The 144,179-nt window shown below is 42.5% G+C and overlaps 1 protein-coding gene across 3 annotated transcripts; it reads left to right on the top strand.

Moving 5' to 3' along the window:
- Positions 1–33,792: 33,792 nt before the first annotated feature.
- znf652 (zinc finger protein 652) lies at positions 33,793–112,402 on the top strand. Of its 3 annotated transcripts, XM_033035376.1 has the most exons (7): positions 34,460–34,857; positions 35,663–35,772; positions 68,561–69,802; positions 98,749–98,896; positions 102,829–102,944; positions 108,522–108,666; positions 111,238–111,719. In XM_033035376.1, exons 3-7 carry the CDS (start codon positions 68,630–68,632, stop codon positions 111,717–111,719), a joined length of 2,064 nt encoding a protein of 687 aa, XP_032891267.1. In that variant the 5' UTR covers positions 34,460–34,857; positions 35,663–35,772; positions 68,561–68,629. The 3 variants fall into 3 exon arrangements, with proteins under 3 accessions (XP_032891268.1, XP_032891267.1, XP_032891266.1); XM_033035377.1 differs by lacking the exons at positions 34,460–34,857; positions 35,663–35,772 and adding an exon at positions 33,793–33,888; XM_033035375.1 differs by lacking the exon at positions 35,663–35,772 and having other exon boundaries at positions 34,463–34,857; positions 111,238–112,402.
- The last annotated feature ends 31,777 nt before the right edge of the window (positions 112,403–144,179 follow it).

Raw genomic sequence — 144,179 nt, forward strand, 5'->3', positions numbered from 1 at the left:
CTAATGAAAACAGGTACGCCCTCTTGGGAACTGTCCGGTGTAGTGGCCATTTGGCCTGTTTTACATGTCATTGAGGATGGCATGTGCCTTTAAATTTTAGACTGCCCGTTATATTGTGGGTGGGATTTATGACGTGGTTTGGGCGTGTTTGGCGCTTAGATGCTTGCGCAGAAGTTTAGTTTTTAGATTAGTTTGGAGAGCCATGGGGAAGGTTAATCCTTCTACCATGTAAGAGCCACATGTAAGAACATATAAGAACATGTAAGATCATATAAGAACATGTAAGATCATGCGGGCTCATGCGGATCTTGCCAGTGTTATGAAGACACGAGGAGTTTTCTAATGTCTAAAGTGATAAGCAGGAGTTCGAAGAAGATTATAGTAACGAGTCGGAAGAACCTTAGATGTATCTTACTGTTTTCTAGCAACAATAAAGCATTTATTCATCAAAAGACTGTGTTTTGAACTAATATCTGAGAAGAAGCTCTGAAGGTCTCTGTAAGTGAGCTTGCATGCGTTTAGAAGACACCCCCTTCAACCATGCTCATCCAAATAGCGGCTAGGGTGCTAATTACCTGAAAGATATGATAATCTGCCGCTACATCCGGGGAGACTATGTTTCCAGTCCGAGCGGCGGACACGTCAGTGGCTCCAATCCTGGAGATGGGACTCGACCGAGGAGACCAACGCCAGGCCGAGCCCTAGTGGTGGGTGACTCCATTGTCCGAGGAGCGGACAGGAGATTCTGTGGCGGCAGAAGAGACACGAGGATGGTCTGTTGCCTCCTTGGTTCCAGGGTTCAGGATGTCATGAGCTGCATTCAGAACATCCTCGAGAGAGAAGGTGAACAGCCGGTAGTAGTTGTGCACGTGGGCACAAACGACATCGGGAAGAAGAGGAAGGAGGTTCTCCAACATGACTTCAGAGAGTTGGGAAGTAGACTGAAATGCCGGACTTCTAGGGTGGTTATCTCTGGATTGCTTCCAGTACCTCGTGCTAGTGAGGACAGGAACAGGGAGATAGGGGATCTGAATGTGTGGCTAAGGGGCTGGAGCAGGGAGCAAGGATTTAGATTTTTAGACCACTGGGATCTCTTCTGGGGTAGGGGTGACCTGTACAAAAGGGACGGGTTACACCTTAACTGGAGGGGGGCCGACATTCTGGCAGGCAGGTTTGCTAGGGCTACACCTGTGAGTTTAAACTAAATAGTGGGGAGGAGGGGTTGACAAATTGGGAGTATAAAGATGGAGTTAAAGGGGAAGTGACTACAGGAAAAATTCCAAAGATTCTTGAATTAATGGGAAGGAAAGCTTGAGAATGGACAACAGAGTAAGGTCAGGGCCAATTGCGAGCGGTGCGAGGGGGGAAGTGAATACGGAGGTCAAAGTGCTGTATATGAATGCGCGAATTATAGACCAGTTAGCCTGACATCGGTGGTGGGGAAGATGCTGGAGTTAATTATAAAAGATGAGATAGCCGAAAATTTGGATAGCAGTAACAGGATCGGTCTGGGTCAGCATGGATTTATGAAAGGGGAAATCATGCTTGACTAATCTTCTGGAATTTTTTGAAGATGTAACTAGGAAAATGGACAAGGGAGAGCCAGTGGATGTAGTGTACCTGGACTTTCAGAAAGCATTTGACAAGGTCCCACATAGGAGATTAGTGGGCAAAATTAGGGCACATGGTATTGGGGGTAGAGTGCTGACATGGATAGAGAAGTGGTTGTCAGACAGGAAACAAAGAGTAGGGATTAACGGGTCCCTTTCAGAATGGCAGACAGTGACTAGTGGGGTACCGCAAAGCTCGGTGCTGGGACCACAGCTATTTACAATATACATCAATGATTTGGTTGAAGGGATTCAAAGTAACATTAACAAATTTGCAGATGACACAAAACTGGGTGGCAGTGTGAACTGTGAGGAGGATACTATGAGAATGCAGGGTGACTTGGACAGGTTGGGGGAGTGGGCAGATGCATGGCAGATGAAGTTTAATGCGGATAAATATTAAGTTATCCACTTTGGTAGCAAAAACAGGAAGGCAGATTACTATCTAAATGGCGTCAAGTTGGGAAGTACAACAGGATCTGGGGATCCTTGTACATCAGTCTATGAAAGTAAGCATGCAGGTATAGCAGGCAGTGAAGAAAGCAAATGGCATGTTGGCTTTTATAACAAGAGGAATCGAATATAGGAGCAAAGAGGTCCTTCTACAGTTGTACAGAGCCCTAGTGAAACTACACCTGGAGTATTCTGTGCAGTTTTGGTCCCCTAATTTGACGAAGGACATTCTTGCTATTGAGGGAGTGCAGCGTAGGTTTTCAAGGTTAATTTCCGGGATGGCGGGACTGTCATATGCTGAGAGAATGGAGCAGCTGGGCTTGTACACTCTGGAGTTTAGAAGGATGAGAGGTGATCTCATTTAAACATATAAGATTGTTAAGGGTTCGGACACGCTGGAGGCAGTAAACATGTTCCCGATGTTGGGGGAGTCCAGAACCAGGGGCTACAGTTTAAGAATAAGGAGTAAGCCAATTAGAACGGAGGTGAGGAAACAGAGAGTTGTGAGTGTGAAATTCTCTGCCTCAGAGGGTGGTGGAGGCAGGTTCTCTGGATGCTTTCAAGAGAGAGCTAGATAGGGCTATGGGGGGAAGGCAGGAACGGGGTACTGATTGGGGATGATCAGCCATGATCACATTGAATGGCGGTGCTGGCTCGAAGGGCCGAATGGCCTACTCCTGCACCTATTGTCTATTGTATTGCTTTGGGATTTTCTTTAATCCGACTTGCCAATGTTATTTCATGGTTTCTTTTGGCTCTTCTAATTGCCTGCTTGAGTTTATTTCCGCTTGCTTTATATTCCGCAAAGGCCTTGTCTGATTTCATCTTCCTAACCTTTTACTTTTTGGCCAAATTTCCATCTCACTCACCATCCAAGGTCCCTTACCTTGCCATCCTTATCCCTCCTTCCTATTGGAAAATGCTGGTCCTCACACCTGATCAGGATGTCTTTAAGCAACTCCCACATGCCTGATATGGACTTAAACCAGCAGTAGTTGTTCCCAATTTGCTCTTTCTAACTCCTGCCTTACCCGTTGAGTTACTCCAACGTTTCGTGTCTATCCTGCCAACTAATGTTGTAATCTGCCTTCTTCCCACAGTCAAGACTTATCCTTATTCACAACTATCTTAAAATGGATGGAGTTGTGATCACCGCTCCACTGAAACACTGGTCACCTGGCCAGGCTCAGTTACTCCAAATCAATTTATTTTCTGAACATGTAATGTAATTTTTAATTAAAAAATCCCCATCAGTTTTTTTTTGCAAAAATGATTGTCAAATATATTTTTTACAAAAAAGATAAAGGATATCTGCTGCCCTCAAATATATTGCATGAAAATAGATGTCTATACATTAATACTTTTATACAATCACTACTTACAAGACTTTTACTTTCTTGCACTCAAACTTCATATTCTGTGTCAACGTCTTCTTAGTTGCACCAGCTACGCTGCTGCCTACAAGAAGACCACAATGACATGCAACCCACAGGTAGTAACTCTGCATGGCGGTTTCAGACTGCAGATACTTTGCCTGAAAAATGTGGTTTCTTATTTTAGTATCTGTTGTGGGTTAGTCTTAAAAAGATTGTAGTTATACGATTGCTGTGAAATTTGTTCTTTTTTACAAAATGGTTCCACAATTATCTTGTTTGCATTTCCTCTGGTACTTAGATGAAAGCAAAATTTAAACCATGGAAAGAGTTGCACTAATGTGTTTATCATACCGCAGAGAAAAGTGTGTTTTGTAGGCTTTAAATGTCCCCAACATCAATGTACAGGAGGTACTTTAGATGTTGTGTCTGTTCTAAAAATATCCTTTGCAATATTTATTCTCCACACAATCGGATAGGTTTGTCATCCTGTGGGTGTAGTGGGTGTGGTGGGGTGGGGGAACTATTAGGTAATTATCTCCTGAATTTAAAATGTTGCTGCTCATTAGTTTGCTCCTCAGCATAATCTACTGAAGCAGCACCTTATATCAGGGTGCAGCGAAACTGTGCCGCAACTCTTCCAATCAGTCCGTAGCTATTTGTGAAAATCACATTTCAGGTCAACTAGTATGGCAGCCCTCAGACCTTGTTGTACACAATATTTTACAATAATTATTTGTTCAATGGCTTGCTAAGCCACTTCGACTGCACTATATTGGTCGGTACGAGGTCACATATTTGTCACATAGGGGAAGGATTGCAGTCTTCCCCCTGTGAAAAGATAAGATATTTTTAAATATCCCTTGCAGATTGAGATTGGAAAATCAAATTAGGCAATAACAAAATGGCATAGAAATGTAAAAAATAACATTTGTCTTTTTCTAGAATGCCTACTGTGTCTTTAAACAAATTACATTGGCATTCTAGAAATGGGATTACTGGTCAACAGTAAATGAGAAGTTCAAGGAAATTAGCATCTGAAAGAAAATATTATTGGAGAAATTAATCGGATGAAAATCGATAAATCCTCAGCACCTAATAAACTCATCCCAACATGTTGCAAGAGATGCCCAAGTTCAAGCTTCCAAAATTGTGTTGATTTTGGGATAGATCCCACAGATTAGCATTAGCAAATGTAATTCTACTGTAGAAGAATGGAGAAAGAATTGGAATTAGGAACTATAGACAAGTTAGTCTGACGTATGGAAACGACTAGGAACAAATTTTAAGGAAATGGTACCGCACATTTAGAAATCAAGGCTATGTTTGGTATGAACCAAACAAAATCAATAATACTCAAGATATTGGAAATCTAAGATACCAGAAAATCCTGGTAATATTCAGCGAGTCAGACTACATCTGTGGGTGGGGAAAGAATGAATGTTTCAGGGTGAATTGAATTGAATCCTTTATTTGTCATTCAGACCTTTCGGTCTGAACGAAATGCTGTTGCCTGCAGCCATACATGTAATAATAACAACACACAATAAACACAAATTAACATCCACCACAGTGAGTTCACCAAACACCTCCTCACTGTGATGGAGGCAAAAGTCTTAGAGTTACTGTCTCTTCCCTCCTCTTCTCCCTCTGCGCCGAGGCGATACCCCACCGGGCGATGGTAAGTCAGTCCCGCGGTTCAAGCTCCACGGCCCGGGGGTGGTCGAAGCTGCCGCCCTCCAGTCCAGCGGACGCAGCTGTTGCAATGAGTGCTCTGGAAAACAGGCATCAACCTGTGACCTGCGAGCTCCCGACATTGTCGTCCACTGGCCCGCGGCCGAGCCCTGGATCCAGGTCGCCGCCGCCAGAACGCCGCCTCAGCCACCGGAGCACCGTCTCCGCCCCGCACCGGGCCGCCCACACGGCAGCGTCTCAGCCCCGCACCGGGCTGCCCCCACCGGAGCGCCTTCCAGCCGGTAGCCAGGCCACCCACACGGCAGCATCTCAGCCCCGCACCGGGCTGCCCCCACGGGAGCGCCTTCCAGCCGGTAGCCGTGCCGCCAGCATGGGAGTATCTCAGCCCCGCGCCGTCCGCCCTCACCGGAGCGCCGAGTCGTGCCGCTGCCCGAACGCCGCCGCAGCTCGAAGACGGCCAGCCTCGTGTTGGTGAGTCCTGGCTGGGTCTACCTCCGGACCCTCGAGGTCGGTCGCAGGTTGGAGGCCGCCAGCTCCGCCATTAGGCCTCAGCGCAGACGGGGGAAGAGAAGGGGGATACGACAAAAAAGTCGCATTCCCCCGAAGGAAGAGACAGAAAGCCCTGTTTCACCCTCCCCACACACACATAACACCACCTAATAACCAAAAAAATTACTAAACTAGACAAAAAAAAAAGATCGCTGGCCTAAGTATTCAACTTGAAATGTTAACTGGTTCTCTTACCACCAATATAGCCTGACCTGCAAGCATTTCCAGCATTTTCTGATTTGATTTTATGTTAAGTGTTAATATGGATTTATGAAAAGGAAGCTCTGTTTGACAAATTTACATAAACTTTGAGGTTTAAAATGGTAGGACTTTGGAATTAAACCGATTTATGGACTGGGTGATGGGTGTGGTAAGAAATGAAGCAGGTATATCAACATTTTTTTTTTTTCTTATTTTTTTTTTCGTTTTTGTCTCTTTATTTTTTTTTTAAGTTTTTACTTACTCACTCTTTGGTTATACTCATTTGGTAGTTTAGGGGTTCTATTCTTACACATTCACTTTGTCTTCCACTTCCTTTCTTTCTTGCTCATTCTCTCTTTTTCTATTTCATATTTGTTAAAATTAAAATGGAAGCTGTACAATAAATGTATTTTGTCATATGCCGCGGTTTATACTTTTGTACACTGCTTCTAATAAAAATATAAATAAAAAAATAAAAATAAAATAAAAAATGATAGGACTGAGCAAGCAAGTTGTGTGGTGTATCTGGATTTTCGTCGCTAAGATGCAACACAAAGTTATTACATGAATTTAGAGCACATTGTATTGGCGATAATACGCTGGCATGGGCCACAGAGTAAGGATCATTTTGAGACTGGGAAGGTGTGAACAGTGGGATGCACAATCATGGTTTGGGTGAGAAGATCAAGCGGTAAATATCCAAGTTTGCTGATCATATAAAACAAGTTAGCATTGTGAGGGGGATATGAACAAATTAAGTGATTGGGCTAAGACTTGGCAAATCGAGTATAATGCAGAAAAATTAAAGTCACCAACTTTGCTAGGAACATGCAAAGTATTTTTAGAATGGTGTAGTTGTTCACCGGTTACTGAAAATAACCATACGGGTTCAACCAGAAATTTGGAAGGCCAATAGTAAATTGTTCTTTGTTGAAAATTGACAATAGACAATAAATGCAGGAGTAAGCCATTCGGCCCTTCAAGCCAGAACCACCATTTAATGTGATCATGGCTGATCATCCCCAATCAGTACAAAATGGAGTTTGAATATCAAAGTAGAGATGTCTGGATTCAATTGCATGCAGTCCTGTCAGATCATGGAATAGGTCTAGTCTCACTAAGAAAGATGGACTACATTGAAGCTTCTTTAGTTGATTCCTGGGATGGTGTTTTTGTCATAAGAGTAGAGATTATTGGAGCACATAGGGCTTAAAGTCTCAAGTTTAGGTTTAAAAGATGAGTTCATTCAATATAGAAATTTCTTGAGTGGCTTAGTAGGGATGATCTTCCCCTGACAATGCCGAGAATCAGAGGGTCAGCCGCTCTGAGCAGAGTTGAAAAGAAAATCCTTCACCCAGACAATGTTTTGCGCCCTCTCTCCAATACTGCATTTTAAAGTGGGAGAAAATTACTTAATTTTTTAAAGTATTGATGGTGACACATTTTCTGAGGAAGCTACACCAATACTCTGGCTTTGGCTTTGATATGATTTGTAAATGTGCTTCCAACCTTTCCTCTGTTTCAATATCACTAGGCCATACCATAGGCTGACTTACATGAAAAGTTTAGTTTAGTTTAGTTTAGAGATTCAGTGTGGAAACAGGCCCTTCGGCCACCAAGTCCACATCAACCATCGATCACCTATTCACACTAGTTCTATGTTATCCCCCTTTCACACACACACCATACACACTAGGGGCAATTTACAGAGTTCCACCAACCTACAAACTCACATATCTTTGGGATGTGGGAGGAAACCCATGCAGCCACAGGGAGAATATGCAAACTCCACATAGAGAGCACACGAGGTCAGGATCAAACCCTGTGAGGCAGCAGCTCTACCATCTGTGCCACCCAAGGCAAAGAGGGGAACCGATCTTCAACGGAATGGATCAGACAAAAGACCATTGTGGCAAAGATCCTTGCAGCTACCATACAGCACAAGGCTGGCACTTGGAGGTGCAGGAACTAAAATAGGAGTGCACTTCCTTCAGGGTCAAATGGAAAGCAAATGTTCAAAGTAGTTTACCATTCTCTTACCATTAGTTTTGCTGATAGTTATTTCAAGTCCCCTTCTGCTGCCGCCAGGTGGAGATGCCTTTTGGAGTTTCATAAACGTTGTGGAATTGTGCCATTAATTGTGTCCTGTGCTGCATGTCCAGTGTCCTTGGATCAATGTCTCTGATAATGTCTGGAGCAAGCTTGTTCTCCATATGACCATGTGGGTTACCTCCAGGAACTCTGATTTCCTCCTGCATCCCAATAATGTGCAAGTTGGTAGGTTAGAGATGTAAGAGACTGCAGATGCTGGATTTGGAACAATAAGCAATGTGCTGAATAAATCAGTAAATCTGTCATCTGTTCTTAAAGAGTTTAGGGGAGGAGGCCAGGTTATAAAGGTAAAGGGTGAGACTGCCAAGTGATAGGTAAATCAAATGTGAAGAAGTGGTTAAGAAAGAACTGCAGATGCTGGTAAAATAGAAGGTAGACACAAAATGCTGGAGTAACTCAGCGGGTGAGGCAGCATCTATGGAGAGACGGAATTGACGATGTTTCGGGTCGAGACCCTTCTTCAGGCGTGTGGATTGGCAGATGGAGTAAAATGGGGACGAGGAAGGTGGAATTAATGACAGAGGCTGGGAGGTGATAGATGGAGGAAACAAAGGACTGCAGATGATGGAGTCTGATACAGAAGGAAGGTGAAGCATGGAACCAAATAAGGGAGAAAGGGTGGGCTGATGGAAACAATGGAGACCCAACGGAAGGAGTGTGTGGGTGATGGGCTGAGAGACTGGGTGGGGGAAGTGAAAGAAACCGGGTGATATGGGACTCAGATTAGGAGGGGGTGGGGAGAAAGATGTGTGTGAGAGGGTCAGGTTAGATCAGAAGGAGAAATAAAGATATAAAGGGGGAGCAGGTTACTTGACAATGGAGAATTCAATGTTCTTGCCATCGGGTTGTAAACTGCCCAGGTGGAATAGGAGGCGCTGTTGCTCGAGCTTGCTTTTGACCTTGGCCTGGCTGTGCCTGATGCAGAGGATAAATGCGGTGTGAGAATGGGAAGAGGAATAATAGATTGTAACCAGGAGCTCCAGATGGCCATTATGGACAACGCACTGTTGATCAGAATGCAATGCTTGGTCTCGCTGATGTAGAGGAAACCAGAGCTCCAAGATGTAAACTCCTAACCTGGCCAACCTTTCCACATCACTCTGGAATCGCAGATGCTAGTTTACAAAAGAGACCCCAAGTGCTGAAGTAACTCAGTAGGTCAGGCAGCATATCTGGAGAACATGGATAGGTGACATTCGGAGTCGGTACCCTTCTTCAGACTAATTGTAGTGGGAAGTGGGTGGTGAAAGAAGGCTGAAATAGAGGAAGGGCACAACAAAGCCTGGTGAATAATATGTGAAAACAGATGCAAGGGTAGCAGCCTCATCAACGCCTTGAAGAACTGTAACATAAAATACCAACTTCCTGACTGATGAAGACCAGCATGCCAAAAGCTTTCTTCGCCACTAACTGTGACGCCACTTTGAGGGAACTATGTACTTGTACTCCAAGAGCCCTCAGCACTACAACTCTCCCAGAGCCCTACTATTTACTGTGAAGGTCCGGGTCGGGTTTGGCTTCCCAAAATGTCACACCTCACATTGGTGACATAGGTAGTGACGCGGCTCCCCGGGATTTTGCGATGTACAAAATCTTCACGCGCCATCTGCGTGACGCGCAAATGACGCACAAGTGGGACAGGCCCTTTACAAACTATGTCCATGAATCCTGCTCGATACACCTTTTTGGTTACTTTTTCAGAAAACTCAATCAAGTTTGTGATATATGATCTCCCATGCACAAAACCATTCTGACTGTCCCTAATCAATCTCTGCCTTTCCAAATGTAAGTATATCTTATCCCTCAGAATCCTCTGCAATGGCTTTCTACCACAAATATTAGCTTACTGGTCAATAGTTCCCAGGTTTTTTTTTTGCAGCCCTTCTTGAATGAAAGCACAATATCAGCCACCCTCCAGTCTTCCGGCACCTCACCCGTGCCTAACAATAATACATATATCTCAGCTGGACTCCTGCAGTTACTTCTCTAGCTTCCCATGGCATTCTTGGATATATTTGATCAGGCCTGGCAAATTTCTCTATCTTCATTCCGCTAAGGATGTCCAGTACCTCCTCAACTGTAATACGACCTGTCCTCAAGATGCCATTAACTTTCCCCAAGTTCCCTTGTCTTCATGTCTCTCCCCGCAACAAAAACAAAGGAGATATTCATTAAGGATGTTGCCCATCTCCTGCGGCTCTGCACATAATTGCCCACTCCGGTGTCTGAAGGGCCCTATTCTCTCCCTGGTTATCAATTTTACCCTAAGAATTTATAAAATCTCTTTGTAATCTCCGTAATCTCACATACCAAAGCTACAGTGTCTCATGGCCCGTTTTTGCCTTCCAGATTACCTTCTTAAGTATGCCCTGCAAGCTGCTATACTCCACCAGGGATAAACTGGATCCCAGCTGCCTATACTGTTTTATTCTCCAAGGTCTCCTTCAGTTGACGTTCTTTGCCATTTCAAGTAGTATCTCATGGTACTGCTTGAAGAGCAGGGAGAGCTCCAAATGTATGAAGTAAACATTATTTTTCAACTGACTGGTTTAAAAAAAGATTGTTTATTGATGTTTTTGTACATATCCCTGGAGAATATTGTGAAATAGTCAAGTCAAGTCAAGTGAGTCAAGTGAGTTTATTGTCATGTGTCCCTGTATAGGACAATGAAATTCTTGCTTTGCTTCAGCACACAGAACATAGTAGTCATTTACAACAAAACAGATCAGTGTGTCCACATACCATTATATAAATATATACACACATGAATACATAAACTGATAAAGTGCAAATAACAGATAATGGGTTATTAATGATCAGAGTTTTGTCCGAGCCAGGTTTAATAGCCTGATGGCTGTGGGGAAGTAGCTGTGCCTGAACCTGGTCGTTACAGTCTTCAGGCTCCTGTACCTTCTGCCTGAAGGTAGCAGGGAGATGAGTGTGTGGCCAGGATGGTGTGGGTCTTTGATGATACTGCCAGCCTTTTTGAGGCAGCGACTGTGATAAATCGATAATTCCCCTCAATGGAAGGAAGGTCAGAGCCGATGATGGACTGGGCAGTGTTTACTACTTTTTGTAGTGTTTTCCTCTCCAGGGCTCTCAAGTTGCCGAACCAAGCCACGATGCAACCGGTCAGCATGCTCTCTACTGTGCACCTGTAGAAGTTAGAGAGAGTCCTCCTTGACAAACCGACTCTCCGTAATCTTCTCAGGAAGTAGAGGCGCTGATGTGCTTTCTTGATAATTGCATTAGTGTTCTCGGACCAGGAAAGATCTTCAGAGATGTGCACGCCCACGAATTTGAAGCTCTTGACCCTTTCAATTATCGACCCGTTGATATAAATGGGACTGTGGGTCCCCATCCTACTCCTTCCAAAGTCCACAATCAGTTCCTTGGTTTTGCTGGTGTTGAGGGCCAGGTTATTGTGCTGGCACCATATGGACAGTTGTTCGATCTCTCTTCTATACTCTGACTCATCCCCATCAGTGATACGTGTCACAACAGCGGTGTCGTCAGCGAACTTGATGATGGAGTTCGCACTGTGACCGGCTACGCAGTCATGAGTATAGAGTGAGTACAGCAGGGGGCTGAGCACACAGCCTTGAGGTGCTCCCGTGCTGATTGTTATCGAGGCTGACACATTTCCACCAATACGAACAGACTGTGGTCTGTGAATGAGGAAGCTGTGGATCCAATTGCAGAGGGATGCGCAGAGACCCAGTTCTGCGAGTTTGGTAACCAGCTTGGAGGGGATGATTGTGTTAAATGCCGAGCTGTAATCAATGAATAACAGCCTGACATATGAGTTTTTGTTGTCCAAGTGGAAGGATTTGCAGATATATTTACTTTTGCCACTGAGAATCTGCTAGGCTAATACTAAGAGTGCAGCTAGAAATTGTACCACTGTAAATATTGCATTAAAGTCAAGTCAAGTCAAGAGAGTGTATTGTCAAGTGTCCCAGATAGGACAATGAAATTCTTGCCTGCTGCAGCACAACAGAATATTGTAAGCATAAATACAGAACAGTTCAGTGTGTCTATATAGCATAGACCATATATATACACATAAATAATCAGATAAAGTGCAATAGGCTGTTATAGTTCAGAGTTTGTTTGATGGCGAGTTTAATAGCCTGATGGCTGTGGAGAAGAAGCTGTTCATGAACCTGGATGTATCAGATTTCAGGCTCCTAGACCTTCTACCTGATGGCAGCAGAGAGATGGGTGTGTGGCCAGGATGGTGTGGGTCCTTGATGATGCTGGCAGCCTTTTTGAGGCTGACAGCATCATCACGATGCACTTCATGGTGTATCTAAGCCAGTTTTGAATAATTTTCCCTGGCATCAAAATCCTATCAAACAGAAGGCCCAAGATGTTGCATCTTCTCAATATTGCAGCGAGTCGTTGGACTGTTTAGGGGGGTAGTTAACAGGAAACTGAAGTGAGTAGAGACAGGATCAGGTGTTATAGTGAGAGGATCGACAATATAAAGAGATGGTCATAGGATGTGGTGGATAAAGAGAATGACATCAGTGGTCTGAGCATGAGGCTGGGTTTGGTGGGTACAGTCAGTGGAGGTTTTTACAGGGTCAGGGATCTGATTGGTGTGAGGTTTAGGCTGGAATTGGGAGAGATGGACAAATTAATGGAAGAATGATGGGAGAAGGCAGCCAAGGGAGGGTGTTGGGATAATGCAAATAAAACTATTAAAATGAAGACCTCATTGGGAAGACTCCTCAGTGACGGATATCAATCTTCTGCCAACAATTTTTGTGGAGATAGGGTGGAAGGATTGAAACATTGGTTGTGTTGCAAATGCTGGATTATCCGTTTAGCTGAACCAACAGAGGTCACGTAATAATGACACAACAGTACATCTCTGACCCACTAATTATACCTCTTTGTGTCTCTAAAGCACCATGGACTGCTAGAAACTTAAACTTATAGAACAGTACAGCACAAGAACAGTCCGCCTTGGCCACAGGGGGGCCGAGATACTGGCCCGCAAAGTCGGCCTCAGAAGTCGGCTGTGGGAACAGATCCTCCGGCTACGGCCCCGGCCCGGCCTCAGGAGCAAATTCAACCCACCAACAGTCTGGTCACAGAAGTCAGCTATGGGAATGAATCCACCGGCTCCAGAGCTCCAGCGCAGGGGGCACATTCGACCTGCGATCGGGCATTCAGCCACGGAAGTCCTGTTGAGGTCAAGATCGGCTGCCTCACCCGCCCTAGGCATCACATTTGCGGGGGGGACTTCAGCGGGGGATTACAAGTGCACGCTCATAATCTGTCCGGTTTAAAGGAGGTGCCAGACCATCAATCATCGGAAAATCGGTGGTGGACCTGTATTATATCATTTACTTTAGAATGTTATCAGCATTTTATTATTCTAAACATCACAAATAGCATTTGACATAAAGATGCTTCACACTAATGGGTCTCAGCATTTCTTGCATGAAATCCCAACCACATTAAACTATTTGTTCTCACTTGTTCTGTTTCATAATTTATGAATCCACTTAGGGAGAAGGCAGGAGAATGAAGTTGAGAGGGAAAGATAGATCATGATTGAATGGCGGAGTTGACTCGATGGGCCGATTGGCCTAATCCTGTTCCTGTGACTTATGGACTTATGAAGAAGAGACATCACTTAATGCAGAGTTATCGAGATCTATCTCTCTCAAAATTCAATTACATCATTATTTTTGAGTTTGTAAAAACTGTCTCTGATTATTTTCCATCAGTCATAAAGTTTAACCAGGTAATCAGTCTGAAGAAGGGTCTCGACCCGAAAGTCGCCTATTCCTTAGCTCCATAGATGCTGCGTCACCCGCTGAGTTTCTCCAGCATTTTTGTCTACCTTTGATTTTCCCAGTTCTTTCTTAAACATAAAGTTTAACCAGGTACTTTCAGACATGACTCACTTTTGCCTTCCTGACGTGAATTCCACTTCAGAAGTGAATGGGATGATGTCATTTGTTGGGCACTCCTGGGGGAGAACTGGATTTACCCAGGATAGCAATGGACATGGATCATAATCAGTTATGTTCCTTATTATTCTTATTTCTTATCCTTTGGGCCTGCGTTATTGCACTGAACTGCACTATCAAGCATACCCCATCCCCCCTCCTCAGTACCTGCCATCGCAAACCCAAACATGATGCAGCAGATTGCATGGTTGTGCCCAAGGACTTTGAGCTTCGACACAACTTAAGTTTGAAACAGAGAGCAACCCCAGTGTATTTCATACCTGCAGTGCACTTGAATTTCAAGGCTATAATTTATGTTGCACTGTTACCTGTGATAGTAACCCTGGCTGATTGCCTAATTTCATCTTCAATTTATTATTGAGTGAATTATTTTAGTTTAGCAGTTTTGCAAATTTTGTCAGAGCAGCGTAACTCTTTTCTTATTACCATGTTCATTCCTATTTGTATTAGGTTGATTAGCACAAAATAACTATTTTCCAGAGATTTATTAATTCACACAATTTTAAATGCAATTTTTATGGGTATTCTGAACAAATATGTGCCAGTAAATCCTTACAAGTAAGGACATGTATAGTATATTTAAATACATTCAAAAAGAAAGCAGCTGTAGATCTGCATAGAACCCCAACAGAATCAAAAGCATACAGTACAGAATTGGAACCTTGTTGTCCACCCCATCCCTGTGATGTTTATCTACTCTAATTCCATTTGCCCACATTTGTCTTGTTTCCTTCTATGCCTTTCTTATCCAAGCATTAGTTTTGAACATTACAATAACATCTGCCTCCACTACCTGTTCTGACAGTTTATTTCAGATATTCACAACCTTCCAAGTGGAAACACTTACCCCTCAGATCTCCTTTAATTTTTTATTCTTTCCTTAAATCTTTGTCCTTGGCCTCCCTGCTCTGGGGAAAAGATTCCGACCATCTGGCCTATCTGTGCCCATCAGCATTTTATAAGCCTTTATATGGTCACCCCTTGTCCTCCTGCATTCCAGAGAGAATAACACAGCCTATTAAATCTCTCTTTATATCTACAGCCCTTCAATCCAGGCAACGTGCCAGTGCATCTCTTCTCCATATCCTCAGGGGAAATTCTGTCAATCAAATTAAGTGTAATTTCGATTGAGTTTTTTTAAAGGAGTTGCTTCTCCAAATGTTTTACCCAAGCAGTACAACTGATCTAAATCCCAAGTAAACAGAAAATAGTTCCAGGAGCCATAATCATACTGGAGATTGACACACAAGCCTCCGTTAAAGCCTTGCAAAGATGCCCATAACAATTGCTAGACTGCAGACATGAGGATATTTTGCTTGAGGGTCCGCAATTAAAGAAATTCAGTAACATAATGAGGCCCAATAACTAAGGCCTTACCCTGGTGAAGTTCTGGTTTACCTTCAGAGGATTCTTGGGAACAGGCATCTAGGGGAGAAGAGAAGCACCTGGACTGGTCCGGTAAATAGAGGATTTGAGATGAGGATTGACCTGTCGCAATAATGGGTTGGCAGTGAGGTAGTGGGGATCATGACAGAAGCCTCCTCGTGGCGATCCCCGGAAACAACGACAAATGCACTTTGTGATGCGTTGGGCGACCAATTCTGTCAACATGTTGGATGACGATGGAAGCCAACAGCGAGCTATGCACACACGAGCGAACGAGTGAGGTATTTAAATTAGGGGAGATGATTCAAAGTTAGGGGTGCAGGTCTTTACGTAAGATGCAACTGAGGAATTTGGGGTCTGCTGACAGGGTGGGTGATTGAGTGTTGGAGAGTCACTTGTTAAGGATTTAATCAAATGCAGTATGTACAGTATGTGTAGAGTCAGAAGATGGGAGATGCAAACAAAGATCTGGGCGTAGGGTCAGTGAGTGTGACGGTTCAAAGTGGAGAACTTGTTGGTGGCTGGCAATATAATGGAATATCACAGTTTGGGGTTGATAGTCTTAGGATGTTATCGTCAAGCAAATGTTGCGACCTTGGAAATGTTGTGTAGTTACTAACACAGAGATGGTGGTGGTGGGAGACATGAAGGAGAACTAACTAAGATTAAAAAAAGATTTTGATTTATCTGAGTCAGGTATGCAGTGCTGTCCTGTGACTTTCTCAGACTGCTTCTCCATGCCCCCCCCTCCTTTAACTAGGAGACTTTGTAGGTGCTGTGAAAGTCTGCTCCTGCACATGCCAGATATGCACTACATAATAGTAGGGACCATTGCGTATGTTGGGGTCCTCTGTGCATTAATATGCTGCATACAAGAAGGGCCAAGCATAAAAATAAGTCCCTAATTTTCAATACTGCTCAATTTGTTCCAAAAATTAAATTGAATTGAACATTAAAAAATAGTGATGCAATCCAATTTAAATGCACTTGCTCACTACACTTCTCTTGAATTCATGAGAATATAACAAAATAATGAGTAGCATTGTCTCTTGAGGTGCTTCACCAATCAACACTGTACTTCTATCACATCTGCCCAGATATCCCTTGATGACTAATATCCAGAAATCATGTGATTTTCATTTTGAATGCAATCAGTGACGGAGGCATGGTCACTTATTTTGAGGCAGTAACGTTTGCTCCTGTCTCTTTAGTTGAGGAAAATATCTGCAGGTCAAACCCTCTAATAATTCTTTACATTTCAATGAGGTGAATTTATTTTACTAGCCCCTACAAAATACAAACCTAGTGAGCTCAATAATTCCTACTTTATTTTTATTTTTTTTATTTTTATTAAATTTATTTTATTAGAAGTTAATACAATACAAAACAATACAGTGGTACCTAATTTTAGGTGCCAACTATGTCATAACGTAATACATTCTATGTACAACCTCTAGTTTTATGTTTTTGAAAAGAAAGTAAGAAAGACAAGAAAAAAAATAGAGAAGAAAAAGAGGAAAAATAGATAGTAGAAAATAGAAAAACGTGAAGTGTGTATATAAGAAAAGAAAAAATAGAAAGTAGAAATAAGAGAGAAAGACCCTTAAAAAATAAATTTTCAAATCTTTATTTAGATGTAAATCTATCCACGACCTGACCTGAAATCAGTAATCTTTATGGTGCCGCTGCATCACATGATTCCAAAAAGTCGATGAAAGGGGACCAACTCCTTAAGAATTGGTCATATTTATCTATTAGTCAGAGTCTCATTTCTTCAAGGTGTGCTATGTCCTTCATATTCCTAATCCACATTTTAATAGTTGGTATAGCTGTATTTTTCCAAAATTTAAATATCAATTTCTTTCCAATTATTAACCCATACTTTTTGGTCTTTATTTAAATTGATATCTTCTACTATTATTCCAAATATAATCCATTCCGTATTAGGTTCTATTCTTAACTTGAAAAGCTTTGTAAATATATCAAATATATCGCTCCAAAATTTATTCAACTTTGTACATCCTACAAATGAATGTGTTATATTAGCATTTTGAAACAAACATTTATCGCATCTGGGAGAGACGTTTGGGTAGAATTTATTCAACCTCGTTTTTGAATAATATAGTCTGTGTAATAGTTTAAATTGAATTAAATTATGTCTTGCATTAATGGAACAATTATGTGTGTTCATCAGATACTTTTCCCATCTATCTTTCGGGATCTTTATCATTAGTTCATGCTCCCAATCTTCTCTTAGTGCCTCTGTTGAGGGTAATTCTCTATTTAATATATTATTATAAAAGTATGATATTAGTTTTTGTGAATCAGCCTTAATATTCATTGCTTCTTCTAAAGGGTCTAAAAATATAGTTTAAAATCTATGTGTATATTTCTTCATAAAGTCATATATCTGTATATATTTAAAATATTGATTATTCCTCCTTTAACAATCAATTTGGTGACTCTTCACTGAATGGCCTCCATAGTAAATACAGTGGTGTATATATATATTTTGGTAAGGCGAGCAAAACTACGGCATATAATTGCCATGCATAACTTCACTCTTATCCTCAAAACTTAATGCAATAAAGGCCAATATATAATTTGCCTAAGGTAGACACAAAAAGCTGGAGTAACTCAACGGGATCTCTCTTTCTGGAGAGAAGGAATGGGTGACGTTTCGGGTCGAGACCCGACATCATTTGCCTAAGATAGACACAAAATGTTGGAGTAACTCAGCGGGACAGGCATCTCTGGAGAAGAAATGGGTGACGCCTCAGTTCGAGACCCTTCTTCCATTTGCCTTCCTAGTTGCTTGTTGCGCCTGTATGTAAGCTGTCAGTGACTTGTGTAAAAGGGCACATAGGTTCCTTTTGTCAACTGAAAATGTCCCAATTTCTTACCATTTAAAAATACGCAACATTTCTGTTTTTTCTCACCTCATGTTTCTCCACATTGCAATTCATTTGTCCATGTTGTTGCCCATTCACTTCTGTGTCTTTTTGAAGCCCCCTTCTTTATATTCTCATATTGCCATATAATTTTGTGGCATCACCAGGTTTAGAAATACTATATCCCCCCAGCCAAGTCATTGATATAGATTGTCAACAATTGGGACCCAAGCACCAATCGTTGCGGTACCCTATTTATCACACCCTATCAACCCCACAAGCCCCTTTTATTTCTTCTCTGTTCATTGTTTCCTATAATCTAACCAACTCCAATCACGACTACTATTCTATAGGCTCCAAATCTGTTCGCAAATGTGGTACTTTATCAAAAGCCTTCTTTGCCACATATGCATATTTGCCACATTCACTGATTGTGAATACCTCCTATAAGAGCTAGTCCCACATACCTGCATTTGACTCATATTCCTCTAAACCTTATCTATCCATATCCAAGGATTGCAACCTTGTCATGGTCGGGGAGCTTGTGTGTCTCAGTGACCCCTAGAGCTATGCCAGCGGGAGATTCGTCTCCTGTTAGGGTCTCCCATGCTGGATAGGTCGAAGGGTAGAGGCGAGATGAAGAGCGATCCACTGGTCCTCCAGGTTGGAGGTTGAGCACAGGGCTAACAACCCCCGTCTCGTAAAACAAATATGTTACGAAAACAGCAATTGAAGGAATCAACAAGGAGTGGAGGACCTTCGTTGCTGCCCTACATGCCAGGGGGCATAATAGGCAGCAAGTAAGTAAGTAAGTTATCTATCCATATTATGTAATCCCTTGTAATGCTGTTTTCAGAGAAACTGGACTGATGTCATGATTGTGACCATCATTAGGACATTTAAGTTTTCATTAAGCTAGGATGACTTCCAAGTTGTTGCCTGCCAGCAGCAAATCAGATGCTACTATGTCCAACGGTATGGACAATTGGCCAGCTGAGTGAGGTCCAGGAGTTAAAACAATTCTATTGTTGTTTAAAACTGGCTAGCGCTTTAGCAGAAAATTCACTGGAGAAGGGTGGAATCACCCTCTGTGATTCTAAAGGTGAAAGCCTCTAAAGGCCTTTTATATTTAACAAGATTGTTTAAAAAGGACTGACAAGGATAAGACTGCATAATATATGTACATAAAAGGGCACAACGTGCTGGAGTAATTCAGCAGATCAAGCAGTATCTCTGGAGTACATAGACAGATAATGTTCCGCGTCAAGACCTCTCTTCAGGAAGCTCAGAAAGCTAGAAGAGGGGAAAGACAGTACAAAGCGTGGCAGCTAATAGGTGGACACAGGAGAGGGTTGTCCTTTGACAGGCAGGTGATCGGAACAAAGGCCAGAGATAAACGCAGAAGATGTGAGACAGGGCTAAAGAGTTGCAAATTGTGAAGTTAGAGCGAGAAAAGTAGCAGGATGGGAGGGAGGGAAGGAGTCTAGGTGGGACATGGGAGGAGAGGGGAAGGAAGAAAAAGAGGGAGTGTGGGGGAGAAGAGGGGGTGGGTTGTGGGGAGATTGACTGATCTGTGCTTTGCTCTCGAGAATTATGTAAAAGGGGATGTCCTTCTGTGAATAGAATCTAAACTCTGCATCAAAGACGTCATAAGTGGAGGCCAGTTACCAATTAATCTATACAAACTTTGAATGTCCCCTACACTACCTGCATGACTTTATCTATTACGCTATCCAGAAATTGTATTCCAGATATTGAGTTTTTTATCCATGGTAGAGGAATCAAGAACCAGAGGGCACGGGTTTAAGGAGAGAGAGAGAGCAAAGATTTAATAGGGACCTCTGCCTTTTCGTTCAGAGGGTGGTGGACATATGGAACGAGCTGCCAGACGAGGTAGTTGAGGCAGGTACTATAACCGCAATTAAATGACACTTGCACAGATACATGGATAGGAAAGATTTAGAGAGATATGGTCCAAATACATGCAAATGGGACTAGCTTTGGTGGTGCATCTTGGTCAGCAGGGATGAGTTGGCATAAGGGCCTGTTTTTGGGCTTATGACTCTATTATGAAGTACAGATAACCCTTATTATAACAGACCATGGGGGGGGGGGGGGGGGTAATGGCGTCCATTATTGCTGATTGTCCACTATAACCGAGTAAAGGGGTTAAATATACATTGTAGTAGAAAAACAGGCAATAAAAATAATTAAACAAAACACACATTCAACAGCAAAGGACACAAAATAGATAATATTTTAAACATTGTAAATAAATTTAAAAAGCAACCAACTGTTCCGAATACAAACAGACACTTTGGTTACAACAGATTTTGTTTGCTGTAACCAAAATCCATTAAAAAGAGGTCCATAATAACGAGGGTAGGCTGTAATGTTTATGCTTAACCTTTTCCATTGCTCATAGGTTCTTGAAAAAGTTTTAAAAGTTCCGTTAAGATATCAGTCATTACAGTTAGAATGGAAAATATAAAGAAGCATACAAAATCATGAAAGATTTTGATAAAATCAGGAGAAACATTCTAATGGCAGAAGAACGGATATTTCAAAATAACACAAGTGGTCTGAGGAATGGTTAATTAAGTTTAATGCAGGTAAGTGTGAGATGTTTCATTTTGGAAGTCAAACAAAGATAGGATCTTCACAGTGAATGACAGGGCTCTGGGAAGTGCTGTAGAGCAGAGGGATCCTGGAGTGCAGGTAGATAGTTCCTTGAAAGTGGCATCATAGGTAGATAGGGTGGTCAAGGAGGCTTTTGATGGTCAAGGAGGCTTTTGGTACATCAGTAGGCTTAATTAAGTGTAAAAGTTGGGAATTTTAGGAAGGAACTGCAGATGCTGGTTTTAACCGAAGATAAACACAAAAAGTTGGAGTAACTCAGCGGGTCAGACAGCACCTCTGGAGAAAAGAAATAGGTGACTTTTCGAAAGCTGTCTAACCTGCTAAGTTACTCCAGCTTTTTGTGTCTATAGAAGTTGGGATGTTATGTTACAGTTATACAAGACATTGGCGTGGCCACAATTAGAGCACTGTTTTCAGTTTTGATCACCCTGTTACAAGAAAGCTGTTATTAAGCTGGAAAGAATGCAGCAAAGATTTACGAGGATGTTGCCAGGATTTGAGGGTTTGAGCTATAGGGTGGTCGGGCAGACTTGGATTTTATTCCTTGAAGCACAGGAGGGTGAGCGGTGATCTTATAGAGGTGTATAAGATCATAAGGGGAATAGATAGGGTAGATGCAGAAAATATTTTACCCAAAGTAGGGGAATCAAGAACCAGTGGATATGGGTTTAAGGTGAGAGGGGTAAGATATAATAGGAAACTGAGGGACAACTTTTTCGCACATGGGATTTTGCATATCTTGTTGGGATTCTTCATGCCAGCAAGATAGGTCTTCGGCATTTGAGCCAGGCAAGTATGGATGTGGCAGGTGGTGAATAGTGGGACTGAAGCAGCCAGAACTGGCCCCCAATCACTATTGAGTGAATGTCACTTCAAAAATACTGAAAATACACAACGCGATCCAGAAAGATGCAGCCCACTTGATTGTCACCTCATCCACTGACTTACACATTAATTTCTGGGAATTTACAGTGTACATATTCATTTATGGAGTACTGATACACTACAATGCACTACAATACTGAGAACTGTATTCTGCACTTTGTATCTTCCCCTTTGCTCTATCTATTATACTTGAGTTTGACTTTGTATTTATGTATGGTATATCTGATCTGTTTGGATATCGTGCAAAACAAGGCTCTTCACTGTACATCGATACACATAACAATAATTAATCTAAACCTAAACCCTAAATGTATCCAACACTGGCACATTGTGGCTACCATGTGTACCATCTATAAGGAGAATTAAAGCAACTCACAAAATGTATTGTCAAAAGCCATTCTGCCACCAAGGAGAACAACGGCACCAGGTGTATAAGACCAGCCCTTATAAATTTATTTTCAAGTCATGCACCAACCTAATTAGGAAATAAAACATAATTGATTTATCATCACTAAGTCTAATTCCTGGCACTTACTGCTCCACATCACTATTGGAGTAACTTCACCATTATATTCTGCAGCAATTTAAGGTGACTCGCCATCCTTTCAGCATTTTTGTGTACCTTCAATTTTCCAGCATCTGCAGTTCCGTCTTAAACAAAATCCTTTCAGGGATAATCTGTAACTGGCAATACATGCTAAAAATATAATAAAAAGGCTCAATAATCTACTTGAACTGGAAGGGAACTTAACTGGAATGTGAGTTAATAGATTTTCTTTATATATAGAAGTTTTGATTTCAGGGTGGCTTTTGTAAAAACTAGATTTATAAATGGTCAGCAGTATTTTTTTTCAATATTCCATAGCCAACTGTACAGTCTGTTCCTGTAATGAATGTTCTCTCTACATAAATTTGCCACCTGAATGTATGATTCGTGTTCATAAGGCAATTATCAATAGTCTCTAACAAACTGTGGTTGCATTATCAACAGGATGCACTGTAGCAGCTCGCCAGGATTACTTCAACAGTAACTGCTTACCCAGCAACTTCCACCAATGAATCGCATCATGGAAACAAGCTTGACTCTGGGGCATTTGTATTCACTCAGGAGAAGACATTGGGGACAGTGAGATCAGTGTGGGGAATACTAATATGGTAGACAACTTGTGCTTAAAAAGGAGATGGCGTTGGTGCTCTTAAAGAGCATAAGATGGATAAGTCCCCCAGGACCTGATGGAAGACATCCCATGTTACTGAGACGGGCCAGAGAGGAAATTGCAAGAGTCTTAACAAAGATCGTTGCATATTTACTAGCCACAGACGATGTCCTAGAGGACCGGGGGAGTAGCCAAAGTTATTCATTTGTTTAAGAAGGGAAGTATACATAATCCAAGAAATTTTAGGCTATTGAGTCTCACATCTGTGGTAGAGAAGCTATTGGAGAGGATTCTTTGGGATAAAATTCACTTGTATGAAGAGTATGGACTAATTAGCATGTCAGCATTTATTTGCCCACAGGAGGCATCTCAGGTAGAAAGGGAGGTCAGGAAGGTTTTCGGTACATTGGCCTTCATGAGTTAGGGTATTTAGTATAGAAGTTGGGAAGTTATGTTACAGTTGTTTAAGATGTTAGTGAGGCCACATTTGGAGTATTATGTTCAGTTTAGGTCACCCTGCTGTAATTAAGATATTGTTAAACTGGAAAGAGTGCAGAGAAGGTAAACAAAATTGCTGGGGAAACTCAGCGGGTGCAGCAGCATCTATGGAGCGAAGGAAATAGGCGACGTTTCGGGCCGAAACCCTTCTTCAGAGTGCAGAGAAGATTTACGAGGATGTTGCCAGAACCCGAGGGCTTGAGCCATAGAGAAATGTTGAGCAGGCTAGGGTTGTCAACACATACATCGGGATTTAGATCATCTGTAGAAATGGGCGGAAAAAAGGCAGATTAAATTTAATCTGAGCAAATGTGAGGTGTTGCACTTTGGGAGTTTGAATGTAAGTTAAAAACAAGGCCCTTAACAACGCTGATGTACAGAGGGATCTTGGAGTCCAAGTCCACTGTTCCCAAAAGTGGCAGCACAAGTAGATAAAATGGTGAAAAAGACATATGGTATACTTGCCTTCATCGATCAGAGCACTGAGTAGAAGAGTCACGAAATCATGTTGCAGCTTTATAGGATTTTGGTTAGGCCTTATCTCGAGTATTGTGTGCTGTCCTTGTCGTCCCATTACAGGAAGAAAATGGAGTCTTTGGAAAGTGCAGGTTTGCCAGAATGATGGCTGGATTAGAGGCTCCTCTGGAATGTCAGAGGTTGAGGGTAGATCTGAATATATAAAGTTGTGATAAACATAGATAGGGTAAACAGTCAGAACCTTCTTTACATGTGGAAATTTCAAGGACTGGTGAGCATAGGTTTAAGGTGAGAGGGGCAAGGTTTAAAGGAGAGTGAGGGGTAAGTTTTTAACACAGAGAGTGGTGGATGCCTAAAACGCGCTGCCAAAGTAGTAATGGGGGCAACTATGACACTTAAGAAGCTTTTAGATAGACACATGGGTATGCATCACGTGCAGTAAGAGGAGATTAGTGTAACTTGGCATCATGTTTGGCACAGACATTGTGGGTTGAAGTGCCTGTTCCCGTGCGGTAATATTCTATGTTCTATAGTCATATTCATTAAATAACATATTTCACCTATTAAACCACTACATTAAAATTCCATATTTTATTCTGTTGAATTTATTGTTGTTCAATATGAAAAATATGTAAACTGATGTTCCGGCATTTATCAGAATCAATAATAAATTGGCTGAACAGAGGCTCTCTTTGATTTCTACCTGTTTGAATTTGAAATTTCTGCCTCAGAAGGCAGTGGATGCCAATTCTCTGGATACTTTCAAGAGAGAGTTGGATAGAACTCTTAAAGATAGCAAAGTCAAGGGATATGGGGAGAAGGCAGGAATGGGGTACTGCTTATATTGCCATGATCATACTGAATGGCAGTGCAGGCTCGAAGGGCCGAATGGCCTACTCCTGTACCTATTGTCTATTGTTACCAAAATTGACATTTTAATTACAAATGCACCATCAACCAGAGGGGTGTGGCCACAGGGGGAGATGGCAGCCCTACCGGCAGTCTGTTTGTCGTTTCATTCTTTTTGCTATTTATTTATTTTTTAGTTTGTTCTAAGTTTGTTTTATTGTTCTTTGGTGTGTTTTATGTGGGGGGAGGGGAGTGGGGGAAACTTTTTTTCATGTTCTTACCTTCCCGGAGATGTGATCAATTTTCGGATCACATTCTCCGGGTGCTGCGGCCTACAATCGCTGGAGCTGGAAGCCTCCTCGGACTGTCGTGAGCCCCACCCCAGGGCGCGGATTTAACATCGGAGCGGGTCGCTTGCCTGGGATCGCTCCCACCGTGACCACCGCAGACTTTAACATCAAGGGCTCGCAGTCTCGGGTGCTCCAACGCCGCGGAGGGTTCGACCAGCCCCGACATGAGATACGATCGCCTGGCGCGGGGGAGCTGACATCACCCCGATGCGGGAGTGGAGCGCCGCGACGCAGAGGGCCTGAACGCCGGCTACGGGAGTCAAGATCGTCCCGTCAACGGGGGCTCGAGGCCCACGACCGAGGAAGAGCTAGGGGAAGGACTTGAACTTTATTTTACCTTCCACCACTGTGAGGAGTGTGTAGGAGTCACTATGGTGGATGTTCAATGTTAAAATGTGTTTTGATTGTTCCGTTTCCAAGATGGCTGCTGGAAGGGAGAGTGAACGCTGGCGCGATTAGCTGCCGCTGCTCTCTCTCTGCATTGGTGTATTGTTGATGTCCTTACTATTTACTTTTTATTTTTTGTTGTTATTTTTTTTTTTTTTTGTTTCATTCCGCTTACATGTTTTGTAATCTGCTTACTAAATTTTGTAAGGTGTCCTTGAGAGTCCTTGAAAGGCGCCCATAAGTATAATGTATTATTATTATTATTATCAACTGCATCTTATTTAATCTAAATTTTGATCTCAATTAATAAGTTATTTTCAAGTCAACAAGCAGCACACTCTTTTGTTCAATTAAGGTGAAATAACTGGCGGCATGGTGGCGCAGCGGTAGAGTTGCTGCCTTACGATGCTTGCAGTTCCGGAGACCCAGGTTCGATCCCGACTACGGGTGCTGTCTGTACAGAGTTTGTACGTACTCCCCGAGATCTTCGGTTTCCTCCCACACTCCAAAGAATTACAGGTTTGTAGGTTAATTATCTTGTTTAAAGTGTACATTGTCCCGAGTGCGTAGGATGGTGTTAATCTGCAGGGATCGCTGGTCGGCATGGACCCGGTGGGCCGAAGGGCCTGTTTCCGCACTGTATCTCTAAACTAAACTGAGTGAACAGTGTAAAAAAAACAGAATTTTTATGACGTGGGTCCAAACTAGCACTTGTATTTTATACAAGCCTTCTTGTATGCTTCTTTATCTCAGTGCATCAGTATATCCTTTGGTTTTTTTCTCCCTCATGTGCTTATCTAGCTTCCCTTTAAAGGCATCTGTGATATTAGCCTTAACTTCATCTTGTGGTAACATGTTCTACATTTATACATCTCTCTGAATTACATTAAAATATTTTTGAATTCTCCTATGGATTTATAGTGAGTATTTTATATGTACAACCTCCAGTTGTTTACTATCTTAAAATGAAAAGATTTTTGTTGCGTCTACCCAATCATCCTCTTTCAATGTTTTAAGGATCTTTACCATGGTATAGGGTGCAGAGAAGATTTACGAGGATGTTGCCAGGACTCGAGGGTCTGAGCTATAGGCAGAGGTTGAGTAGGCTGGCACTCTATTCCTTGAAGTGCAGGAGGATGAGGGCTGATTTTATAGAAGTGTATAAGATCATGAGAGGAATAGATCGGGTGAATGCACAGTCTCTTGCTCAGAGTAGGTGAATCAGAGGACATAGGATTAAGGTGAAGGGGAAAAGATTTAATAGGAATATGAGGGGTAACTTTTTCACACAAAGGGTGGTGGGTATATGAAACAAGCTGCCAGAGTAGGTAGTTGAGATAGGGACAATCCCAACATTTAAGAAACAGTGAGATACAAAAGGTGGGGTAACTCAGCGGGACAGGCATCATCTCTGGAGAAGGAATGGGTGACGTTTCGGGTCGAGACCCTTCTTCAGACTAGTTTGGGATAAGGGAAACGAGAGATATAGCTTATGATGTTGAGAAATAAAGAACAATGAATGAAAGATATGCAAAATAGTAACGATAAAAAAGGAAATAGACCATTGTTAGCTGTTTGTTGGGTGAAAACAAGAAGCTGGTGCGACTTGGGTGGGGGAGGGATAGAGAGAGAGGGAATGCCGAGGTTACTTGAAGTTAGATAAATCAATATTCATAGGATTGGCTGTAAGCTGCCCAAGCGAAATATGAGATGCTGTTCCACAAATTTGCGTTTTGCCTTATTCTGACAATGGTGGAGGCCTAGGACAGAAAGGTCAATGTGGGAATGGGAAGGAGAATTAAAGTGTTTAGCATCTGGGAGACCAGGTTGGTTCAGGCGGACTGAGCGAAGGTGTTCAGCAAAACGTTAGCCCAGTCTATGTGTGGTCTCACCGATGTATAAGAGTCCACATCTTGAACAAAGGATACAGTAGATGAGGTTGGAGGAGGTGCAAGTGAACCTCTGCCTAACCTGAGAGGACTGTCGGGGTCCCTGGACAGAGTTGAGGGAGGAGGTATAGGGACAGGTGTTGCATCTTCTGCGGTTGCAGGGGAAGGTACCTGGGGATGGGGTGGTTTGGGTGGGAAGGGATGAGTGAACCAGGGGGTTGCGGAGAGAACAGTCTCTGCGGAAGACGGAAAGGGGTGGAGATGGGAAGATGTGACTAGTGTTGGGATCCTGTTGGAGGTAGCGAAAATTGCGGAAGATTATGTATTGTATGCGACAGCTGATGGGGTGAAAGACAAGGACTAGGGGGGACTCTGTCTCTGTCACAATGAGGGGGAGGGGGAGCAAGTGCGGGGCTGCGGGGTACCGAGGAGACACGAGTGAGGGCCTCATCTAGGTACATGGCTAGGACAGGTTTGGAGGGATATGGACCAAATGCAGGCAGGTGGGACTAGTGTAGCTGGGACATGTTGGTGGGTGTGGGCAAGTTGAGCCAAAGGACCTGTTTCCATGCTGTATCATTCTATAACTAGTTATTGGTGAGATAGAATCCATTTCTGGTCACCTAGCTTTAAAAAATGTGTAAGAAGGAACTGCAGACGCTGGTTTAAAAAAAATGTGACGCTTCTGGAGATTGTGCAACAAGATATTTTCCAGAATGGTTCCAGAATTAAATATCGTACCAGTAACTCGAACTGGAAAACGTGTGGTTGTTCTCCTTGGATAAACACCTGTGAGGAGACCATAAGAGTTGTCCAAAATCATGACTAATTCAGACAGGGCCACAAGAGAGAAGCTGGTCTCTTTAGAGCATGGTTCATAAATTAAGCAGTACATTTACACTATTTTCAGTAAAATATATCACGGAGATGCAAGGAAAGAACATTTTATACAAAGATCTGTTTTGACCTTGAATAAAGCAAATCAGTGCTTTCAAAAGGGAGAAGCAAGGAAATGCAGATGTTTACAAGGCAGGACACAAAGTCCTGGGGTAACTCAACGGGCCTGGAAGTAATCCCTGAAGAATATGGATCGGTGATGTTTCGGGTAGGAACTATATACAAGGTATATAACTATCACCCATTCCTTCTCTCCAGAGATGCTGCCTGTCCCGCTGAGTTACTCCAGCTTTTTATGTCTATAGCCAGAGACTTGATGTCCAGTTTCCCGATAGGCTTAGGAACCCTTCATCAGACAAAGGGAATTGGATGAACATTTAAAAGACAATGATTTGCAGAACAATGGGGAAGAACCAAACAATGGAATTAATGAGGTAAATAACCAGCATAGTCATAATGAGATGAATGGCGTCTTCCTTGCCATAACAATTCTATGATATTCCGGAAGTGGCGGCGCTGTTAGAACCAATAGTCTTTTTTTTTTGCAAGCTTTAGAACCAATAGACATTTTTTGCAAGCTTCAGAACCAATAGACATTTTTTGTAAGCTTTAGAACCAATAGACATATTTTTGCATTTTAGAACCAATAGACATTTTTTTGCAAGCTTTAGAACCAATAGAGACACTTTTTGCAAGCTTTAGAACCAATAGTCATTTTTTTGCAAGCTTTAGAACCAAGTCATTTTTTTGCAAGCTTTAGAACCAATAGACATTTTTTGCAAGCTTTAGAACCAATAGACATTTTTTTGCAAGCTTTAGAACCAATAGACATTTTTTTGCAAGCTTTAGGACCAAGACATTTTTTGCAAGCTTTAGAACCAATAGAGACACTTTTTGCAAGCTTTAGAACCAATAGACACTTTTTGCAAGCTTTAGAACCAATAGACATTTTTTGCAAGCTTTAGAACCAATAGACATTTTTTTGTAAGCTTTAGAACCAATAGACATTTTTTTGCAAGCTTTAGAACCAAGACATTTTTTGCAAACTTTAGAACCAATAGAGACACTTTTTGCAAGCTTTAGAACCAATAGACATTTTTTTGCAAGCTTTAGAACCAATAGACACACTTTTTGCAAGCTTTAGAACCAATAGACATTTTTGCAAGCTTTAGAACCAATATACATTTTTTTGCAAGCTTTAGAACCAATAGACATTTTTTTGCAAGCTTTAGAACCAATAGACATTTCTTTGCAAGCTTTAGAACCAATAGACATTTTTTGCAAGCTTTAGAACCAATAGAGACACTTTTTGCAAGCTTTAGAACCAATAGACATTTTTTTGCAAGCTTTAGAACCAATAGACATTTTTTTGCAAGCTTTAGAACCAATAGACACTTTTTTTGCAAGCTTTAGAACCAATAGACATTTTTTTGCAAGCTTTAGAACCAATGGAGACACTTTTTTGCAAGCTTTAGAACCAATAGACATTTTTTGCAAGCTTTAGAACCAATAGACATTTTTTTTGCAAGCTTTAGAACCAATAGAATTTTTTTTGCAAGCTTTAGAACCAATAGGCACTTTTTTTGCAAGCTTTAGAACCAATAGACACATTCTGCAAGCATTTTAGAACCACTAAGGGCACTTACATTTGAGTAGACATGTGTTCAGTGCTCAGAGAAACGTGACCCTCTGCCTTCCGCCATCTTGAAGAGACTATGAGGCACACTACTTCCTGGTTTTATAGTCCCTCCCCCATGCCGCCAGCGGGGGCAGCAGAGAATGGGGAATTTTGTAAAAACATTAATATCTCTGTCATTTTTCATCGTCCTCGGCACACATGCGGCGGAGGGGGGCTCTGAGCAAGGTGGCCAAAAATGACGGCCGTAAGTGGCGGCGTTCTCTCGGAAATCGCAGCACAGATGGCCAAAACCGGTCAAGAACAGACTTTTAGTAATATAGAAGATGGAAAGTAGAATTTTGCACAGTATTCCAAATTTTAAGGTCTCTATAGTAAATTGTAAGCATGTTGTATAACAAGTTTAGTCTAGGACAGGCTTGTTGTATAGGGTGCAGACAGAAAGATCTACTTATTCCCAGCACTGAGTATCTAATTATACTCAGTTGTCCGCTAAAGAAAAGACACAAAGTGCTGGAGTAATTCAGTGGGTCAGGCAGCATCCCTGGAGAACATGGATAGGTGATGCTTCAGGTCGGGACCCTTCTTCAGACTGATTGTGGGAGGGTTGGGGGAGAAAGCTAGAAGCGAGGAGGAGTAGAACAAAGCATGGCAGGTAATAGGTGACCACATGCGAGGGAGGAGGGGTTGATAGGCATGGTTGGACAAAAGCCAAAGATGAAGAAAAAAGGTGTTTCAAAAAGATTGAACAGTTGCAAATTATGTAGCCAGAATGGAGGGGAAGGGGGAGGAGATAAATCAGTGGGCGTCTAGGTGAGGTGCAAGGGATGGGGATGGTGGGGGGGGGGGGGGGACACCTGACGCCAAACTCGAGGGAGACTCTCTATGGCGATCTATGTCACAGGAAAAGATTGCCTAGCAGAGGAAGAAAATGATTCAGAGATTGGTAAAAGTCTCCTTGAAAAATTAAAACATCCTTACTAAGTCCGCAGAATCCATGGTGCATGAACACTCAAAGTGGAGAAAATAATATTGGAATGGTATTGGAAAATATATATTGGAAACCTAGTGCACTGATAGGGTAGAGAGGCCCCACATAAATAGCAGATGAGTACACCACCTTCCAGCCACACCACCATCCTGCCCCAGCTATGATACAGCCTGCAGTTCATACAGGGGCCTTTTCAGTCATCTCAGAAGCCAAAATACTACACTAGAACAAGTCATTCTCGATCCCAAGGGACTGCCTAGGAAGTTGAATAATAAACAATGACTCTCAAGTCAAGTTCTGATCTTAGTCAGTAATGGATGGGGAAATGGGCTGGTGAAAAGATGTGGAGAAAAAAACAGATGGCAAATAAATGGAATCTGACTACCCATAACTTGTGTCTCTAATGCCAGGTGGACCCAATGTTAATAAATATCTCGATATATTCCATGCATTTGAGCAGCCGGGAATTAATTTAAAACCTAAAAATTACATTATAACAAAGTTCCAGCCTGTAATTTCAATGTACATTCCTGTCAGATTAGTGCAATTTTCAACAGGGAAATTGTTCAACAATAATTAAATGTCGCTCTTGAAGTGATGCTTCAGACTCCAAAGGTTTCGGGGATGGAATGATACCTGCATCTGTGTCAAAGGCTGTAGAACTGGACACCCTTTTCACAATCTTCCATCCATCGTGTTGTATAGCTACAACTTAATCGTGAACTTATGAAAAGCGTATTAACAGGTCAGCACAGACATGGTCAATATCATAACATGGAGACCACAAACACATACCCTCTTACATTTTGGATTTTACTGTTAAACGGCAAGATTATGAAGATCGTCTTAGACAATAGACAATAGGTGCAGGAGTAGGCCATTCGGCCCTTCGAGCCCTTCGGCTGATCATCCCCAATCAGTACCCCCTTCCTACCTTCTCCCCATATCCCATGGCTCCGCTATCTTTAAGGGATCTATCTATCTATCTATCTATCTATCTATCTATCTATCTATCTATCTATCTATCTATCTATCTATCTATCTATCTATCTATCTATCTATCTATCTATCTATCTATCTATCTATCTATCTATCTATCTATCTATCTATCTATCTATCTATCTATCTATCTATCTATCTATCTATCTATCTATCTATCTATCTATCTATCTATCTATCTATCTCTTTAAAGTATCCAGAGAACCGGCCTCCACCACTCTCTGAGGCAGAGAATTCCACAGACTCACAACTCTCTGTGTGAAAAAGTGTTTCCTCTTCTCCGTTCTAAATGGCTTACCCCTTATTCTTAAACAGTGGCCCCTGGTTCTGGACTCCCCAAACATTGGGAACATGTTTCCTGCCTTTAGCGTGTCCAAACCCTGAATAATCTTATATGTGTTTCAAGAAGATTCCGTCTCATCCTTCTAAACTCCAGAGTATACAAGCCCAGCCGCTCCATTCTCTCAGCATATGACAGTCCCGCCATCCCGGGAATTAACCTTGTAAACCAATGCTGCACTCCCTCAACAGCAATAATGTCCTTCCTCAAATTAGGAAACCAAAACTGCACACAATACTCTAGGTGTGGTCTCACTAAGGCCCTATACAACTGCAGAAGGCAGAAGGACCTGTTTGCTCCTATACTCAACTCATTTTGTTATGAAGGCCAACATGCCATTCGCTTTCTTCACTGCCTGCTGTAGCTGCATAGCTTTCATTGACTGATGAACGAAGACCCCCAGATCCCGTTGTACTTTGTAGGCTGTGATATCTCAATTGAACATTTGATTTTGCTGCCCCTCAAATATTTTTATCAGAAAACCCCCGAAATTCTCTAAAACAATAAAGACCTAACCACACTCTTCAAACGTGAACGCTGTCTACATGTTAATATCCAAATATAATAACTGCGCCTATATATAACAAACGATATGCAGAAAATTCAATGCAACTGATTGTTCAGATTTGCACATTTGGTTTATTGCAATATTGAAACTTCTTCCACTTTGTTTAAATGCATTTTTCACTGGTCTTCTTAAAATTTTTAATGCAAAACTTGCTTTCAACCCCCGAATGTTAAAATTCAGTTTGTATCTGTTCAATACACCGTAACCTGAGCCACACGATTGCCTGCAGACGTTTCTGCTTGTAACAAGTGTTCGGTGGACGATTCTGAAACTACACAATGGCCAGATATTTTCACATGAAAATAGGATTAAAATCACATCAATATTTTTTATTTCATTTATAACTATTTTAGTTCCTAACCAGTATATCTTTAAAAGTAATTACCTTTTTGATCTCAAAAAGGTAACCAGGTGCATTTTAGGTTGAGAGATTTTAGATCAATATTGATTTTCTCCGTTTGAAATTGTGTGATATAGTATCATTGTAACTTCATGATGTTTTAAGTAAACACGGTAACAATTTCAAAATGGATACTTTAATAGTGACTACAAGCAAATGATTTCAAAGCAAAACTGTAAGGGAAAAACTGGCAAATGAAAAGAGCTGTCTCGGTAAACCATGAAATTTACATTTAATAAAACCAGGACAGTTGCCAAATGACTGTGGGATAAGGTCAGTTGTTTGCTTCATAAATAAATTAAATTACAAAGTATTACAATCGGCAGTGATTGTGAAGTACACAGTGCAAACCTAATGGATATTTATTGCTGTCACTCGCAGGGCTGAGCAACGAGTTGTACGGTATGAACCGTGCAGACTTGGAACCCTGTTTCTGTAGACAAAAAGAAATCGTTTTTGCAAGTCTTTTTCTAGGTGAATTTTGAATCTAACGGGACTTATTTGGGGGCAGACCATGAATTGGAAATATAGCTCTTACAGCGCATGAGCAAGTAAGAGCCCCTGTCAAGTTGTGGTTGACTCTGAAAACTGAATGTAAGGTGTTGGAAGAAAGGTTGAGGTCGTGCTTGCAAGGTGCTTGCCAGGTTCTGCACTTACAACGTTATGTAAGTTTGTTGGTTTTGCAACTGTTTTTGTTGGTTGTGGTGTGGGTTGAATCGCCTGGATTTGGAGAGTTATGATGTTGGGGGCTTGGCTGCCAGTGGGACACACTTTTATTTCGCGTTGTGTTTGGAGATGAGGAGGTTTTGAGGGTGAGTGCAGAGACCCGGGACTCCGGCTGCACTTTGAGTGAAACTTGACAGGACTGCGGCAGAGAGCGCATGTGCCACCCGGCGGCTTTTGTCCTCAAATACACGGCCGTGATGTGACGATACATCACACGGCGTCGAGTGCCTTCGCTCATTGGCATATGCGGCACTCACGGAACTCACGGAGTAGAGCGGAGAAGGAGCGCATTTATTTTCCCTGAAAAGGAAGCCCGTACGAGAAGCAGCGCCGGGTCGCGCATGCGCGCTGAGGGCGCCCACTATTCGGCAAGGTGTGCGCGGGGAGGAAGTGCGCACGCGCGGCTCGGCCGCGGTCGCAGCATCCCAATGGAGCGCTCAGTATTTGGCAGTGGCCCCAGTGTTCACCCACAGCCCCCCTCGCTCCCTCCCCTCCATTCCCTGCCTCCTCCTCCTCCTCCTCCCTCCCTCCTTCATCGGCACCGACACACAACGAGGCTGGGACTGGCCACGTCGGCCGGGCCTCAGCCAGTCAGCAGTGCCAAGAAAGAAGGGGGGAGGGAGAGGAGGAGGAGGAGGGAGGGAGGGAGGGGGTGTTAGAAAAAAAAAGGGGGAGGGGAAGGGGGAAAGACAGCGAGGAAGGGGGTGGAAAGGAAGGAAAGTGTTCTTGCAAGGAAAGTGTTAAAAAGCCGCCTTCCCCTCCCCCTTTTTTATTGCAGAGAAAAAAATAGTGCAAATGCTTCAATGCAACCGCTTCAGTTTAATTAAGTATTGCTTTTTTTTTAAATGGTGAGAGGAACGAATTGACGCGAGCTGGCCGAGGGAGTATGTGGCTGCTGCTGCCAGAGGGTGAGTGTTGAGCGGTTCGTTCCTCGAGCGTTTTCCCGGAGCTCGAGCGGCGACCGTTGGCTTTGAACCGGGGGGAGGGCGGGGCGGCGCCGCGGGGGGGTTGGCGAGGGGGCACGGGGGGGGGGGGGCGGGCACTCGGCCCGCTCCCTTGGCACCAGCCGCCGCCTGGCAATCTCTACATTTGCAGCTGTCACTGGCACAAATGCATTAAAACCGGTCAGAGAGGGGCTCATGACACACCAGGGATAGAAATAAACCCTCCCTCCTGTGAAGGCAGCTCCACACCAGAGCCCCCAGGGCTTGGCGAATTATCTCCTAAAATGTTGATGACAAAAGTCTCACGGGCTTTTCCAAGTCTTGGTTTGCCAAGTGTTTTTTTTTAAACTTTCATTCATCTTTAACCATCCTTTATTTTTGTAAACTCTCCTCCGTTCCAGTGTTTGCAATCTGTCGCCTTTCACCCAGTTTGTGGGGGGGGGAAACGAAGCTTTTGTTTTTGCAGTTCTACATTTTATTGGGGGTGGTGTTAAGTTTGAGAACTAGATTGCAGGTCGTGAAAGCTGCACGAAGCAGGTTGAAGGAATGTTGTTTGGTGGGTGGATGTAGACCAACTGCACTGTCAGTTTACATTGTGATTGAGATGTTTTACTCGAGTGGTAGTCCAGGAATTGGCCCATTGCGTGCCTACTTAGAGACTAAGATATGCGCACAGCATTGGTTTGACATGTTAAGCGGGTCTACTTTTTCCACAATGGGAAGACTCCAGGCTCGCAATTGACAGATTACCACGCATTTGTCGTTTCAGATCATGATAAACGTTGTTTTTGGAAATGCTCTGCCCCATCTAATGGTCTGAATCTTTCGGCTTAAATTGATTAAAACTAAACATGTTCTATTCTCGTTACTGCAAGTCGGGTATGTTTATAAATACTGTCTCCTCCTGATGATTTTATTCATGTGACAGCATTTAAAACAATACATTGTTGATGTGTGTTTGATATGGAAGGTAGTAGAGGCGCAGAAATGTAATGCCCAGCTTATCCTGCATATCTGTAATTAATTTGATGCCTAAAGAAAGGGGCTGCAGTCGGCGTCAACCTTGCATCATTTATGGAGGTTAATCTCAGGGCCTTGTTGATTTTGCCTTCTGGTCCTATATTTGAGTGAGATAAGATATGTCATGAGTTGCTGTTAAGAGTATTGTATATAAAGGATCTGATATTATGCAGATTTTAGTTGTAGCATCACGAATCCTTGCAGGATTCGCATTTCAGTAAACCGTAAAGTTTACAGAATATTATTAAGGTTTAGTAAATTAGCTGACGGTTCAGCAAGTAGTTGCATGTTGAATGGATCAGAAAGAGTGAACTTTTATCATACTCCGTATGCCACCAGTAACAAAATATTGACTGATGGATGCAGAAATGGCCATTTATTAAAATTAATCCATCTAGTATCTACTTTATTTGCTTTTATGTGGTGACAACAGAAAATTATGCCACCCTTTGTAAATGACTAAATCTATGGCAGCAAGAAAAAAATATTTGAACAGTAATCCAAACAAAGGTGGGATTCCAATATTATTGGTATATATTTGGAAAGAAAATAGTTGTCAATATTGATAGAAATCATCTTGCCTTGTTTGGCCAGTTTACTGAAAGTGCGTTAACAGTGAAATCGCAGATGGACTCTATGTTAGATAAAAATGCTTCTTCATAAGATATAGGAGCAGAATTAGGCCATTCGACCCATCAAGTCTGCTATGCCATTCGATCATGGCTGATCTATTTTTCCCTCTCATCCCATTCTCCTGCTTTCTCCCCGTAATTTTTGATGCCCTTACCAATCAAGAACTCTGCTTTAAAAATACCTAATGACTTGGCCTCCACTGCTGTCTGTGACAATGAATTCTACAGATTCACCACCTTCTGGCCAATGAAAATCCTCCTCATCTCCATTCTAAAGGTATGTCCTTTTATTCTGAGGCTGTGCACTCTCGTCCTAGACGCTCCCACTACTGGAAATATTCAGTCCTTCTCGGCCTTTCACTACGCAGTAGGTTTCAATTAGACTCTCTCTCTTTCTCTTCCCCCCCCCCCTAACCTAAACTCCAGCAAGTACAGCCCCAGAGTCAAACAGTCCTCATACATGAATCCAATCATCCCCAATAATTTCTGTAAACCTCCTTTGGACCATATACAACACCAGCATGTCCTCTCTGGTCTTGTAAATTTTATGTTCTCATCACACAGGTTTTATTTGGATAAGATATACATGCATTTAGATAGACGAGGGCTAATTGGAGATGGTCAGCATTGTTTTGTAGGTGGGAGATCATGTCTCAAGAATCTGAGGGTTTTTTTGAAGATGTGACATAGAAACATAGAAAATAGGTGCAGGAGCAGGCCATTCGGCCCTTCGAGCCTGCACCGCCATTCAATATGATCATGACTGATCATCCAACTCAGTATCCTGTACCTGCCTTCTCTCCATACCCCCTGATCCCTTTAGCCACAAGGGCCACATCTAACTCCCTCTTAAATATAGCCAATGAACTGCCCTCAACTACCTTTTGTGGCAGAGAAACAGGTTGATGAGGCCAGAGCTGTAGATGTATATATGGATTTCAACTAGGCAAGGTTCTGCATGGTAGGCTATTCAGGAAGGTTTGAATGCATGGGATCCAAACAGAGATAGCTGACTCAATAGAAAATTGGCTTCAAGAAAAGAGGGTGATAATGGATGGTTGCTTTTCTGACCGGAGTTCTGTGACTAGTGGTGTGCCTCGGGGTTCAGTGTTGTGCCCATTGCTGTTTGTCATCTATATCAATGAAATGGATGAGAACGTGCATGGCATGATTAGCAAGTTTGCAACTAACTAAAGTGGGTGGTTTGGTTGCAGATAGTGAAGATGGTTGTCAAAAATGACAGCAGGATCCTGATCGATTGGGCTGGTGGACTGAGGAATGGATAATGGAATTTAATACAGTAACAGTGCGAGGTGTTACATTTTGGGCAGTCTAACAAGGGCAGGACCTACACTGTGAATAGCAGGGCTCTATGGAGTGTTGTGGAACAGAGAGAGTGCAGGTACATAGTTCCTTGAAAATGACATCACGGGTAAATAGGGTGGTCAAGAAGACTTTCAGCACACTGGCCTTCATCAGTCAGAGTATTGAGAAAATAAATTGGGAAGTCACGTTACAGATGTATAAGACATTGGTGAGGGCACATTTAGAGTATTGTGTTCAGTTCTTGTCATCACGATGTAGAAAAAAATGTTGTCAAGCTGGAAAGGCAGCAGTAAGATTTGAGGATGTTGCCAGGATCGAGGAGCTGAATTACAGGGAGAGGTTGCGCAGGCTAGGGCATTATATTTTGGAGCGCAGATGAATGTGATCTTATAGAGGTGTATAAGATCATTAGAGATATAGATTGGGTAAATGCACCGAGTCTTTTGCCCAGAGTAGGTGCATCAAGGACAAGAGGACATAGCTTAAGGAGAGGGAGGAAATATTAAATAGGGCCCTGAGGTAACTTTAATAGGTAACCTTTTTACACGTAGGGTGGTAGGAATATGGAAAGAGCTGTCGGAGGAGGTAGTTGAGAAGGGTACTATCGTCACGTTCAAGAGACATTTGGACAGTTACATGGATTGGATAGGTTTAGATGTTTATGGGCCAAGCGCGGGGAGGTGGGACTAGTGTAAATGGGGCATGTTGATTGCTGTGGGCAAGTTGGGCCAAACAACCTGTTTCCATGCTCTACGCTCTATGGCTCTGTGACTCGCTCTGAATTCATGCTCTGGTCAATTTGAAATTTGTCTCCATTTAATAAAGTACATCTGCTCATAATATTTACTTCATATAAAACTTTATTTCAAAGTTCGGAAGAAACCAATTTATCCAGTTACAAGTTGGTTTAGTTGAGAAATATAGCTTGTAAACAGGGTTTTCTGCCCACCGAGTCCATGCCGACCACTGTCCATCAATTTGGGTATTGGCACAACAGTGAAGTGAATATGGAAAATGAACTGAAGTATCCAGGTGATTCAAGCATGCTGTCAAAACTGGCGATAGATACAAAATGCTGGAGTATCTCAGATAGCATACAATACAATACCTTTTATTTGTCATTTGAACCTCACATGAGGTTCAAACAAAATTTGGTTTCTGCAGCCATACAAAAAAAGAACCAAGACACACACCAACACAATTCAATTCACATAAACATCCATCACAGTGAGTCCTCCTCACTGTGAGGGAAGGCAAAACTTGTCTCTCCCCTGCTCTCCATTCCTCTCCCGAAGTCGAGGTCAAAGCCCCCGGCGGGCGCTAGCAAGTCCGTGGCCACGCAAAGCCACGCCGGGCGATGTAGGGCCCTGCCCCGGGTCTTGATGTTGGAGCCCCCGGCGGGCGCTAGCAAGTCCGCAGCAATTTACAGCCGCGCCGGGCGTTGTAAGGCCCCGCTCCAGGTCACTCTCAACCCCGCAATTCGGGCGGGAGAAGTCGCCATCTCTGGAGAGAAGGAATGGGTGACGTTTCGGGTCGAGACCTTTCTCCAAGTTCTATCAAAACTGTCAACAGTTATTGCTTCAAAAAAACACCTTGGCAGTATTTGTGGGTGCAGCGGTAGAGTTGCTGCCCAACTGTGCCAGAGACCCAGGCTTGATCCTGACCACGAGTGCTGCCTGTACGGAGATAGGTCGTTCTCCCCGTGGCCTGCTTTGTTTTTTTCCGAGATCTTCAGTTTCTTCCCACACTCCAAAAGACGTGCAGGTTTGCAGGTTAATTGGCTTTGTATAAATGTAAATTGTCCCTTGTGTGTGTGCAGTAGTGTTAATGTGTGAGGATCGCTGGTAGCTGCTGACTGGGTGGGCCAAAGGGCCCGTTTCTGCCTAGTATCTCTAAACTATACTTTTGAACATTTTTAGGCGTGTTACAGCATCCCAGCATGACTTTTTAAAATATGTAAAATACTGGTCTTTAATTCTTCCAAACATTGTTCTGTGAAAAGGGCACCGCATTCTCTTAACTTTACAGGTCTACCTTGTAGATTGATTACAGAATATGCAAATTGATAGTTTATGCAGGATTTATAGTTACAAATTTGCAAAGATATATGAGAAGGATAGCATGACTGAAGGTTAAATAAAATGATTTGTGTAAAGCCAGGTTGAATGAAACAGAACTGCAGGAAAAAAATCTGTTCTTGGAACTTTTGTCCTTGGCAACTGGTGAAGCTTGATGCCTCCAATTTAACATTTTCATTGTTCGAATTTAAACCTATATTTAAATAAATGATAGTCTTGCTATTTCCAATGTCCTCCAGTTGTAAAACCCTGTGAAAAGGTTCCATTCCTCAGAACAGTACAGCACCACGGCACAGCGGTAGAGTTTCTGCCTTGCAGCACCAGAGACCCGGGTTCAATCCTGACCTCGGGTGCTGTGTGTACGGACTTTAAAAGTTCTCCCTGTCCGCATGGATTTTCTCCCCGTGCTCCAGTTTGCTCCCTCATTCCAAAGACGTGCCGGTTTGTAGGATTGGCTTCTGTAAACTGCCCCTGGAGTATAGATTGCAAACGTAGAACTAGTGCACAGGTGATCATTGGTTAGCATGGACTCGGTGGGTCGAAGGGCATGTTTCCACGCTGTATCTCTAAACTGAACTCTAAATCTATACTTGCCTTGTGCTTTGCCATCCCCGCCACCTACTGCTTTGTTCCTGGTGAGCAACTTAACCTTGAGCAAGTTAGCCATTGTGCCATGGAATTTCCTCTTTAAATCCCTTTGCATCGTAACTTGTTGAAGACCATGTCTTTGTAGAATAATTTGTAGAATGAAACTTCAGGCTGCTTGTCTGAGGAAGTGTCCTGACCCAAAACACCACTTATCCTTGTTCGTTTAGAGATGCTCTCTGTCCTGCTGAGTTACTCCAGCATTGTGTCTTTCTTTGTAAAGCAGCATCTGCAGTTCTTTATTTCTAGTTCACTTCATTTTGATTTGTCATCTTTGTCTGATCTCACCTACTTTAAAGTTAATTAGTTACTTAATAAATGCAATATGTTTTAATACAAAGTAAATGGTATTAGTTCTAATAATTCACTGCATCAAACTGTTGTTTGATCTAGTTAATTATTCTGGATAGTGAATTTTATCAAGCAATTGCAAACATTTACCGTGTTCTCTCCACCTCTCCTGTTGTTGCACAAAATGTATTTGTTTGCTTATTTTTTCCAGTTCTGATAAAGGTCACTAACCTGGAATATCAATTTGTTTCATTCTCCACAGATCTGCCTGACCTGCAGAGTGTCCCGTATTTTTTGCTTTCATTATTAATGAACATGCTCTGTTTCTTACTATTTTTGACAAATTATTGATTTAAGCTTCTTATTGAATTTATTATTGAATTATCTTATTAATTTTCCTCACTAGATTTTTTTATGAACAAATTAAATTGCTGCAGTTGAACAATTGTGCACCAATGCACAATGACATTAATTGATTAATGCTAAGTTCTAAAATGACTGCTGCATGAAAATAACACCAGGGAAATTTCCTATTATGATTCAAATTTATCCCTGAAGTAGAAAAGGTGATCTCAGTAACTGTTTTCAGATATTTCCTTTGTCACAATGATTTCTTCAATATCTATGCTGCTACTTTGTTATATTTCAAAGCTTCATAAGACTAGTTAAAACTACTTTCTTTTGCAGTCCTCCTGTTTAAAAAAAAAAAACAAAAAAAAATAATGTAACAGAAACATAATTGTTTAATCTCAAAAACACTTGGCATTTTTTACCTGAAAGGGGATGCTCAAGTTCTTGCTAATTTTTTTAAAATCTTCATCATCTTGGTAGGCATAATACCAAGAAATTACATTTAAAATAGGTTGTGGGACCTGGGGTGGATTGGGGAAAAAAGTCCAAAAATGTTCCAAAAATAGAATGCATCCCGAATGATTGTTAATCTGCTTATTTAGCATTGTTATTCAAATGACGATCCACGATTATCATGAAGCCTGATGAGCATCCACGTACAGTAAGAAGTGCAGAAAGGCATACTTGGAGCAATAGTATGTGTATCTAAAAGTAACATTTCATCCTAACAATAGCAACTTTGTAACTTAACTGCATAAATGCGAAATAGACAAAACGGTTTACAATGTTCAGCTAAGTGAGTGTCCGAGGTGTGGACTGGAGATTCTGTGGTGGCAGGCGTGACTCGAGGATGGTCTGTTGCCTCCCTGGTGCCAGGGTTCAAGATGTCTCGGACCGACTTCAGAACATCCTCAAGAGGGAGGGTGAGCAGCCGGAAGTGGTTGTGCATGTGGGCACAAACGATGTCGGGAAGAAGAGGAAGGAGGTTCTGCAACATGAGTTTAGAGAGTTAGGATGAAGGCTGAAAAGCAGGACTTCTAGGGTGGTTATACTACAGTGGTTATGGAGAATTTTAACATGCAGATAGACTGGGAAAATCAGGTTGGTACTGGACCCCAAGAAAGGGAGTTTGTTGAGTGTCTCTGAGATGGATTCTTACAGCAGCTTGTACTGGAGCCTACCAGGGAGAAGGCAATTCTGGATTTAGTGTTGTGTAATGAACCGGATTTGACAAGGAAACTCAAGGTAAAGGAACCATTAGGAGGTAGTGCTCATAATATGACAAGTTTTAATCTGCAATTTGAGAGGGAGAAGGTAAAAACAGTAGTGTCAGTATTGCAGTTGAACAAAGGGGACTATGTTGGCATGAGGGAGGAGCTGGCCAAAGTTGACTAAAAAGGGACCTCGGCAGGGATGATGGTGGAACAGCAATGGCAGGTGTTTCTGGGCATAATCCAGAGGATGTAGGGTCATTTCATTCCAAAGAGGAAGAAAGATTCTAAGGGGAGTAAGAGGGGACCGTGGCTGACAAGGGAAAACAAGGACAGTATGAAAATAAAAAAGAAGACGTATAACATAGCAAAGATAATCGGGAAACCAGAGGATTGGGAAACTTTTAAAGGTCAACAGAAGGTAACTAAAATGGCTATATGGGGAGAAAATATGAAGTATGAAGGTAAGCTAGCCAAGAATATAAAGGAGGATAGTAAAAGTATCTTTAGGTATGTGAAGAGGGGAAAAAATTAGTTAAGACAAATGTGGGTCCCTTGAAGCCAGAAACAGGTGAATTTATTATGGGGAACAAGGTGTGGCAGACGAGTTGAACAGGTACTTTGGTTCTGTCTTTAAGGAAGACACAAACAACCTCCCAGGTGTACTAGAAGACAGAGGACCTAAGGTGACGGAGGAACTGAAGGAAATTCACATTAGTCAGGAAATGGTGTTGGGTAAACTGATGGGACTGAAGGCTAATAAATCCCAGGGCCTGATGGCCTGTATCCCAGGGTACTCAAGGAGGTGGCTCTAGAAATTGTGGACACATTGGTGATCATTTTCCAATGTTCTAAAGATACTGGATCAGTTCCTGTGGATTGGAGGGTAGCTAATGTTATTCCACTTTTCAAGAAAGGAGGGAGAGAGAAAACAGGGAATTATAGACCAGTTAGCCTGACATCGGTGGTGGGGAAGACGCTGGAATCAATTATCAAAGATGTAATAGCTGCGCATTTGGATAGCAATAACAGGATCGGTTGAAGTCAGCATGGGTTTACGAAGGGGAAATCATGCTTCACAAAGTTCTGGACTTTTTTGAGGATGTAACAAGTAAAATGGACAAGGGAGAGCCAGTGGACGTAGTGTAGCTGGACTTTCAGAAAACCTTTGATAAGGTCCCACACCGGAGATTAGTGGGCAAAATTAGAGCTCATGATATTGGGGGTAGGGTATTGACATGGATAGAAAATTGGATGGCAGACAGGAAACGTCCCTTTCAGAATGGCAGGCAGTGACTAATGGGGTGCCGCAAGCCTCGGTGCTGGGACCGCAGCTATTTACAATATACATTAATGATTTAAATGAAGGAATTAAAAATAACATTAGCAAATTTTCAGATGGCACAAAGCTAGGTGGCAGTGTGAACTGTGAAGACAATGCTATGGGGATGCAGAGTGACTTAGTCAGGTTGGGTGAGTGGGCAGATGCAGTATAATGTGGATAAATGTCAGGTTATCCACTTTGGAGGCAAGAATAGGAAGGCAGATCATTATCTGAATGGTGTCAAGTTAGGAGAAGTAGAAGTACAATGAGATCTGGGTGTCCTAGTACATCAGCACTGAAAGTAAGCATGCAGGTATAACAGGCAGTGAAGAAAGATAATGGTATGTTAGCCTTCATAACGAGAGGAGTTGAGTATTGGAGCAAAGAGGTCCTTCTGCAGTTGTACAGGGCCCTGGTGAGACCGCACCTAGAGTATTGTGTGCAGTTTTGGTCTGATTTGGGGAAGGACATTCTTGCTCCTGAGGGAGTGAAGCGTTGGTTCACAAGGTTAATTCCTGCGATGGCGGGACTGTCATATGATGAAAGAATGGAGCGACTGGGCTTGTATTCACTGGAATTTAGAAGGATGAGAGGGGATCTTATAGAAGCATATAAAATTATCAAGGGATTGGACACGCTAGATGCAGGAAACATGATCTTGATGTTGGGGGAGTCCAGAACCAGGGGCCACAGTTTAAGAATAAGGGGTAGGCGATTTTGAACCAAGACGAGGACAAACTTTTTCAGAGTTGTGAATTTGTGGAATTCTCTGCCTCAGAAGGCAGTGGAGGCTAATTCACTGGATGCATTCAAAATAGAGTTAGATAGAGCTCTTAGGGCTTGTGGAATCAAGGGGTATGGGGAGAAGGTAGGAGCGGGGTACTGATTGTGGATGATCAGCCATGATCATATTGAATGGTAGTGCTGGCTCGAAGGGCAGAATGGCCTATTCCTGCACCTATTGCCTATGTATCTACGTGACCCACCAATCAATCAGATCAGATTAAAGTTCAAGTCGCACATCCAATTACGAAAGGTGCTGGGAAAATAAACAAAGGGAGAGGAAGGCTGTGGTTGACGAATCTTCATCTAAAAACTGGTTAGAATTGAACATGGAACAGTACAGCACAAGAATAGGCGCTTCGGCCCATAATGTTTGTGCCAAACAAATGCTAATAAAATCACTTATCTATCTGTACATAGCCTATCTCCCTCCATTCCCTGCATATCCACATGCCTATCCTAAAGTCATTTCAATGCCATTAACGTATCTGCTTCAACCACCACCCCATCAGCACGTTCCAGGCACTCACCATTCTCTTTTTTTTTAAACTTGTCCCGCACATCTCCTTTAAACTTTGCCCCTCTCACCTTAACACTATGCCCTCTATTATTTGACTTTTCCATCCTGGGAAAAAAGTTGTGAATGTTTACCATATCTATGCCTCTCATAAATTAATATACTTCTATTAGGACCACCTGCATCTCTGACGTTCCAAACGAAATAACCCATGTTTGGCCAACCACTCCCCGTAGATAATACCTCCTAATCTCGGTATCATTTTTGTAAACCCCTGAACTCTTTCCAAAGTCCCCACATCTTCCTGTAATGGAGCGACCAGTACTTACACAATACTCCATAGGCGGCCTAACCAAAGTTCTAAAAGCATGACTTCCTAACTCTTATATTCAATGCCCCAACCTATGAAATCAGGCATACCATAATTATGATTGCGAGAAATATACAAAGAGGATTTGGGAACATTTTGACAAATTGAGTGAATGGACAGATGTGGTTAGTGTGTACAAGTGTTAAATTATCCAGTTTGGAAAGGCAGAATGTTATTTAAATGGTGATAAACTGGGAAATGTACCAAGGTGTCCTTGCACAGCTTCACTGAAATGCAAAATATGCAGGTGAGCAGGCATTTAGAAGACGAGATATGTTGCCTTTCAGCGCTACAAATGTTTTGAGTACAACAGCAAGAGGGATAATATTCAGTACCCATGCGGAGCTTTATTAAAACCACTCCTGGAGTACTGTGTGCGGTTTTGATTTTTGTAAATAAGAAGAATATACTTGCTATAGACTGAGTGCAAAGAATGTTCATCAACTGTTTCCTGGGATGATAGGACTGCTATGAGGAGAGATAGGTTGACTAATCTAACTCAACCACATGGCATTCTCCTCCCTTGCCTCCTATAGCAGTCGGTTGTGCATCTTATTCCTTGCGATTTTATCCACCTTTATGCCCACAAAGATATCTTATAGACTTTACATTGTAGTTTAGAGATATAGCACGGAAACATGCACTTTGGCCCACCGAGTCCACGCTGACTATCGATCGCTTGTACACACTAGTTCTATGTTATCCCACTTTCCCATCCACTCCCGACACATTTGGGGTAATTGTTTTTTTGGGGCCAAATCTACAAACCCACGTGTCTCTGGGATATGTGAGGAAGCCCACAGGGTCACAGGGAGAAGGTGTACATAGACTGTCCACACAGACAGCACCCGAGTTCAAGATCAAACCCGGATCTCTGGTGCTGTGAAACAGCTGCCCTACAATTACATCACTGTGCTACCCCTTAATATTAAAACTTTCTAGAATATCTCTGTCCTTCTTCCATAGAATCTGCCATGATAATGTCTTTTGCCTTCATGAAGACATGAGAAATATCCATTTAAGACCTGTCATATGTGGGAAGGAACTGCAGATGCTGGTTTAAACCGAAGATAGACACAAAAAGCTGGAGTAACTTAGCAGGTCAAACAGCATTTCTGGAGAGTCCCCTGACTTTCAGTCTGAACAAGGGTCTCGACCTGAAACGTCACCTATTCCTTTTCTTCAGAGATGCTGTCTGAACCACTGAGTTATTCCAGTTTTTTGTGTCTAAGACCTGTCAGACATTTTCTGGCTCCATGTACAGAATGACTCTTTGGTACGTACAGAATTGGCCATATTCGTTTCCCGATTACTGCACTCTGTTCCTAATGACTCTCTTGCTTGTCACATTCTTTAAATAACTTTTCATTTTCCTTAACCTTGTCAGCCTGTGATATTTCATTGTTTTTCTTGGCCCTTCTAATTTCTCAGTACACGTTTTATATTCCTGGAGGGCCTCACCTGAGTTTCATGCTCTTTAGCTGCCATATCTTTCCTTTTTTAAAATCATACCCTTAACATCCAGCACTCCCCAGGCTTGCCTTCCTCCTTACAGGAATGTGTTGGTTGTGAATGTTCAATATCTCACATTTATAAACATTTCCCATTTGTTGGATGCAGATTTATCCGGCAAGTATCTAGTCTACTTTTGCCAGATTAGATTTTACAACATTGAAATCAGCCTACCACCGATTCAGGACCTTAATTTCCTGTTTACCTTTCTTAAGAAAACCATCTTAAAACTTATGGTCACTACCACGAAAACACTCACCCACAGATGCCTCACTCCTTGCCTGACTTTATTCCACAAAATGATGTCCTGTACTGTCTCTTCTATCGTAGGACTATCTGTACACTGTTGGACCTAAAAAGCTCTCTCTGGGGGTCCTTGTCCATCAGTCACTGAAAGTAAGCATGCAGGTACAGCAGGCAGTGAAGAAAGTAAATGGCATGTTGGCCTTCATAAGAAGAGGAGCTGAGTATAGGAGCAAAGAGGTCCGTCTGCAGTTGTACAGGGCCCTAGTGAGACCATACCTGGAGTATTGTGTGCAGTTTTGGTCTCCAAATTTGAGGAAAGACATTCTTGCTATTAAGGGAGTGCAGCGTAGGTTCACAAGGTTAATTCCTGGGATGGCGGGACTGTCATATGTTAATAGAATGGAGTGGCTGGGTTTGTATACTCTGGAATTTAGAAGGATGAGAGGATCTTATTGAAACATATAAGATTATTAAGGGTTTGGACATGCTTGAGGCAGGAAACATGTTCCCGATGTTGGGGGAGTCCAGAACCAGTGGCCACAGTTTAAGAATAAGGGGTAAGCCATTTAGAAAGGAGATGAGGAAAAACGTTTTCACACAGAGGGTTGGGAATCTGTGGAATTCTCTGCCTCGGGGAGAAGGCAGGATCAGGGTACTGATTGTGGATGATCAGCCATGATCACAGTGACTGGCGGTGCTGGCTCGAAGGGCCGAATGGCCTACTCCTGCACCTATTGTCTATTGTCTATCGAATGCATTTTAAGGATTCAAATAGCCTTTCACGCTATAGCAGGGGTTCCCGACCTTTTTCGTCCCGTTTACCCCCTGGAAACTTTTCAAAAGTAAATTTACCCCCACCTTGTTTTATTCAGTAATTTGATTTTACATTTCTATCATAATAAAGCAAACAACAAAGGGGAAATTTAATAATCCTTTTTACAAATCCAGAATCAACAAATTTATCCCCTGGGTAGGCGAAATTTACCCCAGGTTGTGAACTCTTGCGCTAAACTGATCATAGCTATATTTTGAATTTAACTGCCCAATCCTCCCTTTTGCCTTTACAAACCCATGTGTACCCTACCTACTAGTTTTTCTTTATTTGACTTGAACGTGGTGGGGGGGGGGCGGCGCTACAGCCCTCCTTTACTGTGCATCTACGCTATTCCTGCTCCCACTCAAAATTATTTAAACCCTTCCCAAACCCATGAGCAAACCTCCCTGTTTGGCTATTGTGCTTTTTCTGGTTCAGGGGCAACCTTTCCAGCTTGTACAGTTCTACTGTGAGGACTTCATCCCTGTTGGGATGTGGGAGAACCGGAGTACACCTCAGAATTTGAGTACATTTTCCAAACATGATTTACTTTTCATAAAACTACGTGGACTAGGTTTAATTACATTTGGCTTTCCTAAATTATTTATTTTTGATGATTGACATTGCATCTTGCCAGCAATTGACATTAAACTAATTGACTTCTTTGCCTTCTTTCCCTCTTTTTGCACAAGACTGTTTTCTGTTCGTCTGGAGCGTTCTTCAAATGTAATGCGTTTTAGAAACATTTCAATCGGTGAATTCACTTTCAGTATCAATGCAGAGCTCCTCCTGAAACACTCATTTGTACCTGCTCTTTCACCTGCTGAGTTCTTCCAACATTTTGCCTTCTGGTCCACTATCTCTACAGACACTTCCTCTAAAACCCATAAGTACAGGACATCTCTGGGATTTGTTTGCTTTGTCCCTGTGAGTTTCTCTAATATTTTATTCCTTGTGATTGGGATTTCTACAAATTCTACACTACTTATTGAAATTGGCTAATCTTCTCTTATGAATATAATCCGTGGTGAGGACAGATGCAAAATGTATTTACTAGCCTAATTTTCTCGAAGCCCCACACCTACCATAGCCACCTACTTTCCATAAAAACCACAGCATGTTTTGATACTGCATGCAAATTTTCCCTCAATCAACTTTTTCTCTTAAGCTTTTTTATCATTTTGTGTTGGATCCTAAAACTTCCTCGAACTCTGGCCTGCCATCAACCCGTGCCACTTTGTATGTCTTATTTTTCAATATAATATTACGCTTGATGTCCTTTGTTAACCACTGCCTCTTTTTCACGCAATCCCTCTTTCTAATTGAGATAAATTCCTGCTGAATGTTGCTGACCAGCTCTTTCTTTGAGCTTATTTTTTCAGTCCACCTTGGACTACTCCACCATTGTACCGTTGTAATTGCCCGTAAGTTGAAGACTGTTAGGTCCTGAGGTGTTCATCTGTAAACTCCATCTGTAGTTCGTTCATCTTGTGGTCACTGCCTCCCGGGGGATCTTTAACAGCAAAATGTCTTACTAATCCTTCCTTATTACTCATGACCAAATCCAAAAAAGCCTGTTCACAGGTAGATTCCATAACATGTCGTTCTAAGAAACTATTGTTGATGCACTCCAAAAATATATCTTCTATGATACCCTAGACAGTTTGGTTTGAAAAATCAATATTTAGATTAAAATCTCCCATGATAATTGCATTTCCCTTCAAACTTGCTCCAGATGTATCCCCATTTATGCCCAACTGAAAGGTCACATTTCAGGGTTCTATCATGATTTGATTCCGAACTGATTCTATGCTGCCATCCACAGCTTCCACATCACAACTCAAATATGCACTGAAACCTTCTTTGATTGACAATACTATCCTGCGTCCTATCCCTTTTTGTCTGTTCTTCTGGAACCTTGTATAATTTGAAATATTAAACATCCAGAATGTAGAAGCAAAGAACTGCAGATGCTGGGTAATACACAAAAGGGCACCAAGTGCTGATATAACAGCAGATCAGGCAACATTTCTGGGGAACGTAGGTGATGTTTTGGGTTGAAATCCTTCATGATTGATTATGGGGGTGGGGAGGGGGAGGAGAAGAAAGCTGGAAGAGGTGGGACCAAGCATGGCAGGTAATAGGTTGACACAGGCGAGGGATGTGTTTTGATGGGCAGAGGTTTGGAACAAAGGGCAGAGATAAAAGCAGATGGTATGAGACAGGATTGAAGAGTTATAGAAACATAGAAAATAGGTGCAGGAGTAAGCCATTCGGCCCTTCGAGCCTGCACTGCCATTCAATATAATCATGGCTGATCATCCAACTCAGCATCAGTTATGAATTGTGAAGCCAGGAAAAGGTATCAGGAAGCGTTGGGGGTGGGGGGAGAAATGGGTGGAATTCCAGGCAGGGCAAAAGGGAGAGGGGGTGAAAGAAGGGGTATGGGGGAGTAAGCGGAGGGGGTGTGTGTGGGGATTAGTGAGAGGTTACCTAAAATTGGAGAATTTGATGTTCATACGGTTGGATTGTAAGCACCCAAGTGGAATATGAGGTGCTGTCCCTGCTGTTTGCTTATGGGCTCACTCTGATAATGGTGGACCCCTAGGACAGGAAAACCCGAATGGGAAGGAATTAAAATGGTTAGCTACCAGGAGATTTAGTAGACCTTGGTGGATCGTGTGAAGGTGTTCAGCAAAACAGTCGAACCACATCTTTATAGCTATTAGATCATAATTGTATGTTGCCACCTGTAGGATAACTTTTATCTTATTGCAAATACTATGTATATTCTGACATGACTAAAGCTTTTTTTTACTGTTTTTACTCAGTCTGGTTATGTATGTGATTGCATTTCAGAATTCCAGTAAGTGGGTAGTACAAATGATGTGACTGGAAGATAGAGAGGGGTTGGTAGTCCAAAGTTAATATTAGAACTCCAGTGGCGGCATGAAATCGACTTGCAATGTCAATGATGCTTTGGTAGGTTTACAAGGTTAATTCCCGGGATGGCGGGACTGTCATATGCTGAGAGAATGGAGCGGCTGGGCTTGTACACTCGAGTTTAGAAGGATGAGAGGGAATCTTATTGAAACATATAAGATTGTTAAGGGTTTGGACACGCTAGAGGCAGGAAACGTGTTCCCGATATTGGGGGAGTCCAGAACCTGGGGCCATAGTTTAAGAATAAGGGGTAAGCCATTTAGAATGGAGACGAGGAAACACTTTTTCTCACAGAGAGTTGTGAGTCAGTGGAATTCTCTGGATACTTTTAAGAGAGCTAGATAGGGCTCTTAAAGATAGCGGAGTCAGAGGATATCGGGAGAAGGCAGGAACGGGGTTGATTGGGGATGATCAGCCATGATCACATTGAATGGCGGTGCTGGCTCGAAGGGTCAAATGACCTACTCCAGCACCTATTGTCTATTGTGACAAAAGAAAACAATATCTAACTTTGGAGACAGTTGTTAAAGAGATGAGGCAAGAGTCCCAGTAGGACATGGGAAATGAAGTTATCTTGTTGATTAGCAATGCACACCATGAAACAGTATTCAAGCAGAGGTGTAAAGTGGTTGTTGTGAAACCTGAATGTCAAGCACTGAACACTGGGAACAAAGGACCAATGAAGGATATACCTGCAAAATCACTACAGAAAAGAAAACTGTAGGGAGATACAATAGAGTCATAATCATACATGGAATGGAATGGTCAGACTCATCATGCAACGGTGAAAGCAACAGGTGTCCTAAACTTTCTGAGGCGCAACTTTCATCATTGTTCAACTTCTGTCAAGGAGAAGCTATACTTCACCCTCGTTAGACCTCGTTTGGACTATGCAGTTGCAGCATGGGACCCATACACAAATAAAAACATTTCTTCCATCGAACGTGTCCAAAGACAGGCAGCTCGATTTGTTACTAACACTTATGAGAGAGAAGCGAGTGTCACCAAACTTCTGAATTCTCTCCAAGACAGACGTGAAGCTCAAACCCAAACCAATTAGTAGTAGACGAGGGCATTTGATCCAATTTGTGATCCCAGCTACAAAGACAGATGTATACAGCAATTCGTTCTTCCCCCGCACAATTAAAGCATGGAATAATCTCCACCCAACTATAGTTACCCAACCAGATGCAACTACATTTAAAGTAGCTCTTTCTTCCCAATAACCCTTTCTGGCTTAAGCCCTCCCTTCACCACCTCCAGTTTAAATTCTATTTGGAATATTTTGGAGGACCAAGAAACCAAGAATACATCTTTTGACCCATCGTCCATAGTGACCAAGATGCTTTGTCTACACTAGTCCCATCTGCCTGCATTTGGCCCATAGCCCTCTAAACCTTTCCTGTCGACGTACTTGGCCAATTGTCTTTTAAATATACTATTGTTTATATCTCAGCTACTGGCTGACTGATGAGCAGACTGCTGGTGTGGGGCTGAGGAAGCCGGACCACATGGCATAGAACTTTGTGTATTTTCACCATTCCTTGTTAACATATATTGAATTGGGACGGATAAGGGCTGACCTTAGAGTTTTCGTGTATTTTGGTTTCAGGGTTGTATCTCTTTGGGCAGGTTTTGGAATCTCCGGTTCGACGGCCCATGGCGTGGCTGGCTGGAGCATTGTTAAATTGTTTGTCGGTTTATCCATATCCCTGACTGGGTTGTTTAAATCAGGTTTGAGTTTTGTGTTCCAATGAATAATTAAAACTGTTTTTTGAACCTGAACCTGGTTTTTGACTTGTGTTACGTGGCTCTGAAGTACTTGCATTCGGGAGTCGTAACAAAATGGGGGCTGTATATGTATATATATATATATGTATATATGTATATGTATATGTATGTGTATATATATATATATATATATATATACACATATATATTTGTCTGAATCATATATATATATATGATATATATATATATACGTGTTGAATTATTATTCATATTATTCATATACAGTGCCCTCCATAATGTTTTGGACAAAGTCCCATCATTTATTTATTTGCCTCTGTACTTCCCAATTTGAGATTTGTAATAGAAAAAATCACATGTGGTTAAAGTGCACATTGTCAGATTTTATTAAAGGGTATTTTTATACATTTTGGTTTCACCATGTAGAAATTACAGCTGTGTTTATACATTGGCCCCCATTTCAGGGCACCATAATGTTTGGGACACATGGCTTCAGAGGTGTTTGTAATTGCTCAGGTTAGTTTAAATGCCTCCTTAACACATGTATATGAGAGCTCTCAGCACCTAGTCTTTCCTCCAGTCTTTCCATCACCTTTGGAAACTTTTATTGCTGTTTATCAACATGACGACCAAAGTTGTGCCAATTAAAGTCAAAGAAGCCATTATGAGACTAAGAAACAAGAATAAAACTGTTAGAGACATCAACCAAACCTTAGGCTTACCAAAATCAACTGATTGGAACATCATTAAGAAGAAAGAGAGCACGGGTGAGCTTACTAATCGCAAAGGAACTGGCAGGCCAAGGAAGACCTCCACAGCTGATGACAGAAGAATTCTCTCGATAATAAAGAAAAATCCCCAAACACCTGTCTGACAGATCAGAAACATTCTTCAGGAATCGGGTGTGGATTTGTTAATGACCACTGTCCACAGAAGACTTCATGAACAGAAATACAGAGGCTGCACTGCAAGATGCAAACCACAGGTTACAGTTTGCCAAGAAGTACTTAAAAGAGCAACCAGAGTTCTGGAAAAAGGTCTTGTGGACAGATGAGACGAAGATTAACATATGCGAGTGATGGCAAGAGCAAAGTATGGAGGAGAGAGATATCTGTCCAAGATCCTAAGCTTACCACCTCATCTGTGAAACACGGTGGTGGGGGTGTTATGGCCTGGGCATGTATGGCTGCTGAAGGTACTGGCTCACTTGTCTTCATTGATGATACAACTGCTGATGGTAGCAGCATAATGAATTCTGAAGTGTATGGACACATCCTATCTGCTCAAGTTCAAACAAATGCCTCAAAACTCATTTGCTGGCAGTTCATTGTTTTGCAAGACAATGATCCCAAACATACTATTAAAGCGACAAAGGAATTTTTCAAAGCTTAAAAAATGGTCAATTCTTGAGTGGCAAAGTCAATCACCCAACCTGAACCCAATTAAGCATGCCTTTTATATGCTGAAGAGAAAAGTGAAGGGTACTAGCCCCCAAAACAAGCATAAGCTAAAGATGGCTGAAATACAGGCCTGGCAGAGCATCACCAGAGAAGGCACCCAGCAACTGGCGATGTCCATGAATCACATACAACAAGCAACAAGCACGCAAAAGATATGCAACAAAATACTGAACATGACTATACATACATACTGAACCTACTTTCATTCACATGACATTGCTGTGTCCCAAACATTATGGTGCCCTGAAATGGGGGGGGACTATGTATAAAAGGTAGACACAAAATGCTGGAGTAACTCAGCGAGTGAGGCAGCATCTCTGGAGAGAAGGAATGGGTGACGTTTCAGGTCGCGATCCTTCTTTGGACTGATGTTGGGGGGAGGGGGACAAAGATAATGTAGGTGGAGACAGACAGACTAGAGGGAGAACAGGAAATGGCGAGGGGATGGAGAGAGAAAGCAAGGGCTATCTGAAGTTAGAGAAGTCAATGTTCATACCACTGGGGTGTAAACTACCCAAGCGAAATATGAGGTGCTGTTCCTCCGATTTGTGCTGGGCCCCACTCTTGCCATGGAGGAGGCCCAGGACAAAAAGGTCAGAATGGGAGGGGAAGTTGAAGTGCTGGGCATCCGGGGGATCGGCTTGGTTAAGACAGAATGAGCGGAGGTGTTCAGCGAAACAATCGCCGAGCCTGCGCTTTGTCTCGCCAATGTAGAGAAGTTGACACCTGGAACAGCGGATACAATAGATGATGTTGGAGGAGGTGCAAGTGAACCTCTGCCTCATCTGGAAAGACTGTTTGTGTCCTTGGATGGAGTCGAGGTGGGAGGTAAATGGACAGGTGTTGCATCTCCTGCGGTTACAGGTGAAATTACCTGGCGAGGGGGTGATTTGGGTGGGAAGGGACGAGTTGACCAGGGAGTTACAGAGGGAATGGTCTCTGCGGAAAGCAGGAAGGGTTGGAGATGGGAAGATGTGGCCAGTAGTGGGATCCCATTTGAGATGGCGAAGATTTTGGAGGATTATATGCTGTATGCGATGGCTAATGGGGTGGAAGGTGGGGACTCTGTCCTTGTTACGAATTGGGGCTAGGGGGAGTAAGAGCGGAGCTGTGGGATATAGAGAAGACCTTAGTGAGAGCCTCATCTATAATGGAAGAGGAGAACCCCCGTTCCCTAAAGAATGAGGAGAACTCCGATGCCCTGGTATGGTACACTTCATCTTCGGCAGCGTAGACGAAGGAATTGGGGGTAGGGGATAGAGTCTTTGCAGGAAGCAGGATAGGAAAAAGTGTAAACAAGATCGCTATGGGAGTCAGTAGGTTTGTAGAAGATGTCAGTCAATAGTCTGTTTCCTGTGAGATCCAGAAATGGTAGGGAGATGTCGGAGATCTAGAAACGGTAGGGACTATGTATAAACACTGCTGTAATTTCTACATGGTGAAACCAAATCATAATCATAATCATATTTTATTAGCCAAGTATGTTTTGCAACATACGAGGAATTACATTTGCCATTCAGTCATACCAATAAAAATCAACAGAACACACAAAACACATTTTAACATGAACATCACCACAGTGAATCCTCCGCATTCCTCACTGTGATGGAAGGCAGAAAAAGGTTAAATCTCTCCCTTCTTTGTCCACCCACAGTCTGGGGCCTCTAACCTTATGTTGACGGGATGATCTAACCCCCATAGCCGGCGGCGGGCCTTCCTCGTAGGGGTGATCAAGCTCCTGCATCGGGGGGGGGGGGGAATCTCAGCTTCCCCGTGCCGGACGATCTACCCCGGGTCGGGGCTAATTGAACTTGCTGCTTTCGGAGCTTCCCGACGACGGTCTCAAACTGAGACTGCGAGCTCCTTGATGTTAAAGTCCGCAGGCCGTGGTTGGAGCTTCGATCCCAGGCAAGGTATCGGCTCCGATGGTAAATCCATGTCCCTGCGGTGGGGCTCAAAGTCAGTCACGAGCAAGGCCTCCAGCTCCACGATGTTAGGCCACAGAGCGACCGGAGATATCCGGAAAACAATCGCATCTTCGGCAAGGTAAAAGATTGAAAAAAAGTTTCCCCTGCCCACCCCCCACATAAAACAAACCAGAGAAAATTATCACAAACTTTTAAAATACACAAAAAAAAAGACAAAAGGCTGTAGGTGAGGCTGCCACCGAAACGCCACCCGGTGGAATGCATAAAAATGGCCTTTATTAAAATGTGACAATGTGCACTTTAACCATGTATAATTTTTTTCTATTACAAATCTCAAATTGTGGAGTACAGAGGCAAATAAATAAATGATGAGTCTTTATTCCAAACATCATGGAGGGCACTGTATCTCAGCCAGGGTGCCTGCAATATCTTTTCTGACTTCCCACAGTGTTCCCTGATATATCTGATCAAGCCCGGGAAATGTATCTACCTTCATGCGCATTAGAACATCCTTGACCGTAATACATGCTGTCCTCGAGACATAGTAATCGAGTGGTACAGTGTGGAAATATGCCCTTCAGCCCAACTTGCCCACACCGGCCAACATGTCCCAGCTACACTAGTTCCACCTGCCTGCATTTGGTCCATATCCCCCCAAACCTGTCCTATCCATGCACCTGTCTAACTGTTTCTTAAATGTTGGGATAGTCCCTGCTGCAGCTACCTCCTCTGGCTGCTTGTTCCATACACCTCCCACCTTTTGTGTGAAAAAGTTACCCCTCAGATTCCTATTAAACCTTTACCCTTTCACCTTAAACCTATGTCCTCTGGTCCTCGATTTTACTCTGGGCAACCGACTCTGTGCACTTACACGATCTATTCCTCTCATGATTTTATACGCCTCTATAAGATCACCCCTCGTCGTCCTGCGCTCTAAGGAATAAAGTCCCCGCCTACTCAACCTCTCCCTATAGCTCAGACTCTCTAGTCCTGGCAACATCCTTGTAAATTGTCTCTGTACCTATAACATGGTGCCCGGAACTGAACACAATGCTCTAAATGCGGTCTCACCAACATCTTGTACAACTGCAACATTACCTCCCAATTTCTAAACTCAGTACACTGACTGATGAAGACCAATGTGCCAAAAGCATTTTTGACCACCTTATCTAGATATGACTCAATCTTCAAGGAACCACGTACCTGCACTCTGAGATCCCTCTGCTCTACAACACGCCCCAGAGCCCTACCATTCACTATGTAGGTCCTGCCCATGTTAGACTTCCCAAAATGCAACACCTCATAGTTCTCTTTGAAATTCCATCAACCATTCCTCAGCCCACCTAGCCAATCGATCAAGATCCTGCTGCAATATTTCACAACCATCTTCACTATCTGCAAAACCACCCACTTTTGTATCATCAGCGAACTTGCTAATCTTGCCATGTATGTTCTCATCCAAATCATTGATGTAGATGACAAATGTTACCGAACCCTGAGGCACACCACTAGTCACAGGCCTTCAGTCTGAGAAGCAGCCTTCCACCATCACCCTCTGCTTCCTTCCATGAAGCCAATTTTTTTTATCCATTCAGCTCTCTCTTCTTGAATCACATGTGATCTAATCTTTCAGTCGTGCCATGCGGAACTTGTCAAATGCCTTACTGAAATCCATGCATACAACATCAGCCCTGCTCTCATTGACCTTTTTAGCCACGTCTTCAAAAAATTCAAGCAGTTTTGTACATCTCCATTAACTGTCTGAAATTCCCCAGTCTTCATTCTTTTTCCATAGTGAAAACAGGAGAAATACTCATAGGCCCATCTCCATCTCTTGCAGCTCCACACATAGATGACAGCTTTGGTTTTTTGAGGAGCCTTATACTGTCTCCGGTTACCCTCTTTCTCAATGTATATTTGCTTTGGATTTTCCTTACTGTTATCTGCTAGAGCCATCCCCTGCTCTGTTTTTGCCCCCCTGATTTCCTGCTTAAGTATGCCCCTTAGTTCCCCAAACTCCTTCAGGGATATACTTGATCCCAGCTGCCTATTCCTGTCCCATGCTGCCTCCTATTCCTGACCAGAGCCTCAACTTTGCCCATCATCCAAGTTTCCTTACTCCCACTTGCCTTGTCCTTCATTCTAACTGGAACATGCATGCCCTGAACTCTTGTAATCACACTTTTAAAAGCATTCCGGGAATCCCCTTGCCTGCAAACTACTCCAATCAATTTTAGCAAGTTCCTGTCTAATACCATTAAAGTCAGCCTTGTCCCAATTCAGAATTTTAACATGTTGACCTGCACTGTCTTTCTTCATCACAATTTTAAAGCTAATAGAACAGTGATTGCTGGTTCCAAAAGACTTCCCCACGGACACTTCAGTCGTTTGCCCTTCCCAATTTCCTAAGAGTAAATCAAGCTTTGCCCTCTTCCTTGTACAGATTGCCTGAGAAAACTTTCCTGAACACATTTTACAAATTCTACCCCATTTAAGTCGTTGGCACAATGACAGTTCCAGTCTGTGTTGGAAAAGTTAAAATACCCCACTATGACTACCTTATTAGTCTTGCAGTTGTCTGCAATCTCCTGACATATTTGCTGTTGTAGCCTCATTGCACAAACCATAAATAATATCATCTTGGACTACTGCTGTGACATTATTAATTAATAATTTTTTACCCCCACCTTTACCCCTCCTATAACACCTGTACCCTGGAACATTAAGCGCCCAATCCTGTCCCAATCTTAGCCAGGTTTTCGGGATGGCTACAACATCCCAGTTGCATCTACCTATCCATGCCCCCATCAGGCCTCTCACATTAAAATAGATGCAATTCAATCTGACAGACCTTCCTCACCCCCTGCTGTGCTCCAGCCTTTTTTGTCCACTGAACTTTTCTTGCATTCCATACTGACTTCCAGCCTCTCACCTGCCTCCGTCCTGCATTGGTTCCCGCCCCCCTGCCAATCTAAACCCACTCCTGGAACATTGGCTAGGATTTTAGTACTTGCAAGCTCTGGCAAACTAGTTAAAACTTTAGTGAAGGGTGACCGAATGTGACATAAGCAGAAAATAAAAAAGGGTCATTTGAAGCAGAAATTGGAGGAGAGAATGAACAGCAGCAAGCAGTTCAGAGCAAGCTTCATGCAAGAATGAAAAAGTTGCAAGAAAGTAATAGCAAAGACCGTAAATAACCAAGTAGTTTTTCATATTTCCTTCTTACTCAATAAACCATTCAATCTTGTGTGTATGCCAGTTCCGATCAGAACCACTCCTCCACTTATTTCTTTGTGACATATATAGAATGTAGAACAGTGCGGCGCATGAACAGGCCTTTCAGCCCACAACATCCGTGCCGAACGTGATGCGGGTTAACTAATCTCCTCCTGCACATGGTTCATATGCCTCCATTTCCCTATCAGATAGGCACATATTTATGTGCCTATCTAATAGCCTCTTAAGTGCTACTGTCGTGGCAGATCTGCCTCTACCTGTCAGTAAAATAAATGCCTGCACATCTTTTTTAGCTTTGCCCCTCACCTTAAAGCTATGCTCCCTAGTTCCTGACATTTCCACCTGGGGAGAAAGATTTTGTGTCTACCGTATCGATGCCTCTCATAATTTTACCTGCTGTCTCAACCTCTGACATTCCAGAGTAACAATTCAAGTTTGTAAAAACCTTTATTCTTTCTTGCATGACCATCGACTCCATCCTAATTCTCTTGCCACACCTAGCTATATTAGGGTAAGACTTACTATCTACTATCTGATTAATCAGAAATTGTGACTGTTTCTCATCTTGCTCATTATGTGATATTTCCCTCTAAATTCATCTGGCCCTATTTTGTGCGCTCCCTTTAATATCACCATGCCACATTTCCAACTTCACTGAAAAAAATATTGCATTTGAAACTTTTTTTTGTAAAATGCATTAAATACATGTTGGGATATTAATAGGAATAACATTTAATAGTCCAGAAAATCTGCCAATACGGCATCACTGAACTCCCCAGAGTGCTGGATTAACAGTTTTACTGCATTTACCAACACCTTTTTGGAAGGAAACAGAGCACTTGGCAGAAACTCACAATGTTATAGGGAAATTGTGCATACTCCATGTTGTCATTACTAGAGGTCAAAATTGAACCTTGGTCACTGAAACTGAGGCAATCGCACTATCTGCAGCATTGTGCCCCTCAGCGTGATATTGGACCTGCCTGTGCATATCTGAGTGGCACTAAAATGTGATACAAATGCAATTATAAATTTATAACGGAACTAAAAATGTCTCTTGAAAGTTGTTATTATGAGTGGTCACGCAGGTCATTTGTAAAAGTTATATAGCAATTCATTTTAAGATATGACTAATTTGAGTATAGATAAATAATATTTCTACGATCAGACTGCAAACTAGTCAGGGTACTGAAAAAATGTTCTCTTTGAAATCCATGCAATTAGCTGTTTTTACTTATTGGAGATTTTAACTGATATATTAGCTTGAATATTTTCTGAGATCCTATTCGTATATATTTTTTAAACAGGCAGTAAGACTCTATTCAATGATTGCATTTTTATCTACAATTTTTGGGGGGGTTTTCTGTATAGATTCTGGATCGTATCCTTTCCTATCAGAATGAGAGATAGCATTTCATGTACTTAATTGTTTTCGCATTAAATCATAATCCAACAATATAAATTAATTGACAAGTATAGATTACCTGGTGTAAACTGCAGTGAAGTACTTGGATCACGTTACTAGATAATAGAATAAAATACAGCATTGTATTAAAAATGGGTTGCATTTTGTATTCTGCACTTCCTATTAAAATGTGAAATTCAAGGATTTAGTTTATTCTTTTGATGTAACAATTTGTTTTGGCTTAGAGATTTTTTGTTGTTGGAACACACCTGACCGCCATATGTCAGTAGTAACAAGTTGCATGTGCCTTGCTAAAGATACTTCCATCAAATACATTGAATTTTGAGGAAGTTATACACTGCGTGTAATGTTTGAACATTGTAATCATGTCGTTTTTGTATTTGTTCTAATTTAAGATGCAAGTGTAGATTACATGAATATGCAACAAAATGCTTATTTTGAGTGTTTTGCACTAGATCACAAGATGGCAAGTCAGCAAAAATTCTTAAAGAACACGTGAAATTTTACTGCTTAAGCATCACTCTATTTAATACATTAGTCGTGTAAACAATTACAGACAAACAAATCATCAGAGTTCATTCTTCACACAACTAGCCATGCTGGTTGAATAAACAATCCTTTCAAATTAGAACGGTTGCAAATGATAACCCAAGGTAATCGCAAATCCATATCTTTCTCTATTCATCCATCTCCGTGCATGTTGAGTTTTCTTGCTCACGTGATCCACCTATTATTTCCTTTTGTTAACTTTGGCAACTTACTTTACTTACTTACTGCCTATTATGCCTCCTGGCATGTAGGGCAGCAACGAAGGTCCTCCACTCAGTAGTGTTGATTCCTTCAGTTGCTGTTTCCGTAACATATTTGTTTTACGAGACAGGGTTGTTAGCCCTGTGCTCAACCTCCAACCTGGAGGACCAGTGGATCGCTCTTCGTCTCGCCTCTACCCTTCGATCTGTCCTGCATGGGAGACCCTAACAGGAGACAAATCTCCCGCTGGCATAGCTCTAGGGGTCACTGAGACACACAAGCTCCCCGACCACGACAAGGTTGCAATCCAACTTTGGCAAATTCACTGGTAATATCTTTGAACTTTACACAAGTAACATTGGTTTACTACTGATTCAGTCTCCTTTTTGGCCCCGGTATTTGTCAAAACCATACTCTGCAATTTTGGTGAACTATTTGACTCGGGGATGACCTGGTCTTACATCATCTTCCTGTTTTGTTTCTGTAACGAGAAGTCCTCATTCCTGCACATCATATTTCCTTGTCAATGAGTAATTAGTCATTTTTCTTAAACATCATTCTATTACTTTAGTGCTTTGTCTATGTATCTTCCTTTTTGTTCTTCAGATCATCCAAGCCATTCATCCATACATTTGTTGCCCTATGACATATCAATTATTTATTCATTTTTTTCTATGCCTGGTGACCAAATATTTTCACAACCTTATTCTACCCTGTGTCTGTTGCCCCATTTCAGGATTATTCAAATGCTTTGACATTTGACTTATCGCAGTGACAGCTTAATATGATTATTCTGGATTTTCTATGTCCGTTCATTTGTGGCCATGTTGCTAAAGTCAGACTTTTTCTGCTATCATGTTTAAGGACATCTATCTTTATTACCTGGAAATGTTGGAAACATTCAGATGCCCATGCCATATGTGTATTTTTACAATACTGGCGAGATTTTAGCACGGAACATTAACAATGTCATATCTCCACTGTTTCAAGTAGTATAGTGTTTTTTTCAGGAATTGTTACTCAAATGTGCAAGAGATAGTAGATATAAAATCGTTAGGAATTATATTAATTCCCAGATTCAACCAGTTTATATCTCAAAAATATCAAATTTTAGGACACCAAAAATGTGACATGCTTTGACACAATGAAATAAAGAGGCAATTTCTGCATTAATTTCATTATAATTCAAAACATTTTCAAGAGATGCATGTTTCACAGTAATAAGCAAAACCTTTGATGAATCTGGCATTAAGTGCTCTGAATGGCCGTATTTCAAAGAGTGTAACGGTGGTTACTTTTGGTGTCCACCCTATTTTAGAGTAACCACCGTTACACCGCAATGGTAAATTAAAACCAAAGAACTTTCCAAGGAGATTGAACATTTTCTAGTTTGAAGAACTCAATAGATAATGAAATTATGAGAAGAAAGTAACCTTAATATCAAGATTCTGTAAAAGCTGGTGCATGCAAAAATTAGTGAATATATATGGTGCCCACCATCACACGTGTAACACCAGCGTTTTGCAGTAGCTATATTTCCATCAAATTATGTACCTGCAGTCTCTTATTATGTATGGACAATTACTTCCATAAAGTTTATTCAAAACCTGAGAAAGAAATTACAAAAAAAGAAATACTGGAAGAAACAGGAGCTACTTTCATTTTGGTGTCCACCCTTGGACATTGTGTAACGCGTGTAACGCACGTTTCAGTAGATAACAGGAATATTGCTCATATGGTCACATACTCCATGTTTATAGCAATAATGTACATGTGTATGTTGAAAAACAGCAGTGAAGAAATCAGCTATCATGCTTTAGAAAAAAATGACCTAAATTTCATGTAACGGTCGTTACGGTGGACACCAAACATAAAGTGTAAAAAAATGCATAGGAACACAAGGAATTTTGTTCACTAATTAAATTTTCTCAAACTTCATGAACTATCTCTCCCTGTCATGTACTGCCGCTGTGAGGGTTTTTGATTAATATGAATCGTGTTGAAATTTATTTGTGAACTTCAGTTTTATGTATGACTAGACTAAGTGGGACCCGTTGGGTCCCATTCATACGGGAGGCCTGGTCCCCCAACGTAACCCCATGCAATTTTCCACCACTCACCCATAGCCCCGAACTGTGCAGGCGCGGCTCACAGGGCTCTGTTGCCAGCCGGGCAACCTAGGCAGCTTTTCAGGTTGCCAAATGACAGTTTAGGTGGTCATTTAGGACGGCATGCATGACGCGTGCGATAATGTGAGGGGGGTATCATGGGGGAGGGGTGGAGGAGCCAGCAAGGGGGACCAGAGGGGTAGTGGCTGTGATTGGTGGTGCGATGGGGACTCACAGCGGGCGCTGGTCGCTGGTTGTTCTCCGCCGGGATCAGAGTCTCCGCTTCCGTTTGGCGACATCTCCGACTCCGGGCTGGGCTGGGTACCGACTCTGGGCTGGGTCTCCGACGCTGAGCTGGGTCTCCAACTCTGGTCTGGGCTGGGTCTCCCACTCTAGGCTGGGCTGGGTCTCCGACGCTGGGCGTTTCGGGTCGAGACCCTTCTTCAGACTCTCTCCGAGGTCCATATAGAGATGCCCATTGTTACTAAAACTGAGGAAAAACTAAAAATAGTGATAATATTTCAAAATGATTGTTTTCAAAACTTGAATAAGTTGAGACAAATGGAGACATTTTATGTAATGAGTTTTGGAAATGCGCTGTTCTTATGAGGCCAGTTAAATAGCTGTAATATCATGGAAGCAGTTCGTATTGATGTAAATGTTGATACACGTTCATTTAAATATAGTGTACGCATGAGAGTAAAAGTGAGGTGATGTCTGTTTTTCTGTGTATTGTAGCATATCCTACTGAGACTTTATAGATTTACATCAAGTAAGTAAGTAAGTTTATTGGCCAAGTATTCACATACAAGGAATTTGCCTTGGTGATCCACCACAAGTAACAACATGACATATAGTGACAGTTACGAATGACTCAGAAAATACTAAACATTAATAATAATAAAACATTAATGATAAAACTCCATTGATCAAGCATGTGAACCAACAAAATACCAGATCAAAGAGAGGCTACAGATTTTTGGCTGTTGAGTAGAGCAACTACCCGTGGATAAAAACTGTTTTTATGTCTGGCTGTGGCAGCTTTGACAATCCGGAGTCGCCTTCCAGAGGGAAGTGATTCAAAGAGTTTGTGGCCAGGGTGAGAAGGGTCAGAGATGATCTTGCCCGCTCGCTTCCTGGCCCTTGCAGTGTACAGTTCATCAATGGAGGGAAGGTTGCAGCCAATAACCTTCTCTGCTGATAGGACGATTCGCTGTAGCCTCCAGGTGTCGTGCTTGGTGGCTGAGCCAAACCAGACCATGATGGAGAAGGTGAGAACAGACTCCACGATGGCCGTGTAGAATTGGACCATCATTGCCTGTGGCAGATTGTGCTTCCTCAGCTGCCCTAGGAAGTACATCCTCTGTTGTGCCTTTTTGACTGTGGAGTTGATGGTTGCCCCCCACTTAAGGTCCTTGGAGATGATGGTTTCCAGGAACTTAAAAGACTCCACAGATGTGACTGTGGTGTTGTTGATGGTGAGTGGGGTGAGGGAAGGGGGAGCTCTCCTAAAGTCTACAATCAATTCCACTGTCTTAAGAGCATTGAGCTCTAGGTTGTTGCGACAGCACCAGGACGCCAGCTGTGACACTTCCTGCCTGTAGGCAGATTCCTCCCCATCTTGGATCAGTCCAATCAGGGTTGTGTCGTCCGCAAACTTGATAAGCTTGACAGAGGTGTCTGTGGAGGTGCAGTCATTGGTGTAGAGAGAGTAGAGGAGAGGAGAGGAGAGAGTACGCAGCCTTGCGTGCTCCTATGCTGAGCGTTTGTGGGTCCGAGATGTGCTTTCCCAGCGTCACATGCTGCTCCTGTCTGTCAGGATGCTGGTGATCCACCGACAGAGGGGTTCAGGCACAGTCAACTCGGAAAGTTTGTAGTAGTAGTGCCAGAGTGTAGTAGCTCTGGCACAATGGTGTTGAATGCAGAGCTAAAATCAACAAACAAATAGTATATTGCAAGATCAGAAGATATTTTTTTACACAAAACTGGCAAATTAGACTTTTTTAATATAATCTTTGAGTTGTGCAATGCCTTTCCTAAATTGATATTGATCTGCTGTTTGCTGTCAGAATTGAATCATGACGAATAGTATACAGGAAGGAAAGCAGTGACTCTAATCAAGGCCCACAACTTGCTTCCTGGAGTAGTGCTGGTTGAAATACCCTGAATTCACAGTTAACCTATAAAAAAAAAGCTGGATATCTTTTTGGTTTAGGAAGTGAACTGTGCTCTGATTCGCATCAGATAGCTTGTGTTGAACTTGTATTTTCCCCTGCAAACTTGTAGTGGGTAGAGTCTATCTGCCTCTGATTTCCAAAGTCGTAGTATTAAAGGTTTCCAGCATGGAATTATTGATCCTATCCATGCCATACCGAACTAGTCCCACTTGACTATCCCTCCTAACCTCTACAATCCACGAACCTGTCCAAGTGTTTTTTAAATCTCGTAATTGTACCCGCCTCTACTACTTCCTCTGGCAGCTCATAGTATGTACAAGCCACACTGTCGAAAAAGTTGTCCCTCAAGTCCCTTTTAAATCTTTCCCTTTAACCTTAAACCTATGCGGTCTAGTTTTAGGCTCCCCTACTCTGGGGGAATAGCCTGTGGCTATTCACCTTATCTATAGCTCTTCATGATTTTGCCTCCTATGCAGCAGGAAAAAAAAGCCTTGCCTCTCCTTAACTCAAACCCTACAGACCCAGAAACATCCTTGTTAATACCTTTTGTACCTTTGCCAGTTTAAAGATATCCTTCCTAAAGCAGGGTGACACGAACTGTACACATTACTCCAACTGTGGCCTGACTGACAACATCTTGTACAACTAACATGACGTCTCAATTCCTGTACTTTGACCACCTATGTTGCTGCCTTCATGGCAGATTTACACGCGCCTCTAGGCCTCTCTGTGCTACACCATTTCCCAGGGCCCTATCATGAACTGTATAAACCTTGTCCTAATTTGTCCTACCAAAATGCAACACGTCGCATTTATCTGAAGTAAATTCCATCTGCCATTCATTGGCCCAGTTGTTTAAGATCCCATTGTAATCATAGATAACCTCCTTCACTATCCAGTCTATAGACCAATTTTAGTGTCATCCACAAATTTACTAACCATACCACCGACATTCACATGCAGTTCGCCAATATAAATAACAATCAACAATGGACCCTGCACCGATCTCTATGGCACACCACTTGCCTCGAATCTGAAAAGCAACCCTGTAGGGAATTGTGGACGCAGCGCAGACCATCACACAAGCCAACCGCCCTTCCATTGACTCCATTTATACCTCACGGTCCGTCGGCAAAGCCAGCTGCATAATCAAAGATGGGTCGCACCCTGGCCACTTCCCCTTCTCCTCTCTCCCATCGGGTAAAAGGTATAGAAGTGTAAAAACTCACAACAAACCTCCAGATTCAGGGACAGTTTTTTCTGTTATCAAACAAGTAAACCATCCTACCATAACTAGAGAGCAGAACTGTCTTATCTTCCATGGAACAGTCAATTTTACCTTTCTGGTATCTGCAGTCAAGGCAGTGCCACAGACGGTTTTGCACAGCAAAGATTTTTGCTTTTTCAACCAAATGATACGATTGCAGAATATTTGAACACTTGGTTATCTTTGGTTATTATTGAAAACCCAATAAAGAAAATGTTCATCAAACTGTTGAGATACGTCAGAAAAATCTCAAAAACATTGAGGAATGTCTTCTAGAGATGAAAAAGGCATGGGTTCATGAATTGAAATGAAATGTTTTGGCCAAGGCAGCTAAAAATAGAGCCACCAGTAATGGGCACTGGAAAGAGAGCAAGAGACCATTATTATAGGACTTAGATTGGATTGGGTTTAATTTAGCGATACAATTTGGGAATAGGCCCTACGGCCCACCGAATCCGCACCGATCAGCTACCACCCATACACTAGTTCTATCCTACACAATTGGGACGATTTTTACAGAAACCAATTAACATCAAACCTGCAACGTCTTCGGAATGTGGAAGGAAACTGGAGTACACAATAAACCCAGGGAGAATGTACAAACTCAATACAGACAGCACCCGTAATCAGGATTGAGCCCAGGTCTCTGAATTTTTGGCTACATGGAGGATGTAGAAACAACATCCCAAGATAGATACACCCACATCATGATGTATGTTCCAAAATACACTTCCAAAATGTATGTTTTTTTTGTAGCTAAATGTATTTGTTATATTGTGCAAAAAGTAGCATCAGGAACTGTTCCAACATTCACTGGGTGATTTTTGTCTGGTTATTACTGTAAATGGAATCTGCTAAAATTATTCCTCTTCTCCCACATCCCACATGTATCTTCCTGCAGTCATCTGAGAGCTCTTGCTGCTTTTTGATAAAATGGATAATGGTTCATCAGTAGAATACCAGTGGCCTCTGTCACATCATAGACGATCAGACATACATTTGAGTGTCGTTAATACTTTTAAGTTATCTAGGTGTCAGTGATGCATGATGAACATATTTACTCTTTATCAGTCTTTAAAAAAAATGCTATTGTTTGTAATTTACTTTTCACTGTACCTCGGTACACGTGACAATAAACTAAATTGAAACTGGTTGCTGGTGAATTGCTATTTATTTAATTTATTAATCTGCAATGGTTAACTTTATTACTCTAAACTGAAAATGTTTAGTATGATAGAATTGTGCCCGTAGATGTTGTATTGTTTTAAACTGTATTTGATAGCATTGAATTGGAGAAAAAGTATCAAAAGAAGCTGATTTACTGCATGATTTGTGTATGATGATTAAGATATGGAGCCATAGCTATTTGACAAGGGATGCTGTACTTTCAATAGTTATTTGGTTGTAAATGCTATTTTATGCTTTCTCCTAATTAACAAAATTCCAAATGTAATAAGCTTATGACTTTCAGGTAACAAGAATTTTGTTTCTTCTTATTGCAGCTAAAGATTGAAAATATTCCAACTTCCCTTTGGGTACCCTCTGCAGGAGAATTTCTGTTTCCGTTGTACATGTTTGATGGACAAACAGAACAGCGCATGTTTGAGCCTCACCTCTGTGATGACAACACTGTTGTGATAAAACGGAAGCAGTCATTTATTTCTAACAAAATTGCACTGACTGCTTTCAGCTGGTTCTTTCTATTACTCTTCACACAGACCAAGTGGTTGCAGCAATTTGAACTTATTACTGCAATCTTAACGTCGGAAACTTTCAGTCAGATCCTATGCTTTATTTATACATCTAGAGTTAATGTGAATGTATATGATGTACAGGAGGTGGTAAATATAGTTAGGGTGCTTCTGATGAGTAACGTTGTCAACTCTTGCAAGAATCTGGTTGACAACTGCGCTTCTTATGTTGTCGGAATGGCCCAGGAGGGACAACAGTGCTCCCAGATCCCTCCTCAATTTTATGGTGATACTGACAGAGAACTTGATTTATCAACCAAGATTTGTCCTAGAGAAGGGAATAAATCTTATCTGGTGAAAGTTGAGGATACAATGGCAAAACGGCACTTGAAAGCTAGAGATCGAACATGTTATGAAGAGAATAAAGGAGTTGAAGTTGTTCATGGAATGAAAGGAGACGCAGAAGATTCTGACTCCGATGACCAAGGATCCTATAACCGAGAGCAAATTATTGTTGAAGTGAACCTTAATAATCAGACTTTACATGTGTCTAAAGGGACTGAAGGTGTTACTTCACAGTCTGAAAAATCAGCTATGGTTGACTCGAGTGATGGAGAAAATGATGAAGGGGATGAGGATGATGATGAGGAGGTGGATGACGAGGACGAGGATGATGATATTGACATAGAAGATGATGGACAAGATGACGAGGAAATAGAAGATATCAAACACAGAAAACGTAAGGAAATGACCAGATTGAAAACAACGGAGGCAACTCTTTCAAGGGAATGTGCAAAGATTCAGCTGCCCGAACAGAGAAAGAGAAAAAATAAAATGTCTAAATCTTCAACCCGGAAAGAAAAACAGATAGAAGAAAAACAGAACCTCACTTGTGAAAAATGTCCCAGAGTTTTCAACAATCGTTGGTATCTTGAGAAACACATGACGGTCACTCACAGTCGCATGCAGATATGTGATAAGTGTGGAAAAAAATTTGTGTTGGAAAGCGAACTTGTTCTTCATCAACAAACTGAATGTGAAAAGAATATTCAGGTAGGCCACAGTTTTTTGTTGTATTAAGAAATAATAACGTTTGTACATTCAAAGTAACGGCATCAGGCAGAAATTTTTAAGAGATTATTTATTTCGAATTTTCTGGATCTGATGCCGTTCAAAGAAAGATATGCATCATGTTTTCACGCTTGCAGGTTTTCCTGTGGACAGCATTCGCATTGGTAGAAAAGATAAATAGCCTGCTGATAATACAACAATGATGTCGTTTTAGTTGATTTAGGTGTTCAGGAGTAATGGGTTATTGATTTTTTTTTCCATTATCACATGCACATGGGATTGAAGCCAGTTGTTACCAATTACACTCCCTCCACAGCTGAGATGAAGTGAATGTCTCCGAGGAATGGAGAATGCAGTTGATTTGTTCTACTGTTAAAGTGTGTGCTGTAGTGGATTTAGCATGCCCGGCTTTTTTGATGATAAAGGGTATCAAAATATTATTCATTCCTGATCCTGAAACATTTTTTATATATACCGTTCTGTATAAAATGAAGGCGACATGCAAAGGATAAAAAAATTGGCTTGATGATGGGAGGTGGAGAGTAGCAGTGGAGGTCTACAGAAGGGTCTCGACCCGAAACGTCACCCATTCTTCTCTCCAGACATACTGCCTGTCCCTCTGAGTTAATCCAGCTTTTTGTGTCTATCTTTAGTAGCAGTGGAGGGTTGTTTTTCCAAACTGCATGTTTGTAACCAGTGATGCACCATAGGGATTGGTGCTAGGACAGTATGTAGTTTGGTGTGTATATATATATGATGTAAGATTGGTACAGTTATGGATAGATACCTGAGAATACTAAGGGACATTGATGAGTGGGAAAGTTGGGCAGAGCAGTGGCAAATGGAATTTAACACAGATATGTGAGTTAATGCACTTTCATACTTCTAAAACTGGCCAGATGAGCAGTAAATAGCAAGAACCTTAATGTTGATGTATATAGGGACCTTGGGGTGCAAGTTCATAGCTCCTGGAAAGTGGTGACATGTATGGATAGGGCGGTGAAGATAGCATTTAGCTTGAAGATATACACAAAATGCTGGAGTACCTTAGTGGGGTAGACAGCATCTCTGGAGAGAAGGAATGGGTGACGTTTCAGATCGAGACCCTCATTTAGCTTTCTTGCTTTCATAGGCAAGATTATTAAATGTAAGAGTTAGGACCAAATGGAACAAGTTGTCCTACAACTTTAGGCTGTGCACGTCATACGCAAGAAGAAGTTGCACATCTACGAGACATTGGTTTAGTTTAAAGATACAGATATTAGATTAGAGACCCACCGACTCCGCACCGACCAGCGATCCACGCACACTCACACTATCCTACACACTAGGGCCATTTTATATTTATACCCCAAGCCAATTAACCTACTAACCTGTATGTCTTTGGGCTACATTTGGAATATTGTGTGCAATTTTGTCACCACAAGAGGAAGGGATGTGATTACATGAGAAAGATTCACCAGGATATTGCTTAGAATAGAGGGCTTTAGATACAAGGAGAGATTGGATAGGTTGGCATTATTTCTCATAGGAGGCTGAGGGGTGACCTTGGATTTTTACAAAATTATAAGAATAGATCGAGAATAGTTGCAGACTTTTTCCAAGGGTAGGGAGAGTCTAAAACTTAGAGCTCGTAGGTTGAAGGTGAGAGGGCAAACATTAAAAACTAAGGGATACAGTTTTCACACAAGGTATATGAAAGAAGTTGCCAGAGGAAGAGGCAGAAGCAGGTACAATCGCAATGTTTAAAAAGTATTTTGATTGTTACACAGAAAAATGGACTGTTATGGGCCAAATGCAGCAATATGGGATTAGCATGGATATGCATCTTGGTTGGCAAGGACAAATGGGGCCAAATGACCTATTTCCATGCTGTATGACTAAACAATAATCAAGAGCAAGAATGGCCACCATTTGGGCATCCGAATTAAATTAATGAGGGAAATGTAGTTAATATTAGGTACTGAATTTCTAAATGTATTTTGATAGGGTGCAAATAAGGGTTTGTTGAGTTTGAAGACTGGATTAAAAGAGTGAGCAGGATGGATAGAGAAGTGGTAAGGTAAAAGCCCTGTCTCACGGTAGGAACTGACCCATGAGGCACCCCTAGTGAAAGACTCGTGGTTGTGTACGAGATCCCAAGTGTATGATCAAGAGTTTAACCGAGTTCCCACAGGTATGACAAGTTTGCCGTTTTCTGCGATGTTCCAAGTTCGTCTCCCGAGTTACTAAGTTCCTCTCCCGAGTTACTCTTGAGTAACTACCAGGGTAGTGGGAGATGGTGGCGGAAATATTGAATGGAACACAAGCCTTGCTGTACTGTAGACTCTGCAGAAACCTGGTGAGTATGAGAGGTTTAGAGGGATAGAGGCCAAATGTGAGACAAGGTCATCCCTCAGCCTCCTGCACTGCAAAGAAAAAAAAACTCAAACCTATCCACCTTCTTCTTGCAACCCAAGCCGTCTAGGAAGGACCTAGCTTGGCATGACATACAAGTTGGACCGAGGAGGCGGCAAATTCGTTGCGAAATTCGATTTAATAACAACCGCAAGATTTTAAACGGGAAGCTTGCGCATTTGGCACTTTCATGAATGTTAAGCGTTCCCGAGAGCTTGTGATGGATAAAGTCGCATGTTAAAAACTGCAAGTTGTTAGAGAGTCGCCCGAAGCAAGAGGTGGGCAGCACTGGAGCAGTGATACCCGAAGCGTTTATTTCTACTTTAGTGCCAGCATAGTTCACAACATGCGAGGATTATGTGTGTCATGTATTCGTGTAAATGAAGCGTGTTGGTGGGCGGGCAGTGTGTAAGATGGATAACAATACCATGAGACAAACTGGAGTCATACATAAACAATAAAGAAATGGACTCGAGAATAGAAAACTCACCACTAACGAAAGCTTCGGCGGTTGCCATGCGCATGAGCGTATCGAATGGAGCCCTCCACTGTACCGGCTTCCTGAAGCCTGAGCAAGAAGCGGCCGTCCCTCGACTGGGTCGAGTCCCCTCACCGGGCTCTCCTGTAGTGTTGAAGCGTGTGGGAAGGAACTGCAGATGCTGGTTTAAACCCACGAGGAGAGAGAAAAAGCCGGAGTAACTCAGCGGGACAGACAGCATCTCTGGAGAAAAGGACAAGAAGGGTCTCGAGCCAAAACATCACCTATTCCTTCTCTCCAGAGCTGCTGCCTGGCCCAGCCCGCTGAGTTCCCTGTGGGTAAGTTGAAACTTTGTTTTTGTTTATTAATCTGCAGAGTACCAAGTCGCAGATAGACAACATAAGATGGAGTAACTCAGCGGGCCGGGCCAGGCAGCAGCTCTGGAGAGAAGGAATAGGTGATGTTTTGGGTACCTGCCGTTAGCACCACGAGTCTCTAAGTTGCGTCCACGAGTTCCGACGTTACAGCTACGTTAATCGTACGTTATTACCACGAGTTTTAACTCGGGGTACTTCGTGTGTCAGCTCTCACCATGAGATGGGTTTAACAGGAAAAGAATAGCTGTGAGAAAATGTTTTTCAGATTGGGGAATGCAAGAAATTTCCCCGTTGGCCAGCATCTGGACCACTGGCTTTAAGTATTTATTGATGACTTGAACTAGAAATTGTACCCTGCAGTCCTGCGTACCCTTGCGGATGGCATATAGGTTTAGTAAACCGTGAGGAGGTTAGTAACATGTCAAGGAGGTTTAAGCACTCTGGAATGGTGGATTTTTGGCAAATGAAATTTAAAATAAAAAAAATGATTTTCATGATAAATGAGGTGATGTGAACATTAGGGGTCCAAAAACAGTGACTCAGAGGTAAGAAATACATTATTTGTTGTAAGTGACAGGGCAGGTGGAAAAAAGGTTGGAGCATGAAGGTTTAAAGAGCATGTTTGACTGGATAGCACGGAAACAAAGGCTTTTCACCATACCTCAGTGTACGTGACGGTAATAAACTAAATTTTAGAAAAAACTCATAACATTCATAAAACAATCAGAGCTCAAAATTAACGGTTGCCCGGGTGCCAATGGCGACCTAAGGTCCCGTCGGGCAACCTAAAAGCCGTGCCATTTTGCCCGGCTTGGTAAGCACCCGGGACACCTATCGTTCAACTCTGAGCGGGGCCCCCCTCTCTATCTCTTTCTCTGCCACTCTCCGCCCGTCATCCGTATCCATGTCCGGGCTGCCGGTTCTCCACTCTCCGCCCGCTCCTCATCCGCCGGCACGTCCGGCTGCCTTGCACATGCGCACTGACATGGCCTGCACATCCTCCCCCTGCACAGAAGCACAACCATGGCCAGCACATCATCGGCCGTGGTTGTGCGCATGTGCCACCATGCACATGCGCACTGCCACGGCAACTGGATGGCACCAGGCACTTTCTCCCTCCCTTTGCATTGTGGGAGATCTGGCCGCCATTGCTGTCCAGTCGCCGCCTTGCCGCGACTGCTGAAAACCAACGCAGAATCACTCCCTGGAGCTGGAGTAACTCCCTGGAGTAACTAGCTTCTTGGTTTCCTGGTTCTCCAAAAATATTCCAAATAGAATTTAAACTGGAGTGGACCCGCCACCACCAAACTACAAACTCTGAAAAAGAACTCCTGTATTCTGCTGTGCTGCAACAAGCAAGAATTTCATTGTCTTATCTGGGACACATGACAATAAAACACTTGACTTTTGACTTGGACTTAAGCAAAAGCTTAAGGGTTCTTGGGGGGTGGGGGGGGTGGGAAAGAGCTACCTTAAATTTATTTGCATCTGGTTGGGTAACTAAGGTAGGGTGAAGACTATTCCATGCTTTAATTGTGCCGGGGAACTCCATGGAGCAACCAGCATCTCTGGATAGAAGAAATTGGGTGACGTTTCTGGTAGAGACCTTTCTTTAGATTTCCTCTGGTTTTAGTGTTTTTAGTTTAATTTAAAGATACAGCGTGGAAACAGGCCCTTCGGCCCACCGAGTCCACGCCGACCACCGATCACCCGTACCAGGGCTCTCACAACTTTTTTTCCCCTGTTGCAAGCCGGGCAACCTTGGCAGCTCTTTAGGTTGCCAAATGACAGTTTAGGTGGTCATTTAAGACGGTTTGCATGACGCGTGCGATAATGTGCTCGGATGAAATGCGTAGTTACCAGTCTGAATTATGCTCAATGAAGCATTCACATATTATTTCTGCTTCAAATAAAGTCACAAACTAAACATATTCACCAATCAAGACATGATATATACCACAATGACATGCAGCAAAACTATAATACAGTATCTCAACTCTTTTTACGCATTGCAATTAATGCAATTTCTATTAGTTCTTTCCACTTCCAAACAAAAATATGGTTGGATTATTCAGCGTATGATCAACCTGTGTCAATAAATCCTGGACCATGGTAATATATATGCTTAACCATGCACACTACAGATTGATGCAGGCATGTTTTCTGTGAAGGACCGAAAATTACCATGACATGGCCATAGCATGGGTCGTTATTGCTATTGGTACAGAAACACTCTCGCTTCCCACATAATTTATCCATAACAAAATATACAGGTTGCAAGGAAATTTCTAAAGGCATTTTATGATAATAGCTGTTAAACCGACTATACCCATCTGACAGGTTAAACATTAGACTAACTGACAAGAGATGGCCAAAGGACATAACTGCAGCAAATGTTCTTTTGGTAATATTGGTACGGTGTCAAAACGCCACATTACCGGACATTCAGATTAGATGTAAGTGTTGTGAACAGCAATGAAGATACCCAGTTTGTACGCACCAGATTAAAAATGTTTTATTGATAAACGCTGTTTCCATCATTCCTACTTCAGAATTAACGTTAAAATTTCAACTGAAATATCTCCTGACCAAATTTGTGATATATATGACCAACTGTAGAAGTAAAACCTGGACAAATCCAACGTATAGTTGTGAAAGTTGCTCATTAAATAACTACAGTACTGATACTCCATGTTATGAGCATTGATTTGCCGTTAAAATGAATACTGTAATAACGTGTCAATGGTAGCAGTGACAATCGAACACTGTGGTTTTAATGTTTCACGTGTTTACACTTTAATTAATCCATCTTTATGGACTAAAACAAATAACATTGGGAATTAAACACATTTGATTGCATTCCGTTATCAAACATAGTCAATATTCGCTCTGAAGACTTTTCCAGCACACTAGGGTCGGGGGGTATGAATCAGTGCGGGGTAGATACATGGGGGGGGGGGGGGGGGGTTGAGAAGGCAATCGGTGCGGAATGGATGGATTGAGGCAGGTGAATTAGTACGTGTTGGTTGGAGTATGTAAATTGTGAGGTGAGAGCACGGGGGATGTCAGTGGTGTTGAATGGGGTGATCAGTACGGGATGGATGGGGGGGATCAGTACAGGATGAATGGGTGGATCAGCACAGGATGAATGGGGGGATCAGCACAGGATGAATGGGCGTAGACAGAAATGCTGGAAAAACTCAGCGGGTGAGGCAGCATCTATGGAGGGAAGGAAATAGGCAACGTTTCGGGTCGAGACCCTTCTTCGACTGTTTCCCCCCACTCTTCTTGATTGGGGGATCAATACAGGATGGATGGGGGGGGGGGGGATCAGCGCAGGATCAATGGGGGGATCAGTAGAAGATGATTGGCGGGGGGGGGGGTCAGTACAGTGTGGATCGGAGGGTCCGTGCAGGATGAATGGGAGATCACTACAGGATGAATGAGGGGATCAGTACAGGATGAATCAGTACAGGATGAATGGGGGGGATTCAGTACAGGATGAGTGAGGGGATCAGTACAGGATGAATGAGGGGATCAGTACAGGATGAATGAGGGGATCAGTACAGGATGAATGGGGGGGATCAGTACAGGATGAATGGGGAGATCAGTACAGGATGAATGGGGGGGTCAGTACAGGATGAATGGGAGGCCCAGTGCAGGATGGATGGGAAGGGGGGTCCGTACAGGATGAATTGGACCAGTGTAGGCTGGATGGGGGGGTGGCAGGAGAATCAATGTGAGGTGGATAGGGTGATCAGCGCAGGATGAATAGATGGGGCGGGGGGGGGGGTAGATGGGGAGGGGAGCACAGGGGATGTCAGTGAGGACTGAATAGAGGCGGGAATGGGGATCAGTTCGGGATGGAGAGGAGGATGGGGAGGGTGGAGGGGGGCGTATGAGATAGATAGAGAGAGAGAGAGAGAGAGGGGGGGGAAGGGGCAGAGGAGGTGGGGAGGAAGGAAAGTCAGCGCTCCTCGGACAACATCGCCCTGCTGCCTTGGCCGTCCCTGTCCACCACCATGTGCTGCCGCCAAAGGGGGAGGCGATTGGGATCTCCTTGCTACCGCCTCCCCTCCTTCGCCAGCCAACAGCAAGGTGCGGGGCCGAGCGGTGCAGCTCAAAGATCCTATAGCGATAGGATCTTTGGTGCAGCTGCTTCAGACGGCGAAACGAAGCCTCCCCCTCCGGCCTCGGTGTGCAAGAGAGTTTGTTTCGAAGTGGTTATCGCCGTTAGCGGATTTGCAAGCAGCGGCCGCTATCAGGGCGGGCGGGGTGCGGGAGGAGCAGGAGATGGAGCCACTGTGGCGGCCGCTGCTGCCGCTGTGCGGGGCCCGTCATTCGCTTCGATCCTTCATCACCACGCACCTAGTATCTTTGCCCCGCAATACAGCCGTCGCCGACACGAAACGTCACGTTCCTTTTCCCCATAGATGCTGCCTGACCCGCTGAGTTACTCTAGTTTTTTGTGTCTAACTTCGGTATAAATCAGTATCTGCAGTGCCAAGCCGGGAAAAATGACTTGGCGTTTAGGTTGCCCGGTGGCACTTTGGGTGGTCATTGGCACCCGGGCAACCGTTAATTTCGAGCCCTGCGTACACTAGGTCTATCCCACACATTAGCGACACAAGAGTCAAGAATGTTTTATTCTCTAACGTTCCAGTTAGAACAATGAAATCCTTACTTGCAGCCGCACAACAGAATATGTAAACATAGTACTCTGTAAACAATGTTATAAACGAGAAAACAAAACAGTGTATATTTATATGAATATATAACTATATAAACATATATGTGTGTGTGTGCGTGTGTATAATATACACACACACACACACACACAATTTCCCTCCTGGGATTAATAAAGTTCTATCGTATAGTATCGTGTGTATCGGAAGGAAGGAACTGTAGATGCTGGTTTAAACTGAAGATAGACTCAAACTGCTGGAGTAACTCAACAGGTCAGACAAAATATCTGGACTAAAGGAAAATATTATGTTTTGGGTTGGGTCTGAAAAAGGTTCCTGCACACCTTTGGAATGTGGAAGGAAACGAGCACCTGGAAAAAACCCATGGAATCAAAGGGAAAAGGAGCAAACTCCATACAGACAACATCCATATTCAGGATCAATTCTGGGTGTCTGGCACTTTTATGCAGCAACTTTATGGCCAATGTACTGCCCCATAGTCTTGAACTGAATTAAAACATACAGTAGCTGTAAAGGAGGACATAGTGTCACTTAGAGATTTAAGACTGAAAATGGATAGTTTCTTTTTTTTTAGTAACCAAAGTTATCAACGTATCATTTTGTGTGTGTTGGAAAACAAAATATAGTGGCACAGCTGGTGGACTTGCTGCCTCACACGCCAGAGATCTGTGTTCGATCCTGTCCTCGGGCACTGTCTGTGTTGAATTTGCACATTCTCCCTGCAAGCTTGTGGGTTTCCTCCCACATCCCAAAGACGCATTGGCTTTGTAGGTTAACTTGTCTCTGTAAAATTGCCCCTAATGTGTAGAGAGTGGGTGAGGAAAGTGGGATAACAGAACTTGTGTGAATGGGTAGACAAAAATGCTGGAGAAACTCAGCATGTGGGGCAGCATCTATGGAGCGAAGGAAATAGGCGACGTTTCGGGTTAAGACCCTTCTTCAGACTGATGTGAGGGTGGGGGGGAAAGAAAGCAAGAGGCGGAGACAGTAGGCTGTGGGAGAGCTGGGAATGGGAGGGGACGGAGAGAGAAGGCAAGGACTACCTGAAATTGGAGAAGCCAATGTTCATATCGCTGGGGTGTAAACTACCCCAGCGAAATATGAGATGCTGTCCCTCCAATTTGCGGTGGGCCTCACTCTGGCCATGGAGGAGGCCCAGGACAGAAAGGTCTGATTCGGAATGGGAGGGGGAGTTGAAGTGCTGAGCCACCAGGAGATCAGGTTGGTTATTGCAAACTGAGTGGAGGTGTTGTGCGAAGCGATCGCCAAGCCTGCGCTTGGTCTCACCGAGGTTGATCATACGCTGAATAATCCAACCACATTTTTGTTTGGAAGTGGAAAAAAATAATACAAATTGCATTCATTGCGACATGTAAAAAGAGTTGAGATACTGTATTATAATTTTGCTGCATGTCATTGTGGTATATATCATGTCTTGATTGGTGAATATGTTTAGTTTGTGACTTTATTTGTAGCAGAAATAATATGTGAATGCTTCATAGAGCATAATTCCGACTGGTAACTACGCACTTCGTCCGAGCACATTATCGCATGCGTCATGCAAACCGTCTTAAATGACCACCTAAACTGTCATTTGGCAACCTAAAAAGCTGCCTAGGTTGCCCGACTGGAAACAGAGAAAAAAAGTCAAGTAAGATCCCTGACAACGATTCCACCAAAATTGAGGAATCGTGGCCAGTTCTGGTGCCACTCTTGTAAAGGCTTGGGTGAGAGAGTGGACAGATTTACCAAAATAATTCCAGTTGGGCTCTGGATATGTAGCTAGACAAGAGAAGCCTTGGGGAAATGGAAGTTTGCAAGAGGATCTGATAGCAATATTTTAAATCATGATGAGCATTGATAAAGTAAATGGAGAGAAGCAGTTTCTATTGGTAGAAGAGCAAGAAATTAGGCATTAGCCATTAGAAATTGGTCTCTTGCCCAGAGTAGAGAAATCAAGAAACAGAGGATAGAGGTTTAAGGTGAGGGGGGGAAATTTAATAAGAACCTGAGGGTTCACGCAAAAGGTGGTAGGTGCATGGAACGAATTGCCAGAGCAGGTAGTTGAGGCAAGTACAATCGCAACCTTTAAGAAACATTTAGACAGGTCTTCTTATCGAGTCCACACACAAGATTAGAAGTTGTTCAGCCAGAGCTGAACACATTCTCGGCATCTGCATACAATGGTGTCTGTGTTGTCGCTTCTTGTGCTTCTCGTGCGTGGTGGTGGAAAGATTGGTGGAAACAGGGCCGCGACGTGAACGCTCTTTCCGTGACCCCATATAAACAGGTAGATGGATAGGACATGCTTCGAGGGATATGGGCCAAAGGCAGGCAAGTGGGACTAGTGTAGATGGGACATGTTGGCCAGTGTAGGCAAGTTGGGCCGAAGGGCCTGTCTCCACACTAAGAATATGACTCTATGAATAAAGTTGAGTGGCAAATGTAATTGGAAAATGAATATTTTTATTCCCCAGTGAGTGGTTTGACTCAGTTGCGTCCTGTGCTGTAAGAAGTTATGATTCTGATTGCGAGTGCAGGAAAGATTAGTATGGAGCCTCAGTTTGTGGCAATCATTAATTTAAAAGGAAATATTATATTCGATGTATTGAAGTTTGTTGTAGATGTAAACTAAACACCACTTGGATTTGTAAGCTGCAGGTGATTGGACTAGAATGTTCTAGATGGAGTGTAATGATAGTGGGTTGTCATGTGTAATTTTCTCTTTGAAAAATAGCAACGCATATTTTAAAGTTGAGTATCTAGTAAATATAGATATTTGGATCAATTAATGTGCTCCTGTACTTGCGTCTCAGTTAATAAAGAATGGAAGATGCTGGACATACTCATTCGGGCAGGCAGCATAATCTATGCATAGAGAAACAGTATGATGGAAGGTTATCAATGTGAAATATAAGCCTTCATAGATACTGCTTGACCTGCTGAGTGTTTTCACCCCGTTCTGTTTAGTATTCAAATTTTCAGTATTTACAGAAAAATGGTAGGTTAGCTCTTATTGTAAGATCGTTGATCAAATAATTATTTACTATCTTGCCAAGATCAGATAATTTAGCATCTTGCTAAGATCATAAATGTTGTTATTCTTTGCTAGAGGATATGGAGATTAAATGAACGTTAACCAGCTAGATTCCTGGAACTAGGCTCTTGAGAGGCTTTCACAGGGGTCGATCTGAGGACCTCTTAGTGGAATGTCCAGAAGTGGGCTGCAGGAGAGGGGTTAATCATCTAGGGTGAGGGTGAGAAGTAATAGTTTACTTAATGGTTGTGATTTTTTCGATGTTGTCTTTCTCTATTACTGTATGTTGAATTATTGTTAATTAGTTGAATGCATTCAATTGTGCAAATAGGTTTCTAGGGATACATAAACAATGTAAAATTGGAGCAAGATTTGGGTTGATGTAAAAGATCAGGTGTGATAGTTTTGAATTACAGACCAATTCCAAGCAACTACATGGCCTCCGTCTTTTTCTTTGTATGATCCCATGTATTTTGTGCTTCATGTTTGTTTAGAAAGTCATGTAAAAGATGCAATAGGGAGATTAGTTTAGAGTTTTGCGATACAGTGCGGAAACAAGCCCTTCGGCCCACCGTGTCCGCGCCGACCAACGATCCCCGCACATTAACACTACACTACCCACACCAGGGACACATTTTTACATTTATACCAAGCCAATTAACCTACAAACCTGTACGTCTTTGGAGTGTGGGAGGAAACCGGAGATCCCGGAGAAAACCCACGGGGAGAATGTGCAAACTCCGTACAGATAAGCACCTGTAGTCAGGATGGAACTGTTGTCTCTGGCACTGTGAGGCAGTAGCTTTACGCCACCATGCTGCCCCGTCTTTATAATAAAGACATGCTGGTTTTAAGTTAAAAATTGAAATGGATTGAAACCTTTTAAGATTTATGAATGCATATGCATGCTGAATTTCTGAATAGTCGATTCTTTGTGCAATAATATTTAAATTGTACAAATTTAAATAGGTGGTCTGAAAGTTGTAAGATCATTCTGGATCTTTCTGAGAATTTATTTTTGTTTTCTTGGTAACAGATGGGGAATTATTTTAGTGGGCTGAGCAATTGTGATGTGGGAGTAAATTATGTACATTAGGTTCCTGCAGCATTATAATTATATAAAAGGTCTATAATTCTATTTTTTAAGCACAAAGGAACAATTATTTAAATTTGTGATACACAATTGTAAATGGATCTTTTTTTGACTTTTTTTCTTTTCAATAATGGCAATGTATAGATAACTTGAAGATATATCTTAGTTGCATTGTCAAGTGCGTGATTATAGTGCACTAACAAATCATCCCTTTTCTCAGGGACTAGGCATTATGGCCCACTCTTATTTCTGATCTTGCTTCCATGTGTTAAGGTATTTATTTAAATGAATGTGAGCTCTTTTGATTTAACTAACTGGGCAAATGTAACATTATAGATTACCAAACTGACATTGTGCAGGAAAGATGTACACGTTATTTTGTTGATACATAATGATGTAAAGTGCTGTTTCATTGAATATCCAAGTTGGGATGCTGCTGATCTATTCCACAACCAGTGGTATGTTTTTCACTGTTGCATTGGGGAAATAACCCAATCTCCATACTTGACTCCACTTAGTGAGCAGATTGGGAATAGGGAATTGCTAAAATCTTTGACATCGGCAAAGAGCTGGCGTTCGCACACTACACTTATGCAATTACTACTTGTGTAAATCTTCCTGCCTGGTGTGCATGTGAAAGCCCTGGAGCATCATTGTGGCCTTTTTTACAGAAAGAAAATGTCTATTGTGGGCATTGTTCTTCACAAGCCTGGACCTATCTTCACTGAGTTATTGGAAGCATGCTTTTCATTCATCATAACTGCTGGGCAATAGTTAGCAAATTGATTTGCCCTACTTGTTTGAACGTGACAACTAGAAAAAGTTCCCTATTGTTGGGTAGATTGCAGTATCCACTCATTTAGTGGTAGCTCTGTGAATTGGAAGATCTTTGATCTTTGTCATCATCTTGGGCTGAAGAGTTATGAATGAAATTGAATATTATGCAATCATAGTAAACATCCCCACTTCTAACTTTCTATTGGAAGGAATATCATTAAAGAACATCAATTAGCCTAATACATTAGCCTGTGGAACTCTGCAAAGATATATTCATGGCAGAATGGTTAACCTGCAACACCCACAACCTTTTTCCGAAGAGAGGCACAAAAAGCTGTCCCTTGTTCGGACTGAGATTGAGGGGAAAGGGAAATGAGAGATATAGACGGTGATATAGAGAGATATGGAACGAATAAACAAAAGATATGCCAACAAGTTAAAGGAAACAGGCCATTGTTAGCTTTAGACTAGGTGAAAATGATTTACAGACAATGAGACTCAACAAGATGACTTTGAAACTAGTACAACGACCCAGGAGGAGGCACAGGACAAGGGACAGTGTGATAATGACGAGGGGAATTAAAGTGTTTGGCAACCAGATAATCAGGGAGGCCCTTTAATTCTCATTCCCACACTGACTTTTTTGTCCTGGGCTACCTCCATTGTCAGTGATGCCAAATGCAAATTGGAGGAATAGCAATGCGTATTTCATTTGGGCAGTTTATAACCCAGCGCTATGAATATTGATTTCTCTAACTTCAAGTAACCCTTTCATCCCCTCGCTCCTGCCAACAATACCTTCCATCACTTAGAAGATCAAAAGTACACTGGACAGTAGTTAGCAGATTGATTTCCCTTACTTTATTGAACAGGACGTAGCTGGAAAATGTTCCCTATTCTTGGGTAGATTCTAGTGTTGTAACTAAAACAGCTTTTTATAGAGATGCAGGTAGTCCCAGAGCACGTCCTCAGCTATTTTATCAAAGGGAGTTGAGGAAAGGCTATGTGCTCTATTTCGCAGAGAAATGGCTCACCTCCAGCATTCCAGACTCTACTCTTTTGTCAGCATCGGGGAAGGGAAGAAGCAGAGGTGCCTGCCTCATGGTAAATCTGTTGTGGTTCTCAAACGTAGTGGTCCTGTCCAACTCTGCTCTCTGCACTTGGAACATCTACTTCCTGAGTGAATTTGCTCCCATCATCATAACTATGGTCTTCCAGGCAAAACTGGAGGAGCTACATTCTGTGGTCAACAAACACCAGACAGCATACCCCAATGCCTTTTCCATCATGGTGTAGAATTTCAACAAGGTCGGTTTGAAGAAGTTACTTCCTACCTAGCACCAGCACGTGTCCTGCAATACCAGAAGATCAAATGCCCTTGACAACTGCTATTCCGCCATATAAGATGTCTATTGCTCCATCCCTTGACCTTGCTTTGGAGAATCAGACCACCTGGCTGTGCTCCTTCCTGCGTATGGGTAGTAATTGAAGAGCACAGCTCCAGCAGTTATGACTGCATAAAGCTGGTCAGGGGAAGGAGAGGAACAACTCTGCCCAGACTACTGATGCCAAGCAGTCACAATGCTCAAAAATTAAATAACAGACCTGAGCGACTACATCACTGTTGTTACCGACTTCATAGAATACAAGAATACTTTATTAGCCAAGTACATTTTGCTACATACGAGGAATTTCATTTGCCAAGTCAGTCATACAAATAAAAAGCAACAGAACACACAAAATACATTTTAACATAAACATCTACCACAGTGACTGCTCCACATTCCGCACTGTGATGGAAGGCGAAAAAAAGTGAAATCTCTTCCCTTCTTTGTTCTCCCGCGGTCGGGGGCCTCGAGCCAATCTTACTCCCGTAGCCTGCGGTTGGGCCCTCCGCGTTGGGGCTATCAAGCTCCTGCAATGGTGGGGTCTCAGCTCCCCCGTGCCGGCGATGGAACCCGGGTCGGGGCTTGTCGAACCTTTTGGGTCGTTGGAGCTCCCGCCATCCACAGTCTCTACCTGAGACTGTGAGCTCTCAATGGTAAAGTTCGCAGGCCGCTGTTGGAGCGATCCCAGGCAAGGGATCGGCTCCAATGGTAAGTCCACGCCCCGCGGTGGGGCTCAAAGTCAGTCTTGAGCGAGATCTCCAGCTCTAAAATGTTAGGTGGCAGAGCGACCGGAGATATGACCCGGAAAGCAATCTCATCTCCAGCAGGGTAAGAGATTGGGGGGGGGGGAAAGTTTCCCCCGACCCCCTCCCCCTCCCCCAGATAAAACAAACCAGAGAACATTTACACAAACATTTAAAACACACTCAAAATAACAACAAAAAACAGACAGACTGTTGGCGAGGCTGCAATCGTGCGGCGTCCCTGGTGACTAAGGAAATATGTGGAGGTGTTCCCACTAAAACTATCCAAGTGTTCCACAAACCTTAAATGAATAGGGAGGTCCACAATTTACTGAGGACCAGATCTCCGGCATTTGAGTCAAGAGCTGTCGGTCCATCTAGGAAGTCCAGATATGGCCTCCATGGCCTTTATGATGCAAAGAAACACTTCCACCTAAATTGGAGGATGAGATGGACGTTGGGCTGCTGTCGCAGGGCAGGCATGCCAACACTTCCTATAAGCGGACAGTGATGCATCATGTCCTGATGAGTTCCATGCGTTTTATGGATGCTTCAGAAGGGAGAACACTGGTGTGTCTTCTTGGGGCACCTGAGGCCATGGTGATCTCACTCACCGAAACTAACATCAGAAGATCCTTCATGACGGTGAACCCTCAGAAAGCATCTGGTCCTGATGGTGTATTGAGCCACATTCTGCACCTGCACGGACTGGCAGGAGTTTTTGAGGACATTTTCACCCTCTCTTTTCCAAGGTTCCCACCTGCGTTAAATAGGCATCAATAATACCAGTGCCCAGGAACAGAAATGTGACGTGCCTCCGTGACTAACATACAGTGCCCTCCATAATGTTTGGGGCACATGGCTTCACAGGCGTTTGTAATTGCTCAGGTGAATTTAATTGCCTCCTATATAAGGTATAATAGAGCTCTCGGCACCTAGTCTTTCCGCCAGTCTTTCCATTACCTTTGGAAACTTTTATTGCTGTTTATCAACATGAGGACCAAAGTTGCGCCAATGAAAGTCAAAGAAGCCATTATGATACTGAGAAACAAGAATAAAACTGTTAGAGACATCAGCCAAACCTAAGGCTTACCAAAACCAACTGATTGGAACATCATTAAGAAGAAAGAGAGCACTGGTGAACTTACTAATCGCAAAGGGACTGGCAGGCCAAGGAAGAACTCCACAGCTGATGACAAAATAATTCTGCAAACCACTGATTAGCCACAAATATAGGATGGCCAGGTTACAGTTTGCCAAGAAATACTTAAAAGAGCAACCACAGTTCTGGAAAAAAGTCTTATGGACAGATGAGACAAAGATTAACATATCAGAGTGATTGACAAGAGCAAAGAATGTAGGAGAGAAGGAACTGCCCAAGATCCAAAGCATACCCCCTCAGCTATGAAACATGGTGGTGGGGGTGTTATGGCCTGGGTATGTATGACTGCTGAAGGTACTGGCTCACTTATCTTCATTGATTATACAACTGCTGATGGTAGTAGCGTAATTAATTCTGAAGTGTATAGACATCTGCTCAAGTTCAAACAAGTGCCTCAAAACACATTGGCCAGCTGATCATTCTACTGCAAGGCAAATCCTAAACATATGGCTAAAGCAACATGGGAGTTTTTCAAAACTAAAAAATGGTAAATTCTTGAGTGGTTAAGTCAATCACCTGATCTGAACCCAATTGAGCAAGCCTTTTATATGCTGAAGAGAAATCTGAAGGGGACTAGCCCCCAAAACAAGCATAAGCTAAAGATGTCTGCAACACAGGCCTGGCAGAGCATCACCAGAGAAGACACCCTAGCAACTGGTGATGTCCATGAATCGCAGACTTCAAGCAGTCATTGCATGCAAAGGATGTGTCTTTTTACAATACCAGAGAGATTTTGAGGAATGAGATTATTATTCAGGTTTTTACACCATTACATTGTTCTTAACAAAAATCTACCCATCATGTGAAACCTTACAAATAACAGATATAACTTGGATAACTTCAAGACCGAAAGTTAAACTTTATTCATAACGGACAAAATGTCATTGTTTTACCACCATTTTGGACACCGGAAATGTGACATTAAAAACTCTGCCACATTTAGTCATGAATAGTTAATTCATAAATAAACTTTATATAGCCCCTCATACATATGTCTAGGGAAATATCTTAAATACCAGTAACATGTCTCGTATTCTGCCTAGCAAAGATCCCGTAACAGCCGTTGTGCTTGGTGTCCATTGTCATAACGACCGTTATCAGGGTCGGCACCTCCGTAAGTTAAACCACGGAGGCTCCAAACCTCTAATGCTTTTCAAAAACCCAACGAGGTATCCCATAGTAATAGCGATTTTTGGGCGAGTTAATTTTTTTCTTATTTTCAAAAACGCAACGAACATTTACAGTATATTTTCCGACTTTTAAAAATCAATTAAAAAACATTTTTGGACATAAATTGGTCATCAAAACTAAAACTGGGCCAATTTTCAATTTGGCAACACAGCCTGTTTACCTTTCGTACGGACCAAGTCGCCAGCTTCATACCTTCGTGTTAACTTCTGGAAACTCCACAACGACTGTTACAGAGACGTTTTACTTACTAAAAAATCATCCCAAATCGAGCCTTCTGACGAATCATTGGCCATCGATATAGCTCAAATCCATAAGGTAATGTACTGTTTAGATCACATTGGTGAAAATAATGTAACGTTTGTTTTCTGGTATACCAAACCTTTGAGTGTCCACCGCAACGTACGTTTGTGTGTATGATGTGTAACGCACGTTGATGGGTGTCCACTCAGATGGATGCAGTATTCTACTACATGATCAGGTGAATGATGTGGAAACGGTGTTTGCAATTTTATTGTTGCATGTGGTATTCATCAACATAGAAAGGAATAATAAATACGTGCACTTACTGTGCCAACCAGGTCACTGGTGGACCGTCACACAAAATGTATTTGTGTATTCTGATGCCATTTTCGGACACTTGCCATCAATATGCTATCTTTTCTTATTTTTTGTTGATACTATGTTAGTCATGAACCCAGTAAAGTGCTTGTAAACTTTTTTGAAGGAATTTGAAATTTGACCCCCTTGGTCACATTATTATGTGCAGTATTGTAAAAAGACACATACGCAACAAAATACTAAACATGACTACTTTAATTTACATAACATTGCCGTAAACCAAACAATATGATGCCCTGAAATGGGGGGGGGGGGGAGACTATGTATAAGCACTGCTGTAATTTCTACATGGTGAAATCGAAATGTATAAAAATGACCTTTATTAAAATCTGACAATGTGCACTTTAACTACGTGTGATTTTTTTTCTATTACAAATCTCAAATTGTGGAATAATTGAGGCAAATAAATAAATGATGGGCCTTTGTCCCAAACATTATGGAGGGCACTGTAGGTGGTGGTGGTGCTTTTAAAGGTTCGCTATGGCGTAGAACTACTTCTCTCTTATGATCTTGACCCCACTACATTTCAGTCTGAAGAAGGGTATCAACCTGAAACGTCACCCATTCCTTCTCTCCCGAGATGCTGCCTGTCCCGCTGAGTTACTCCAGCTCTTTGTGTCTACCCATTACAGAGACACTTTAAACTCTATTTTTAAATTCACTGACAACACCATGGTTACTGGACCAATTATGGGTTGGAGTAAAGGAGGGAGATTGATAATCTGATTGAATGGTGTAAGAACAACAACTTTGCTTTCATTGTCAGAAAGACCAAGGAACTGATTGTTGACTTGGAAGAGGAAAAGCCGTGGATCCACAAACCTGCCTTCATCAACGGGACAGTGATGAAGAAAGTCAACAACTTCAAGTTCCTGTGTGTGCATATCTCTAAAGATCTGCCCTTGGCCCAAAACATTGAGGGCGGTCACGGTGGTGCAGCGGTAGAATTGCTGACTTACAGCGAATGCAGCGCCAGAGACCCGGGTTCGATCCTGACTACGGGTGCTGTCTATACGGAGGTTGTACTTTCTCCCCGTGACCTGCGTGGGTTTTCTCCGAGATCTTCGGTTTCCTCCCACATTCAAGACATACAGGTTTGTAGGTTAATTGGCTTGGTAAATGTAAAAATTGTCCCTAGTGGGTGTGGAATAGTGTTAATGTGCGGGGATCACTGGTCAGCGCGGACCTGGTGGGCTGTGGGGCCTGTTTCCGCGCTTTATCACTAAACTAAACTAAACTAATCATAAAGAAAGCCCATCAGTGCCTCTATTTCCACAGAAGATTGAGGAGATTCGGTGAATTGATGAGTGTTCTCGAACTTCTACAGGTATAGAGTAGAGAGCATATTAACTGGTTGCATCACGGCTTAGTTCGGCAATTTTAACACCCAAGAATGATTACAAAAAGTGATGGGCACTGCCCAGTTCATCGCGGGTACTGACCTCCCACCATTGAAGAGATCTATGGGAGGCATGGTCTGAAAAAGGCAGCCAGCATCACTAAAGACCCACTCCACCCTGGCATTGCTCTCATTTCACTCCACCAACAGGAAGAAGGAGCCTGAAACTCGTGACCTCCAGGTTGGACAGCTTTTTCCTAACAACCATCGGGCTCTACGAAATGTTGTCAATGAACTATAGACTATCTTGGTTGCAACGATGACTTTGGGAATGGTATCTGGGTTATTCATATATCTTTTTTAACTTTTTATGTTATTTATGAGTATTGTGTTTACAAGTTTGTTATGCTGCTGCAAGTAAGAATTTCATTGTTTTGTTGTGATACATATGACAATTAAACACTTCTAACACTACCCCTGGGTAGCTGTCAGGTCCTGTGGACTTTCCTGTATCTCCTGCTCTTGGTCATTTCTTGATATCACATGAAGTGAAAAAAATAATTGGCGCTTGTTGGAGGTTTTTGGGAGAATGTTAAGATAGAAAATCTGTGGAATTAGGGCTGAAAATGGTCACAAATGCTTCAACCTTGTCATTTAGTACTCGCATGTAGGATATGGCCATCATTAAAGATAGAGATGGTCTTGAATTGGTCATTTTCTATTAATTGCTTATTGTTTAACCTCATTATGGAATAGATGTGGCAGGAGTGCGGAGTTTTGATTTGAACCCTTTATTATGGGATTATTACTTATCTTTGTTGCATATAATTTAGCGCATGCATTGCCCTATACAGCATCACGAAGTTAGCACCTGAACCCTAAAAGGGCTGTCCTACTTGGGCGACCTAATTAGCGATTTTAGAAGAGTTTGAAAAAATGACATGTTGAAGACCTCCTTCGACTATGTAGAAGACCCCCTTCGACTTCCTTCGGCTATGTTGAAGACTAGCTACGACTAACTTCGGGAAAATTGGACACCGAATAGTGGAGAGTGAAGACAACCTCCTTCGACCTCCCTTTGACTATGATGAAGACTATCTACAACTACCTTTGACTACCCTCAATTACCTACAACTAACATGCCGACCTACTACGACTAAACCTATGAGTATATAAAGTATCGATTTTTTTCCATGGCGACATTTTTTTACTCGCGGGCATTTTTTAACATTTTGAAAAAAACGCTGCGACCTAGCTGAGGCCTCGAGTACGCAGAGACCGCTCTCGAGCATGAAGGAGAGTTACGAAGACCTCCTATGACCTCGTGTCAACCATGCTGCGAATGTGAGTCTAGGGCAAACTCGCCAGAACTCGTGGATTACGTCGCCCAAGTGGGACAGGCCCTTTATTCTCAAGGCAGTCAGGTCCTCGACTTCAGTGATTTTTCATTTCATAACTATTGCTGACATATAGGTGCTCAGTTCCTGGAGTAAAATTTAAATTTTGACAGATAAAGTACTGAACCGATATTGCTAATTTCCATTGAGGAAAAAACTGGCAATTGTTCTGCAAACAAATTCTGCTTGTTATTTTCCTACTCGCTGCACATGAACAAGCTATCGCAGTAAGTAGTTAATGCAATTTATGTAGGTGCATTCGAGCGGACGATGAAGGAAAAGGAATATGTTAGCGCGATATAACAGAGGAATAGGCGAATTCTTGCAATATTCTAACACGAGCAAGGGACTTAATTGGGGTGATTGGATTGTTACTGTGCTGCAAGTAGTTTTAAGTATAAAATAAAAATGGTAATCATAAATTTTAATCCAGTTCTTGACAGATTGGATAAATATTGCATTAGAATGGTTCGCAGTACCAAGTAATGCTGCCCGTTACTCATGGCATTTTATGAAAATGAATTGGTCTCCAGCAGGGCTAAAGTTCCAGATGAATATGTTTTTCAATTATTGGGGCTGTATAACATTTTATTTTAATTGGCAGTATTTTTGTCTCATTGCAATAACTGATGGATGATTTGCTCCTTTCTTTATGTATTAGATTTGTAAAACATTTCCACATTTGTGGCATTCAATTCCTTCTCCTTTTGGCTAAATATGAAGAACTAAAGTGGACTTGGCATGAATTCACTAATATTCACCTCTAAGGGGCCAGATAATTGCAGATGGGCACCATGGTATCACTTCCATTGGTTTTTACTTTCTACCAGCTTCCAGAGTATTTGATCATTTTATATCAGGATAATAAATATACCACATGGAAGTAACTTGTTACATTGTCTATAAATCATCTATTAATCTACATTTCCTGAAATCTAATGCAGGAAGCCAGAATGTGCAAGGATATGTCACAGATGTATTAATGGCTTCAGCTAAACAGCTACTCGGCATCCTCTAGAGCTAAGCAGATGGTTTGAGCACAAGGTTGTATGTAGTCTGTGTAGTCTGTGTAGTCATCCTCATAGTGCAGGGTGCCATGAATCCATACGCATTGCTTTGAAAAACCTGCCTGTCACCTTTGTCATGTACTAGAAGCGATAAATATTCTGTTTGATTGACTGGGTATTATGTAACCTAGCATGAAAGTCACTCCTCGGTTTTCCAGCAGCAGGCATGTTTCCTTCATTCGGTCTCAGCAAGGAGCGCTCAGTGGTGGAAGGCTGCTGAATTTTAATGAAAATGATTTCTGAATGTTCAGGAGCAGCTGTTGGGCAAAAAGGTTGCAATAAACTGGGTGGCCTGGCAGAATTACAGTAGAAAGGGGACTGGGCGAGAGGCAGTGTTGGAGCATAAATGTTGAAAGCGGCATGCAGGCATAGCAATAGGGTGATTTCACGAAAGGTCACTGGAGCGTAGATCCGCACCCACGTGACCGAAAATTTTAACTGGGGGACAAGCGTCACTTCCGGTACATGTTAGTGAATGGGAAAACACGCACTTTCACACCCGTTAAAAACATCGAAAACTGCCAGGTTTTGAGCTGCAATTTACTGAGCCGGTCGGGGTGACCGTGAGACACAGCTACCTAAATTTACAGTTAAAAAAAAAGATAGAAACTAAGGTAAATACAAGAGGGAGCTGAAGGGGCAAAATAAGCGGAAGTTGATAGCGGACATTTTTCGTGGAGATTTAAAGATCCAAAATATCGGGAATTATCGCGTTTGCTCGCTGCATTTCATCAAAAGTAAGGCATTATTGGCTTTGTTATCTTTATTCATTTGTTAGATGAAAAGTATTAAAAGTTAGAAATCCTTCAGTAAAATTGCAAAATCGCCCATGGTTCTCGGGTGGGTTTTAACATGCAAAATGAACACGCTTCTGAAGCTCCATTTACCATTTAAATATCCGTGAATCATAAATGCGTCTTGAAATAAATTTTACTCAGATGCAAGCTAAGGAATGGTATAATTCTCAGCTGTTAATTTGACAAAATCAGGACATTTTTTGGCTAATAATAAAATGTCCTGATTTTGTCAAACCACCATAAAACCACACAAAACACCACACTCACAGTTCAGTCGACATTCAGTGTGTTCAGCTGATTCACAGCTCAGACAGAGTCGTGACCTCTCCCTCCCCCATCATGCAGAGACTGAGCCACACCCACACATCCGGGTTTTATAATCCCTCCCCCTCCCACCAGAAAAGGTGTGGCCTTCATGGCATGATTGACAGGAGAGAGATTCCCAACATTTTTTAAACACTAATAACACTTGTTTTTCATTGATGGGAAGAATCCTCTGCACCTGATGAGCAGAGGCGGACTGAGTAAGATGGCCAAAAATCACAGCCATAAGTGGTAGCATTTTATCTAAAATCAATATAGTGCAAACATGAAGTTGTCAAGTTTAGATAAACAACCATTTGCATGCAGTGCCTTTTCACTTCAACCCACACTTTCACTTCAACCCACAACCCACTTCACAAATTTCATCCACGGTGCTTACACAAGAAATTAAGATAAATTGAGGCTCCTCACTGATCCATGTAGCACACTACTCATCACATCTTGTCAACCAGTAAAATACTTGCTTCTGCTTACTTCCCTGTTAGCCAGCCAATTCTCATAGTACATCCATTGATATCCCTGTTAACCCAAGTGTATATTTCTTCTTGAAGGAATTCTAATGAAGGATTAATAACCAAATCTATTTTTGATGGTATGTTGCACGGAACACTAGCAAGTTCCCTATTGTTGTTCAACTAGTGAAGAGGTCTCTAATCACAGGAATGATAAGAAATGATAATATTGAATGTACTGAAACAAAACTTCCCAACACTGCTACTCAGCCTAAGAATATCCGGGTAGATTACAATTATTAAAGCATGAAAAAAATAAATACTTATTTAGTTTGAATGCATCATTTTCGAGTGAATTTTCCAAACTCTTGGATATTAATTTGCTGTAAATATTTTCTTTAAGTTGTTTTTGTGACAGAGGGAATAATATAATATGAAAGGAAATTTCTTCCTCGATGGCATGTGTCACCTTTTATGTTGCATAAAAAGGAACTTTAGAGTAAGCTTTTAATTGAAGTATTTAAATATGTTGAGTTGTATTTGCAGTGAACTTAAAATAGCTGTATTAATCTCCTGTTTGATCACGAGGTGCTGTTGTCATTCATGACTGCAGACAGTACATATTTCCTGTAGATGGCACAGGAGTCCAACTAATTAAATGATAGGTTGAAAAATGAAATCTCACCCAAGTAATCGGGTTTCCACAAATTTCAAATGTCATGACTGTTAAATTGTAAATATGTACTGACAATAACACAGATAATATAATTAATAATTATGATACTAGATAACCATAATAGTGCAAATGCTGAGGTCTGTAGTACAACCAAAGACACAGTCTATGGAAGATCCCAATGGTATTACAATGTCAGTCACCGAACCCACTCTCATTTCACTCCTGCCATTGGGAAGAAAGTATAGGAGCCTGAAAACTGTTCAGGTTCAGGAACAGCTTCTTCCTCACAACCATTATGTTGTTGAACAGCACAAACTACAACTAAACTATGAACCGTTTTGATTGTACTCCAGACTTTGGATATATGTTTTCTTTTGTACTATATTGGGATATTATTTTAATTAAGCTTTTTTAATTGTTTATTTTATCTATTGAGTACTATGCAAAAACTTACAAAATTCTTAAGGGGTTGGACAGGCTAGATGCAGGAAGATTATTCCCGATGTTGGGAAAGTCCAGAACTAGGGGTCACAATTTAAGGATAAGAGGGAAGACTTTTAGGACCGAGATGAGGAAATCATTTTTTACACAGAGAGTGGTGAACCTGTGGAATTCTCTGCCACAGAAGGTAGTTGAGGCCAGTTCATTGGCTATATTTAAGAGGGAGTTAGATGTGGCCCTTGTGGCTAAAGGGATCAGGGGGTATGGGGAGAAGGCAGGGATGGGATACTGAGTTGGATGATCAGCCATGATCATATCAAATGGCGGTGCAGGCTCGAAGGGCCGAATGGCCTACTCCTGCACCTATTTTCTAGGGGAGAGAGAGATACTTGCATAGAGGCACAAAAGTTAAAGAAAAAGCAGATAAACAGAGAGGGGGGGGGACTTCCCTCAGTGCCCATCTGTTACCATTAATTGGACAGTTCGGTCTGTGAAACGCAACACGCCAGCCCCGACATCCAGCCCGGTGGTCAGTCCTTTGAAGATAGACACCAGTTGCTTGGAGCAACTCAGCCGGACAGGCAAGCAACTCTGGAGAGAAGGAACGGGTGGCGTTTCGGGTCGAGAGCCTTCTTCAGACTGAGGTCAATCCCCTGCATGGATAACAGGAGTCCCAGCCAACACGACAATCGCCCGCTGCACAGTCTCGGAGCTTCCACTGCGAAAACGGTGCCTACATTTGAGCACTTATGTGACTGAACCATCCTAACACCAACCACAGAGCATTCCTGAACTACTACCTACCTCATTCGAGACCCTCGGAATGGGTGACGTTTCGGGACGAGACTCTGAAGAAGGGTCTCGAACCGAAACGTCACACATTCCTTCTCTCCAGAGATGCTGCCCGTCCCGCTGTGTTACTCCAGCATTTCGTGTCTATCTTCCGTATGCTCTGTGATGGTCATCTCGGAGTCAAGTGGCAACTCTGGTCTGTAGACACGAGGAACTGCAGACGCAGGAATCACGAGCAAAACACAGAGCGTTGGACGAGCCTGACCCTTTGAGTTCCTCCATCACTTTGTGTTGAAGTCAGGTCTGGACATTGCTTGGCTCAGTCTCAGGCGCCGGCTAACTAGGAAGGTCGAGTCAAAGTCCAGCACTAACACTCAAGAAATAACGTTTGCGGCCTGATGTTCCCAATATTTAATTGAAATCATTAATAAAGTAAATAAATAGATACCGGTCTAATCAGTATCTACGGGATTGGACAGGCTAGATGCAGGAAGAATGTTCCCGATGTTGGGGGAATCCAGAACCAGGGTCCCAGTTTTACAGTCTACCGTGGGAACTCTTTAACTCAGTAAAGTAAAGTAAAGTAGCCTTTATTGTCATATCAGCGCACAGGCAGCAGTTGATTGTTGCTCTATTCAGTTTCCCAGGGGGTCGGGACGGGACTGGAGTTGGGAGGGAAAGGTGGGGGAGTCGAGGGAGAGGAGGGGAGACAGATGGGGGTGTCTTCATTTACTGGCGGCGGGTGTCTGTCACTGAAACAGGCAGGTGAGATATCACATCCACCTTGTGTGTGCCTCTCTCTCTCTCTCCCTCCCTCCCTCTTACACAGGCTGAGAGACTCTGCCTCTGTGAGTGTACGTCTCTTTCCTCCCCCTCTCCCACACACAGTAAGACCGAGGTACTGTGCTCAGTCCATCTGTGTCTCCCACATACACAGTAAAACATGTCTCCAAATGAGCCAATTCAACCAAGGGAGGATATTTATAGTGTGTGAAAAAAAAGTGACATCATTTGTGCCACGTGATGATTTAACAACACTTCACAATGTTCATTCAAGATTTAACAGGAAAGCTCGGAAGACGGACAAGTCACTCGCACAAATAACAGAAATGCCGAGCACCGTGGGAACTCTTTATCTACCCCCCCGTTATATCGTGTGATATCGTGCTAGACCACGACCACTTCACTCTGGTTACATCTTGCGTCAAGTCGCCCCGTGAAAAAGCCGCATCAATCTAGTCTGTCCATTTCTACCCACGAATGCTGCCTGACCTGCCTTCAGCATTTTATATTTTTCACTCAAGATTTCAGCATCTACAGTTTCATAATTCAAAAAAATGATCCATGACAATGGAAGTTAAACCAAGCTAGTCCTGCTTAGTAATTTTGCTATGTTGATACCCAAGCAAGTCCACATATCCATTATTGTGTAAGAAGGAACTGCAGATGCTGGTTTAAACCAAAGATAGACACAAAAAGGCTGGAGTAACTCAGCGGGACAGGCAGCATCTCTTGAGAGAAGGAATGGGTGAAACGTCACCCATTCCTTCTCTCCAGTGATGGGACCTGTCGTGCTGAGTTACTCCAACTTTTTGTGTCTATCTTCACATATCCATTATTGCTTGGTTAACAAATGAACTCAATAACCAAATTAACCTTTCCTATTGGGTAATGACAAAAAGCTCTGTAAATCACAATCTGAGCGGTCTTTAGCAAATTAAACTCTGATGACACTTTTGACTGTACTTGGCAGTTCAGAGACGGGTAGAATCATATGTGGAAGAAATAGTACAAAGTACTTAGAGAACATGAAAACCATGGAAGTGGATGTAGATTTCCAGCTTTGTTACTCAAGCACAACTATGCTTTTCCTTTTATCTTTAAATTCCAACTGATCAAAAATAAAATTATCTATATATTGTGAAGCTGCAAGAATTTCATTGTTCTGTTTTGGTACATATGACAATAAACTCTTGAGATTTTGTGTAAATGGTGGATTAGATTTACATAGTTTTGGTATGTTTATGCAATTTGGGATTATTTAGTTCCTTTCTTAATTAATCTAGGACTTTTGTTTTGCTCACTATTGAACCAAGTTACAGATTGGTACATCCATAGAGTTATATAGCTCTGAAACGAACCCTATGGCCCACATGTCCATGCCAACTCTCAAGAACTATCTGTTCTAATCCCAATTACCATAATATAATAATAATAATAATAATAATAATAATAATAATAATAATAATATATCTTTTATTGTCATTGCACGTCAGTGCAACGAGATTTAGTGTGCAGCTCCACTGATGTCCAGGAAAGGTAAATAAATACAATACATAAATAAACAAGCTGAATTGATTGACGTGACCATCTGAGGGAGACTGTCCAAAGGGGGTGGGTGGGGGGGCACTCATTAGGGTCGGTTCAGAGCCGCTATAGCTCTTGGGATGAAACTGTTCCTGAGTCTGGAGGTTCGGGCGTAGAAGGCCTTGTAACGTCTGCCGGAGGGAAGTAGTTGAAACAGACCGTGGCAGGGGTGTGATGAGTCCTTATGGATGCTGAGGGCCTTCCTGAGGCACCGCGTGTGGTAGATGCCCTCCAAGGCTGGTAGCTCTGTCCCGATGATCCTCTGCGCTCTGTTGACGACGCGCTGAAGAGCTCTCCTCTCCGCCTCCGTGCAGCTGAGATACCACACAGAGATGCCATACGTTAGTATGCTCTCTGTGGTGCAGCAGTAGAACGTTGTCAGCAGCTGTTGGGGCAGACCAGTCTTTTTTTAATGTCCTCAGGAAGAACAGTCGTTGCTGTGCCTTCTTGACCAGCGCGGCGGTGTTTGTGGACCATGTGAGGTCTTCTGAAATGTGAGTGCCCAGAAACTTAAAGCTGGACATTCTCTCCACACTTTCCCCATAAATGGAGATTGGGTCGTATTCTCCAGAATGGGACCTCCTGAAGTCAATGATCAGCTCCTTGGTCTTGGAGGTGTTTAGTGCCAAGTTGTTATTGGCGCACCAGTCCGCTAGCTTTCTATGCCTTGGAATGGTGATTCAAGAGCTCACCCAAATATTTTTAAAATGTTGATAGTTCTGCCTTTGAGACTGCGTTGCACGTTGCAAACACCTTGGTGAAAAGAAAACATTATTTGATTTCCTCTTGCTTCTCACCTTAAACCTATGCCCTTTAGGTCTAGGCGTCTATGTTATGGAGAAATGTTTATTTCTATCTTCTCGAGTAAAATCAAAACTTGTGACGGAACATATGAACAGCTATAGATCATTCATCACCTTAAGACTGTTCTCTATGAAATTAGGTTATGTTTAATCTGCACCTAAACCCCATTGTCTAAAACCAAAAGGAGAAATGAGCAGACAGTTGGTGGCTAGTTACTGTGGAATCTTGAAAGTGTTTCTTTATCTGAGTTCTTGAAAGTGCATGTGGCAGCTGTCCAGGCCTTCCTCTGCCTAGAAGCATGTTTGAGTATCCAAATAATCTAATTAGTCATGTGGATGAAGTGCCAGAGGGCTCCTGTGCTAGTGGAATTTTACTGCAGGATGGATTGCTGAATTAGAGAGAGAGAGAAAAATGGCATTTGGTGAAATGTATCCCACAGTATATTTTACCTAGTTAAACACATGCTATTATGTTCAATATATAACATTTTCTTGTTTTCCCTTAGTGTGTTTCCTGTGGAAAATGTTTCAAGAAACTGTGGTCTCTGCATGAACATATAAAGGTTGTTCATGGCTTGGCTGAAAAGAAATTCTCCTGTGAGATTTGTGAGAAGAAGTTCTACACAATGGCTCATGTTCGAAAACACATGGTTGGTAAGTTGCAAATATGAGTGTATGATCTTTAATTGAAGGAAAATAAATTGCTTCCTGATTTTTTTTTAAATAAGCAAAAGAGGAACTCTGAGGGTCCGACAGCATTTGTAGAGGGGATGGATGGACAATGTTTTGGGTCAGGGCCCTTCTTCAGACTGTTTGGAGAATTAGGGAGAAAGTTGGAAAAGAGAGGTTGGGGTGGGACGAAACCAGGCAAGCCATGTGCAGAAATGAACTTCAAATGCTGGTAAATACTGAAGATATACACACAGCGCTGTAGTATCTCAGTGGCCCAGACAGCATCTCTGGACAAAAGGTTTGGGTGATATTTTGGACATCTGAAGAAGGGTCCTGGCCCAAAACATTACCCATCCTTTTTCTCCAGATACGTTGCCTAGCCCGCTGAGTTGCTCCAGCACTTTGTATCTAGCCTGACAAGTCATGGTGGATATAGATGAGACGGAGAGGGTGTTGATTGGTAGATGGGTGGAATAAGTGACAAGAGACTACGCATAAAAAGATGACAAAGGGGTGTCAGATATGGGTTGGGGGGGGGGGGGGGGGGATAAAGAGGTGTGAAATGTAAAGTCAAAGGGTTGGATATGGGTGGAAAGTGAGGGTGAAAAAAGGGAAATATATAGGAATTATGTGGCTTACAACCCAACAGTGAACATTGAATTCTCCAATTTCAAGTAATACCACCCTCTCTATCTCCTTCTCCTCCACATACTTATTTCCTGTCTCTGAGTCCCATATTTGCTCTTTTATCCCCCTTCTTTCTCCTCCCCCCCCCCCTCCCCCCTCCATCCACCCATATCCTTTTCTCTGGCTTTACATTTCACCTCTCTTCTTTCCTTATCTGAAATCCTTTCGTCTCTCCTTCTTCTTCTTCTATGTAGTTTTTTTTGGCGGTTGACAAACAACTTTTTAGTGCATTACCGCCACCAACTGGTATGGAGTGTGGATCAAATAACATTATAACTTATATACTAATAACCTATATCTTTCCGAACAAATTGGTTACCCTGAGAAAAAGCAATAGGATTTGATAGCACTTATATGAATTCTTTTGTAAAATATCTATTAAATCAAATTGTGCTTTTTCTTTTCTGAATCGTTCACTCATTTGGCTTCTTTCTTCCTCATACCTCTCACAATGTATAATGACATGCTCTATTGTCTCTTCTTGCCCACAGTATTCACATCTGCCTGTATTATGCTTGCCTATTATAAAAAGTGTACTGTTCAGACCAGTGTGTCCAAATCTGATTCTTGAAATTACTGTCTCCTCTTTTCAGTTTTTTCCTGCACATCTCATTTCTCCCACTTTCCTCTGGACTCTGTAGAACCACCATCCTTTCCGCTCTTCCTCCCATTGCTTTTGCCATCTTTCCTTCAGTCTTTGCTTAATAATGTCTTTGATTTCAGTTTTACCTATGTTAATACTTAAATCAATCTTACTTCTTTTTGTTACCTCTTTTGCTACCTTATCTGCCATTTTGTTTCCTCTAATGCCAATGTGTGCTGGTACCCATAAAAATATGACTGTAAGCCCCATCATTTGAATTCTGAATAGTGTTTGTTGTATTTCAATCAAAATGTCTGGTCTACTGTCTGAATGGCTGTGCTGTAAACTCTTTATTGCTAAACTTGAATCTGAACTAATAACTGTCCTTAAAGGCCTGGTATCCTCGACCCACTGTACCGCTAACAATATTGCAATCATTTCACCTGTGTATACTGAGACCTCATTATTGATCCTCTTCCCTACTTTGATGTGAAATTCTGGTACAATAAATGCTACTCCTACTTTATCTACTGAATCTTTTGATGCATCTGTATAAATTTGGACAAAGCTGTAGTATCTGTCAATGTATTCCTGTATGATGAATGAATTATACATACGTTGTTTATCCTTGTTTTTCTGTTCTAATATTGTAAAGTCTACTGTTGCATCTGGAAGTATCCAAGGTGGAATTGAAGGTAATGGAACCGTTGGAACCACATTTAATTGTGCTATGCTGATTTGATCCTTTCGTCTCTTTTTCACCTCTAGCCTTTGTAGATTATTCCACCATCTGCTAATCACCTCCACCCCTTAACTGTATCCACCTATCACTCCCCAGGCTTTGCCACACCCCCACCTCTCTTTTTCAGCTTTCTCCCCCCTGAAGAAGGGTCCTGACCCAATACAGCATCTGTCCATTCCCTCCACAGATGCTGTCTGAGCTGCTGAGTTCCTCCAGCACTTTGTTTTTTGCTCAAGATTCCAGCATCTGCAGTTTCTTGTCTCCATTTTATTGCTTCCTGATAATCCTGAATCATGAAAGAGAATGAAAATCTCTTGTTTATATCAATAAGGTATTTTTAAAATTATAGAATTATTCTCAGCCAAGTTGCTTAATTGAAGAATGATTAATGGAGTGTAAATTGCAAGGTAATAATCCTCAGTCCAAACTGTAATATATTAGCTGAGTAACTGAATGACTTTAAATTGGATAATAAAATATGGAACTATAATTTATGATATACACAATAGTCTAAACAAATGCCAATTTAAAAAAATCTATCCTGTAAGAAATTTGGCTATGCATCGAATGTTTATAAATTGTTTTGCTTTAACATACCAATGTATCTGCAGGTTTTAAAATGCTGCTCCTCAGTAGCTCTGATATATGTGTATCATCTCTAGCCTTATTCGGTAGTATTTGAGTCCACATTCATGGTTAAGAAATGTAACTTAATCCATCCATTCAAATTACATGCTGATCATCTTGAGCAAGGAGGTCAGTCTTTTCCCACTTTCCTTCCTGTGGCATTATCTTGGAGTGTAATTATAATTAGGCTTCTCAACATTGGTACTTGTGTAAGCAATGTCTAGTTGTTCTGTAGTGAGTGGCTTTTCAGATGGCTGATGCAACCCAAGCATGAAATGAAAAGTTCATATTTTTTATCTATGAAAGTAGCCTTGCCAACACTTGAAGCTCAATACCATCAAAGAAAGAAAAGTTTGCTAGATCATTTCCTCTGCCACCCCAACAGTGGCGCATTGTGGCTATCGTATGTAAAAAAAAACTACAGAAAACATTGTTCAACATTTCTCACTTGTGTAACTTCTGCCAACAAAAATAGAACTAGAATAGCAATGCAAATATCTCCAAGTTCCACCACACTTATGTGGAAATTGCTGCCTTTGTTGCTGGGTCAATGTGCCTAGAATTTGCTTTGCAATATTTATGGAAACACCATAGCACAAAGATTAAACAGTTTGAGAAGAAGCACAACCACGCATTGAAATACATTGAGATTATTTATACAACAAAAAAGCAAAGAACTCCTCCCCTCTCCACCACATCCCCATTCCCCTCCACCCACTGATTTCTATCTCTGCCATAAGCCAGTTCACAGCCCCCATCCTGATTCCATCCACTTCCCACCTACCCGCTCAATTGACTAGATCACGTCCCCATCTGATTCTCACAGCCCATAACTCCTTTGATGGCTTCCCGGGATCAGCTTTCTAATTATACCCCAACCTCAATAGTCCTTCTGTTTACCACCTAACCTCCATCTCCACCTTTCCATCTTCCTCCTCTTTCGCTATCTATCTATCAACCCATAGTCCTCAGTCTACCTATCACCCACTGGTTCCTGTTTGAACCCTTTCCCCCCATCTCTTCATGTTACCTTCCCTCTTCACTCTCAGTCCTGATGCAGGGTCTTGACACAAAACGTCGACAATTCCATTCCCTGCTGCTTGACCTACTGAATTCCTCCAGCAATTTGATTATTTGTGTTTGATTCATCTAGTTGGGTAAATATTTAGCCTAATTACATTATGAAAATTATTGATATTTTAAATTGTACAATGTACTAATTAAAAGATGATAGGAAAGTATCAGTAAAATATTTTGACCATTTGTTATTTTCAGCACATACAAAGGACATGCCATTCACCTGTGAAACATGCGGCAAGTCTTTCAAACGCAGTATGTCTTTGAAAGTCCATTCTCTTCAACATTCAGGAGAAAAACCTTTCAAATGTGAGGTATGCAAATATGCTTTTTTTGAGGATGTTATTGTCTTTTATGAACAGGTTTTTCAGATGTTTGTTGCACAAAGATACAAAAATTTGGTTCTCTGATGCACATTTTTGTCCTCGCTGGAGTATCTAATTTTACGGGTAAATTTGTTTCTCATTAGCAATTTACTTATTACAGTTATTTATGAAGTTTGACAATTAGCTCCCTCCATAACCCCTCTCTCCTCCCTACCCCCTTCCTCTCCCTCTATCCCCCTGCTCTCCCACTCCTCACCGCTCCCCTATCCCACCCCTCCACTCTCACTCCTCGCCTCCTCCACTGCCCTCCTCTCCCTCTATCCCCCACTCCCTACCTCCTCCACTCCCCCCTCCTCACCCTCTTTCTCCCCTCCTAACCTCCCCCACTTACCCCTCCTCTCCCTCCCTATCCCCCTCCTCTCCCTCTACCCCCCCCCCCGCTTCCCCACATCTCCCTCTATCCTCCTGCTCCCCCACTCCTCACCTCCCGCCATCTCATCCCCGAACAATGAAAATCGCAATATATTTTTTAATGAAATTCTCAATGAAAATCGCATTTTTTCTTTAAAATAACCTAAAGACAATGTTAGCTGTTAATGAAAACGGGATAATTTGATTAAAAGGGAATTTTTTTTTTTTTTGAATAACATCAATGTCAATGAAAATCATGATTTAAAAAAAAATTATATTCGGGGTCCCATTGTGACATCATTGTGATGTTGAACACGACTGACAGGGAGGGCAAGTGGAAAAGTGTTTTTTGTAAAGTTTAAAATGTCAATAACTTGTAAAAGATAGCATCAATCTGAACAAAACTTGCCATGGCACATCACAGGACAATCGTGAGAAATTGTAGCGTTATCGTGTACCGTTTTTGTGCAAATATAGGTACAATATACAATCAAATATAGGCACAGGTTTTAGACACACTCACACTCACACTCACTTCCCCCAACGCAACCCGTTTTCACCACTCACTCGTTCCCCCAATGCAATATTCCACCACTCACCAATAGCCCCCAACTGATTTTGCCTTGTAGGAGGTGATTGCATTCAGGCCCCGCCACAGCTGCCGAACATCGGTCTCATCCTCCAGCTTGGAGCAGAAGTCCCTTTTGGCCTTTTTGATGGCCTTACTAAGGTCGTATCTGATCTTAGACAATAGGTGCAGGAGTAGGCCATTCGGCCCTTCAAGCCAGCACCGCCATTCAATGTGATTATGGCTGATCATCCCCAATCAGTACCCCGTTCCTGCCTTCTCCCCATATCCCCTGACTGTGATTTTTAAGAGCCCTATCTAGCTCACTCTTGAAAGCATTCAGAGAACCTGCCTCCTTGTAGTCCTCAGTATCTTCAGACATGAATGCCCGGTGTCTGGACTTCAGAAGAGTGCGGATCTCATAGTTCATCCAAGGCTTCTGATTGGGAAACACTTGGAAGGTTTTTGTTGGGATGCAGTACTCCACGCATTTCTTTATGAAGTCTGTAACAACAGTGGCGTATTCATTCAGGACCATTGCCGAGTCCCTGAACATTGCCCAGTCTACAGACTCCAAACAGTCCTGGAGTTGTACCTCTGCACCAACCCCCCCCCCCGCCCGCGAAGCTCTGTACAGTCCTCACCTCTGGGGTGCGCTCTTTAATTGCTGCCTGTAGGCAGGAAGAAGCAGCACCGCGGTAAGGTCGGATTTACCGAAGTGAGGGCGAGGGATATGGCGATAGGCATCCTTCATGGTGGTGTAGCAGTGGTTGAGGGTTTTGGTCCTCTGGTGCAGCAGGAGACATGTTGGTGGAAGTTAGGGAGCAACTTCTTGAGGTTTGCTTTGTTGAAGTCCCCAGCTATGGTGGTAACCGCCTCGGGGTAAGACGTCTGGTGTTTTTTGACCACGGCGTGCAGCTCCTCCAGTGGGATGTAGACCGCGGTCAGGATGATGGAGATGAATTCCCTCGGAAGGTAGAAGGGGCGGCACTTCACCGCCAGATGTTCGAGGTGTGGAGAGCAGGTTGGATAGGACTGCCACGTCTGAGCACCACGCAGAGTTGTCCATGAGGCAGAAGACCCCTCCTCTCCCTTTCCCAGATGCCTGCATAGGTCCATACGGTGGATGGAGAACCCTTCAGGTTGGACCGCTGCGTCTGGGGAGCTGGGGGTGAGCCATGTCTCTGTGAAACAGAACACAAAGCATTCCCTCAGCTCCCTTTGATAAAGCAGCCTTGCCCTTAAGTCCTCCACTTTGTTTTCAAGTGACTGTACGCTGGCCAGTAGGATAGGGGGGAGTGGGGGCCGAAGTCCCCTCCGCTTCAGTCTTACTTGTAGTCCTGCCCGACGGCCACGTTTCCGTACTCCATGGAGCCCCCCTCGGTGGTTGAAGGTAGAGTACTTACGGGTCTCCGCGAGGTCAGGGAATCCCCTGAGATCGTGGATTCCCTTACAGTCGGCACCTCCAGCTCCTGTGCTGCAGGGGGATCCTGCCCGACGGCTTAGATTCTGGAGTCCATGAAGGCCTGCCCGGTGTTTGCAGGTAAGGTTCTTGCTATACCTGCGCTCCTCCACGAGGTTGGGGATTCCCCTCTGGACAGGGATTCCCTTACCGTCGCTAACATCGGGAGTTCTCAGTAGCGTTAATGCATTTAAACGCGTTAGCAGCTTGCTACTTACAGCGTTGATATCAGTGGATTCTCTAATGCAGGTGAGTTCAAAAATACTGTATTTTACTATTTTTCGTTGTGCCGTTCGCAAAATGTTGCCGCAGGTAGGCGCCATCTTAGGATCTATATCTTAGATAGATATAGATTAGATAGATATGCAAAGCTGTCCTTCACCACCCAGGTGCGAGTTGCAAGGTTGTAAATTTATAACTAAAAGACTAGCAGGTTTCACAAATTCAACGGGTATTGTCAACCACCAAGGTCATTTTTTTTTATTTGACTGACGGGTGACAGCTGTGCTGGGTAGTTGCTGCACGAGGCAATAACGAATGCTCGCGTCAAGGACAGAGTTACGGTTGAGTTCTTCAAGTGCTTCTCGTATCTTTGTATCATGGATAGAATTGTCAAGGCTGAAGAATCTGCATATTTGATGGTTACCAATGGGTTGATAAAGCTCCCAATGTCTTTTCTCTAAGTTTCCCATTAGGACGCAGCCTTCAGAAGTCTGCCAAACTGTTTCTTTTGCTTGATTTACCTCTAACCGAAACTGAAACTAGTCCATTGCAGGTTGGTGTCAATCAAGCCTGTGTTATTCTTTATCTTTCTCATTATATTGCTGCACCTTGCATCCAACAACCATCCTACTGTTGCAGGGCTAATCATTGTCAACTCATTCAGCGAAGCATGAGAGTGAATGAGCCTTGCATTTAACGACAGCAAACTAAAGGCCCTCTACCAACCTCTCCATATTTTTTTGTTATAAAATATACTTTATTCATAATAAGTTCGAAGATGTGTAATTCAGAACATCAAAGTCAACACTTACATAACAAATCATCTGTTTTTATATTACACGGCATTAGCATACCATCAGTTATCATTAATTTATAACATTGTAATAAATATTTTATGGGATTCTAACACAAATTTCAATTAATTTGTTTGCAATGACAAGAGGCCCCTACACTGTGACCCTTCCCCATATAGTTCTTGCAGTGGCTGCACCCAGCATCAGCAAAATCCTTAAGACATAGTCCTGGAAGGAGTTATTCATTACGTTAATAGTTTTCCAGCATCAGTTGATAATTGTCTCTGATTGTATCCCCACAGAAGCTCATATAGCGCAGATTTGGTATTATGGCATTCTGCCAAATGAGTTTGACAGACTGAAGAAGGGTTCCAACCTGAAATGTCACCTATCCATGTTCTCCTACATTTTGAGTCCGTCTTCTTGGGGAACCACTGCACAGGATCCACCATTTCCTATTCCCACAGTACTCTGGCAACATTTCATGTAGTCTGCAGTGTTGCAGATTTACAATCAACATTTTCCTCTAGGTTAAGCAATCTACCTGGGTCCATCCTTCACAACATCGGTAACAGATAAAATATCAATACAGAGTGTCACAATGAGGTAGATGTGAGGTCTGGACCACACTCTAGCTGGTGAGGGAATGGTTTTAGTTGCCTGATAACAGCTGGGAAAAAACTGTCTCTGAATCTGGGGGTATGTGTTTATAAGTTTCTGTACCTCTTGCCTGAAGGGAGAGGGTCTAGGGTGAGACTCTGTCTCATCATTATTTGATATCCAGCCTAATACAGCGGTGTTGTCAGCAAACATGCAAATTGAGTTGGTTTGGTATTTGGCTGCATAGTCATGAGTGTATAAGGAGTATAGTAGGGGTCTGAGAATGTATCCTTGCATGGCACCCATGTTGAGGAATATTGTAGAGGATGATTTGCCACCTGTCCTTGCTGATTGTTGGTCAAGAAGTCAAAGATCCATTGGCAGTGGAGAGAGCTGACTCCCAAATTCCACTAGTTTGGAGATGAGATTGGTTGGGATATTGGTATTGAGAGCAGAGCTGTAGTCTATGAGTAGGAGTCTGACGTAGGTGTCCTTCTAATCAAGGTGTCCCAGGGATTAGAGTAAGGCCAGGGAGATAGCATCAGCTGTGGACCTGTTGTGGCGGTAGGCAAACTGCAGTGGATCATGGCTGCTTGGTAGGCTGGATTAATGTGTGCCATAACCAGCCTCTCAAAGCACTTCATGATGCCAAGGCGACTGGATGGTGGTCATTAAAGCAAGTCATATGATTCAATTTGGTCATGTATGTTTAGATGAAAATGTATATATATCAAAAACACTGTTGAAAAATGAACAGAACTAAATTAGATACTGGAAATTGATCCCAGAATATAACTACATCATACAATTATTGCACAACTTGATATATCATATGGTATTAATTTACATAATAATTTACATGAAAACAAGCCATTAGGCCCAACTTGTCCGTGCTACCCAAGATAGCCATCTAAGGTTCCATTTGTTCCCGTTCAGTGTTGTTATTATATCTTCTTCAATCAGATAAAATAACATGTAAAACATTGCCTTTTATATCTTTACCCTCTCATTTAAATGTATGCCACTAGTTTTTGATTGCGTTTCCTTAGAAAAATGACTGTGTGCACTCACCTTACGATTTTATGCACCTTTATAAAGTTGCTGCTCAATCTCCTTCGCTCCAAGGAATAATCCTTACTTGCCCAGTCCCTCCTTATTACTCAGGCCCTTGAGCACTGGCAACATTCTCCTAAATCATCTTTGCACACCTTTTTAACTTAATTAATGCTTTCCACAATAGAACAACCAAAACTGTGCACAATACTCCAGACACAACTCCACCAACTTCTTGTACAACTGCAACATAAAGCACCTATTCCTGTACTCTGGGTCCTGATTGATGAAAAAATGAAACTACAAAACCTGATAATTTTCTAAATTGTAAATCTTCTAAATTGATTGCTTCAAAATACTATAATTTTGAAGGGATCATAAAACTTGAATTATAATTTACAATTATTGAATGTGAAATATTCAAATCTTAAAACTGATTAATCTTTTCTTTTCAGAACTGTGATGAAAGATTTCAATACAAGTATCAGCTCCGCTCTCACATGAGTATTCATATTGGTCATAAACAATTTATGTGCCAGTGGTGTGGCAAGGATTTCAACATGAAACAGTATTTTGATGAGCACATGAAGACTCACACTGGTAAGCATGTGCTTCTGTGCCTGAAGTTTTATATCTGTTTCTAATCAGAATATTTATTTCAACGTGCTTCCTATGAAATTTAATGTCAACATGACGATTATGTGAGTATTTCAAAGGGAGCCAGCTTCTTCCAAAAAAAAATTCTACTGGGGGACAAATTACATTTAATTTGTGTCATGCGAATTAGTGGCATCAAATTCTGTTTCTTTGGTGGACGTATTCTGAACTTGGCAAGAACAAAGTCTAATGAAATAAAAAGTGTCTTAATTTCTAATTAAATTATAAATAAGCAGAACATGGTGCTGCTGCTGTACGACTGAAATTTAAACTCGGCGCTAGAATTTTCTTTTTGCATAAGAATTGATTTTGTTCTTAAGACAAACAAATCAGTTGGCAAAAACTAGACAATATTTAAAATTACGCAAAGGCCACGTGATGTCTTTGATAATTTGGATACGAAGATTATGAGAAGATATTAGGATGTGAAAAGTTAATTTCTCCATGTATCATGTCATCATTTTGTGGAGCATCTATTTGCTTTAGGCCCATTCTTAGTCACGTGTGTGACCAAAAATATGAATAATTGTGGAATACATCAATTCTAATTCTGAAAGCATTACAGGTATAGTGTTGTACTGCATATATGATTCTTTTTTTTTTAAAGTTTATCAAATGAAATATTTGTTATGCTGATAATGTTTGTTTAGGGTCAGAGGTCAAATATGACTGGTCACGTGTGTGACTTCACACGGAAGCATTTTCTCATGACTCAGTTTTATCTTACAAACTCTTGTGAATTTTAAAAAGCTAGAATGTTCATATCTTTAGCAGACATGCATTATAGTTCTGTAGGTAGGAAAATAGCAATGAATAAGATTAATCTCTTACAATAATTTTCTAATGTATTACTTTATGTGATGCCATTTGGTAACGTGTGTGACATTTTGGTTCGCTTTCCAAAGAATGGCCCTTTACAGCATTTAGAGTACTTTTTCAATTATTTTTCTGATCCCATACCATCAGAGCCAGGTTGAGAAATCAAATTATGATATTACAAGGATGTCCTGGACCAGCTCATTTTTCCTCACCCTATTTTTCCACAAAGCAGAAAAGTCCAGTGAAAGAATTAAATGGAAAAGTTGATTTCCATATGGTCGCCCCTGCTTAATAAGCAGTCCAAATTTTGTGGGGAAATATCAGCATTTCCCTCTGTGACTACCAGCAATGTTTTAGTCAGCGGTTTTTAGCTGGTGGATCACTCTCCAGTTTGGACCCGGCATAGGGAATGGTTCCCATTCATTTCAGTGGAGGAAAATGACTGAAATTATAGGGTAAGCATTAGTTAATGTAGACTATTTAAATGATGTAATTGTAAACTAAATTTATCTGAAGAAACATTCAAAAACTATTAAAACTAACTAGAGCAGGTAAAAGCAGCGCCAATTGATGCAATTGCCTTCCATAAGGAGAATGAACGATGTTACTTCGCAATTAGTGATGTAAACATAATCAAATACAGATAACAGTATAATCTTAATTCTTTTTCAATTTAACGGCTAAACAGGTGTGGAAAGGTTCAGTCCCAAGATTGGTATTGCATGAAGTGGTGAAAGAACCAACATGAGGGAGCTATTGTTACATTTGGCCACCACATCATCCTTCTCAAAGATTAGGTTCTATCTTCACACAATAGAAGTCCTCCATTTTGGTCTTCTTGGGAGATTGGAGACTACTGTGTTCTTTGTTTCAATGAAACATGGCTCACCCTGCTATAGAACCCGTGTTTTTTCCATTTATCCTACGGACCATACAGAATCTGCAGGCAAGGGAAAGGCAGCAATGTTTGCTTTTTGCTTTGTGGTGCACTGATGTAATAGTCTTACTTCCATTCCTCTCCCCAACCTGTTTATAAATGTTGATGTTATTGTGTAGGAAGGAACTGCAGATGCTGGTTTAAAATGAAGAGAGACACAAAAAGATGTAGTAACTCAGCGGGGCAGGCAGCATCTCTGGAGAGAAGGAATGGGTGGCGTTTAAGGTCGAGACCCTTCTTCAGACTGAAAGTCACGGGAAAGGGAAATTCCCTTTCGATGATGATGTAGAGAGATATATAAAAAAGTATTGGCCAGATTAACAACAACGATGCAATGAAGTACAGGAAAGAAATCGAGAAACTTGTGTCATGGTGTTAGGACAATAGCCTCGTCCTTAACGTTACAAATATGAAAGAGTTGGTTATTAATTCAAGGAAGTGAAGGGGAACACAACCCTGTCCTCATCAACGGGCCTACTGTAGTTATGGTCGACCGCATCTCGATCCTAGGCATCCACGTCACCAGTAGCCTGCACAATCTGATCAAGAATGCACATCAGCATTTTACTTTCTTAAGCGGCTGAGAAGATTCAGAAACATTCGAAGGAATCACAAAGATTCTTGGACTTCTTCAGATTCACTACAGAAAGTATTTGAATGGGATGATCGCACCCCGATCAGCCTGCGTGCAGCCAACAACAAAGGTGAAATATTTAAATATTGGTTTGTGTAACCCAACTCTCTAATTTGCTTCTCAGGTGAAAAGCCATTTATTTGTGAAATCTGCGGAAAAAGTTTCACAAGCAGACCAAACATGAAGCGCCATCGCAGAACCCACACGGGAGAGAAACCATACCCTTGTGATGTTTGTGGCCAACGTTTCCGATTCTCCAACATGTTGAAAGCTCACAAAGAGAAGTGTTTCCGAGTCACCAGTCCAGTCAATTTCCCTCCCAATGTTACCACTGCCTCTGTCGCCATGACAACCACTTCTTCGCCTCCACCAGTCAACATAAGCTCGCACAGTTCTCTTCCTCCACGACCAATGCCCCATCCACTTTCTCATCTACATCTTCATCCCCATCACCATACACTTTCAATTCCTACTGTTGCACACCTTCCACCACCACCCGCCCTCTTCAATGTTGAAGGTGTGAATCACAGATGTCAAAACGAGATCACTTTCCTGCAACATATTTCTGAAAAAAATACTGCTGCTGGTGGAAGCCACCATCATTGAGAACTCAATATTTTTACTTTCCACTTAGCGGCACTGAAGGTTCGGTGATTCTCCTGTTAACTGTGCACTAAGCAGCAAAAGACTGAGTAATCATGGTGAACTACAAAGATTATTTTTATTACATTTTAATGTACTTATTCCAAATATACAACTAGCCCACTGAACAGCAAATCATGTTTTAGTTAATAATTCCATAGTGTAAAATAACTGAGCTGTCCTTATACAGTGAACTAAGGGCTTAACCTTTTTAATTCAGATGTAACCAGTTTTGTCACTTCATATCTGTTGTTAAGATATGTATTTTTATCTTGGATTATATTATTTGCATTAAGAAAATATGCTTATTCTTTTGCATTGATTAAATATTGTGGGAAATTTTAATCCTTTAAATTAAATAATCTCATTCTCTTGTGTTGTATAAGAGAATTATATTATCACTGTGCTGCAATGATTTTTGAAGCTAACAATTAAGACTGGTCCATGTCTAGTCTAACCTGTCAATTTGAAGCATTATGGAGAAGTTCTGTTAATACATGTTTTTTATTTTACTAAAAAAAATTCTATATGTTTATGTAGAAAATCTAGAAGCAATTCTAAGATACAAATGTATGTCATTACGCATTGTAATAATTATATTTTTGTTCTTGTAGCTGTTATATACATAAAATTCAGTTTTACAAATATTTAGCATATTTATTTCAAAAAATGTCAGTTAACAATTTGTGTGTATTTTGCCAATAAGTCCACATTTTATGCAGCACAAATCTATACATGCATTCTTTGCAACTACTGTAATTCATATATACAGAGTACTAAACAAATTGGGGAAAAGATACTTTAGAGCTATATTTGATGTCATTGGTTATAGCACTGGTCTTTTTTACGTTATTGTACATTCGTGGTTCCAAGGACATGGTACTGCATTATGTTTCATAGAGCAATCTATTGTGTTAATTTGTGTTAGAACACAAGAACAACACAAGAACCTCTTGTGTTAATTTGGTTTTAATCGTTTCATTTAATATCTATTGAGAAAATGCGGACAGCAACTCTGGAGAACATGGATATACAACATTTTGGGTCTGAACCATTCTTCAGACCCAGAACCAGGGGCCACAGTCTTAGAATAAAGGGGAGGCCATTTAAGACTGAGGTGAGAAAAAACCTTTTCACCCAGAGACTTGTGAATTTGTGGAATTCCCTGCCACAGAGGGCAGTGGAGGCCAAATCACTGGATGGATTTAAGAGGGAGTTAGATAGAGCTCTAGGGGCTAGTGGAATCAAGGGATATGGGGAGAAGGCAGGCACAGGTTATTGATTGGGGACGATCAGCCATGATCACAATGAATGGCGGTGCTGGCTCGAATGGCCTCCTCCTGCACCTATTTTCTATGTTTCTAAGTGATCAGATTCTTTTTTGACCAAGATGATCATTGCCATGTACTTCTGTGGTACAAATGTTGCATGCCACCTATCAGCCTGTACCTGAATGTTGACTGAGTCTTTCTGCATGCAGGCATGGACTGTTCATTATGTCCAGTGCTCTCAAACATTTCTTGAAACCATGAATTGAGTTGTCTGGAGATAGGCTTCTATGGTGTGTGTATATGAAGAGAAAGCCAAGGTGGATCATGTAATCAGTGCTTCAGTGATTGTAGTTGCAAATGTTTTGGTCTTTTCTTTAGCTTCTTGGACAGTCCGCAAGATCGAGGATGATATGCTGCAGCTCTAGATTTTGACCGAAGATAGACACAAAATCTGCATCAGCAATTCCTTCCTACACTCTAGGTTTTGAGATGGCTAATGAGGCCATTGTAAGGACACAGACTCTTCAACAGATGTACTCTGTGGTAGATGAATGGATAGTCTGCTACGTGCGCAGGGTATCTGTATGCTTGCAAAGTTTGGACGTGTGATTCTCAATGTCATCCTGAATGCTGAAACAACATTTTGAATGGTTATGGATCAGAGGTACCCCAAGACTTTATGGGGTTGCTGTAGTTTCTTAAGGAGGCTTAGAGTGTGTATTATTGTCCTTCCATTTGCATGGGAATCTCTTCCTGTAATTGAGCATCCTGTAATTGACCATATAGAGGGGTGCAGTGTCAGGAATGCAAAAAGTGGCTTAGTTGGATAACGAGAACACACAGTGCTGATGTAACTCAGCAGGCCAGTTTGAAGATGGGTCCTGACCCGAAACATCATCTGTCCATGTTGTCCTGAGATGCTGCCTGGCCAGCACTTTGTCTTCTCAGCAAGATTCCAACACCTGCAGTTCCTTGTATCTTGACAATTACTAGAATCGAATACTGGGGATGTTGGCTATGGTAAAGACACTGATGATGGTTTGCTTGTCTTTCCCTTAATGTTGCAGGATTTTATGAAGGGAGATAGGTATTGTTCCAGTGCTTTGACATACAGCTATATGTAATCCTGGTCTCAAACATAAAGAACAGACTTTGTTGTAGTTTGCTATCTGGCAGATCAGAGATCTTGATTTTCAGAAACACTTTTGCTGATGCATTGAGGTGGATGTATATGTCGTGTATTTTTACCCAGCAATGTCTCTCACATATGGGAAGTCGTCCACGTTTCTCATCGTCTCAATGAGAACCTTTTTTTTCAAAGGGTAGTATTGTGTAAAACGTATAGGCTGGCCGAGGACAATTGTCTTGTGCATATTCTCGTGCTTCAATGAATGTGTTGACCATGGCTTGCAGATTGGTCTCTGACCATGTGCAAATGCAAGTATCATCTCCAAACTGTAGCTTGATTTCTAAAATTCAGTCAACCTTGGTATTGGTCTGTAGTCTGTGACTTGAAAGCATCCAAGTAGTTATCAGCTCTAGTCCCACAAGAGGTTTGTGGGAAGTGAGATATAACTTTGCTGCAGGAACAAGTGACGGTTTGCAGAAAATGTTAGGGAATTGATGCAGTCTTGTTCGACACCAGTCTTTGTTGACAATGTTCTTGTGGACCCAATGATTAATCTCACGACTTGCATGCCTTCATGAGCAGCTAAATTTGAGGGTGGTGTTCCATAGTCTCTTCCAGTTGGAGTTAAAGCCTTTGATGAAATTAAAAAAGACCATGTGCAGTGGTTGGTTCTGCTTCCTGCAATTTTCTGTGAGTTGACTTGTAATGAAGATCAAATCCAATGTGCCTTTGGATGGAAGGAATCAATACAGTGAGTTAAGAAGTTGCTGTTCAGCCACTGGGAGGAAACAATCGAGGAAGACCCCGTTGATTACTTCCCTTTTAGTGTACAGGGAGACCATATTATTGTTATCATGGTCAGACGTCTCCATTTTTGAAAATGAACTGATTTCAACATCTCGGAAGTTCTCAAGAATATACTCCTCTTCCCTAATGTGTGAGCTATGGATTTGTGCCTGAAGCTCGTCACTATTTGGATACCATCTCCTCCTGAGGCCTTGTTAATTTTGAGTCTTCCCAACTTCTTGTCAGTCAGGAATGGCAGCAATGTTGAGCCAGATAAACCACTATAAGATGGAGCCAAATGCACCTCAGTAAAGATCTCAAGGGCAGAATCACAGTTGATTGGTCTAGGCTGTTCCTTCCAGCGGACATTAACTAATCTCTCCCTACACCCACATGCTGGGCCTGCCATCACTGGGGAAGGAAATGTTCTGAAAGCCACCTCATTAAATATCTCATTAGATGAGGTTTTTTGTTATCATTTATACCAAGGTACAATGAAATTATTTTTTTGCATGCAGTTTAGTAAATTATTACTATACATAAACACAATTCCAGATTAAGTATAATGCGTGTAGAAATAGCCCACTGAGACGATAGTCACCAGAATTTGGTGCCATTTTCAAAGTCCATGGTTGCTTCAAGTGCTGCTAGCCATAAAGGCCTATTATTCTAGCTGAGTTGCAGGGTCAGCCTGACCAAGTAAAGGTGTAGGTGTGCCCTACCACTCCATGCCGCTGCAGGCCCTGTCCAGTAATCGCACTCTGTCTCTTGGAGTGGCGCCCGATCCAATCAAACCCGGTTCTTCAGGGCCTCCAGCCGTTGCCACAATCCAGATCGGCCAGCAAACTTTCGACCCGCTCCACGCCCAGCCACCATTCAGCCCTTGTGCTCCAGGTGCTCCTCCCGCAGCTGGCCAAAGGTATGACCCCAGATCCTCTTACTGGCCCTTTGTTCATGCGTCGGCCGCCATCTTGACTCTCCAGTCCTCTAGGACGAGCAGGGGCTGGGCTCACCTGGCAGAGCCGCTGCCTCACAGCATCAGAGACCCCAGATTCAATCCTGGCCTCGACTGCTATCTGTGTGGAGTTTGCATGTTCTCCCTGTGCCCACATGGGTTTGTAGGTTGATTGGCCTCTGTAAATTGCCCCGAGTGGGCCTAGTGGATGGTCGGCATGGACTCAGTGGGTCGAAGTGCCTCTTTCGATGCTAAACGTAAACTAAACTAAATGCAGGCTGTGACGTATCTCTAAAAGAAATCTCTAAGATGTATTGGGTCAAAAGAAAAGCACAAAATCTAGTACAAATTTGTTGATTCTCTTCTGGAAAATCTACTTGATTGTTTTATTAATATCTTAGAGACCACATCAAGGACAACCAAATTCCTCTACATTTTTAAATACAATATTATTTTTTTCTATTTCTTCATCATTGTCAGATCACCAGAGATAACTTTAGCCTCTAGCAGCATCCTCATTCTCAACTTTAGCTTGTCCTTTAATTTAGCACATTTAAAAATATGCTTTGTGAGTCCTTTGGTAATCTGGCTATGAATAATCCTGACATTGTTACCATTTGATCCCAATACACATACCATTCAAATCATAATGCGTCTGTGCAAAAGAAAGATAATGACTTTTCTTTCTCAATGAATTGCCTTCCTGTTCAATGAATGCTTTCATTTTTGAGTTACCTTGGATGTCTTTTAAAAAAAAAACTACAACTGTATAAGTATTGCCTCTGAATAACAGATGCTACCAACTATGAAAATCATTCTTTTGATCTCATAACATCTAAATTTTTCATTATTTCAAACTCAATTTCATATTCATGAACTAGAAATATTAATTAACAATGTTGCATCCTCAAAACAGCTAAGCTTATTCAATAATTTTGTTCCAAAATAACCACTACATGTTTTTGGTAGGTAACTGATGTCCATTTTCAGTTCAAATGATGGTTGTACAATATTTAATTGAGCAAATTGAGTAGCAAAAGTCATATTTTCAGTACAGGTATTGGCATATTTAAATACCAACATTTAAATATTCAGAAATTAAAAGCACCTGGTAGCTCTTCATTTTGCCGAAAATTACAGGGTGCTTGTTTCTCCCGACTTTTACTCTGTGCTATGCTATCAGCGGGAAACTAAACTATGAACATCTGCTGAAAGATTAATTTCACAAGTGTAACACCTTGATCTTCATACTGTGCTGGATGTTCCGAGGGTTGGGCAAGGACTATCTTTGCATGTTTTAAAACTCTATTACATCTGCACCTTCAATTTGAGTCTTGAGCTTATGGAAGTGGTCGTCTACAGGCTCCCTCAATTTCCATTGTTACTTTCATCGATGCAAGGGCAGCTGACAACACCTCCAAACTACCAGTCAAATGCATTCTGCTGTATGTTGGAATCTGGTATGCAAATGTCTCTTCCCCAACCCCCATTTGCTGGATAAACTGGGTACAGCTTTGCAAGTCTGTCATACAGTTTCAGTCTTTGGCACTTCTTTGGAATGTGGAGTTTGCATTTAATGTTTTAGCCACCTGCATACAAACTATTTTACTAACCTTTCTTGTATTTATATTTTCTTTGGATTCCCAATTTGTGGACAACCAAAGCTACAAAGAACAGGCGATAGCAAGGTCGTGCATTGGCGAACCACACTATCAATACACACTTCCCAGTTTGTACTCTAAGAGCATGGTGAAGTCTATGGTGGCCCAAGCAGTTGTACTGACCTCTATAGCCTGCTGTATGAATCTGGACTACATTTATTAAACATCATCTTACATGACCACAATCATCAATTGTCACGATCATACAATAGCACCCTAAACGTCTGCACACAGCATAGTTACTTCAAGCAATATGTCATGTCCGTATAGTCCCCAGGGATAATTGCACATTTTACCACTTTCTGCAAGAAAAAAAATTGCAATGTTCTTTACTCATCTGGAATGTATCGGAAGTCGAAAAGCAACCATGTGAGAAAAATTATTTTCTTACGAGTTACAATCAGCGAAGATCTGTAGACAGCGACGCTCAACGATCCTCAAACTGATGTCTAATCCTGCAACACACACTAGTTGCACCAAGGGGCAGCAGTTGAGAAGCTCTTTCTTCAAAATTCAACATTTCCATTCAGCCACTGTTAATTCTCGAACAACAGTGCATTTTGGGGCATTTTCATCTCAAACGTTCTGGTTTCTGCATGAATGCTGGTGAAAAGGCATTTAACTACAAAATGTAGAAAACAAGACAGCATTTGGTCGGTCATTCACTATTTTGCTCAATTGTCCAGCACTGCTTTGAATTGTGAAATTTGCATTTAACATCTATGCCATCTTCATCTAAACTATTGTGCTAACCATTTTTTGCTGCCTTGCTCTTTGCATTACCAAAATGGCACAGTTTTCGCAACTCTACCTTTATTGAAAAATAAATGAAAATAATTTTTATTTTATGGTTTCTTCAAAAATCATCAAACCTTTTCTTCTGAGGAAAAATCAATGTCAAATCACATTTATTTCACTAACCTTTCAGTAAAAGTTCAATAAGAGATTAAGATGGACAGGATTCACGATGACTGAATGGATTTGGAACTGGCTTATAGAAGACAGAGGGTTATGTTGGAGGGAGATATTCTGGCAGGAGTTCTATGACCAGTGGAGTTCCACAGGGATCTGCTGGGACCTCTGCTGTTTGTAATATATATAAATGACTTGGACGTAAATGTAGATGGGTTGGTGAGTAAGTTTGCTGACGACACCAAAATTAGAGTTGCAGTAGACTGAGGAAGGCTGTCAGAAGAAACAGCAGGTTATAGATCAGCTGCAGATATGGGTGGAAAAATGACAGACGGCGTTTAATCTGAGCAAGTGTGAGGTGATGCACTTTGGGAGGTTGAATGTAAAGAGAGCATACAGTTCCCAGCGAGACCCTCAACAGCATTGTGGTGTAGAGGGATCTTGGAGTCCAGGTTTGTAGCACACAGTAGCTGGCAGTACAAATAGATAGGGTAGTAAAGAAGGCGTATGGTATGCTTGCTTTCACTGCTAGGGACATTGAGTATAAGAGTTAGGAAGTCATGATGCAGCTCTATAGGACTTTGGATAGGCTGCATTTGGAGTATTACTTGCATATCTGGTCACCCCATTGCAGGAAAGATGTGAAGGCTGGAGAGCGTGCAGGAGAGTTTTACCAGAATGCTGCTTGGAATGGAGAGGTTGGATATACTTGGATTGTTTTCACTGGAACTACTGAGGTTGAGAAGTATATAAAATTATGAGATGCATAGACAGAACCTTTTTCCCAGGGTGGAAATGTCCAACACTAGAGGGCATAGCTATGAGGTGAGGGAGGAATGGAGATATGCGGAGCAGGTTTTTTTTTTTTTTGCAAAGAGTGGTGAGGGCCTGGAATGCATTGCCAGGGATGATGATGGAGGCAGATATGAAAGTGGTGTTTCAGAGGCTTTTGGATATGCACATGGAAGTGCAGGGAATAGAGGGATATTGATCATGTACAGACAGATGAGATCAGTTTAACTTGGCATTATATTTGGCCCAAATGGAGGCCAAAGGGCCATTTCGTGTATTGTACTGTTCTATGTTCTGAACCATTAGAGGCAAATTAAAACTCAATCTTTGAAATGTTATAATTTATATTATGAAGAGTGCTGGAGTACCTCAGCGGGTCAAGTAACATTTCGGTTTGGGACCCTTCATGCTGTGAGGAGAACTTCAATTCGGCATGCGTTGAACTTCTTTAATTAGGCATAGCTTACCAATGGAGCAGTAAAATATAGACATAAGGAGCTGCATTTGCTGGTTTACCAAAAATGACACAAAGTGCTGGGGAATCTCAGCGAGTCAGGCAGAACTCTGAAGTACATGGATAGACAATAGGTGTAGGAGTAGGCCGTTCGGCCCTTTGAGCCAGCACCGCCATTCAATGTGATCATGGCTGATCATCCCCAATCAGTGCTCCGTTCCTGCCTTCTCCCCATATCCCCTGACTCCGCTATCTAGCTCTCTTGAAAGTATCCAGAGAGCTGCCCTCTGAGGCGACATTTTGGGTCGAGAGCATTCAAACAGCATTACTCCAGCACTTTGTGCCCTTTTTTTATAAACAAGCATCTGCAATTCTTTAATAATGTGTCAATAATTTACACACATTTATAAGGCTATTCATGAATATTGTGAAATTATCAAGTCTGGAATAGTGATATGAGAAAAATCTGCATTGAAAGGTTTTATATAACTTAGAAGTTTTTTCAATGAAAGCTAGAAAGGAGGGATAAAGAAACTTTGCTTTCTGACCACATCAGACAGAAAAAACTGGGGATGTGGCTTGAAAGTAAAAGTATCTCTTGGAAGATAAGATTTGCTTGCATTGTGATGAAGAAATTTCCAGCTGCTTCCATTTGGAAAATAATAACGCTTTTTATTAAAGCAAGCTTTTTATGAACTCAAGCAAGAGTTAATGTATTAAATGTAATAAATATTCATAATTGTTTATAAATCTGAAGAAAGATTTTAAGTTGGAAAAATGTTTTAGTATTAGTTTCTTTTTGTAATTTTGGCACCATTTTCTTTGGGAAATGCCAGAGGTTTTCATTCTACCATATATTATTTCTTGAGTTTTAGAATTATGTGTGGGAAGGAACTGCAGATGTTGTTTTAAACCCCAGCATCTCAGATCTTAGCACCTAGTCTTTCCATCACCTTTGGAAACTTTTATTGCTGTTTATCAACATGAGGACCAAGGTTGTGCCAATGAAAGTCAGGGAAGCCATTATGAGACTGATAAACAAGAATGAAACTGTTAGAGACATGAGCCAAACTTCAGCCTTACCAAAATCAACTGTTAGGAACATAATTAAGAAGAGGGTGAACACTGGTGAGCTTACTAGTCACTACGTGATTGGCAGGCCTAGGAAGACCTCCACAGCTGATGACAGAAGAATTCTTTCTAAAATGAAGAAAAATCCCCAAACACATATCCGACAGATCAGAAACACTTCAGGAGTTGGGTGTGGATTTGTCACTGACCACTGTCCGCAGATGACTTCATGAACAGAAATACAAAGACTACACTGGTTAGCCGCAAAAATAGGATGGCCAGGTTACAGTTTGCTAAGAAGTACTTAAAAGAGTGACCACAGTTCTCGAAAAAGGTCTTGTGGACTGATGAAACGAAGATTAACTTATATCAGAGTGATGGCAAGAGCAAAGTATGGAGGAGAGAAGGAACTGCCCAAGATCCAAAGCATAACTTGTCACACACCGTGATTAAGATCCAAAGACTTTATTAATATTACAGCATAGGTAACTTCATCTTAGCACAATATTCTAAAAGTGTGAGAGAAAGGGCCGGCTGGCTTTCTATTAAACTAGTGGGCGTAGCTACAAAGTATGACTCGTAACATGAGTCACTGATCTACATCTTCCCTCTTAAAGAATTAAATGTCAGTACAAAACCATTAACTAAATAAGGCATGCATTGCAATTGATAATAAGCTGGAGGAAAGTCAAACATAGACCGGGTACTTCACGGTGGGCTTGCAGACACGACCAGCACGTGTGAGATAAAGACCATCCCCGTTTTCCCCCACCGGGGACAGAGCCGGTGGCTTCACAGGTGGCTTTGGAGGGGGCATCGCCACTAGCAATGCAGCTGCTCCAGAAGTGGGTTATTGTGCTTGTGTAGGCGGATTAATGCCGCTGGACACGGACGGAAGTACACTTGTACGGTCCGGGTAATACAGAGGTGGAGCTGGCTCATTCACAGACAGGATATGAGCGTGGCTCAGAAGCAGTTCCAGAAATTACACCGATACGGTCATGGCCTTTGACCAGCACTGACCAAATATGAGAGTGGCTCAGAAGCAGTTCCAGAAATTACATTGATACGGTCATGGCCTTTGTCAGTCTGCAAATGAACCACCTGCCCCCTGGTTAATGGTGGCAGTGGCCTATTTGTTTTGTCATACCACTGTTTTTGTTGTAACCTGGACTGGACTTCCAATGGTGGAACCACCTGTGGGATCAATGCCTGATCCGCCACAGGCACCGTGGCTCGGGTCTGCCGCGACAATAAACGTTGAGCAGGTGAACCCAAAATAGGGTCGCGGGAGATGCTGTGTAAGTTGAGTAGATCCAGGAACACGTCCGAATTAGTTCTGTACGAACTGTTTGGCACTCTTGACAGCCCGCTCAGCTAGTCCATTCGACTGTGGATATTCAGGGTTGCTGGTGATGTGGCGAAAACCCCAGCGTGCAGCAAACTCCTTGAAGTGTTGGCTGGTAAATTGACTGCCGTTATCAGGTAACAGTATGCACGGAGATCCGTGGTCTGCAAAATGGTGAGCAAGCTTCAAAACTATCCCGCGAGAAGTGAGGCTGCTAAGAAAATCAATGTCAAACCATCCTGAATACGAATCGACAAATACCAGGTACTGCTTGCCATGCCACTCAAACATGTCAGTTGCCAGTGTAGATCACAGGAGTGCAGGAGCCGGATGTGAAAGAAGTGGTTGCTTTTGTTGATGAGGTGCCAAGCTGTTACACACTGCACAGGACGCCACATTCTCGGTGATGTATTCGGCTATGCCAGGCTAGTAAAACATGTTTCTTGCCCATAGGACGGTAGCTTCAGTGCCTGTGTGCCCTGTGTGGACAGCGTTAAAATACTTGCTGTAGAGCGAAGCAGGGACCACAGCCTTGTGTCCTTTTACAATAATGCCATCCTGCAGCACTAGCTCATCACGGACGGCAAAGAAAGGCCAAACTGGCAGCAGAACGTTGTAGTGTTTGTCTGGCCAGCCGGGCTTAATGACGGAGGCAAGCGACCGTAAAGTACTGTCACCACGACAAAGTCATCATCCGTCGAGAACGGACCCTCGCAGGTCTTCCGGGGTGCATGCGAGAGAGTGTCAGCCAGGTGCATATCCTTACCACGTTTGTAGATCAGAACAATGTCATTTTTTAAGCTGCAGCTGCATCCGCTGTAGGCGCCCTGGAGAGGCATATATAGGTTTGTTAAAGATGCTAGATAAGAGGTTGGTGGTCAGTTTCAATCGTGACCGCTTGTCCGAAGATAAAGTCGTTAAATTTCATGCATGCGAAAACAACCGCTACCGTCATTTTGAAGACATGCTGCGCATATTCCGTGTTGTGAAGCGTCACAAGTCAGTGAGACCGGTCGTTTAGGATCAAAATAAGCGAGGGTAGGAGCACAAGACATCTGCTGCTTAAGAGTGTCGAATTCCCTCTGATTTTGCTCGTGCCAGGTCCAAGCAGTGTCTTTGTTATTAAGCTGGCACAACGGGGCTGATATTTCACTGAAGTCTGGAATAAATTTGCTCAAGTAGTTAACCATGCCAAGGAATCTCTGCAGACCAAGCACGTCTGTGGGTGCTGGGAGCTCATTGATAGCACTGGTTTTCGCTGAATCAGTTTTTAGGCCGTCTTTAGCAAAGATTATAGAGGAGCAAGATAGACCACTCCTACGAAATCGAATGGGCTGACGTGTAGTACGGATCAGAACGTCACGGAACGTCACTTCCGCCATTTTAGGAATAAGTCCCCGATCTCCGTTCTGCCTCACAGTTTAATCCACGTCAGTCCATTGGATTTTGCAGTTTATCTTATTCTCTTAGCCTTCATTGTTAGACTATTATTATCTTTGTTTATAATAAATAAGGTGCTCCTTTAAAAAAATAAAAAGGGAAACTGCGTATAAAATGAGCAACAATGCGCAATGAAAGGTCTCTGGACCATATGAATTCTATGATCTTTTGTTTAATCAATGTAGTGGGGGAACGGTATGTGTGTGTTTCTGTGTGAGTGGCAAGATAGAGATAATAGATTTCAAAGTTCCTCATGGATCAGAAGTGTAAAGGAGTGATAGCTGACACACTGTAACCTTTACTAAGAGTTTAATATAGCACGTGGCACACACGTCCCAGCACTGACTGCATCCAGCCTTCAGGCGTACTGGACCTAGTGGGAGGAACAAAGGGAGGATACTACAGTTATACTAATATGATGGGGCGTGGTTAGTGGTGATGAGGTAACTACATTATAGGTTGCATGCATAACCCATCTACATCCTTCCCCTTACAATTTAAACAAGTTACAGCAATGGCAGGTTGGTTATACAGTACCTTCAAAGCTAAGCAAACTCTCCGTAACGAGCCGGAGGTTTTACAATCCGACCCGAGCGAGTGCGCACAGCACCCTCACCCTCCCCACCCGAAAGAATAGGAGGAGGGACCGGAACAGAAACAGGAGGGGGAGAGAAGGTGGGTGGAGAACCCAGCTTGGAGGGGGAACGGAGAGGCACAGGTGAGCCAGGTGAAACAGAAGGGGTAGAATGAGCAGAAGTGGGAGAAAGAGAAGACCTTGCAGGGGACAACAGAGCCTGAGGAGCAAAACCGGGAGGAGCAGGGGGGGGTACCCGAGGCGAAAGGACCGACCGTGGCATGCAGGGAGCAGAGGGTAAGTTAGTGGAGGAAGGCTCGACACGCGATGGAGGGGTATACGGAATCGCAGGAGGTGGTTTTGGCTCGTTAACCGCCAACAGGTGCTGGCGGCTGCGTCGGTATACAGTCCCTTCAAAATCCACCAGGTAGGACCGTGGCGCGCTGTCAAACCCGACGACAGTGGCAAGTCGGGAGTAGCCGGTGGACGTCTGCAAACGGACGACCTGTCCAGGCATTAGTGGCGAAAGAGGGCGGCAGGATTTGTCATGCGAGCGGCGCTGGATCTCGTGCTTCTGAGCAATACGTTGCTGGACATCAGCAGGCTGCAGGACTTTGGGCATCAGGGACTGCTGGGCAATAGGCATCGGAGGGCGAACAACACGTGACATGAGTCGCTGGGCAGGGGATCCCATGGTACTGTCTCTGGAAATGTTCCGAAGGTTCAGGAGACCCTGATAGAAGTCCCCGTTCGAGATGCGGGTTTGTTCAAGCAGGTGCTTTGCGCTGCGGACCGCCCGTTCAGCTAGACCATTGCTCTGCGGGTACTCCGGGCTGCTGGTGAAATGATTAAAGTTCCACTTTGCAGCAAATGCTCGAAATTCGGCGCTGGTGAACTGTCGTCCGTTGTCTGTCTGCAGCCGGACAGGGGAACCAAACGTGGCAAAATGACGGCGAAGTTTGCTGATCACCATCTCGGAGGTGATGGCAGGGAGGAGGTCCACCTCAAACCAATTCGAGTAAGAGTCTACTAGCACAAGGTATTGCCTCCCACGCCAGTCGAAAATATCGGCAGCCAGAGAAGACCAGGGCATGTCAGGGGCAGGCTGCTGCAAAAGCGGCTGTCTTTGCTGATGCGGGGCAAGAGAGTTACAGTCCGGACAGGAATCCACCCTGGCCTGGATGTACTTTGCCATGGCCGGCCAGTAGTACTGTTCCTGGGCATGCGAGATAGTGGCATCTGCCCCGGGATGCCCCATGTGGGCGGCGTCAAAGTACAAGCCATGCAGCGAGGCAGGGACGACCACTTTGTGTCCCTTGATAATAATGCCGTCCCGGAGGACCAACTCATCGCGGACCAAAAAATAAGGGGTGGACGCTGGCAGGCAACGAAGTCCGTTTGGTGGGCCACCCGCGCTTGATGACAGCAGCAAGCTGCTGCAGGTCAGGGTCGTTAGCGGTATGTTCAACCAAGCACTGTAGTTGCTTAGAAGGAACGAAGTTAACGTTCAGTACCTGTAAGTCCGACTGCTCGAAGGGGTGCTGGTCGCAGGAGGCCCGGGGGGCCCGGGACAGCGCATCAGCCACATGCATCTCGGTGCCCCTCTTATATATGATTTTAAAGTCAAAGCACTGTAGCTGCAGCATCATCCGCTGTAGCCTGGCAGGAGCGCAGTGTATGGGCTTGTTCAGTATCGTCACCAGTGGCTGGTGATCCGTCTCCACGGTGAACCTGGTGCCAAATAGGAAGTCCTTAAACTTCGAACACGCGAAAACCACCGCCAGCAGCTCCTTCTCTATCTGCGCATAGCGCTGCTCTGTGTCCGTCATGGTCCTGGAGGCATAAGAGATGGGCAGCAGCGAGTCACCAGCGTGGGGTTGCAGGCAGGCAGCACCCAGTCCAAAGCGAGAGGCGTCGCAAGTGACCACGATCGGACGCAGTAGATCAAAGAACTTCAGAGTAGGTGTGCTGACCAGCCTCGTCTTTAGCAGATCAAACGCCTGCTGGTGGTGTGGAAACCATGCCCAGGCAATGTCCTTTTTTGTGAGTTGTCTCAGGGGTGCGCTCAACTCGCTGAGGTCGGGGATAAACTTTCCCAGGTAGTTCACCATACCCAGGAAACGCTGTAGACTGACAACGTCTGTCGGGGCGGGCAGCTCTGAGATGGCGCTGGTCTTTTGCGGGTCCGGCTTCAACCCTTGGGCCGTGAAAATGTGGCCAACATATGTGACCTCAGGCACCCGGAACTTGCATTTTGACCGATTAAGCTTCAAATTGATCTGCCGAGCATGGTCCAGAATCCGTCGGAGATTGCGGTCATGTTCGGCCACATCCCTCCCATAGACCAGAATGTCGTCCACAATGATCGCGCAGGGCAGGCCTGCAAACAACTGTTCCATTGAGCGCTGGAATACCTCGCTGGCGGAGTTGATGCCGAACGGCATCCGCAAAAACTTAAACCTGCCGAAGGGCGTGCTGAACGTGGTCAGGTCCGTGGAGCGTTTGTCCAGGGGTATCTGCCAAAACGAACTTCTGGCATCGATAGACGGAGAACACTGTGGCTTGTCCCACCTGGGCGGCAACATCTTCGACAGTCCTCATGGGGTAGTGTGGCCGTTTAATCGCCAGATTCAAGTCCTTGGGGTTGATGCATACCCGTATCTCATTTTTTCCTTTCTTCAACGTGGCGACCATGGTGGAGACCCATTCGGTTGGATCGCTGACAGCCTCCAGCACTCCCATGTTGACCATGTCTTTCAGCATGCTCTCCACCTTGCCCTTCATGGCGAACGACACTCTATGGGGTGGACGGATCACAGGCACCACAGATGGGTCAGTCACGATTTTGTACACCAACGGCAGCTTCCCCAACTTGTCGTCAAACAGGTCTGGGTACTCGGATAGTGGATCCATCACAGCTTGCACCTCGTGGACCGTACGGTCAAAAGACACCAGACCAAGATCCTGGCAGGCCTGGTTGCTCAGCAACGTCACACAGTCACAGTCCAGAATAAAGAAAGACAGGTCCTGGGAAGATTTCTGCAGCACGCAGTGGAAGGTCGCCCTCCCCACAGGTGTTAGTTCCTCTCCCCCATAGGCACGCAAAACAGAGCGATCTGCAGTCAGCAGCTCATTATTCCTTATCCTGTGGAACAGCTTTGTTGACATTACGTTCACTTTCGCCCCCGTGTCCAGCTTAGCAGAGAAGGACATATTGTTTACAGTTATGTTCACAGAAGGATCGGGGAGGCGAGATCGGCTGTGGAGGAGAGTGTAAACACTTACATCTCCCGTGGAATAGCTGTTCTCAGAGCTGGGGGCAGTGTCAACAGAGGACTGAGAATCCATCTCGCTATCAACTTGCAGAAGGTTGTTTAGGAGTTGTCTGGGAGCTGAGGGCACTTTCCCATGGGACCGGCAGGCAGCAAGCTGCTGTCATCAAGCGCGGGTGGCCCACCAAACGGACTTCGTTGCCTGCCAGCGTCCACCCCTATTTTTTGGTCCGCGATGAGTTGGTCCTCCGGGACGGCATTATTATCAAGGGACACAAAGTGGTCGTCCCTGCCTCGCTGCATGGCTTGTACTTTGACGCCGCCCACATGGGGCATCCCGGGGCAGATGCCACTATCTCGCATGCCCAGGAACAGTACTACTGGCCGGCCATGGCAAAGTACATCCAGGCCAGGGTGGATTCCTGTCCGGACTGTAACTCTCTTGCCCCGCATCAGCAAAGACAGCCGCTTTTGCAGCAGCCTGCCCCTGACATGCCCTGGTCTTCTCTGAAAGTTGTCCTTCATACGTCGTTGTCCAGCAACACCAGTTAGATTTATGGCTCGGCTGTCAGACCCCCTCTGCCCATGCGGAGGGGTGACCACTTCGGCAATGCGGCACGCATGCATTGCCTGAGTCAGGGTTAGGTCAGACCGTTGCAGTAGGTCGGCACGTAGCTTCTGATCAATCATGCCAGTGACGAGAATGTCCCTGGTGAGCTGGTCGCGCATGGTTTCAAATCGGCACCGCTGGGCAAGGTGGCGCAGGTCAGCGATGAAACACTCAACAGGTTCATCCGGCTGTTGCTTGCGTGAGAAGAACCTGGCCCGCTCCAGTATACGGTTGGAGGGCAGGTCGCATATCTCCGCGAACTTGCGCAAAAGACATACCGGGTCGTCGGCCGATTCAGCTGGCTCGACCGGCTGGTCGTTGTCATCCAGGACTGCTGGTTCGTAGACAAAGGCTTGAGCTCTCTTTATTGCGTCGGGACCGGCCAGGTTGAGCAGGAGTGAGGCTTTGACCGCGGCTGGGTCGTTCCGGTGCGCGATATTGACGTAGTGAGTGTAGTCCATCACAAAAGTCGACCATCGCTCCGCAATGTCAGCGTTGAAGACAAGGGGAGATGGCTTTCGGCATGAGGATGCCATGTCAAAGGAAGCCCAACACTGGGCACTAACGGGGACAAAATAAATAAAAACCGGTAAACGGGAAACGCGAGTTTAAACTTCTGACACCATGTAAAGGTTATTAGCTGAAACACTGTAACCTTTACTAAGAGTTTAATATAGCACGTGGCACACACGTACCAGCACTGACTGCATCCAGCCTTCAGGCGTACTGGGACCTAGTGGGAGGAACAAAGGGAGGATACTACAGTTATACTAATATGATGGGGCGTGGTTAGTGGTGATGAGGTAACTACATTATAGGTTGCATGCATAACCCATCTACAAGAAGCAACTTTGATTTAAAGCAACTCATGATGTACATAAGCCATAAAGGCAATTATATTTGCCTTTATATTTTGCTATAAGATATAATAATAATAATAATCTTTATTGTCATTGTACAAGACAACGAAATTTTGTTGGAGCAGTCCTCCAGCTGCACAGGAATATGAGTATAAAAATACGTTTGAAAAAGAACTATTAAAAAATTAGACTATAAACATATAGGAGTATGGGCGGGTGTGTGAGAGAGAGGGGGGGAATCAGTGTGGGAGGGGAATAGAGTTCAGTAGTGTCACAGCTCTATGGTAGAAGCTGTTTTTTAGTCTTGTCGTGCGGGCGCTCAGTGTCCTGTATCGTCTTCCTGAGGGCAGGGGGGTGAAGAGGCAGTGTATAGGGTGTGTGCTGTCTCTAATGATGCCCTTGACCCTCCGGATGCAGCGGGTCCGGTAGATGTCCTCCAGTCTGAGGAGCTGGATGCCAGTGATCCTCTCAGCAGTCTTAATGACGCGTTGGAGAGCTTTCCTGTTCTCTGCGGTGCAGCCAGAGTACCATACTGTGATGCAGTATGTGAGAACTGACTCGATGGCTGACCTGTAGAAGCTCACCAGCAGCTGTTGTGGGAGACGTGCCCTTTTCATAAGGAACATAAGCCAATATATTTGCCTATATTTATATTATATAGGATACACACACACATATAAATGTGATATTGATGTATATAATTATATAACACATACATATTTCTCTAGTTTCTTATATATATATATAAACACACATATATATATATATATATATATATATATATGATGTGTATATATGTGTGATATATATGTATATAAATATATAACACACATATGTATGTTTCTCTAGTTTCTTTCTTGTGATCTCCCAATTTTGTTGAACTTTTTTTTCTTTCATTCAACCTCTCTGAAATCCTAATATTATGAATAAATAAAAATGAACACATGCCAAGATATTTTTTCATTCTATATTAGTGTAAAGAAATATAGTGTATACATACCTACATTGATGGAGAAGTGCAAGCATTAGACATGAAAACTGCATTGCTACCATAGTTTAGGTTTTAATTTAACATATATTTGAGGGAAATCTACGTATATTTGAGGGAAATGAGTTACCGTATTTCCCGGTAATGAAGACGCACCACCATTTGAGTTGCTAAATTTTGAAAAAATGATGGCGGGACAGAATCGAGGGTTTGGTTTAGTCCAGGGGTCCGCAGCCTTTTTTGCCTAGGGGCCAGGACCCTCTGGGACTAGCTGCAGTTCCCAGGTCACCTGCGAGCCCCGGGTCTAGCTGCAGTTCTGCTGTCCGGGCCCGGCAGCCGCTTGCAGCCACCCGAGCTCTGGGTAAGAGTTTTTAAATGTGAATATCTCATAACTAAACATTTGTGGGTTAGCAGTGTATTGCATCAATCCACTCATTTTTAAATCATTCTACAACAAATTTCATAAACAAGGATAACACTTTTTATTTCTGTCATTTATGGTAAGATTTACATAATTTATTGTTTTATGTGTGAGATATACAGGGTGTTCAGAACACAGATGGCAGTTCTTTGACAAGTACTCCGTAGTTCCCTATAGGAGATCTTTCAACAAGTATTCTGGACCCACTGTCAACATCTGAAATTACAGTAAAATATCATATAGAATTAACTTATAAGAACAAATCTGATTATAACTACATAACTGCAGAATGGATGATATGTCACTTAATTGCAATTGTTTTCAGGGGTGGGGAGAGACATGTATATTGAAGATGCATTTTTCCTCTAGTAGGTCAATTTATGCCTACTGAATATATTCTGTATTCATGCCTACTATATTCTGTTGTGCTGAAGCAAAGCAAGAATTTCATTGTCCTATCTGGGACACATGACAATAAACTCTTGACTTGACTTGATTTATCTTAAATGTAGAAGAGCTTACAATACCATGCATGCCTTCCGACAAGAACAAAACCAAAAATGTACAGCAGTGTAAAAATTGATACCTTTATTATTGTTTAAGAAGAAACTGCAGATGCTGGAATATCGAAGGTAGACAAAAATGCTCCAGTATTTTTGTCTACCTTTATTATTGTGCTAAGTCTAGATCTATAAAAGAAGACTTTCTAATAACTTGCTCATGTACCAAAAAATGTCTTATATAATATAATACATTGTCGGGATCATAAGAATAGATTTATATATATTACAGTCATCATATATTGGGAAGGAAATTAAGGCTTTAATGTGTGCTCCTCGTGGCATGTCGTTGTTCCCTATAACTCTATCATGTATTTTAAACACCATTGATCCGTGTACATTGTGTATATTTAACACCATTTATCATGTATTTTAAACACCATTGATCCGTGTACATTGTGTATATATATATTTTTTTTAAATAATTTTATTTATTAGTAGTGCACATTACAATAATATGCCAAAAATAACATAATACATTTCCTGTACCACTTCATATTTTAAACTTTAAAAAGCAGAAAAGTAAAGAGAGTGAAATAGAATAGTAAGTGTGTGAAAGAGTGATCAAAAGAGACCCTTAGACACGAAAAATTCGAAAAAGAATTAAGGAGTAAGCCATAGAAAAAGAAAAAGAGAAAAAGAAAACAGAAGATATATTAAAAGTAAAAAAAGAGATAAAAGGGATATACCAACATTGTGTATATTTAATAGCATTTATCGTGTATTTTAAACATTATTTCAAACCGGCTTAAACACAATTAATCCGTGTACATTGTGTATATTTAACACCATTTATCCTGTATTTTAAACATTATTTTAAACCGGCTTAAACACAAGCCGATTTGGGATCTCCGCTGCTTGGAGGTCCTGAATCGGCTGCCTCCTGCCGGTGTCCGGGGCTTCATGATGTTATAGGCCGCGGGCCGGCGCTTTTCTCTGGCGAGGAATCCCAGACTCCAGGAGGGAAAGTGCACGCTGTCCCCGCGACTAGAAGCTCCACACACCGCGGCTTCAGAGTGTTATAGTCCGCGGGCCAGCGATCAGAGCAATTCTTCTGGCGACCTCCGGCTCCGCGATCTGAGCTATAGGAAGAGATCGGCCTCAAGACAGAAAGTTCTAATTTGTTCTTACCTTTCGTCTTTAGTGGGGAACCTGAAGAAAGACTGTTATAAAGTGCTGGAATCGCTTACATTGGCGATTCGAGCACTATAGCAGAATGGCTCGCTACGCGTGTAGATTTGGGCGCCATGACAGCAGCCCATTAAAAAAAAAACCCAAATATCTATGATTCCCAAAATGGCGCGCCACAAATTACCCATGAGCCCATGACCGTACTACAGCTTTTTCGTCGAGTGGTTTATCTTGCTCCTCTATAATCTTTGGTCTTTAGTAAACACATGGCCTATGTATTTCACCTAACTTACCCTGAATTTGCAATTTTGAGGATTTAGCTTGAGGCCTTGGCGTGATCCAGGATCTTCGCCAGATTAGCATCGTGTTCTTCGACAGTTCGTCCCGCAACGAGGATGTCATCCACCACAATAGAGCATGGGTAACCTTCAAACAACTGCTCCCTAGTTTGTTGAAATACTTCACTAGCAGAGCTTATGCCAAAGGGCATGTGAAGAAATCTGTAACACCCGAACGGTGTGCTGAAAGTGGTTAACTTGGAGAAGTTGTGTTCCCGTGAAATCTGCCAGAATGAACTCTTGGCATCTAGTACTGTGAATACAGTTGCCTCAGCCATCTGCACTGCAATCTCATTCACAGTGCGCATGGGATAGTGAGGTAGTTTAATGGATGTGTTTAAGTCCTTAGGATTGATACAAATCCGTATTTCGTCTTTATTCTTCTTCATTGTCACGACCATGGTGGAAACCCAATCCGAGCAATCACACCTAGAGACACCATCCTATTGAGTTCACTTTGAACACGGTCCTGCATAGCATGGGGATGAGCTGGACGAACAACTGGAATTACCTCAGAGTCAATGGTAATTGTGTACCTAACAGGCAACTTGCCCAGCTTGTCAAACAAAATGTTGTATTGTGCCAGGATTTGGTGGCTAAAGTCACAGGCTATAGTCAGATGACAAATAGAAGGGCTGAAAGAGACAAGTCCCATGTCTTGACATGCGTTGGCACCTAGTAGAGATAGCACATCCTCCCGAACAGCATAGAAACTCAGGTTGTGGACACGTGAGTTAAGACAGCAAAGTAACTCAACTTGACCGATAGGGTGCACTGGACCTCCTGCAAATGGGAGAAGGGAGGCAGCCGTAGGAGCGAAAGTAACTGTTTTTCGTAACTTTTAAAACACAGCTAGACAAATCACATTGCATCTTGCGCCGCCGATGTCCACTTTCAGATTAAAATTCTTGCCTTTAACAAGCAAAGCGACCTTGGGGTCTAGTTGTTTATGCATTAAAGCAGACAAGGAATGTACATCGGTCAAAACCTTTGTCAGCAGCCTGCAAATCCATGGGAGCTGGTTGAGAGCATTCTGAAAGCACGTTTTCATGGCCAAGTGAATTAACAGATTGTCTGGTTTGAACTCTGTTGCTACGTGAACGACAGCATCTGAAGAAATGTTTTATTTTGTTGCAAAATTGACATAATTTTCCATACGCAGGGCAACGGTCACAAACAGCAGGATGTGAACCCTCACATTAAAGTAATTGTCTATTAATCTCACAATAGAGTTGTCGGGCACTTGAGGAGAACGGCGAGAGACTTGATAAGACATACCGGCAACATTAATTTCACGACCTGCAGAGTGTCCTAAAACTTTTGTATGAGAGTCAGCCATTTCAGCAATGCGACAGCGGTTTTCAGCAGTCTCTAGAGTAAGCTCAGCATCTCGCAGTAACTCGTCGCGTAATTTATCATTGCGGACACCATAGACCAAACGGTCACGGACTAGGCTATCACATACAGTGGCTTGCAAAAGTATTCATACCCCTTGAAACTTTCCACATTTTGTCACGTTACAACCACAAACGTAAATGTATTTTATTGGGATTTTATGTGATAGACCAACACAAAGTGGCGCATAATTGTGAAGTGGAAGGAAAATGTTTGTGGAGAAGTTTAATGCACGTTTAACATTGAGTTGTCTGCCAGTTGGCCAATCACGCGCTTTGTTTCATGCTAGCACACAAAATGGCTGAGGGGGCTTCACAGATGCCTGTTTTACTGGAGATTCCGATTTGTTGTTCTGTGGAATAAATGTCGTGGAAACTTGCAGCAGGTAATTGTATTTAGTGGGAAAAGCATTAAAAAGGCTGAAGAAAGTGCTGCGAAGTGGATTAAAGTGCAAGAAAGCCTTCAAAATCCCTGCTGGTGTGCTGGAACACAAAGAAGGCCCCCATGAATCAACTCTAACTGAAAGGTAAGACTAAAGTCTGAATTTATGAAAATCTATCTGTATGGACTTTAATTAATTTAATATAATGTGAATAAATTCATTCATTCCTTATTCATTCATTCACTCACTAACTCATTCATGAAATTGAGGGCCTAAACTATAACACAGTCAATTAAACATTGTCACTAATGCCAGCGTGTTGTAGAGTAATAAGTCTTTAACAGCTAATCTCGGAGCTGCCTGCGAAAACTTACCGGGAAAAAGTGCTCCGATCGCGGGGCCTAGGTACTCGCGGTAAAGTGAAGCCGCGGTCTCAATTAATAAGCGGCCGATTCGCGATCGTGGAGCCGCGGATCATCTCCGCGGGCGGGGGGGAGGAGGCTGTACATAGTGCCGTCTGTAGCGGTCATTTACAGACCCCGATAACGGGAGAAAAACGGAGGGATATCGATCGCTATTTACCGCGAGTACCTAGGCCCCGCGGTCGGAGCACTTTTTCCTGGTAAGTTTTCGCAGGCAGCTCCGAGATTATTTGTTAAAGACTTATTACTCTACAACACGCTGGCATTAGTGACAATGTTTAATTGACTGTTATAGTTTAGGCCCTCAATTTCATGAATGAATGAGTAAGTGAGTGAGTGAATGAATGAATAAGGAATGAATGAATGAATGAATTTATTCACATTATATTAAATTAATTAAAGTCCATACAGATAGATTTTCATAAATTCAGACTTTAGTCTTACCTTTCAGTTAGAGTTGATTCATGAGGGCCTTCTTTGTGTTCCAGCACATCAGCAGGGACTTTGAAGGCTTTCTTGCACTTTAATCCACTTCGCAGCACTTTCTTCAGTCTTTTTAATGCTTTTCCCACTAAATACAATTAACCTGCTGCAAGTTTCCACGACATTTATTCCACAGAACAACACATCGGAATCTCTAGTAAAACAGGCATCTGTGAAGCCCCCTCAGCCATTTTGTGTGCTAGCCTGAAACAAAGCGCGTGATTGGCCAACTGGCAGACAACTCAATGTTAAACGTGCTTTGATTGGACTAAAAAATTCCCGACATTTTTCCGGTTTTTCTCTAATTTAATAAAAATGTGCAAGTCTTCTTCATATCGAGTTTCAGGGGTGATTATCTAAAGGGGAGGGGGGGGAATCCAATATTTTTCTTCCAACTGTTTTAAGCAAACTAGTCTATAGTTCCCTGAACATATTCTATTTCTCCCTTTTTATGTAGATATTTGCTTCTTGCGTTTGATATATCCTTTTTCTATTTTAAAGGCACATTTCATTACTCACCAGAATGATGTCTGGATGAGGTGGTATTAGCTACAGAGGGAGATTGGACAGACCTGTAATGTTTTCTCGGGTATGCCGTAAGTTCACAGGAGACCTGACAAAAGTATATACAATTATGAGAGGCATAAATAGGGTAGACAGTCAGAACCATTTTCCCAGGATAGAAAAATCAAATACTAGAGGGCATAGCTTCAAGGTGCGAGAGACAAAGTTTAAAGAACTTGTGCAGGACAAGTTATTTCAGAGAGGGTGTTGAGTGCCTGGAATGTGATGCCAGGGGTGATGGTTGAGGCAGATACAATAGTAGCATTTAAGAGAGTTTTGGATAGGTATATGGATATGCAGGGAATTGATGGATATGGATTACATGCAGGCTGATAACAGTTGGTCTTGGCATATTCGACACAAACATTGTGGGCTGAAGGGCCTGCTCTTGTGCTGTGCAGGTCTGTGTTCTATATCATCGCCATCCTGTTTCCTGGTAGATACTGAACTGAAATAATGGTATAATATTTCTGGCACCTCGTTATCAGTTTAGTTTATTGTCACGTGTGCCGAGGTACAGTGAAAAGCTTTGGTTGCGTGCTAACCAGTCAGCGTAAAGACTATACATTACAATCAAATCATTTACAGTGTACAGATACATGATAAGGGAATAACATTTAGTGCAAGGTAAAGCCAGTAAAGTCCGATCAAAGATAGTCTGAGGGTCACCATTGAGGTAGATGGTAGTTCAGGACTGCTCTATAGTTGTGGTAGGATGTTTCAGTTGCCTGATTACAGATGGGAAGAAACTGTACCTGAATCTGGAGGTGTGAATTTTCACACTTCTTTTCCTTTGGCCTGATGCGAGAGGGGCGAAGAGGGAGTAGCCAGGCTGCTACTCGTCCTTGATTATGCTGCTGGCCTTGCTGAGGTATAAATGGAGTCAATGGAAGGGAGATTGGTGTGTGTGATGGTCTGGGCTGCGTCCACAATTCACTGCAATTTCTTGCGGTTTTAGATGGAGCTGTTCCCAAACCAAGCTGTGATTTTATCATTGTCCAGTGTATGCATTCATGACTCTGTTCACATCCCAATCTTATTTAATTGACGTGTTCGTAAATTATTTTGCCAGTTTGATTTATGTCCCTTGATAATTTAATTTCATATTGCCTCCTTGCCTTCCCAATTCTTTCTTATCTCACTACCTTCTGATATCTATGTATACCTTTGTCTCAGTCCACAATTGTTTCTTTGTCTTGGTTCATCCATAGTCTCATAAGAGTTTTGCTTGTTCTTTTCTTGAGCAGAGTACATCCTTCTGACACCCTATTGAAAACTGGTTTCAATCCTACCCATTGTCATGCCACTTTGTTGTTTGCCAATATTGTGACCAGTTTTGAAAACCAAAGAAAATTCCACATGTTGTATATTTGAAATAAACACACCACAAAGCATTTCCAGCATTTTAAGATTCAAATTTGTTTCCCGTTTTATCTTTCCAAATACTCATCTCGGCCTTTTACAATTAATTTTCATCAGTTTGCTTTTTATCATACCTAGGCCCATTTTATCATCAAGTAACAAAAAAGTTGTGTTGTCATGTGCTTAATATTAATGATTGAAAAAATTAACTAAAAATGAAAATCAAATCTCTTGCAGCCAATAAATAACCGTTTAAATATATTTTAATTTTCTTTTAAAATGTCTGGAATTTAATTTTTTTTGTGATTATTTTGAATAATTATTAAGATTTAGAAATTTCATAAACATTTAAGTTGTTTGCTAATTTGAATATCTAGTTTCTAAAATAACTTAACAACACATGCTATATATCTGATCTTATGTTGGTGCACTTTAATGAATATTATGGGTGGGAGATTGCAACCTTCACGTGGTCCGCCCTGTTTCGACAAATGCAATCAACCCGGTGTGCACAGTCAAATAAGATCAAATAGAACAAGTTGTCCTACAACTTTAGGCTGTGCACGCCATACGCAAGAAGAAGAAGAATGAATATTATGTACATGGGCTGATACACTGATATCAGAAACTGAAGGTAGACACAAAATGCAGGAGTAAATCAGCGGGTCAGGCAGCATCACTGGAGAAAATAGATGACGTTTCAGGTTGAGACCCTTCCTCAGTTATAGAGTGAGGGAGAGGAAAACTAGAGGGATAAAAAGGTACAGAACAAATCAGAGCAGGCACCCATGACCAAAAAAGGACTACATTGGCCCTTTGTTGGCTGCAGAAGAGGTGATAACGAAGGGATGCAAACAGTGAAACTAGCAGGACAACCAGGGTGGGAGAGGGACGGAGAAAGAGGGATTGCAAAGGTTACTTGAAATTGGAGAAATCAATATTCATACTGCTGGGTTATAGGCAGCCTAAGCGAAATATGAAGTGCTATTCCTCCAATTTGCATTGTGGCCTCATGACAGTGGAGGAGGCCCAGGACAGAAAAGTCAGAATGGGAAGGGGTTTAAAATGTTTGGCAACCGGAGATCACCTAGGTCAAGGCGGGCTGAGCATAGGTGTTCGGCGAAATGATCACCCAGTCTTTGCTTGGTCCTGTCGATATATAGACGTCCACACCGAGAACAACGGATACAGTAGATGAGGTTGGACGAGGTGCAAGTGAACCTGAAGTTTTGTTGTGACCACAAAATGGACGTGTAGGAAATAAAAACAACAATTTCTATTTAAAATATTTAAACTCGTTTTCACATTTAAGAATATGTGTACTGTGGCCATAAATCATGCACTTCCAATAAACCTGGTGTTCTTTTAGTAGAATTATGGACCATACTGATGTTAAGTGTAGAGTGAACCTTCCTCATTTGTATGACCTCCATAATTAGACATTTCTATAGCTTGGAATTCATGAAACGACATGCCTCTTTTTTTTAGTTTGTGTGCAAGGCTTGGAATTTGCTGACGAGGCCAGCACTTTCCGTCCATTTGATACAATACGATATGATAGAACTTTATCGCAGGAGGGAAATTGGTCTGCCATCAGTCATAAAACACAGCAAGATATGTTCCTAATTTTTTTCAAGAAGCTTGGATGGTTATTGGAAATTACAGAGCCTTGATCAGTTGGACTGAGGAAATTGACAAAGGTAATCGGACTCTTATTTTTGTCGGGCGCCCCTAATAAGATGGCCATCATCTCGTTAGGTTTCCATGGTGTATACACTTGGATTAAAGCTGGCCGCGCCAGTTGTCCTGCAGTGACTGGTGCCATTGCCATTGGGTTAGGAACCATACGGACTGGATTCTGCCATGGTACTCTTTCCCTAAACGGACTTTGGTCACAATCAGTATCCAGTGATCTTTCATGTTTTCTTGCAGGCCGATCCTCTAACCCCCATTCATATTGACCACCGTCTTCCTCTGAAGTCTCATCCGATGAATAATCCCTTTTGCTACTAACAATACTCCTCGTTGGTAATGTTTTTTTATTTGCCGTTTTTCTCTCCTACTGAGGGTTGGTGAGGGAGTTGGGACTGGGAAACTCTCGGGGTGTCCCCCTGTTTGGGACCTAGTTCGTCCGGAGACATGGTCGGTAAACAGTCTATTTTCTTTTTTTTCTTTGCTCCGGGAGGGGTTGCGCTACTGGCGCCTGATCCTGTTCCTGGTAATTTGGGGTAAAGGCCTAATATGCCTGCTTGGGCAGCGGGTTGTGGTGCTGGTGGAACTTGAACCGGGGTCTGATAGGGAGGTGGGGGTGCACTAGGGACCACATTCCAATCATTTTCCCATCCCTCATCGTCTCCCCCTGTCAACTGAAGGCCAATCATTGAACTGCACAGTTCTGTTTTACCTTTCTTAGATGCTCCTGCCTGTTTGTTTTTAGTCTTATCTTTCTCATTTTCTTTCTCTCTCTCTCCTGTTGCTTATTCTTTTTGTGTGCACACTCGTTTCAATACCTCAATGGGGTAATTAGTGTAATATCTAATTTAATCACATTATCTTGCCAACTGGCCAGAATAGTTTTATCTCATTCCTCCTCACACCACTTTCACCATAATTCAATCAATTTCTTACTCGCATTTCTTTTCCATTTTAATTCTTGGGCTTGTTTTACCAATCTGGATTTCTAGAACCGCCCAGGGGCCATTGTTTGTTACCCAATTTCTGATTTAATGCCCCTGATAATTCTCGGAATTGCTGAGAACTTTCGGGATATTTGTCACATAAAATCTGCAATGGGCTGCTAGGACTCTTGGTGTTATCTAAGTGATTACCCATCTTAATTCACTTATCACAGTTAATATATTTATCACACATATTCACAACCAATTTATTCCATACGCAGTCTTACTTATCCCGTACTAGTTGACTGCTCGCAAACTTATCCTTACAACAGTATAATAATGACTTTAACGTTTTAGTATTTCTTATTTAGCAACCGTGACTTGTCACTGGATCCGAATTCAATTGTTTTTAACTACATCCCGCCATTTCAAATGGTCGAGATTAATTTAGCACTGTCGGTATTTAGCCGACCCTGTTCCCAATTATCTGATTATTACTGATCATTCCAAATGACCAGTATGTTTTAGTATTGCCGGTGTTTAATCGACAGGATCCAGTTCAATCGTCAGTTACCATTGGTCATTCCCAATGACCGAGTCTTGCTATTCCAAATGGCCGAGTCTTTCTAAAAGTCTATCTTACCAATCAACAAGGTTGGTAAGGTTAGACTCACCTGATTCTGTCAGGATCCAGTTCAACACAAGAACGAAGGGTCGACTATGCAGAGATATACGGAGAAGAGGAAAACAAGAGTGGTGTTTAACTACTCACTCTGCTTGGCCAATTCCTCTGGTCCGGTCAGTGCGCAGTTTGACTCTTACTTTCGTTCCTCGAGTTGTCGGTGAACCGTCTGAATCCTCATCCTCATCGCCAAATGTTAAACTGAGTTCCTTTGTCAGTCCAATTCAAGAAATCTTGATTCAAACTCTTGTTGCTGTTGAAATCGATTCTTTATTCTGACAGCACTGGATAATTCTTTAAACCTTCCAACACAGAGCTGGAGACTCTGGGGCAGGTCCAAAGAGCTAATAACTTTGGTACAAACTTAACACATTATATAGGTATTAGACAATTATGGTACAGAAGGTGTGGCAAACTATTAACCAATCATTATGGTTTACCATACATTAGCTTATTTGCATTAACCAATCAACTAAATCCTTTCCAGTGATTGACAACACATGTAGTCACATGATTTTCCCTTTTCTGGCCTCTTTACAACCCTTGCTCCCTCTGTGGTTTTCTTTACCCTCTTCGCTCAAAATTATTTTATTTCAATGAAGTAAAACCACAGAAATATAAAATCAATTCTCAAAGATCACCTCTCAGAATATAAAATACACATCACACAGCAATCACACAATACATACACACAAAACATATATTTTCACTTTTGGAAAAGAAAGTTATTTCTAAAACTTCAGAGTTAAACAAAGTCTAATACTTACAATCCTAATTAAAACACAATACACTTCACAAATAATTTCCCTACAACTACATAGTTAAAATACAGTTACTTATGGATTACAAATATTAAATATGAATTTTCCCCAATTCTTACAAGTGGTAAAGACTTAAGTTAAACAGCACAAACCATATTATAGACTATTATCTAGCCTTGCTGTCTAAGACCCAACCCAAACAACCATAAACCGTCTTTATGACACACCAGAGCTCAAAGATGTGTCACAAAGAAAGAACAAATGGTGCCTATGACCTGGGAAGAGACCCCATTAACAACCTATACTCTAAACACCAAACTAAACTAATACAACTTCTGACAGTGTTATAGCTGCTTCAAAGCAAAACAAAGCTGTGCCTATTCAGATCACCATTCCATGTTATGATAAGCCATCTGTTCTCCTGTGTGTGTGTGTTCTTTGTACATTATTTCTTTGTGGGGACATGTATTTCTGAAAACCCCAAATCCAAGCCCTTCTCTTGCAACTTAACAGTAGTTCCTCACACGGAAGTTATTATCTGAGCAATTCTATTATATTACAAATATTTCCTCAGGACAAGTGGGCAGAGGAATGGTTAATTGAGTTTAATGCAGATAAGTTTTGGGAAGTCAAACCAGAGCAGGTTTCACAGTGAATGGCATGGCCCTGGGGAGTGTTGTAGAGCAGAGTATTGTAGACTTATGGAGGAGTGTAGATGTGCAGATGCACAGTTCCCTGTAGGTGGCATCCCAGTTTGACAGGTTGGTCAAAAACTATTTTGGCACATTCACCTTCATTAGTCAGGGTATTGAGTATAGAAGCTGGGATGTTACAGTTGTCCAAGATGTTGGTGAGACTACATTTGGAATATAGTATTCACCCTGCTAGAGGGAGGATGTTGTTAAACTGGAAAGAGTGCAGAGAAGATTTTCAAGGGTGTTCCAAGATTTAAGGGTCTAAGATAAAGGAAGAGGGTGGGCAGACTTGGACTTTATTCCTTGGATTGCAGGAGACTGAGGGGTGATCTTATTGAGATGTATAAGATAATCAGGGGAATAGATAGGGTGAATGCACTTATCCAGAATAGGGGAATAAGAAGCAGAGGACAGGTTTAACATGAGGGAGGAAAGATGTAATAGGAATTTGAGGGGCAACTTTTTCACACAGGGTGGTGGGTATATGATACGACTTGCTAAAGGATGTAGTTGAGGCAGGTACTATGACAACATTTAAAAGACATTTGGACAGGTACAAGGATAGGAATGGTTTAAAGGGATATGGGTCATACACGAAGATAGACACAAAAAGCTGGAGTAACTCAGCAGGACAGGCAGCATCTCTGAAGAGAAGGAATGGGTGACATTTTGGGTTTAGACTGAAGAAGGGTCTTGACCTGAAACATCACCCATTCCTTCTCTCCTTCGGTCTAAACCAGCATCTGCAATTCCTTCCAAATCATGGGTCATACACGGGCAGGCGAGATTAGAGTAGATAGTGCATCCTGGTCGGAATGGACTACATGACTCAATAATTGGCTTATGATGTCAGACAGCATCACTGGAGAAAGTGAATAGGTGACGATTTTTCGTCACCTTACTCGCCATTCTCCTGTGCTGCAAGTGCAATATTACAAAAGTTATTGGTCTCTCCTGTCATTCACCGGGAAGGCGACAACCCTTCCGGCTGTCAATCACCGGCCGCGAGAATAAAGCTGAAGCAGCAGAGTGTGGGTGGAGCTGTGTCCGTGGGCAGCAGCGACCACCATGACAAGCCGGGAGCCGCTGAGAGCGACAGGAGCCGGGGACGGGAGCAACCGAGTGAGTCTGAAGTCGGTGAGCGGGGCCGGGAGCCGCTGAGCCCACACACCCCCTTCCCACACCCACCCTCCCCCTTCCCATACCTTCCCCCCCAGCACACACACTCCTCCCCCCTCCCACATACACCCCCTCCCCTAACCCTAAATGCCTCCTGCCCACACACCCATCCCCGGCACCCCTACACCACCCCCCCCCCCTTCCACACCCCCCCTCCCACACACCCCTCCCCCACACACCCCCTCCCCCACACATCCCCTCCCCACAACCCTCTCCCCACACACCCCCTCTCGCACAACCCCCTCCCCCGCATTCGCATTTTAAGCTTTAATAAATCCCTTTTCGGGGGCTGGGGGGCTGGAGCTCTGTTCCGCGGGCGGGGCTGTGTACGCGGGAGGCGGCGACCACCACGCTGTTGAATGCGACAGGAGCCGGGGACGGGAGCTCCTGAGTGAGTCCGTAGCCGGGTCCTGGCGCCGGTGAGTGCGGTCACGCCGCCCTCCGCCTCCCCCCCACACCCCCTCCCCCCATACCACCCATACCCCCCTCCCCCATACACTTCCTACCCTAGACACACCCTCCCCCGTACCCCCCTCCCTATACACGACCCTCCCCCCATACACCCCCTCCCCATACCTTCCCCTCCCCATACACCCACACCCCCACACAACCCCTCCCCCACACTGCTCCCCATACACCCCCCCTCCCCTAAACCCCCGCGCCGCCCCCCCCCACACACCCCTCTCCCCACACGCCCTCCACCACACCCCCCCCTTCCCCCACACACACCCTCCCCCACACCCCCTCCCCCACACCCCCTCAACCACACCTCCCCTCCCCCACACCCTGCTCCCCCAATACCCCCCTCCCCCCATATCCCCCCTCCCCCACAATCCCCTCCCCACAACCACCTCCCCCATACACCCCCATCCCCTGCACACCCCTCTCCCCCACGCCCCCCTCCACCAGGCCTCCCGTGTGAGAATGGGGCCCAACGGGTCCCACTTAGTCTATTGTTTTCTTCAAAAGCACACAAGACTGATTAGAAAGAGCAGTTACTAAAAGTGGAGACAAAGAGAAACATCGACTGCTGTTTGTGGGAATACATATCTACATGCGTCAGACTATTGAACTTAATATTATGGGAACTCGATCTGATGTAGGATTGTCCACAAGTTGGATGTTTATAATATGGGAACAGCCTGTTTATATTTTCTTTGTAAGAGATTATATATTTTTTAATTTTGTTTAATTTAGTTACTTTTTATTTATACCTTTCTGCAGCCAATTTACTTTTCCTATTGCCAATTTTAGCAGCAATTTAAGCACAGTCAATCTTATAGTCACAAGATTCTGCCTCGCCCCTCA

This window comes from Amblyraja radiata, chromosome 16 (assembly GCF_010909765.2).
Source record: "Amblyraja radiata isolate CabotCenter1 chromosome 16, sAmbRad1.1.pri, whole genome shotgun sequence".
Classification (NCBI taxonomy): Eukaryota; Metazoa; Chordata; class Chondrichthyes; order Rajiformes; family Rajidae; genus Amblyraja; species Amblyraja radiata.

What these genes read in the sequence shown, in the direction of transcription:
- znf652 (XM_033035377.1), top strand. Translation starts at nt 68,630, where the DNA reads ATGTTTGATGGACAAACAGAACAGCGCATGTTTGAGCCTCACCTCTGT. An exon ending in AATGTGAAAAGAATATTCAG is followed by an intron (nt 69,803 to 98,748) that starts GTAGGCCACAGT and finishes GTTTTCCCTTAG; the next exon opens with TGTGTTTCCTGTGGAAAATG. An exon ending in GCACATGAAGACTCACACTG is followed by an intron (nt 108,667 to 111,237) that starts GTAAGCATGTGC and finishes TTTGCTTCTCAG; the next exon opens with GTGAAAAGCCATTTATTTGT.